This window comes from Dermochelys coriacea, chromosome 1 (assembly GCF_009764565.3).
Source record: "Dermochelys coriacea isolate rDerCor1 chromosome 1, rDerCor1.pri.v4, whole genome shotgun sequence".
Taxonomy (NCBI): domain Eukaryota; kingdom Metazoa; phylum Chordata; order Testudines; family Dermochelyidae; genus Dermochelys; species Dermochelys coriacea.
Window position 1 is genome coordinate 193,444,495 of NC_050068.2, and position 126,474 is coordinate 193,570,968.

Consider the following 126,474-nt stretch of genomic DNA (forward strand, 5'->3'; position numbering starts at 1 on the left):
GAAATGGTGATGTATACAGGGAACTCTATTGATGTGTCAGATGACACTGTTGAAAAACTCATAGACTGATGTGATGTGTATGACATCATTTTGGTTCTACATGGTACTTTTTCTGTCTGGTCTACCAGGTCTTGTCTGAGGGTCTGGCTACGCTTGCAGCTGTAAAGCACTTTGCGTTAAACCAGCCTTCGTAGAGCACAGTAGGGAAAGCGCCACAGTCTGTCCACACTGACAATTTTAAGCGCACTGGTTTGGCCACGTTTGCAGCATTGGGAGTGGTGCATTATGGGCTGCTATCCCAGCATGCAATTGACTGCAGTGTGCTTTTTCAAATGGCGGGTGGGGTGGAGTGTGACAGAAAGTGTGTTGTGTGTATGTGGGGGAGAGTGGGTTTTTGGGGGGCTGAAAGCATGTCAGCATGCTGTCTTGTAAGTTCAGACAGCAACAGCCCCCTTCCTTCCCCCCCGCCTCTCTCTCTCTCACAGCATTCCACAGTAATAGCTTGCTTTGTCTTGGAGCGGCTGTAAGAAATAGTGCTTTCAAAGGGCATATCCGCATTCCTAGGCAAGTTCAAAACAAAGAGAAGAGTGGCCACTTGACTTAAGGGGATGATGGGACATTTCCGGAGGTCAATCAGAGCGCAGTAATGCAACACCTCATTCACACTGATGCCCGGGTGTTTCAGCCAAGACGCAGCAAGCGTTAATCTTCTCGCCGAGGTGGAGTACCAGCAGTGCTCTAGCCGTGAAGTCAGAGCATTCTATGTGCCTTGCCAGTGTGGACGGGTAGTGAGCTAGGGAGCCCGGGACTGCTTTAATGTGCTCTAACTTGCAAGTGTAGCCAATCCCATAGTCATCTTTCCCCTGTTCATTATGGCTTTGTTCTTTTTCCTCTTTGTTTATTTTTCTTTTGACTTTATTCTAATGTAAAGTAGTGAATAAATGTCAAAAATGCTTTTGATATGATGAAGGTGGTTTCAGACTATACTGTATCATTTAAAAAAAATTTTGTCATTAACATAGTAAAATATTTTAAATAATGCAGATGTTTATTCTTAACATTATCCTAATAAATTCACTTTATGTCATTGTAATTATATAACATTTAATCAATAACACCAAAAGTTACATCAGGTCCACTAGGTGATATGTTGCCTAAAGAGCAGGGAAGAATGTTCTCTGCCAGACCGCTTGTTTTTAGGAGGCATTTAGCAACCCCCTAAAACCACTATGGCAAAACAAAAAAAACAAAGGCTATTGCTGGGACAGGTTATGGCTTTCAGGGATGTAGTGCCTAAATGCAACAGGCTTAGTCCAGGTTAAAAAGTGAACCTGAGACCAAAGAGCCAGAGAAATGCTTCATTATATAGATATCTGCAATCTGGGGAGGAAAAAAATCTCTATCTCACAGAGCAACAGTAGAAGTGTCTCAATATATAATTGACATGAACATTATGGTTATTTATCCTAAAATGGAGGCTGTGGTGATAGTGGTAGATAATGTAACTAAAGTGGGCCACTAAAATGATTAGGGGTTTGGAATGGGTCCCACTGAGGGGAGATTAAAGAGGCTAGGACTTTTCAGCTTGGAAAAGGGGAGACTAAAGAGGGATATGATAGAGGTATATAAAATAATGAGTGGTGTGGAGAAAGTGAATAAGGAAAAGTTATTTACTTGTTCCCATAATATAAGAACTAGGGGCTACCAAATGAAATTAATGGGTAGCAGGTTTAAAACAAATAAAATAAAGTTCTTCTTCACTCAGCGCACAGTGGACAACCTGTGGAACTCCTTGCCTGAGGAGGTTGTGAAGTCTAGGACTATAACTGGGTTTAAAGGAGAACTGAATAAATTCATGGAGGTTAAGTCCATTAATGGCTATTAGCCAGGATGGGTAAGGAATGGCTGTTTTTCAGAGGGTGGAGATGGATGGCAGGAGAGATCACTTGATCCTTACCTGTAAGGTTCACTCCCTCTGGGGCACCTGGCATTGGCCACCATTGGTAGACAGGATACTGGTTTGGATGGACCTTTGGTCTGACTCATTGTGGCCATTATGTTCTTAACCATTGCAGTGATCAGCCAGGGAGGGAAAGCTAAGTGTGGGAGAGAATTGCTGATAAGTTCCATCTTCTCTTCTCCCAACAAACCACCAAGGGACAAGTATAAGGAATATTGCAGGCCCTATGTTGGTGTAAATTGTCATAGCTTGACTAAAATCAGTGAAGACTGACAATGCCATAGAGGGAACCAAGTGTACTGACTTGGGCACCAACTCAGTAAAGGACTTTAAGTACATGCCCTTAAGTGAAGCAAGTGCTTAAATCCCACTGATTTGAATGGGCCTTAAGCATAAGTGCTTTGTGGAATTGGGGCTTTGGTAAAGTTCTCTGAACCTTGATTATCAGAAATATGGGATTTTCAGTGTGAGGCAGGGAAGCCAAAGATACAGACCATGCACAGAGTACAAACAGTGTATTACAATGTCACTGGCCCTTTTGAGAGGGAGTGTGGGGTCCAGTGCACCTGGACTGATTACCTGCTGCCTAGTTGTGCTTCAGAGAAGGCACCTGGGCCTTACAAAGGGCTAGACAGCTGCAGGTTGTTAGCAGTTACTCAAAGGTGCTGTAAGGCATAAGAAGGCCCTGGCTAGGCTGTGAATCATTAGGAGGAAGGTAAAAAGAAAAGGAGTACTTGTGGCACCTTAGAGACTAACAAATTTAGAGGAAGATGATGTCTGTCTGTATCTGTGAGTTTTTTCATGAAGTTGATAGATTTCCACTCTATATGGCTAAATTCAGTGCCTTGCATAATGACAGGTTTTGGAAAAGGCTATACCTCAGGCCTCCTGGAAGGCAGGCTGTGCTGTGCTTTGCTTAGCTTAGCTTGGAACTGGAGGTGAATGGTACTGGAAGTCCATAGGGAAGACAGAGCCTTAGGGAGCAGGGACTGGTCCTATAGGAAACTGGGATGAAGAAATTGCAAGTCTGAGTTTTCTTTTGAAAGACTTTCTGCAGGTCTTAATAAACTGGACCCCAGGAGGGGGGAATGTTCTGAATATCTGGCCTGTGTGGACTTTTTAAGGGAGACTGAGTTAAAGGGAAACTAAGGCAGGTCTCAGCAGAGCTATCTAGCCAGCAAGTGGGTACTGTGGGGTAGGAGTGCCCTTTGAAAAAGTGAGAGATAGATAGGGAGTAATGGACCTTGGCCAATCTTTATTTAGATAAAAAGCTTCTTAAATTGTATTAACTTAGAATACTATATTCCTTATTTTGATTCTCTGTATAATATAAACATGTGACAATATGAATGCTTGTCCTGGGGGCTGTTTGCTTGCCTAATTAGTTAGATAAGCCTTACTTTTAATCACCTTGAAGGGGCTTGGTACTAGATCTGTTTGGTGTGTCCGCTTAGTTGAAATACTTATTTTACATCTCACCATTAACAGAGATGCTGTTCAAAACTTTTTTGGCTTGTGGGGCCAAGAGCTTCTTGATATGCAGCTAAATCTTTACTTTGATTCAATCTCACTCTACTATGGTAATTAGGGCAACCAGATTAAGATAGCATTTCTTGTTCTGATGTCCCTGTGTTTAGGTTCAGGTTTACCTCTTTGTAGGGGGCAGGGAGGTATTAGTCCGGGGAATTGGTTTTTTTTTCTAATGCTTCATGTAGTTTCTATTGATTCCTTACTAGCATTATTTCTGCCTCTGCAACATTAGTTGTCTACATCTCACTTATAATGAAATATAGTTTCTAGGAGAGCAAGTTAATTTGTGTGTTGCTTTTAAATAGGACCTTGAGCAATCAAGTTCTTTCTGTTTTTCTTTATGCTTTTCATATGGGAAAAATCTATCCCTTTGCCCTGGCACCCAGATTATAGCAATGGTGTGGTGTTGTTTGCTACTATTACTATTTACATAGCACCCAAAATGTGCCATACATAAAATTAATCTTTGCCCCCAAAGAGCTTTCAAGATAAAATTGTGCTGTACGTTTTAAGTATGACCTATGCATACAGTTACTGAATTGTTTGGGGAGGAAAAAGACTTTTCCTATCTTCCTAAAATAATTTTTAAAGTGACAATTTAAAACCCAGTAAAAATCATTCTGTCCTCCTCAGGAGGCTTATTTTCACAGATCATTTGCCACTTTCTTTTACAGATTGTTGCATAGACAGAGAAAATGTTACTGGTACAGAAGTAGAGATTTGAGATTCTGGTACTGTTCGCCATAGGAAGCTAAGAGTATATTAGAATATCATTACATTTGCTGAATATACAAAGCACTAATTAAATGAACTGAAGCAGTTACATTATTTTCTAATTAACTTTAAATATTACTGCAGGTCACAGTAGGACAGTATTAAATATTGAACAGCAGGACAAATTTTAACTATTAAATATGCCAGTCTTAAAGTGCCTTTGATTTCCCAAACTACTCCTGAAACAACATAGAATAACGGGCAAAATATGCTAGCTTTCTACAGAGGGCCATGTGGCCTATTTTTAGATCCCTTGAAGTAGGATCCATGGACAACTGAAATGAAGAAGTAAGTCCTGCTATAAAGCATGCAGGATAATTGCTAATTTGGGGCCAAATTCTGAGAGGTACTTGGCTCCTGTAACTGCTTTACAAAATAGATAAATATGAAGGTGGCCAGCTCTTCTTTGGGTTGCTTTAAAAATTACCAGTCTGTGTCTAAAATCCTGCTACCTGCTGACCTAAATTAGTCGGCGATTATGCCCAGCAGACAATTTGAATGAATCACTTACCCATTTATACCATTGATCAGTGTTTCATTTACCAAGCTATTCTTCCAAATTCAGGATACTATTTATTCAGTCTCTTTCCCCCAACATAAACAAGTGAAAGAGCTACTTTATCTTGTGTGATCTGTCAGTTGAGTCAGGGGTCCTCTTTAGATGTTTTGTCCTATGTTGCATGAATCAAGCCCAACAGTCTGATAGGGTCATCATGAATGGCTTCCTCTGTGGATTTATTTTCAGCTGCCAGCTGGTCACTGTTGAGATAAATGCTAGTTTGGGAAGCCAGGGTGCTGTTTTTAGATGGCATCTCTTCATTCACTTCTAACAGAGGAGCTTTCTTTTTCCTAGGCTTCCTGCTTTTTTCCTTGATGCTGTGATCGAGGGAGGCATAGCACATCTGAGTTTCAACCTCCACCTGAGAGGAAAATCATTTTTGTTTAGTTTAATCCTTTCCTTAATCACTACACCTTTTAAGACTTTAAGCTTCTTAAGACAACCCACCAGTCTGGAACCTTCAGCATAGTGTTCTTGTGAGACACTTTGGTTTTGAAGGGTGAGGGATGTATTGAATAAGTCTGGTTCTCAAGGGGTCCTTTCTGCCAAGGACCCCTTTGGCATCTGACTATATGTCCTAGACTCCTTTTGTTTCTGGTACTATTGGAACATATCTGCCAATGTGACCTCTCACTCACAGCACGCGTGAGGTCATGCTGTGCAGAGGATGCCATTTTGTTCTCCCCAGGATCAGCTCTAGGCACTAGCAAAGCAAGCACGTGCTTGGGGTGGCATTCCGGCCACCTTTTTTTTCCTTGGGCAGTTGCGCTCTCAGAGCTTGGGGCAGGAAATTTTTTGTTTGGGGCAGCAAAAAACCTAGAGCCAGCCCTGTTCTCCGTGCAGCAAAAATGTCGGAACATTGACAGGAGACAGACCCCTGCATAACCCAGGGGTGTGGGAACCCCACTTTGGGAGCTACTGGTATAAGGCAACCCCAAATTTTTGGGATCAGAGGCATCACTAGATGGTTTTCCAACCCTGTTTCTTCTTCTCCTATTCTGGTATTTAGTAAAGAGTTAACTCAGATGCCAGGTTTTTTGCAGGGTGTGCGAAAACCTACATCGGTTTTGCCTGGGGGGGTAGGGAGGATATGTGGTCTTGGCCACAGGGTGTGGTATTGACTCTGGGCCTTACGTTTTTTGGGTACTTACCTTGTACTGGGCATGTTAGAGGTAATCAAATATAGAACTATATCCCTAATGAATTCATGATTACCATGTTTTTCAGCTTGCAACTTATCTGGCAACTTCTTATTAGCAATTGATAGCAACATTTTTAATTTCAGGCCATTGCTAAATTTACAATAGTGGATAATATCTCTTCCACTTAACCAAAAATTCTGATTTTCTAGTTTTTATTGTAGTATACCAATACTACAGGGCTGAACACTTTACAAAACATTGGTAATCAAAATAGTAAAATGCCTTTAACATGTAATCTTTCATCTGACTAATGGCTGAATTGACAAGTTTGACACAATTGACACATCTGGCTGGTACTTAGCTGCTTGCAATCCTCAGACTTCTTCAATTAAGGCCCTGATGGAGCAAAACACCTACATGCATGCTTAAGTGCTCTGCTGAATTGGTATGTCCATTTTTGTAAGAAGAAGACTGAAGTCTTGGGGTATATTCTGCCATTGGATACATGTGAGGAGCTTTAAGGCAAAGTGCCTTCCTTAATGCAGAAGGCTAAGAGCAAGAATATAAATAAGGATACCTTTACTTCATTAGTGCATCTCCGAGGCTGGGCCTTCATTTGTTCATAGCAACATTCATCTAGAGATTATTAGAAATGAAAATATTTAATAGTGGCTAGAAGATTCTGCCTGTGATTAAAGAGTGAACAGACACCCTATTATAGAACTCAATCCTCGATAACTATATTAGTGGAAGTTCAGGTTCTAAACTATATTCCTTCCCTTACTCTCCAAGCTGCCAGGAAATAAACTCTACCCAGGGATTTCCTAGCTTTTTATTTTCACATTATCATATTATTGGACAGTATATTAGGTTGTCCATCAAAAGTCTTACAATTATGGGACAACTTAAAACATCGACAGACTTGATGGTGTCAGTTGCCATGTGATTTGACAGGTCTTTCAAGCTAAATATAGCTGAGAAGGGACAGTATCTGGGTAAGAGAAATACCCAGAGTCAGGGTTGGAGTAATGGCGGGGTGGGGGCAAAATGACAAGGTTCTATTTCTCGCTTTGCCACTAACTTTCTATGAACTTGTTGGATCATATTAAAGAAGTTCTGTATTAAAATCACAGATGAGTTTGATTCCCCATAGTTTAAATTCCAGGGTATTACTAATTAAAAGGTCTCTTGGTTTTTGGTACCGTTTCCCTCCCTCTATGTGTGAAACTTGCAAGCTGCTAATTGTGTTAGAATGTACTAAGACAGAATCTGTTCTCAAAGCAATTCTTTGTAACAACAACAACTACTTACCCAGAGAGAGACTAAAAGCAATACTCTGTAACAGAAACAGCACCCAGAGACTCCCCGTCCTTTTGTTGTATTCATCTCGCTTTAACAATTGTGATTAAAATAGAGAGAGGATGTATGTGGATGGATGCTTGGTATGGATAATAACTGAATGATCAGGGAGGTGCCAGCCTAAGAATCCAGTGTCCGTCAGCTGAAGAAGGCGTCAAGTGGAAATAACCAGAGGACCCCCGGAGGGCAAACTGGAATCCACCCAACAGCCTCAAGAATGGGAGAACCAAAGAACAAGATAACATCTGGCAGCATGGAGCTGTCGGGAATGTGCCATCTGCTGATTGATTCAGCAACAGCATGATGAAGCAATTCCCATAGACTGGCATAGGAAGAAATTCCTATAAAAATGGACTCTAGAAAGTGAGAACTTTGGGGTCTGATTCTGCAAACCAATTTCCAGGAGCATCATATGAGCATCTGACAAGGCCCTGCTCCCTCCTCATGTCCAGGCCACCTGGCCAGTGGCTTGGCATGAGCAACTCTAAAACTGGTAACTATGATAATAACCTTGCAGAACCTGTGTGTATGTGTGTATATATATATGTGTGTGTGTGTATATATATATATATATATGTGTGTGTGTATATATATGAAATTGAATGGAATGTTATAGCTATAACTAACTGCTTACTATGATTCTTTCTGTATTCACAATAAATGTGTCATTTTGCCTTTTTCCCCTTAAATAAAATCCTGCTGGTTTTTATTTTATTGGTATAACAAACTTGGGCCAAGTTATCTTTTCTCTTCATGCCTCCATTTTATGCCCTGGTAAAATAGAGCAGTTTTGAGGCTGAGGGTGTGAACACAAATTTGCACTGGTTCTAGTTAGACTGGTGCAAACTCCCTTGTGAACACTGTCTTCTTTGAGTCAATTTAAACCTGTTGCCAATCTCTCTCAGGCAAACCACAATAAGCCTAGTTGAACCTGAGATAAGTGTCCACACAGCCTTTTGTACTGGTTTAACATTGCACCTTTAGTTAAACTGGTGCAATTCTGCATGTAGACTAGCCCTTATGTGCTTTTGAGAACTTTTAAATAGCCCTCTTCATTCACATATCTTAATGTCTGGAGAGTAAAATATCAAACTCAGTTTGTGCTAGTCAATCCACTGTCACAGCACTATCCCACATCTAGGTTAATATTATGGGAATTAACACATTTTGGTTTTAAAATGAGCAACTGGAGGTTCGCTGCTTCTTTCCCCTGTAACTGGAACAAGTGCGTATCCATTTTATCAACAAACAGTGCTTCAGAAATTCATGTTTTAGGAGACATTTCATAAAGGATGTTAATCATTCTGTGTCTATTACTGTGTGTTCATTTTAATAATTTCTTAGGATAAGATATCTTACCTAAAATCTCCTGATTGAGGTTGCCATAAACTGGGCATTCTTCAGTATAATCATCATCACTATAATGGGGAATCAGAAATAATTGTAATTCGCTCTGTAATTATGCATTGAAATATCTTCTGCTGCACAGAGTGAACCTGATCCTTTTTTATTTAAATTGCAGTGGTGCCCAGAGGCCCCTAATCAAGGTTAGGAGCCCATTGCACTGAGCACTTTTCATATAGACCTACATATATAGATAATTATTAACAAAAAACAGTACGAGCCTTAGAAGAGATTACAGTTCAAATAGACAAGACAGGTGAAGAGTGGGAGACAACAAGTATTGTTTTACAGCTGGGGAACTGGGGCAAGGAGTCTGGGGAACAGCCAGGAGTTGAACCCAGATCTCTTGAGTCCCAGTCCAGGATCTTAATCATAAGATCATCCTTGTGTCTCGCTTGAGGAATTTAATATGCTTGTAATCAGTTTTGTAAAAACCACACTTAGCCCAAATATTTTCTGACCTTCAAAGCTCTACAAACTGAAGGTGATGAAAGCGTAGAGGAGAGAAGCAGATCTGAAGAAGGAAAAAGAAATCATTGGCAAGTGCAATCCCCAGCTGGCATTATAGAACATCCAGAATCCTCCAGGTCTTGGTGCTCAAGAGCATCCTATCCTCAATGAATGATATAACTTAAAGGCTAGATGTTTTAAAATGGTGTGTGTCCAAAACATGGAAATTGTGCATGCAGGCTTCTGCATGGTGAAAGATGTTTTGTATGACACATTCCTAGCTGTTCAGCTTATTCTGTGCCTGGTCAGAATGAATGAAGTCACGGTATATAGTTTTTCAAAAGGTATTTTTCATTGTTTGAGCAGTAATGGCTGTCTACATGCTAACTTCAGACAAATCAACGGTAGGATATTGTTGGGGTACAGCATTTTTGTATTTGTTTTGGGGTGGAGAAGGGCTTTGTAAAGTCTTCTCTGAAAAACATGAGGTTGGATCATCCAGAGCCAGTTGTTGTGTGTGGTTTTTTTTTTTAAACCTATTCTGTAAAATACAAGTACAAATACTGAGAGATTATGGAATGGTAATTAATCAGAGCAGTTAGCAGTGAGTTTGGAGGGCCCATTTTCATTCTCTCTGAGGCCAAGCAATAATAAATACCCATTTAGCCTGCTATCCCAAACTGATTAACTCTCATGCTTCTCCTATTACTAAGTGAACTCCCTCCAACTGCTTAATAAAGTGAGTGCAATATGTCCCATTACAAGTTGCAGTCTTTCATTCCTTAAGTACCCCTTTTAGCTGTAAAAATGTTTCCACGTAGATCAAACAAGACCTTTCATATGTTCTCTGCCCCATTCCTTCAAATCCAGCCATTGTAACTTAATACTCAAATTATGTCTGATTTTAAAAGGTTAAAATCTTCAACATACCTTGGACTATATTCTTGATAGTCTCTGTACGAGTAATCTGGAAAATATTTTAAAACAAGTAGTTTAAGCAGAAAGAGAATATGAATTGTGTAATTGTTGAACAGTTCCATTTGCTGTCTTTATGGCTTTGTTCTTAACAGAATTGTATTGTGTGACTCGTGGAGAGAAATGTGAGTCTAAGAATGGCTCAGTAGCAGTGTTCATGCTGTTTGTGTGAGATTGAAAGCTGTAGGCTCTCAGATTCAGATTGAGGATTTTTTTAAAAAAAATTTTCTCAGGAGTATCTAGATTTAAATTGTGACTAACACAGTTTATTAGTATTCTGTGTATTGCACTAATACCTATAGGCCCCTATTATGTCCCCATTTTGCTAAGTACTATATTTACACCCACCATAAAAAGACGGTCACTGTGCCCAAAGAATTTACAGTGTAAACTTATGATGCACTGCACGAGGTAGAGAGAAACTGGATGAGGTAGAACAAGGAAACAATGAAAGAATGCTGTGTGAGTAAGCAGTAGCCGGGGTAGGCTCACCTCCTTTTCCTCTTCATTTGGTTTTACAATCGTTACTACTGATGTCCCGGTAAGGGGGTGTACCTACTGTTACACAAATAGGGAAAGTGAAGCAGAGTCCCAGGTCACAAAGCGGTTAATTGTTGGAGCTGGGTTTAGAATTCAGGAATTCATGGCTTTCAGTTCTGTATTCTAGCCTCCAGAATGTGCTTCTCAGAAAATCTTCCATCTCATTGCTCCCCTGCTTAGTTTTGGAAATTTCATTTTCATCATAAAAATATTTTGCCTTGTAGCTCATTAAATAGGTGTCACCTTAGCATCTCTCAGCCAAACAGTTTTCCTTGTGCACTACAAGTGCCAGTTGTATACGTAGGACTTCTTTAGGCACAATTTGTATACCTGTGTGCTAGTATAGTTAAAGTGATATAAACTCCTCTTTAGTAGGGACACAGTTATAACTAACTCTAGAGGTGGTTATATCAGTACAGCTTACTACCATGTAGGAAGGGGAATAAGCTATCCCAGTACAAGGTATCTTTATACTGGTGTAACTACACCCAGTCTAGGGGTTGTACTGGTATAGCTTCAGTTTGTGTAAAAAAAAAAAAAATCATCCCCCCATTAAAAATAATTATACCAATGTAAAATCTGTGTGTAGACCAGACCAATAGTCATGGGCTAACATCCATGAAGCAAAATAAGTCCCCTCTTTGTCAGCAATAGGATGGCTTGATAGCTACCTTGGTGCGCGCATACATTCATGCACACGCATACACAACCCCAACCTCTGTTTCTCCCCTCTCCCTTGGAGCAGAGCTAAATTCCTAATGAAGAAAAAATAGAATTTGGATGAAATCTGAAATTCAAATAAGCATCCCTAAATTCAGGGGGGAGAAAATATTGCCACCTATTCATAGCTTGTATTAATGTGTACTTCAAGTGCTGTTGTGTCTGAAATTCAGGTAGCTAAAACTTACAGATGAGGGAAGTTGTCTACATGAAAAATGTTGAAAACGTTATCTGAATTAAATTCTGTCCCTTGCTCATGTCTGGCTGGCTCGTTTGGGGAGAGTAGGTTGGGGGATTGTTTTTAGCTTTTTTTTTTTTTTTAATTGAGTCATACTGATGTTTTGAAAACTTTTGTTTTTAGTTGTCATACCATGTGACATCAGATATCCATGCCTTGCAAGTTAAAAATGCATTAGTACTAGAATAAATTTTTAGGAAAATTTTTAAAACATTCAGTCTACTTGCCAGAAAATTCCCGGTGGTGATGAATTTGTTTGTAGTCTCTCTCAAATACTCAAACACAATATTTTGCGGGCGCATGCACGCACGTCATTTCTTACCTTTTTGCTTGTTTGCTATGCAGTATGAAATATTTATGACCAGCGAAACAACCAGAGCCATAGTCATAAAGGCTAGAAGTCCCCAGATTGAAAAGTGGCATGCAAACTCCATTTCTGTAACAGAAAGCAAATCCCTGCATATTACATGGGTTGGTGAGCCAAATGCTGAAGTTATAGACAAGCTTTTATATGAAAGTAATTCTGGAATAAGTGTGTCCACACATGGAGTTAATGAGGAATAGTTAATCTGCATTCAATTCACACTGTATTCCAGATTGAGTGCCCTATTCCAAACTAGTTTAAACTAATTCTAGAATATGAGCATTCACACATAGAGTTAATTAGAAATAGGTGTTCTAGAATAACGCCCTTAGTAGGCAAAGCCTTATTCTCTATTCAGGCAAAACTATTGGCTTCAGTGGGAGTTTACCTCCTTAGGCAAGGCTAAGGACTTCGTTATTTGGCTGTATATTGGGACTTTTTTTTTCTTCATATTTTCTGCTCCTTTTCCACATCTCCTTTCCTGTGAAAAATATATTGACCCTGTTTCTCTCTCTTCCCCTATCAAAAACTGCCATTTTCTGACCAGCTGGGCTATTGGAGGGAAGTCTTTTTACCCTGGCAACAAGATAGGGGAGAGAAGCTGAGGACCCAGCGTTGTAAGAATATAAGCAGCTGGGAGTCCATGGACCTCCAAAGGGTTTCAGAGGCAGATCTTAGCAACAGCAATAGCTTCAGAGGAACCCTAAAGTAATAGCCAGCCAGTGTTAATTGTGCATATAGTGGGGGGGATTTGGGGGCAACTTGGGGTCCCTCCATCCCATGTCATCCTCTCCTTGGTGCCCAAGGCAGGACCCCCCCTCACTAAATGCCTTCCTCATTTTTCACAGTGGTTTCTCTTGTGATGCTCATCCAAATTCTCCACCATCAAGCCTGGGTGAGCAGACCATAGTGTGTTTGCAACCTCCTGCTCTGACGTAGCCAAAAACTGGGCAGAGTGTCATGCATCTGATTACTTTTATCGGCCAAGTAATGGGGAAACTATTCCCAGAGAGAAATACTCAACTGTATGAGTAGAGACAACCTGAATCTACATCTGCTTCTCTGTAGGTTCTAGTGTCTCTCATCATGGCAGTATCTGAGCACTTGAAACAGATCCCATGGAAGTGCGGGGGTGTTAAAGCACTTAAACTCCAGTAATCTGCAAGAAAGGGCTGAGCTGGAACAGGGGCCAATAGGGGCCACTGGGGAGGTGGGTGGCAACTGGAGTGAAAGTTGATCAGCAGGTCTGATCTGACCCTTAATGTCATTCTCATGTGATGTCCTTGAACTTCCTTTGCCTTTTATTTATTTATATATATATATATATATATATATATATATAAATAAAATAAAGGTCTAAAGGGGGAAAATTGTTTTCCTTGCAGGAAGGGCCAGGGCTTTCACTGCTGTTGAGAAGACACAGCTCAGCTCATTAGCTGCTGCTCAGCTCGTTAGCTGCTGCTCAGCTGGAGCATTGCTCCCTCTGGTTGCAGCACTTTTTATTCCCTAATGATGTACATACTGCAAGAGCTGCTTTTTATTTAAAAAAAAAAAAAAAAGTCCAAGCAGCGGTTGCTTCCGTGCAAAATGTCCTTTTCATAAGGTCCAAGCCACTGGTCATTAAAATAAATGGAAAAATCCCAAATGACTTGTAAGGGCATTGGATCACACTCTTAGAATTCAATTTTGCTACCATTGAGGCCAATGACAAAGCTTCCATTTATTTCAGTGGGAGCAATGTAAGGCTCACAATTATTGCCCTGTTTTACCCATCACTTTCACAGATCTTGGGAGACAGGCCAGTCCTTGCTTACAGACAGCCCCCCAATCTGAAGCAAATACTCACCAGCAACCACACACCACACAACAGAAACTAACCCAGGAACCTATCCTTGCAACAAAGCCCGTTGCCAACTCTGCCCACATATCTATTCAGGGGACACCATCATAGGGCCTAATCACATCAGCCACACTATCAGAGGCTCGTTCACCTGCGCATCTACCAATGTGATATATGCCAGCAATGCCCCTCTGCCATGTACATTGGTCAAACTGGACAGTCTCTACGTAAAAGAATAAATGGACACAAATCAGACATCAAGAATTATAACATTCAAAAACCAGTTGGAGAACACTTCAATCTCTCCGGTCACTCGATTACAGACCTTAGGGTGGCTATTCTTCAACAAAAAAACTTCAAAAACAGACTCCAACGAGAGACTGCTGAATTGGAATTAATTTGCAAACTGGATACAATTAATTTAGGCTTGAATAGAGACTGGGAATGGATGAGTCATTACCCAAAGTAAAACTATTTTCCCATGTTATTTCTCCCCCCCAACCCACCCCCCACTGTTCCTCAGATATTCTTGTTAACTGCTGGAAATAGCCTACCTTGCTTGTCACCATGAAAGGTTTTCCTCCTTCCCCCACCCCCCGCTGCTGGTGATGGCTTATCTTAAGTGATCACTCTCCTTACAGTGTGTATGATAAACCCATTGTTTCATGTTCTCTTTGTATATCAATCTCCCCTCTGTATTTTCCACCAAATGCATCCGATGAAGTGAGCTGTAGCTCACGAAAGCTTATGCTCAAATAAATTTGTTAGTCTCTAAGGTGCCACAAGTACTCCTTTTCTTTTTGCGAATTATTGCCCTGTGTTTGTACAGAACAACTGCTCAGCAGCCGGAGCTAGAAATGTACCAGAAGAGCCAGGAGATGGGACTTTGTAGTAAAATTGCTCCCATCACGAATTGCACAGGTCTCTGGTCTCAGATTCCTTTCCCCACAAATCCCTCTTCTTTGTAGAATTGCTTTAACCATAATTTTCTCTCTGAAAGAATGTTGTTGGTTGTTGCACACTATCCATCCACAGCCATTTTTTGAAGCATTTTTAACTAAGTCATCGAATTTCCATTCCCTTGCCTTTTTTTTTTATAGCCTTTTCAACTTCACCCCCTTGGTATTCGTTTGTATAGTAGTATGATGAATTTATCTGTAGAGCACCAACAATGTATTTCTTATTGTGTCCTGTTGACCTCAGTCACTGCAGCTCGGATCTTGCCTCTGGTTTTTAGGGTGATTTGACTGGACGCAACAAGGAGGTCCAACAACTTTTCAGAATACAGTGGCACAGTGAGTGTATGGCATAGCCTCTCTTAGAACTCCCTGCTTCCCAGCTCTTTGCTGAAACCACTAGCTGACAGGGCTGCTTCTTCATTGACAGCCATCTGACTTGTAATCAACTTGATACCCAGGCTGCAAGTAGTTCTCTCATCTAAGGGTTAAGGCCCTGATACTACAAAGAGAATGGCATACTGGGACCTTTCTGTCTTTCCTGAGTCCCAGGGAAGTCAATGGGGCTTCACAGGTACAGAGATCTGCCAGAAACAGGGGCTAAGTGGGGTTACTTAGTCATAGAATCATAAAAGATTAGGGTTAGAAGAGTCCTCGGGAAGTCATCTAGTCCAACCCCCTGCTCAAAGCAGGACCAATCCCCAACTAAATCACAATCCTTAAAAACCTCTAAGGATGGAGATTCCGTCACCTCCCTAGGTAACTCATTCCAGTGCTTCACCACCCTCCTAGTCAAATAGTGTTTCTTAATATCCAACCTAGATCTCCCCCACTGCAACTTGAGACCATTGATCCTTGTTCTGTCATCTGCCACCACTGAGAACAGCCGAGCTCCATCCTCTTTGGAACCCCCTTCAGGTAGTTGGAGGCTGCTATCAAATCCCCCCTCAGTCTTCTCTTCTGCAGACTAAACAAGCCCAGTTCCCTCAGCTTCTCCTCGTAAGTCATGTGCCCCAGCCCCTGATCATTTTCATTGCCCTCCGCTGGACTCTCTCCAATTTGTCCACACTCTTTCTGTAGTGGGAGGCCCAAAACTGGACTCAATACTCCAGGTGTGGCCTCACCAGTGCCGAATAGAGGGGAACAATCACTTCCCTCAATCTGCTGGCAATGCTCCTACTAATGCAGCCCAATATGCCGTTAGCCTTCTTGGCAACAAGGGAACACTGCTGACTTTCATCCAGCTTCTCATCCACTGTAATCCCCAGGTCCTTTCCTGCAGAACTGCTGCTTAGCCAGTTGGTCCCCAGCCTGTAGCAGTGCATGAGATTCTTTTGTCCTAAGTGTAGGACTATGTACTTATCCTTGTTTAACCTCGTCAGATTTCTTTTGGCTCAATCCTCCAAATTGTCTAGGTCACTCTGGACCCTATCCCTACCCTCCAGCGTATCTACTTCTCCCCACAGCTTAGTGTCATCCGCAAACTTGCTGAGAATGAAATCCATCCCATCATCCAGATCCTTAACGAAGATGTTGAACAAAACCAGCCCCAGGACCTACTCCTGGGGTACTCCGCTTGATACCAGCTGCCAACTGGACATCGAGCTGTTCATCACTACCCATTGAGCCCGACTATCTAGCCAGCTTTCTATTTACTTTATAGTCTATTCATCCAATCCATACTTTTTTAACTTCTTGGCAAAAATACTGTGCGAGACCATATCAAAAGCTTTGCTAAAGTCAAGATATATCGCATCCACTACTTTCCCCATATCCACAGAGCCAGTTATCTCTCATAGAAGGCAATCAGGTTGGTCAGGCATGACTTGCCCTTGGTGAATCCATGTTGACTGTTCCTGATCACCTCCAAGTGCTTCCAAAATGGATTCCTTGAGGACCTGCTCCATGATTTTTTCAGGGACTGAAGTGAGGCTGTAGTTCCTTGGGTTCAATAATGTGTGGAACATTCTGAGCACTATAACCACATTGCTCCCTATGATTCAATCAATATCTCTCTAATGCTAGCATTCTCTCACATGGGTCATGAAACCTTCTTAGTGCATTTTCTTAAATATTAAGAAAAATATATTTTCTTGGCAAGTGTAGTGCTGGTTTCAAAAAGCCCTAATTTTTTCTCCTTCTCCCAGAAGACACGCTGCTGCAGTCCGATCACAGCCGTTACCACCTGTGAGACTTCTCCCATTATTTTGCAGTGGATCTGAGACATCCTTCAGGCCTCTGCTTTGAGACCACAGTTCTGCCTGCCTAAGATATTTCTAGACTCTCCTTCACTATGCTGTCTTAACACCAGTAACACCTTGTATGTTTACAAGTGCCTGCTGTTTGAGGATCATGAATGCTTGTAACTGGCTTTAAGAACTTAGACTTTATATCTCTCTGAAATATGTATGCATTACTCCCCTTTCTTCCCCAGGAGGAAATGAGGAACAAAGGGATCTCCTCTTAGGGGAGATTTTCAGGAGATCCAAAGTCCTTTGCATTACCTGGAAATCTCCCCCAAACTTGCCCAGGGTCACATAAGAAGTCTTTTGGAAGAGCCAGGAACTGAACTCTGATCACCTGAGTCACAGTCCAGTACCTTAATCCCAAAACCATCGTTCCTTGTGTTGCTTTCTCACTCCTTCTGAAGATATTTATTACCCTTCTCCCCTCCCCAACCTCTTTTGCTTTTCATTTTCTCCACTTTCATTTTATTGCCAGGCATGGGGGAGAGAAGGAAATGATGTGGCCTGTGAGGGAGGAAAGTATAAGGAGCTGTAATGGAAACTAGTAGCATAAAAATGTCACTTCTGCCTTCACTGGATTAGAAAGTTTTGTAGAAGAGTCTCCCAAAAAGTGAGTTTTTAAGGTGGCTTGCAAATAAAAAATAGCTGAGATGGTGCCCCTTTCTGAAGTAGAGAGAGCCTGAAATTTAAAACAAAAATCCAGTTTGTCCTTTTACTTAAGGAATATTGTGAATTTTAATCCTCTCTGATTTTGCTGGAGCAGGAATAGCAGTATGAGGTGTGAACTGAGAGCTCTCAGCCCCTAACTGAAGGAGAGGCATCAGGAGAGGCATTTCCAGTAGGGATAAGGAGGTTTTAGTACCGTTATACAAGGCACTGGTGAGACCTCACCTAGAATACTGTGTGCAGTTCTGGTCTCCCATGTTTAAAAAGGATGAATTCAAACTGGAGCAGGTACAGAGAAGGGCTACTAGGATGATCCGAGGAATGGAAAACTTGTCTTATGAAAGGAGACTTAAGGAGCTTGGCTTGTTTAGCCTAACTAAAAGAAGGTTGAGGGGAGATATGATTGCTCTCTATAAATATATCAGAGGGATAAATACAGGCGAGGCAGAGGAATTATTTAAGCTCAGCACCAATGTGGACACAAGAACAAATGGGTATAAACTGGCCACCAGGAAGTTTAGACTTGAAATTAGACAAAGGTTTCTAACCATCAGAGGAGTGAAGTTTTGGAATAGCCTTCCAAGGGAAGCAGTGGGGGCAAAAGATCTATCTGGTTTTAAAATTCTACTTGATAAGTTTATGGAGGAGATGGTATGATGGGATAACGTGATTTTGGTAAGTAATTGATCTTTAAATATTCAGGGTAAATAGTACTAATCCCCTGAGATGGGATATTAGATGGATGGGATCTGAGTTACCCAGGAAAGAATTTTCTGTAGTATGTGGCTGGTGAATCTTGCCCATATGCTCAGGGTTTAGCTGATTGCCATATTTGGGGTTGGGAAGGAATTTTCCTCCAGGGCAGATTGGAGAGGCCCTGGAGGTTTTTCGCCTTCCTCTGTAGTATGGGGCATGGTTGACTTGAGGGAGGCTTCTCTGCTCCTTGAAGTCTTTGACCATGATTTAAGGACTTCAATAGCTCAGACATGGGTGAGGTTTTTCATAGGAGTGGGTGGGTGAGATTCTGTGGCCTGCGCTGTACAGGAGGTCGGACTAAATGATCAGAATGGTCCCGTCTGACCTTAGTATCTATGAATCTAAAACTGAAGAGGCGGGGGTTACTGAACCTCTAAAATGAGCAGTTCTCCCAGCAGTTTTGGGGGCATTTAATTTAATTTGGCATTAATAACTAACCAATGTTTCAGTGTAGATAAAACTCACTTCTCCGTTAATCAGGTTTAACTTCCTTGGTATTTTAAGATGTCACAAGCCTCCTATGTCTTTAGAATCTCCTAGCAAAACCAGGAGATGCAAGATCTGAATTTCTAATGTAAAAAGACAACCAGACAATTAAAAACAAACAAACCCCACAACTATACAAGTGCATAGGGATTTTTTTGTTTTTGTTTTTTTTTAACTTCATTATGAAATATTTCAAAGGGCTGCAAGGAGGCACATGCCCAGTTGAGCTTTTTCCTCAGAAGGTCACTTTTTACATTTAAAATTATTTTCCAAAGGCCCCATTCAAACATTCTTTTATTGGCTTTTATTTAAGTTGAAAATATGAATACACACACACATCCCATTTCTGTTCTGAATCTTTAATCGTTCTTACATAAGTGAACACATATTTGATCTGCTTGTCAGCCAACATTTTTCTTATTTCATGAACAATGAGTCTTAAAATATCCATAAAGCCCTAAGAATGCCTCTCTGTGTGGCCGACCCTTTTAAATGTAAATTTCAAGCTAATTTCACTATCTAAACAGAAAGTGAGCAAAATCTTGTATTTTCATATTCCTAGCTTTATAGATATGTTCCCCTTCTCTTTTCCATCTGTTCCTTTATCCACCTGCATGCTTGCAATAGACTCCTACCCGTATTTACTATGCTAAATGAATTATTTCAATAACTATAACTTTGGCGGCAGTGGTGGGGAAACCCAATAGCTCTGCACAGAAAAGAATGTCCCTGCAGATAATTGAAGTGCACGCTTTCTCTACGTGCTAGCAGGTGTAACCTGCAAAAACTGACCTGCTGTGCAAAAGATGTCCAAAAAATAAAACCGAGGGGGACCAAAAAAAGGGAGAAAAATGGAAAGAAAAGTCAGAATATTTGCTCTCATCATCATTTGGATTTCTCTAATTTTAATTCTCATCCACATAATCTGCTGTTATATTGCAAAAACAATACATTTTGTGTAGGCGAGAGAGATTGTTTTTAAAGATCTTTATCACCACATTTGGTTGCATTCTCTCCATTTATATGTAAATAAGTGTGATCAAACTGACCCTCTTTTAAAAAACAAAAACTCATTTGTTTCAATTTTTGTCTTGTTTTTTTAAAATAATGCTTCAAAACAAAGAAGATCTGTAGGAATAATAACAGTAGCTTGATTATAATAAATCTGCAATTTCATCAAGGGCTTCTAGGATCATTTTCAGACTCTGACAAAGAAACATAAAGGGCTAGATTTCAATAATTTACTTGCTCTCAAGAGCAGCTTGCTCCAGGTACAAATCTTATCAAAGTCAATTTGGCTGCTTTTGGAGCAACATGCTCCTCTGTGTGTGAGAAAGAGGGTCACAATTCGGCCCAAAGAGCTTCATAAAACAACTCATGAGCACCAGGAATTCTAGTTTAAGTTTTTGTACCTTTTGAGGGGATATATTTAATACATTACATGGTTGTATATTAAAAACATTTTGCATTTGGGTCGCTTCTGAATTTATGCCACTTCTTGTGCTACTCTATTTATTGTTTTCCCCCAGCCAAGGGATGAATGGTTTGCAAACAAAGGGTCAAATTGAGAGGTGAGAGTAAATGAAACAAATACCTTCCTCCAGTCCATTTAGCTTATAAATTTCAACAACTGGAATGCCTGTGCCCCTTTTTGGGGGGGAGGGGCTGCTGATCTTCAGGGCAGAGTCTGCCCTTGGTTTTAGCATATTGTACATTGCTTTGTACATTAATAGTAGTGCTAATAAAATGTTTGTAGTGTAAAAATAAAATTAGTGTAGTGCTAATAAAATATTTTCCTTGCAATGCAATTGCTTTTTACCCTTTTCTAATTTCCTTCTTCAGACATCTTGTGAATATCTTGTCCTGTTTGCAGAGGACTCTGCTAGAATTGCAATCAAAAATCCATTGTCTGAACTCCTGTTCGTCAGCTCTGATATAATCTGAAAGGGAGGGGGGGCACAGCAAGGCTTCTCTTATCAAATTAATTGGGTACTGGTGAAAGATGATGAACTGACTGCTTTTGGGGGCAATCAATTATTTATTTGTCCTCTGAATAGCCTGGGCTGCTGCAGTGCCAAGTTCCCCCACATTGCTCCTGTACCTGACTTCGAGAAGCCATCAATAAGCAGGGTCAGACAGTTCATTCTCTGTTCAGTTCTTTCAGCTGAGACTGCTATGAAGTCAGTATAGAAGCAATGTGGGGGAGCTTGTCATTGCAGCAGCCCAAGCTATAGCTATTCAGAGGATAATAAATGATTGCCCCCAAAGGGGTCAGTTCACCACCTCCCAATTAATCCTGATTTCTCATGGAGACGGACATCTGTCCGCTTGGAACTGGATTCGCCACATCCTCTAACACCTTGTATCACAGAGGGAAATGTATTGCATTACTTTTGGACACTACCAACATGATCCAGATTTTAAGGGGTGATTTGAAGGATAAAAGGCGGTGGATTTGTCGCTTCCATTGGCCCTTCTGCTTCTCTGTGCAGACTAAATTCTGACTTTTGTCTATGGAAAGAAAATATTCTTTCCAATTAAACAGTAAGATAATGTTCTGTAGTAATGACCCTTACCCAAAAATCCATTAAGTGACTGAATGTTAAATTAACATTAATAAAGCTTCCTCAGCTGTAAACTTTAAAGACAGGATTGATTCCCTGGAAAGGAGTCCTTAACCTGAAGTTAATTAGAGCATGGCTAATTGCATTTTAAGATATAAACTTCATACTTGAGAAGGGAAAAAGCACACAGTAAAATCAGATTCCCCCTGTGCAGGCAAAAATTTTAAGCCTAAAAATGATGCTCCTGTTTCTTCTTTAAAAAATCTTCATGCACTTTGGCCCACTTAGCTGGAGATTAACTAAGATTTATGATGACTTATTTTTAATATTCAACCTTTGAGTCTCTAAGCAATGTACGCAGGAGATATGTAATCTATTTAAACACTTTTTCTGTACAATACACCCAGAAACAAGAGATTAGGAAGAAAAGACATACCTGTTCATATATTGCTGTTTTGTAGAAAATCCTTCCCTTTATCTCAAACAATTTGGTTTTAAAACGTTGGCAGATGCTGATGTGCTGTTCTGCTCTGGCCTTGCAATTTGAGTATGTACCTGAAGACTTCTATTCGATCTTAAGTCTTAACATCTGTTCCTTGCACACTTATGAACAGGAAATGTGGTGGAGGCAGCTTATACTTCGTATCAAATTGGCGATCTCCTGCATTGTTTTCCTCAAAAAGAAGTGAAAACATACATGTGTGATTGTCTGTATTTGGTATTATCTATCTGTCCTGCCACATACAAAGCATGAGACTGTGAGACTTAAAATTCTCATGTGATGAGCCGGATTCTGCAATCTACTCATATTAAGCAGTACTTGCATGAATAATTCCATTAAATTCAATGGTGTGGTTTGTATGCTTGAGTGAGAAACAAGGCCGATGCCCAAGTGTATTCAATCACCTCAATAGTATGATTGCAGCACAGTCATGTATGCTGTGGAGTGACATCCTAATAAAATGGATATATATCCTTCGGAAGCCAGATTCTAACTCTGTTCAGTTTTGTGGGGAAACTGGATGTGTATGAATGATCCCAGAGTACTGTTGAATTCAGGCCTGCCCGTGGTTCCACACAGCAAATAAGGTACAACATTTTAAGTTAGGGAAATTAATCACTGGAATGTCTTATTTAGGATTGTGGTGGGTTCTTTGTCACTTGAAGGCTTTTAATCGAGTTTGGATGTCTTTTTTTAAAAGATACTCTAGCTCAACCAGAATTTACAGGCTTGTTGTAGAAATCACTAAGTGAAATTCTACGATCTGTGTTATGCAGGAGGTCAAACTAGAAAACCATAGCATGACCCTCAGCACACCTTAAAGTCTGTTATCTAGGTTCTTGCAATATGCAGATTTACAAGTATAATGAGCACAAGACCTGGAGCAGAGGCCAGGTCATAGTGTGCTGTATCTTTACATTTTTGTGGAATCTGCCTGGTGGTCAGATACTGAAGCTATTTTGTTCTTAGAGCAGCTATAGCTTGTTGTCGAGGAGATGCGCCCACTGTGCGCATTCATGGAGACGAGCCTTTTATTTTTGTTTTCCTCAGACTAAAATGCCTTATTTTAGGTTAAACCTAAATATACTTTGTTTTTGCATTTAAAAAAAAATCATTTTGACTATATATTTTTTTATGAATAAACTTAAGTAAAATGATCCTGCTGGTCTCTGCAGGCTATAAGAGTTGTAATTTCATGTATGCTTTATATTTTTATGTGGAATTTTTTATGGAATTTTTATATTTTTTTTATGGAATCATGCTGATTCCAGTCCCAGTGGAAAATACACTGTAGGAGGAAAATATCCTGCTGTTTTCCATGCCTCTCCTACTCAAACTATTCCTTAAGGATAATATTTATATATTAATTTCCTAGATCAATAATTAGAAAATGCATTTATGACACCCGTATCTTATCTAGGGATGAGTGAGTAAACAACCTAGTTCTGATAACATAAGACTATCCAACTATTTTGCCTCAAAGCCAAATGGAATCTGTGATTATCCAAGGTTGATAGACCTCTAGGTTTCCTAAATTAGGAACAATTAAGGGTAAAAATACTGAAAACAGTAAATGTTTTTTATACTTCATTACAAACATGAAAATAGGCTCATTTGATAAATGTTTGTATGAAAAAGGCTCCATTTCTGAGTGAAAGGTAGCTTTTTGACCTTTACCAAGCTATTATATTTGAGATTTGAAATATGTGATGTGAATTTTTTGATCCAAAAATAGTCATTATATCAAACTTTGTTGAACGTGAAAAGACAAAATGGGGCTCAGTCCCCCTACTTGCTGTATACCCTTGCCCAGATTCACCAAAGCACTTCGACACATCCCGCAGGGAAACAGTCCTATTGACTTCCGTGGAGCTATTCACATGCTTAACGTTAATCATGTTCTGTTAGGAGGAGTTGACCTTTTAAAGGGGTTGGGACTCAGCTCCACCTTTGCATGCTTAGCCCACTCACCAAGTGAAGGCATGAGTCCAGGTGTGGGAAATGCTGAGTATCAGATGTTTTAGAAATCTGTGCTAAGTAATGGAAAATAACAGTACAAGAGATAAAGGACAAGGCCAGAAGATTTTGGCTGGACTGAGGACTAAACTTTGGCTGAACTAAGGACTAATGATATAAGCAGCACCTGAGAGTCTTTACTACCACAAGATAATGGAACCCAAAGATAAGAATGATGAGAACATTGGGTGATAAACAACAGAAAAGGAATAAACAAGTGCTGTACATATATTGCTGTGGGAAGGGAAATAAAGTGCTTTTTACCAGCAACTGTGTCAGTTGTCCTGTAAGCCAGCCTGCTAGCAGCAACATCCAGGGGTCACATGATGGAGTAGCGCTGCTGCGAGGTATAAAGGGCTTAAGTTCAATGAGACTGCTGAGTTTGGGGAGAAGTTCAAAGGTACAGGAGGGCTTTGTGAGCTGCTTTATACAGAGGGGATGTCTACACTGCAGTTACAAACCTGCAGATGGCCCATGCCAGCTGATTTAGGGTCCCAGGGCTAGGGCTAAGGGTCTCTTCAATTGTGGTGTAGACAATTGGGCTCTAGGACCCTGCAAGGTGGGAGGGTCCCAGAGGTTGAGCTTCAACCTGAGCACAAGCGCCTACAATGCAATTAACAGCCCCTAAGCTCAGGTCAGCAGGCACGAGCTGGCCATGGGTGTCTAATGGCAGCGTAGACATACCTAGAGACACTCTACTTGTTCCTTAGGCCTTCTGCCTGGGGGTTAAGAGATTCAGAATGAAATATCTATCAGCTGGGGGGAAAGGCCTGGCTGGAGCTACTGGCAGTGAGGGGCAGGAGGAAAATCCTTAAAAGAAAATTGGGGGCCCAGGCATAATGAATTGGAGAGCCTGGAGAATAAGGCTATGGATTTCTAGGTTTCAGCTGTACTGTTAAATCAGGCCCCATAACGGGGGAATAATTACAAAGCACCAGTTGTGGTGAAAGGAGTGGGAAATTGAGGCAGTGGCCATTGAATAAGACCCAGTTATGTGTGTCGCAGTGTATTTCACACATTGCAGGAATGAGTTCTTGGCCGGGGCACCAAGCTGCCTGAAAAGATGACTATCTTCGAGCAAAACTTTTTGTCAAAAAGGCCATCCTTACCTTACTTGCTTTGCGTCGTTCTAATCCATACCTCCACCGCCTGCACAGTTTCACTGGACATCTCAGACAAAACCAGGTTCAAATTTAAAGGAATTTCAGGATTTGTCAAAAACCTGTCTAAATGCTTGCCCCCACCACACTGCTATTTTTCCTCTTCTAATGGGAACTAATTTCTAATGCTGTCAAACAAATGAGATTTGTCACTCCCTTGAATAGTTGCCCTACTAAAATGTTGTTGCTTTACATGGTCCATCTTATAGTGCAAACATTGGATGGGAAGCCTCAGCAGTTTCTTTTAAAAAAGAAATTGGTTTTCAAAAATTGATGTAAAACAAATTAATCAACTAAGAGAAAAAACACATACATAAATCAAAGGAATGGCAGTCTAGACAGCTAATACAAGGCTCAGGTATACTTGATTAGAGTGGAGAGAACCATCTCTTTCAAGTAATAGGGTAACATAGCTTCATAAATTGTATTCCATATTTGCAAATTCGCAGTTTGCACATATTGCTGTAGAGGTTTAAGACTGAGTCATTTTATCAGCTTCAATAAGCATTAGTAATATAACTTTCTGGAACTGGGCTAAATCATCAGGTGTATTTATGCACACATAACTCCTACTGAAATTAGTAGCATAACTGACAGCAGAGTTTGGCCCTTCATGTCTACTTTGTATATGATCCAGCTTCCTAAAGGATAATGATTCCCTGAATCACAACCACTGAAAGACAGCCCTCTGCATAATAAGTGGCATCATGGCTGACAATAGAATGCACTGGTAAACGGAGAGTGATTTTGTTTATAGTGAAAGTCCTGAATAGTTTCAGTGCTACTGCAATGTGCAGATAGTAATTCTGCTTACAGTGTGCATCTTAGGGCAGTGGTTCTCAATGAGGGGTATGCGTACCCCTGAGGTACACAAAGGTCTCCCAGGGGTCCATCAACTCCTCTAGATATATGCCTAGTTTTACAACAGGCTACAGAAAAAGCACTAGCGAAGTCAGTACAAACTAAAATGTCAGACAATGACTTGTTTATACTGCTCTAGATACTATACATTGAAATGTAAGTACAATATTTATATTCCTATTTTTTTTATAATTATATGGTAAAAATGAGACAGAAAGCAATTGCTCAGTAATGTGCTTTATTTTTACGCCTGTATTTTTGTCTGATTTTGTAAGCAAGTAGTTTTGAAGTGAGGTGAAACTTGGGGTACACAAGATGAATCAGACTCCTGAAAGGGGTACAGTCTTCTGAAAGGTTGAGAGCTTCTGTCTTAGGGCACACAGCAGCTGAGGAGGTGCTTCCCCAGCACAAGCGGTCAGAAATGTGCTAGATCTGCTCCACTTAAGTCCCCCTCCAAAGGCTTGATTTTGTTTTTTACAGCGATTTTACTCCAGTGTAATGTTGGTAGCCTGACTCCTGACTTACACCACCATGTAATCAGAAACCGGCCCATAAGCAGGATTTGGAGCTCAGATATGTTGAGTAGTCTCTGTGCATTCAGTGTCCAACTGCGGCCAGCATGGATTCCACTTCTGCAGTGCCATGCAGAGGCCCCCTCAAAAATGTGGGTGTATTTCAGCTATAGTTGTCTTTCCCCAGTGCTCCAGAACAGATTCACTTGAAAGGGTATGGCTTCACAGCAGCTGGTAGTGCATGTGGACAGACATGCACTAGCGCTGCTTCAGCTAGCATGCTTCAGCTGCAATTGGTGCTGTCATGGCCACTGGTTGCAGCTGGGTCTAGCACCTGAGTGCAATCCTGCCTGATCCCCATGTATGTAGCTGTGTGACTAGCCTGATCGCTGCCCATGCTGCCACAGCCACACTGCTATTTTTAGCCCACTCGCTTGAGCAGATGATGGTTTTTATTACAACCTGTATCACAGATTTCCTGTGGGGAAACCACTACTTTTTTCCGATTTCTGCACAGCCTTATTCTCAAGGACTCTGACACTAAACTGAACCTGCAGAAAAACCTCTTATCTTTGTGGCAATCAGTGTCAAAATTTCCATTGAGAGAGAGAGAGAACCCACCTTACTCTTGCAATATTTTGGGATTACTTGCATGAGAAAGCTGAGTGCGTTTTGGACCCAAGTGACATAGGCAGAACCCATTGAAGTCAATAGCAGTCTTTCCATTAACTTCAGTGGGCTTTAGTTCAGGCTCGGGAGAGCTGCTACGAGGGGAGGGGAAGAGAGAGAGGTCATCCTCTTTGCCAGTGACTCTTTTGATAGCCACTGTAGAGAGGGGACTTTTCCATTGAAGGAATGTTTATATGTTCTACTTACGAGTAGATTTTTGATGGCCATAATTTCCCTTGACACTGTTTAACTTTCATTTAAAAAACACACGTTGCTTAGTTTTCCCCTTTGTAAGTACAAGTCTGATCCTGCTGCAGCCTCTACTAACACAAGTTGCCCCACAGAACTCAGGGAGCCTGGTTCTCTTCTCTTTTCCTGGCTTTACCCCCTCCCAGCTCTGTGAACTTCTATTCTCTGATTTGCACCAAAGTGTGAGGTGAATACCTAAAACTATGGGTAAAACTTTCAAACTGTGCATCAGTCCCATTTTCAAAAGTGACTTAAGAGCCCATTAATGAGACAAGGTGGGTGAGGTAATATCTTTTATTGGACCAACTTCTGTTGGTGAGCGAGACAAGCTTTCAAGCTACACAGAGGCCTGAAGAAGAGCTTAAAAGCTTGTCTCTCCCACCAATAGAAGTTGATCCAATGAAAGATATTACCTCAGCCACCTTGTATCTTTAATATACTGGGATCAACACGGCTACAACACTGAACACAATTAGGAGCCCATTGACTATCAGTGAGATATAAGCTGCCAAGCAGCTGTCACTTTTGAAAATGGGACTTAGGCACTTTAGAAAATTTTTACCCGTTGAGTGTCTGAGACTCGTGTATACACATGGTGGTGGTATTGTATAAACCCTTCATTCTAATTCCCTTTGCATTTACAGAGTGCTTTTCAATAGATCTCAAAGTATTATTGTCATTATTATGTTGTCAGCTTATGCAACTTTATTCTCTACTTAAATCTTTGAGTGCTACCAGTACCTTAGAAAGTAAAAAAAATGGTATACTGTATTGCCAGTAGCTAATAGGCTGCATAACCAAGCTGTTTTTCAGCTCAGCCATGTTTTGTGGCTGGCTATTTAAAGAAATATCTGATAGGTAAAAATAGTGATGTCTCACCACATTCTCCACTATACCGCTTTAGCATTGTTCTTGTGGTGTTTCCTTTTCAACAGAATATGTGGGTTAAAAGAAACATGCACCAACTTCTTTGTAATACAACAATCAGTATGTGTCTACACATGCAATGGGGAAGAGCTCTGTTGCTAGTCCAGAAGACTTTTGTAAATTAGTGAGACCCCTCTTTGTGATATCCAATTTTTTTAATGCCTTTTGCAGTGTTTCCAATCTCCGACAAACTCTCCTTACCTTCTACTTCCTAAAGTCCTATTTTCCAAATTTGTATTTGGAGATTATTGGCGTATTTGGGTCTAAAGAATACCACTGTCATTCCTGTTGTTGTATGCTAAGATCCTGTGTTATAAAGAGGACAGTGATCAATTGATCTCCATGTCCACTGAAGGTAGGACAAGAAGTAATGGGCTTAATCTGCAGCAAGTGAGATTTAGAATAAATATATTAGGAAAAACTTTCCAATTATAAGAGCAGTCAAGCATTGGAATAAAGCTTCTGAAGGAGGCTCTGGAATCCTCATCATTGGAGGCTTTTAAAAACTGGTTAGATGAGCAACTGTCAGGGTAGGTCTAGATTTACTTGCCCCTGGCTGAGCACAGGTGGCTGGACTAGATGACCTCTCGAGGTCCCTTCCAGCCCTATATTTCTATGATTCTATGAAAAGGCAAATATGACAATGAAATTTTTTAAGTCACTTGTGACTGTTTCTTTTCCTCACTGTTGTAAGTGAATTTAGCGCTTCAAAAAAACTCAAGGCCATCACAGAGTCAAGGACATATCATTAGTAGATGATGTGTAATCTGCACTGGGCCACTTTCAGTGATTTGTTGTGTTTTTAATATTGGTCAGACGGGTTCAGTTGTGGATTTCTTGTCTTTTCATAAAGATAAGCAAATCCATATAATGGCATTTTAAAAAATAAAAGGCATTGCTGTTGACATTAGCTGGCAGCTGCTGGGAGACTTCAGTTCAGAGCCTGATTTGACTGACAATTTAAAATGCCTGAGCCTGTACACATTGCCGAACTGTAGTATGGCACACTGCTATATGGCTGTCAATACAGGACAGGCCGAGCATCTAATAATACTAAATAGACAGGCACCGCTGAGAGAAATGGAATTTCCGTCTTTCCCGATGAGTCATCCTTCCCACTGTTTTAGGAAGGCTCCTGAAGAAGCCAACCATGAGGACTGAAAAGTAACCTGAAGGGCACATTTCAAAATAACTAATTCAATGGGAAGCTCTTTAGCCGGCAGTCAGAAGCTGCCAGTTTCTTAATGCAGACTAAACAGTGAGAGCCCTAAGTTTGAAATGTTTGCTAAGAAATGTTTGCTCTAATTCACTTTCTCCAGTGACAAAGCAGAATATTAGTATTAATAATATTACAGTAGATTTAGAAGACTGGACCCACGAGGCTATTCTCTATAGACACAACATAAAGGATGGGCCCTGCCCCATAGTGGTTACAATTTAAATTAAAAGCAAGTGAGTTTAACACGCAATGGTCCCGCTATTGGAGTCTGTATGGAGTCCTTTGCTGACTTCAAGGTACAGTTTAAAACACTCAGCTTTCCTTCTAGGTGAAACTATGATGGAAAATGCATTCATGTTCACCCTAGCCAAAGTGACTTCTCCATACATGTAGTGAAATGTTACTGTAAGAGTAGGGAAGAACCTGTGCCGAAACTTTGACACCTGTAGTTTTAAAAAATAAATGGAGAGATTATAACACTGTTGTGTATATAATCCTTAGAAGGTTAGTGCTCAGTACTCAAACAACACAGGTGTTAAAGCCATATGGTCAAGGCTGACCATGTTGGTTTGTGGTTTTTTTTCCCTTTTTCTGCAAGCCCTTTTGTTCTTCCTTTTTAAATGTCTGTTCTGTGACTTTTTTTACAGATGTCCTGGCAGGCGTCACCAGCTCCCTTTCTCAAGATACTCACTGTAGAAAATGTAGCCAGACACTAATCATTTATAAGAAAATAAAGAATCAAAGTCTTTGAGGTTTAGTTCATAGTCAGGGACCCAACAAAGCAAAGTTGGGTCATTATTCTTGAGACTATGAAACTGATAACTTTTTTCACCATGTAATTCTGCATTTTTAATATTGGTAGACCCAGAAGCCCAGGTTCTGCCCTCCATTACATGAGTGAAACCTTCTTGGAGTCAGGTACTACAATGCATCAGAATTTAATGAGGATTGAATAGCTGTAAATGAGAACTGAATTTGGCCCAAAAATGAGGGTGAGAGGGACTTTTGGCCAATTCCCTGTATATACCTGGTGATGGGGCTGATAAATGTATACACAACTGTGCAATACTTCATTTGTAAACACAAGCCCAGAAATCCCTTTCTCTCTCCAGTTAGAGTGAGTGTCCTGTTCGATGTTTTTACGGAGATATTCTAGGAAATGATCGTATCTAGGAAAGGATGCCACCTCCTTTTCTTTCTTTTTTTTTTCTTTCCTCTAAAGATCTTCCTTTAAAGAAGTTTCCTAATCTCTTATTTATGGCAAGAGAAAGAAGAAACATCTGAGGGATTTGTAGCACAACAGATTCTATGTTTAACAACGTTTTCTGTGGTGCTTGTGTCTGTCAAGTATGTATACTTGGATGCAAGATTCATGTGTTAAAATAGTGAGTTGACAAGACAGGCACTATTTCCCTATGCTATGGAATACAGTGTTTCAATATGCCATCTTCTATCAGCATGGGTAAAACTAATCCCAAAATCTAATCCACACTGGCATGCAGGAATGAAAGTCTGATTTGAAGATTTGTTATAAAGGACTTACATGGAAATCCTGTTTTGAATGTTTGAAACCTCTCAAATGTTTTACAAATTGAACTCAATAAATGATACATATTATTATTCACCAGGATCATTTCATTCAACATTGAATTGCAGCCAGTATTGGTGTAAAACATAACAACCATTCAGCAGTAACTACACAACTGTTTAAGGCAGGAATGGAAGAATGCTGCCTAATGAAAAATACAGGGAGAATTCTACCAAGCAAAATGTAATTAGGCAACTTGGAATTTGGCCAGGATGCTGGAGTTAATTTCCCTATTCTTCTAAAGGGGATGGTATGGGATCTTTAATTACTGTTCCAAAAGTGCCCGAATCTTCTTTACTTCTGACTGTATGGTCTTTCAGATGAAATATATAGTGCCCACTAGCAACATCCTTGGAATCTGGTTTACTGCTAATTGAGGCCCTGATCATGCAAACTCTTTTGCACATGCTTCATGTGAATACAAGTAGTCCAACTGTCATCAGTTGATCTGTTCACAGGGCTAAAGCTAGTGCACAAATGTGGAGGAGTGGGGCCTACTGCAGCATTTTCCATTTATCCACTTCCAGGGGTACAGCTAGGCCTCTGTTCTCCATAGTTTTCCTTCCTTTTTCTTTTCTTTTTCTTTTTTCAGTTAGCATCTAGCAGTTGGGTCACTTTAGGACGTCTGTCTCTATGACTCTGAGTATCACAGATGCCGTAATGTTTCCCTGGGTTTTCAGAGAGCCTGACACAATAGCTCTGAAGTATGTATTGTCCTGTTCATTTCAGTGGGTGCTAACTGTCATGCCAATGACCATTTCTTAAATGTCAGCTTCAACTATTTGACTGCTCCTCACATCATCTTAAAAAAGAGAAGAAGGAGTAATAGTAAGATCCTCATAGAATGTGTGTGTGTGTGTGATTGGTTGGTGGTGCTGGGGAACGCACAAAAGATTAGGTGTGGTAGAAAACAGAGGCGGTATACCGTGATTATAGGCCTTTGATAACATGTTGCAGGATTTCTTTTTCCATGGGACACGGCTCAGCTTTTAAAAGTTTGGGAAATCACTGGCCTATTGGCCTAACACAAGACTGTTGCCTGCTCCGTCCTCATTTAGTGTTCACAAATTATGCTGAGCTGAGCCCGATTACCATTTGAAGTGTGATGGGATCCTAGCATAAGGTGGTAGGGGCATACACCAGACGCATTCTGCCATATGGCCCAGGCAGTTTTGTAACAGAGGCTGCCCTGTTGTAACTTGGATGTAAACATGTTGATGTCCTGGAACTGTTACACTTACCTAGGTCTGGTACTATGATCCACAGGTCACACAATTGCAGGGCTAGATGCCCTTCTGTCCCCTTCCTGCTCTGAGTGTACCCTTCTCAGCTCAGTGTCAGGCCTACTGCCTTTGTCTCTAAATACTTTGTTAAAATTCAACAGTACTCTAGTGTAAGAAGGCTGTCTGGTCACTATATTCAGCATTGGTCACAGTCTCCTGAAGGTATGGGCTGCAGGTGCCAAATCCACTCAAAGCTGCTGAGTAAATTTAGTCACAAGTATTTTTAGTAAAAGTCATGGACAGGTCACAGGTAATAAACAAAAAGTCAGGGCCATAACCTGTCCAAGACTTGTACTATATAAATACTCCTGACTGCTTGGGGGTGGAGGTGGTGGTGGTGGTGGGGGACTCCCGCTGTGGCTCTGGGGTGGGGGGGTGCTGCTGCAGCTCTGGGGTGCAGGATGGCCTGAGCAGTGGCTGGTGTGGCTGGCCCCATGGCCACCTCAGCTGCTTAGGCATTCCTAGGATCAGCCGCATTGACTGCTGCATAAGTCCCAGAAAGTCATGGAATCGGTGACCGCTGTGAAAGACTCACAGCTTTACTCATCAGACTTGGGAAGAATGTCTCCATGATCAATGCCATGCCAATCTAGTGCTGCTAGCATTAATAAATGTCACATCAGTTTTCGTTGCGACACTCTTTTGGGATGGCAACTGTCTGTCCACTTTTGTTGTCCTCTGTAGCCTGGTCAATTGTTTCATCCATAAAATTATTCATTTGGCTGCAACCTGTCCCAAATAACAGGTTCTTTTTCAGGCCACTACTTAGAGTTAATTATGAAGATAAATTTGGTATGCGCACACAAACTTTGAGCTTTTGTTATTACAGAGTGTCCCACTCTGTATCTCAGGGGAACACACTGCACCCCCATGTTCATCCTTATAATATGATTGTGTGATATCCAATGCAAAGTTTGTCATTTCAGGTGTCTTTGGAAGGCTCAGGATGCACTGAGCATTGTTATAGTAATGTTATGATACAGGTTGTAATCTCATGTACATAGTTATGAGGCTGAAAATGTGTCCTCATGGCTTAAAACAAGCCCAGACAAAACTCTGTCCAGGAACAGAAGGGCAGTTTACCCGTCATCAGGGCATGTATGGGACAAACTCAGCCCAGCCTCACAGGAACAAAGGATTGGTTGGACTCTTGAGTGAATCACCCCCCTTCCCTTGGTCAGTTTGGGACTATGATGAGGTAATGCTTACCTGACCCTGAAGGGGGAGGGGGGGCAAAGCCAAGAGGGAAGAAAGAACATGACAAAAGGGAGAGACTTTTGTCATGCTCTTCCTCTCCCTTCCACCCCCATCTACAGACACCACCACCAAGTGACTGAAGCACTAATGAAAGGGGAGAGCTTGGCTGAAGGGCAACCAGCCAGCCTGTAGTGAGAAGCATCTAAGTTTGTAAGGGCACTGAAAGTGTTAAGATCAGCTTAGAATGCATTTTGCTTTTATTTCATTTGACCAAATCCAACTTCTTGTGCTTAGATTTTAAGAGATTATAAGTCAGTCTTTTGTAGTTAATAAATTTTGGTGGTTTGTTCTACCTGAAGCAGTGCGTTTTTGGTTTGAAGACTCCCCTGGGGATAACAAGCCTGATCCATATAAATTTCTTTGTTAAATTGATGAACTCATATAAGCTTGTGGCATCCAGCGGACATAACTGGACACTGCAAGATGGAGATTGCTAGGGTTGTGTCTGGGACTGGAGATATTGGCTAGTGTCATTCAGTTGCACAATCCAAGCATCTTACATGCCAGAGGCTGTGGGTGAACAGCCCAGGAGTGGGGGTGGGTCACTGCAGGGTCAGGCTGGCCCCCAGAGTTGAGGATTGGAGTGACTTAGCAGATCACTGGTTCAGATAACACCAGGGGAACATCACACAGACAAATATAATTGAAATAAGTATACAATTAAAATTGGTACAATAAAGTGGTTTCCTGCATTGTTCATACTTACAATGTGATGGAGACCATTAGAAACAAAGATGGGGCTGGGCTAGGCTTCCTATCTGGATGTCCCAGGTCATCCCCAAATGTCCCAACAATAGGATGGATAACCACATCTTTTATGCACCTTTTCCTATTCCACCCACAGGTGTCCAGGACCATATTTGATTGATTGTTTTGTGGTTTACCTATTTATCACATAATGCATTACTGAACTATCACAAGTTATGTACTGGTAAATGTTATAACCTTAGGTCAAGTACGTATCACTTCATAACTTTTGGCCAAGCACATAATACTCATGCTAGCTTATACGAACATCAACTTTTACCAGGCCTTACTCTAAGTCCTTCACACTTAATGCTTAAGCCCTACAGTCAAGTCTATTTTAATACATACGTATATTTAGATTCTTCTATTTGCTTTTACAGCTTCAGTAACTTTCATTATTTCTATATGTATGCTTAGCATTCTAGCTTATGCCAAACCATAGACTGTCCAATATCACCTTAGGGTCAATGGTCAACACCTCTCTCCCCACATAGAGGAGTTCATGGTCACTTTCCAATATTGCAGCTTGAGCCCCTGACTGATTTTTCCACCACTGGGGCTCTTCTCCCAGTGCCAGACTAGGCCCTCTATTGTCCAATGACCACCAATTCATTCAGAATTTATTTCCCTGGACTTCTTTAAAGGGAGAGTATATGAACCATGTTCTAAGAAATCTTCCATGTTTAAATGGATGTTGTACCATTCCATAGCTTTTAACCCACTCTGATCCAAAAACCTGCTCATTGGGTGAAATGCCCCCTGTGCAGAGGCACAGCACAAGTCCTACGCACACTTAAGTCTGTGTAATTTGTACACAGGAACATAGGACTGGAAGGGACCTTCTGGGTCATCAAGTCCAGTCTGCAGGCAACCCCACTGTATAATCCCATTTGTAAATTTATCATAGAATACCAGGGTTGGAAGGGACCTCAGGAGGTCATCTAGTCCAACCCCCTGCTCAAAGCAGGACCAATCCCCAATTTTTGCCCCAGATGCCTAAATGGCCCCCTCAAGGATTGAACTCACAACCCTGGGTTTAGCAGGCCAATGCTCAAACCACTGAGCTATCTCTCCCCCCATCAGGTGCTATATTAAAATTAATTTGCCCTATTAGAAGGCTTCTTCCAGAACCTCACTCCTGGTAGTAACCTTCTAATTTCCAACCTAAATTAATTCTTAGTCTTATGCTGGCTCTCTCCTTTGGGGGTGAATTTCCCACTCCTAGAACACAATCTAGGCTGTAGTCTTTCATGTCTGTTAATGTTGCAGTGTTTATGAATGAACGTTGCTTCGCCTGCTTCCTATTTTACTGCAGCACAAAGCAAGAAGTCTGACCACAAAGCCCCCTCTCTCTCTTCTTCTGTGCACCAGCACCACTTAGTGTAGTGATGAACAGACCTGAGGCCACCAATAGAAGAACAGTCTTAAACAAGACCATATTTGATTTCAAGATGAAATTGAAGTTTTGAGTATACCTCAAGTTGACACGGAGGGATCCGCTGTACTTGAGGCCTACTAGGCCTACCCTGACTGTTATCAACTTTTATCCAGTCTCTCAGAGTTAGACTAAGTCACTAACCTATAACAATAACTCATGATGAGAAAAGGTGCAAAAGAGAGACAGACTGAATTGCCTAAACAAAAAAGCGTCAAAGACTGTTAAGATCATGCCCAGAAAACGGGATAAATATGGGACTGGAAATCAATGGATCAAACTTGGTATTGGAAATTCATCCTATTTGATGGACAAAATGATGAGGGGATGAGCTATTCCACTTCCCTGTTGGGATCCTCAATTTAAAAAAAAAAAAAAAAGACTTTGGGAAGAAAATTGGTGGACATAGAACACCAGGACATAGGACATAGCTGGCTGACTGAATGGTGAAAGAACAGGAAGGAATGAGCATCATCATCATGGCTGCCATCTCTACTACTTCCAGGGACCCTAGGATCCACTATGATATCATTGTACTTCACTGTCCTGAACCTGAAAGATGTCCAGACCAGGCCAAAGATGGGGACCCAGATGACATCACCATCTTCACCAGCTCTGGCTAAATTTCAAATCCACCTGGGATGTGAGACTTTCATCTCCTTTTCCCCTGTGTATCCTTTTTCTTCCCCACCTTATTTCTTCTCTCTTCTGTCCTCTCCTTTTGCCTTCTGTCTAAGACGACTCTGGCTTAGCTGGCCTAGGCTGCATATTTTGTAACACTGCTTTAGCCTGTGACCAAAAAGCAATGTCCTAATTAGCCTGATGCTGGTACAAGTTTTCTAGGTCTCAGAGTGGCTGATAAGACCATGTGCTGTACCTGTGTCTTTTCTAGCGTATAACTCTGCAGCAAAGACAGAAGCTGCATTTTTGTCTTTGCTCTTATTTTCTCTTCCCTTTTGTCTTTAACAATAGCAGCTCCAGCTCCTCTCAACTAACATTTTTTCTTTTCCCCGAAGAGAGGATTATTATTACCTTTAATACTATCTAAAAGACTGTCAAATAAGAGCTTTTCCCCCTCATAAAGACTCCTTACAGCTAAAGGGAAAAAGGAATGTTGTTAAAATGAAAGCTTTACTTAATACTTTAAATTTCAAACGCTTAACTGTTTCTCCTTCTCTTTTATTTTTTACAAAAGGTTAACAAGATTTTTAATCATGTTTGCCATGGTACTAAGCAACCTGAGGTTTCTGTATACCAAACCCAAAACTTCGTTTAAAACTGTTTAATGTTGGACAGTGATAGGGTCATGTTAACATTTTTGAGACGCTAGGCTCATATATTCAATCAAAATAATACAGCACCCCTAAGCAGTGGATGAGTATTTCATTATTTGCATTCTTTCAGTCCTTTCATTCTCTACAACAGGTAACAAGAATGCCAATAGCAGTGGTATGTTTGTGAAGCGCACATTTAAGTCATTGGAAACTGGACTAAGATTCACTTCACAGCAATTGCTGAACTTCAGGCACTATACATTTGGGATGATGCTATGTACTTTAGGACTCTGTGTATCGCACCTTTAAGTCTCTGTGAACTCTCCTGAATAGAGGGACCATCATTTTTGTCCTTCAATTTAGTGCTGATGGTTACAAGAAAAATATTTTCAAATCACAAATTTTAATCTTTATAAATCTGTTCTGTTTCTCCATAAACAAAAGGCAAACAAATACTTTGTCTGAATTATGTCTTCCAGTGAGAATGCTTGCCCTCTGCATATGGAGAAACATAACACATTTGAAAAGATGACTTTGAAATGAATGGATCTTTATCTGTTTCCTGATTACCCTGTTCTGCCTCACCTCAGCCTATCCCAAATGTAAACAAAACCTGCAAGAATTCTTAGCTTTGCAAGAAAATACCAGTTGAGAACAATGCTCCCTTGCATGTTTAAAGATGACATTTCAGATACAAGATTGACACATTACTAGCTATCATTTTCTACAGGCAATTTATTTCCTCTTGTTTGCAGGTGCTTGGCGGCGGCTGCTTTTGATCCAGTGACAAACCGATAATGCTTGTTTACTTTTTTCAGCCAAAAAGAGAGTCAAGTCCAGAGGACACAGTGAGATAAAACTCTCCCATACTAGGTCATGTGCTCAGGAAAGGCAAAGTGTAGTTTGTATGGCAAACCAACAAAAAATTATGTTTGGACAGCCTATATGTAGTGCTGGTGTGGTGTCTGTCTTCAAAATCCTCATTGGTAGAGACCCTGTATGTGTCAGGGAACAGCTGTTCTTCTGCACCACCCTGAAAATATTCCGAGGAACAAGAACAGGAGAGTTGATGGAGCCCAGTGAAAAATCTTGGGAGTCACAGACAGGGCTTCTGGAGTAGAAGAGTTGTGGCTGTGAAGCTCCCTAGCACTGGAAATCAGGCCAAGTTTGTGTCTCATTTCCTTGACAGCACATTACAAGACACCTCTTAATGATTAACAAGTAGCCAAGAAGGAAGAAAGATGGATCATCATTTGCCAGTGATAACTCTTTCTTGCTAATTCATTGCATTTGGTACCTTTCTACTGCAGTGATGGGCATATTAAAATTGGGGGAGGGGGGAAAGAGGAATGGGAAGCCCACCTGCTTCATGACTTTGCAAGACAGCAAACTGTTTATCTCCAGAGTTGAGGTTTAGAAAGTAGGGCCTTGATCCTCCAAACTTATGCATATGTTTAACTTTAAACACAGGAGTTCTCCAATGGTAGAGGGTTCCATAATCACAGACCTGGTACAGAATGAGCCCTGAGTTCAGTGGGATTACTTGTGTAAAGTCAACAAGGCTCATAAATATTAGGATTGGGGCCTAAATATCTTACTGTAAAAATTCACATGCAAGTTCTTATAATCTAAAGATTTAAGACCCTGCCTCCCGTTACTCCAAAGGAAATGGAAGGATTTTCCAAGAAATACTCCTACGCTAAGCTACCCTTACAAGTAGCTCTGAGATGAATGTTTAATGTGACATTCCCATATTTTTTCAAACTGGTCTTTTATACTTTATCCTCAGGTGTGTTGTGAGCAGAGCAATGCCTGTAATGATACATCAAATGCTGGGAAGTCAACAGACGTTTTTCTCTAAAGATAAGGTTGCCTAAAGTTCTCTTTCAGGCTCCACCCACAAAACACCAATGTAGTTTCTCTCTCAGCTTGAGAAAGAGGTTGTGTTCTCATTTCAAGAAAGTAGAGGGCTTCTGGGTTGTGGTTTGCTGCTGACTTAAAATCAGTATTCCTGCCATTTGACTGTATCCCCATGCTACTTGACTTGGTTATATTCGTTTTGTTTTCTAACATGGAAGAACAATGATATGTCAAGAGAAACCAACTGAAAAACTGCCAAGAAATCCTGTAGGTAAGAAAGGTACAGTGCTCTTTTAATGATTGCATAAAATATATTTCAGGTATAAAATGATCTTTAGGTTCTTCACACTCTTTCATCACTATATTTTATTGCGCTCTCTCTCATTCATATATAAGAAATCTTACCTAACTGGAAACTTTCTGTTCAGGAACTTTTTAACTCTGAGAAGAGTGACCCACAATGAGGTTTCTCTCAACAATTATGTCATAATTTTTAGAGGTGTGGTGGAGATGTGAAAGCATAACTATATTTATCTTGCTGTTGCCTAGGTTGCTGTCCTTCAGACTCTGATGTGGCCTTGCAGCCTAGATTCCACTTTCAAAATAGGTAGTGCAGTAATGGTAGATTAGTGAGCTGCTCTGTACTCTTGTGTGGGGTTTTTTTTTGTTGTTGTTTTTTGTGGTTTTTTTTTTTTTTTTTGAAGAGGATGGAACTATTGAGTGGTGAACTGTTGAACTATAGATGATGGCTAGCATTTCATGAAAGCAGGACCCCAAATACTTTTTATGCAACTGATGACTCATGATTGTGATGACTGGCTGTATCTAAACATCTGATTTTACGTTTCTGTTTTAAATTTGGGAACTTTGTGATTTCTTCATGAATCAATTGTACTTGAAATGAATAATTTTTGTTAGCTCATAGAAGAGATCTGGGGAACATACCTTCGTAGGAACTCTTGAATGTTACACTAATGGTGAGGCAATGCATGCTTTTCTTGTTGTGATGATTTTAGTTTTCCTGATTTCTCCTCTTCTTCCCCCCTCCCCATTTCCCCTACCTTTTTGAACAGCTGTGAATGAGGAAAAGCATGCCTTCAAAGTAAAGCGTGCCTCCATTACCCCTCCCCCCCCCAGAAAAAAAAAACCCTGGATTGCTGCTGATCACTAACCTGCTGCTGTCTCCTCTAAAGTTTTGTTGGAGCCTGGATCCTTGCACCCATTAATCTAAGAGAATTAATGGGCTCCAATAGCTGGATTGGCATTTGGCAGTTTTCTCCTTGCTACAAACTGGGAGCAGGGGGTGAGGGGCAAACTCTGCTGTCTGCTCTATGGTGTTCCCAAGTGCAAGTTTTCTGGGTGGGAACATGGCTCAAACCTCCACTTGACAAGTCAACCTCACCTCAACCACCCAATCAGAAGCAATCTGCTCTGCATTACAGTCTGCATCCTGCTGTTGCTGCACAGGACAGATTCGCACTCTGAAGGGAACTGAGTGGTTCGTATAATGCTGTCCCCTCCATTTCTTTTGCTGTTCCCTTACAGCCTGTGCAGCAGCAGCAGCGCGTTGTCTCTCCATCATTGAGATGGAAACCTCCTGCTTCCTGTGTCTGATAAAAGAAGGGAAAGATCATTTGTAACTGCACATCTTCTAATTCCTCTCTGCTGAAGTACATTACATTGTTACTATTAGTAATATTTCCATGCATAATCTTCCAAGCTAACTTTCTTGTGCTTATTTAAGAATCAGGAGTCCAAGAGTAACAAAAATAGTTGCAAAAAACCCTATTCTTTCTGTTTTTAAATATACAACCATGTAGAAACCAATTTTCTTACACGGGTAGCAGCAGCTCTGCTTGTGCTCATAGCACAACCCTGGCTGAGTTTGTACTGAGATGTGCAGTGGGCATAAGGTGAAACAACCAGAAACTCCATTAGGGTCGAGAGCAGATCATCCACAGTGCTATGGTTGCTGTGGGCTAACCTCTTAACATTTTTGGAAGGATCATTTGAGGAAAGATGATCTTGTGGTTAAGACACCAGAATGGGACTGAGGTTAGTGCTCAGTTCTGGGCTTTGCCATACACTTCCTGTGTGACCATAGGCAAGTCACTTAGGCCCACAAGCTCAGAGCTACTTAATCAACAATTCCAATTAGGTGCCTAAATTCCTTTGAATGGGGAAATTTTACCTTCCCCCCCCACCCCCACCCCTGTGTCATTTGGGACCTCTAGGTGGTACTGTACTAAAAACAAGCTATTTTTTAGCAAGACAGCCCTGGGGAGAAGGAAAATAAAATACCTTCCCTCCTTTTTTTTTATATACATAAGCTTATTTTCTGGAGAATGGCTATGGGAAGGGGGTGGGGAGAGATGCAGGATAAAGGACTGAAGAGGAAAGAGCATCCTGAAGATAAGATGGCAAGGAAAACAGTAAGTGAAGATAATGGAAAATTTGAAAGAGATGGAGGGGACAGTAAAAGAGGGAGTAAAAATAAATGCAATTGAATGGTCAAAATTTTAAGGACAGAGGAATTAAAAAAAGATGAGATGCAGCTAAAAGAGGACCTGAAGTGAACAAGGAGTTGGGAGAAACAAGCAAGGATGAAAGTCGGTTCTTTAGGTAATAAACACTCTTGTTCCATGCCATGATCTCTAAGCATTGTACACAAGTAAAAGTTCAAAACACCCCAGTAGCTACAATGGCATAAATATCAATGTTGTCATTTTCCAGAGACGTTAAGTGACTCCACCTGGATCATGCAGGGAATCGGTGGCAGAGCCAGCAATGTAATCCAGGGGTCCTGACTCTGCTAGCCCTGTTGCCTTCCTTGAAGATTGTTAGATGGTAAACTCTCCATACAGCATGAAGGGGTTTCTGCTGATGAAGAATGTAATTGGAACAGCAAATTGGCTGATGAGGAAAGCCATGGGTGTTGGAGAATGAAGCACTGTTACCACTGAGTATGACAGACAACTGCTTTAAAGATTTTCATTTGGTGAAAATAATATTCCAAAAGCTGAGCGAGGATTTGTAATGCTGGGCTTTGTGCTACTTAGTGAGGATTAAGATAATAGTTAAGAAGATAAATGAAGGATATGAGCAAAGGTTATTCACCTTCATTGATATCAGTCCCTTATTAGCAACATCACAGAATGCTCGATGACCTAATTCTTAACCTCATGTGCCTGATCTCCTGCTAAGTCAATTTAAAGCTTTATTATTCTCTTAGTTGATGAGATTTACAGTAACATCTACAAATCTGTTGCTCCTTAATCTTAATTTGACCTCCCATTTTTATAGTGTGTTTTGGAGCCGTTAGCAATAAGTGAGACTAATGTCTCCGTTTAACACTTTTCTGTACAAATTAGTTGTCCAGCTAACTTTCTTCCATGTAACATGGCTGAACTATCGTTTAGATAGTAAAAGCAGCATGTGGCTGGGGATATATTGTCCTGGTAATTTTGTCTCCTCCTGAGCATCTTGATATCTGTCTCCATGGGAACAGAATCCCAATTAATACTTATGCATAAGCTTACTGGAGCCTTTCAAATCTTACTCTTGCTTCTTTTAAGAAAAGTCAGTAGTGAGAGAATAGCACAAGTGAATTAACCCTTGGAGAAGAGAGAAATCTGTTTATACTAGGAGAGGCAGGAAGAAGACAACTGCAATAATGCTGAGAAAAGCAAGTGATTCTCATGCTAGTTACACGGTGCTAGAATAAAAGATTTAAGAAACTGCCTGACTGCATGTAGGTGAAGTATTAGAGAAGGTACTGGTAGCGTCTATCCAGAAAGGTTATTGGCTTGTGGTAACCAGATTAAAAGAAATATTGTAGAAGGCCTGGATGGCTCAGGGGGATTGGTAGTGGGATTCAAATAGTCTTTCACCTCACTGGTTCGAACATGGCTTAGGCCGAGAGTGAATGAACATTGTCCTCTTTTGAGGGCTGTTAGGTTCCTATGAAAAATGGAATTCGACTGAGATCAAGTCTACTGGATCAGGTATGCTTCCTCCCACACAAACAAATCCAACCACTAATGGCCTTCTCATTTACAGTTAACACAGACAACCTAAACACTAAATGCTCTTAAAAACACTTCAGTAATTGCCCTACCACAGCAGTATCGTTGTTCTTAGCAGTAGCATTTGGATAATGATCAAAGTATTGCTCTATAAGAGTGGGCATGAAGAACCAAGTGCTGCTTACTCTTAAGTGATCTTGACAGGCAGTGCTGAGTGACATTTGCAGAGCCCTGAGCAGAGCCTTGTATTGCTGCTCTTTGTTTCACCTAGCCAAGTGAAAGGCTATCAGTCTGAGACCTTTAACATAGAATCATAGAATATCAGGGTTCGAAGGGACCTCAGGAGGTCATCTAGTCCAATCCCCTGCTCAAAGCAGGACCAATCCCCCAACTAAATCATCCCAGCCTGACCTTAAAAACTTCTAAGGAAGGAGATTCCACCACCTCCCTAACATGCACTAACAAGCACTTTGGATTTGGAGAAATAAATAGAAGTGTCATTAAAGAAAATTATGGCTATAATGAAGACAGGCCTGGGTAAACCCTGGGCTAAAGAGCAGATGATCTATCCAACTACTGACAGTGCCCTTTCTGGCAAGTGCTTGGACATTCTGGGTGTGATTAAGAATGAAAGAAACAGTTGATTCACCTGATTCTCATCCCTTACTCTTCGCGGGAGGAAAACTGTTCTATAGCAAATTTTTTTTTGTTTTGTTTAATTAAGCAGGACAGGCCCCTTTATTTTTCTAATGATTCTCTTGGAAGAGAAATTTTGCTCCAGATGTGTGTTCTGTATGTGTCCTCTAGTAGGTTTGACTCATGGCCATTAGGTAGTTGGAACTGGAGCTGATTGGGAGTTTTCAGACTAAATGTCTTTGTTTTGACAAATCAGCATTTTCAGACAAAAGAATGTTTACTAGAAAGGGTCTGTTTTAATGAGTCTCCTGATTTAAAAAAAAAAAGTTTCAAAATTAAGTGTCTTATTTTGACACTTTTGAAATAAGTTTTTGAGTTTTGTGCAAAAAGGTTTTGTTTCAAATTTCAGTGGACTTTTTTTCTACAAAAAAAGTCAACCGAAATTACTGACATGTTTTGGTTGACTTTTTTGGGATTATTCGTTCATGAAAACTTAGTTTTTTCACTTTTGGTCCTGATTAGAATGGAATTTTTTTTAACCGTTTCCCACTCAGCTCCACTTTGGACAGTTGTATGAACCCTTTAAATGTGTGTATTTAAAGGATTCATGTGGCTCAAGTCTCATCTCACTCTTCTTATTTCAAGACAATTTCCTTACTTCAAGCCTTTCCAGAGAGGGACAGGTAGTTGAGTACCACCAAGTAGGAGAAGAGATGAACTGTCCTCTTGTAAAGCTCTTCCCACCTCATCTCTCAACCACATGTACCATATTTCATATGGCTCCAACATGTCTCCTCTTGATACCTTCTCTTCTTCAGAGGCTGAGTTTTATTTATTTTAAGTTTTGTGCATGTTTTTCTTTCTGTTGACACTGTTTTAAAAATACAAATTGTATTCAGAAGGGGACAATAACTAAAACTTTATACAGACAATTTAGTGTGTGCATGGAATATGAAATAAAATGGATTTAGTGAGTGGCGCTGAAACACTTTTAGTATTGGGAGTGCTGAAAGCCAACCCCCTTACCCCTGCCCATGCTGCCCCCCCAGCTGAGGCTGGGAGCAGGGCTGTGTGTCTGGGAGGGGGGACCAAAACAGGGATAAGAAGCCCAAGGCTATGGCCACAGGTGGGGCTGGGGCCAAGAGCAGAGCTCTGGGCAGGGGCTGGCAGCTGGGACTCCATGTGCAGAGCCAGGACAGCAGCTGGGGCCCTGGGTGCTGGGTTGGGGATCGGAGTGCAGGCTCGTTAGCCCGGACTTGAGCCCCAGGCACAGGGCCAGGGAGGCAGAGGGCCGAGATCAGGGCCTTGGGCACAGAACCAGCTCCTGAGCGGGGTGTGGAGCCCTGGGCACAGGGCCAGCGGTCCTGCTTAAAACCTGAGGGTGCCGCTGCACCCCTACTTCCTGTGCCTATGGATTTAGTTAATCCAAATGTTCTACTTCCTAGTTACATTTTCTATCAGTGATAGGGATGTACTGTAGGAACTGGCTTTCATTTCTAATGCTCAGCGATCCTATGTGTTCTCCTAATGTGAAGGGAAAAAATGGAATTTCATGATTTTCTAATGACCCTTCCATTTAAGAGTAGAAACTTTCCTGATTGAATTATTTTCACCCCCATATACATTCATTATTACTCCCACCTCTGAAATGCAGGTACCTTTACAAGCAGTAATGGTTTCACAGCTCAAAGCAACACTGAGTAACATTGGAAGCTAAGAAGAATATTGTATCTATCTAGTTGAAAGTGCAAGGGATTGTAGGCATGCTGAAAACAAACAGCCAAACTAGAACTTGGCCAGAACATAACTTAAAAAATTCTACTGCTGTGAAAACTGACTCAGAACCACTAAGACATGCAGCTGGTTAGAGCCTTGCTCTTCCATCAAGATGGATGGGCTCCTTTACTGTGTTCACTAGTTAGTCAGAATTCTTCATAATGCAGGGGTTCATCAAGATTGCTTTTAAAAACAAATCAAAACAACTGTTAAGTTGCTGCAATCCCTATTTGGGCAGCCACAAAAAGATTGGCTTCTTATAAAGGCTAAAATACAACAAAAAAGTGGTAAGAGAAACCATAAAAAATTAAGACAATGTGCAGCTAACAATAGCTAATCATTGAACTCCATGGAATGTAAGCACTTGCTTAACCTCAAGTGAATGCTTAAGTACTTTGCTGACTAAGGGCCTGAACTACATGCTACAATAACAAATTCTGGTTCTACAATGTTTAAAAACAAATCAAAATCCCACCAAACTATGCTTAAGAAGAGCATTATAGTGCTCTACACCCATCATGCTTTATGATTTTAAAAATCCAATCATTCTAGAGTTTTTTTTCAACCAAGGCTGGGATAGCCACTTTCCAACATTTCTAGCTCCATAGTTTTCATTCTTCGCTGTTAGTGCTTTGTTTTGCAAAATTTTTCATATCCACGTATACCACAGAGTCTCTACTTGGCAGTGAAGGAGAACTTGTGCAGGTAGATTTTCTTGTAACCTGAAAAGAAAGCATTAAGATGTATTATGTAAACAGTAAGTGTGTAATCTGTTAAAGATGCACAGGCACATCTTATACACATAAGAGTTGACTTCTATTCTGACTTCTTAATTTGTCAGTGTTGCTTTATCACCTCTAGTGGTAAAGATAATGAGCTTCCTGGAACAAATCCATTTCACCTAATTCTGCTCCCACTCAAGACCATGGCAAAAATCCCCCATTGACAATCCTGCCCACCCTGATGACAAAATTGTCCTCAGCCACACTGCTTTGCTTAAAAGTTATCTAAGTTCTTCAAATATAGCCTGTGATCAAGCTTTCATGGAGACTTAACTATGTGAAAGTGTGAAGGAACAATAACATGCAATTTTTGAGGAAGAAAGAAACATTAGACAATAGCTAAAACTTCAAATCAGGGCCACTCTTAATAATTTGTAACTCAAATACAGTTTTCAGAGTAGCATCCTAGCCACTATGGATGTAGAAGCCCTCTACACCAATATTCCACACAAAGATGGACTACAAGCCATCAGGAACAGTATCCCCAATAATGTCACATCAAACCTGGTGGCTGAACTTTGACTTTGTCCTCACCCATAACTATTTCACATTTTGGGGCCAATGTATACCTTCAAATCAGCGGCGCTGCTATGGGTACCTGCATGGCCCCACAGTATGCCAAATTTTTATGGCTGACATAAAACAATGCTTCCTCAGCTCTCATTTCCTAATACCCCTACTCTACTTGCACTACATTGATGACATCTCCATCATCTGGACCCATGGAAAAGAAGCCCTTGAGGAATTCCACCATGAGTTCAACAATTTCCTTCCCACCATCAACCTCAGCCTGGACCAGTCCACACAAGAGATCCACTTCCTAGACACTATGATACTAATAAGCAATGGTCACATAAACACCACGCTATACTGGAAACCAACTGACCGCTATTCCTACCTACATGCCTCCAGCCTTCATCCAGACCACACCACACGATCCATTGTCTACAGCCAAGTTCTACGATACAACCACATTTGCTCCAACCCTTCAGACAGAGACAAACACCTAAAAGATCTCCATCAAGCATTCTTACAACTACAATACCCGCCTGCTGAAGTGAAGAAATAGATTGACAGAACCAGAAGAGTACCCAGAAGTTACCTACCACAGTACAGGCCCAACAAAGAAAATAACAGAACGCCACTAGCCATCACCTTCAGGCCCAACTAAAACCTCTCCAATGCATCATCAAGGATCTACAACCTATCCTGAAGGACGACCCATCACTCTCATAGATCTTGGGAGACAGGCCAGTCCTTGCTTACAGACAGCCCCCCAATCTGAAGCAAATACTCACCAGCAACCACACAACAGAACCACTAACCCAGGAACCTATCCTTGCAACAAAGCCCATTGCCAACTCTGTCCACATATCTATTCAGGGGACACCATCATAGGACCTAATCACATCAGCCACACTATCAGAGGCTCGTTCACCTGCACATCTACCAATGTGATATATGCCATCATGTGCCAGCAATGCCCCTCTGCCATGTACATTGGCCAAACTGGACAGTCTCTACGTAAAAGAATAAATAGACACAAATCAGACATCAAGAATTATAACCTTCAAAAACCAGTCGGAGAACACTTCAATTTCTTTGGTCACTCAATTACAGACCTAAAAGTCGCAATTCTTCAACAAAAAAACTTCAAAAACAGACTCCAAGGAGAGACTGCTGAATTGGAATTAATTTGCAAACTGGATACAATTAACTTAGGCTTGACTAACGACTGGGAGTGGATGGGTCATTACACAAAGTAAAACTATTTCCCCATGTTTATTCCTCCCCCCGCCCCCTCCCCCCAACTGTTCCTCAGCTGTTCTTGTCAACTGCTGGAAATGGCCCACCTTGATTATCACTACAAAGTTTTTTTCCCCTCGCTCTCCTGCTAGTAATAGCTCACCTTACCTGATCACTCTTGTTACAGTGTGTATGGTAACACCCATTGTTTCATGTTCTCTATGTATATAAATCTCCCCACTGTATTTTCCACTGAATGCATCCGATGAAGTGAGCTGTAGCTCATGAAAGCTTATGCTCAAATAAATTTGTTCGTCTCTAAGATGCCACAAGTACTCCTTTTCTTTTTTTCAAATACAGTTGAATTTTCTTCAAATTTTGCAAATTTCTTCTGTTTTCAGGGTCAGTATAGCAGTTTTCAGGTCAAGAACACATTTCAAGCCAAAGTTCTCAGAGTGCTAAAAGAGGCCTATAAAATGGAAGCTAGATGAAATTTTAATTATGGAGAAGCTGCTGCTGCTGCTTCAAAACACAGACACAACTATAGAGACCTAAATAAAACAATAACACAGTATGATCCTAATCATTGACACTGCTTGGGTCATTTGAAATGGTTGTCTTATCAGATAATTCAGAAGCAACAGTGCAGGAGAGACTAGCAGCTTATAAGAGGAGGGGTAAGTAGTGAGGATTTAAATAATGTGGATTCTACCGTAGTTAGTTATAACTTCACCAGTCACACACAACACAGGATTTCTCTCCACCCACCCTCCCCCATCAATGCTAGTTATTTTCTTCATATCTTTCCATATGCCAGGGAAAATGCACTGCAGGTCTTTAAAATACCTTACACTAGGAGAAAGACGAAAGGAAAAGTAGCCATTTGTAATAATATCTGATTCATTTCTTCAACCCCTTATGAGACTGATCGGCCCTATAACACGCCATGCAAGACTCAACATCTCGGATGTCAATAGTCCGACAAAAATAAACAATCAGATAATACCAGTGTTACTTTGAGCCTAAAATAGAAGACACATGATCTTTCACAATCAGGGGCAATTATCAGGTGGGAGTTTTTCTTGATTACATGTTGACATAGACTGTGTGTGATCCTTTATAGGCCATGGCATGACAGTGAGTCACATAGGAAATTAAACTACGTATGTCTTTACGTGACGAGCCATTGCTCAAATTTAATTAGGTAGGATTACAAATCGATAATAGGCTTCATTAGCATAATGTTATTCCCATAAAAGTATGTGCTGGTATTATGAATTTAAATTGTTTCTCCAAAGAACACACAGATTTCATTCATCAAAGCAACAGCAATTTTCACTTCAAGAAACATTTCTGATTTACATAATGATTCTCAACTCATGATGCAAGATTTATAAATCACATGGTCAATCTAAAAGATGCCCTCTATTCAAATTATGAAGCCTCTGTGACTAGAGACCCATTATTCTGAATGGAGAGGCCATAAAAACATCAGTACCTCTGACTTAAAATTGATCTATTAGGTAATAATGTTTCAAGTGGAACTTGGTACTCCATTTATCAAAATTGTCTGTCTGTAGGTGGGTTTCACACTGGATATTAATGTTCCTTAGGCTGTGGGGGTGTGTTTCCTCTTAAGTTTGTAAAGGGTGGCATGGGGCAATGTGCTGTCATAGAAGCAGAATCCTGATCGGGGTGGGTTTTTCCTGATTATGGGTCCTATAAACGCAGCCAGACAGTCAGCCAGCAGCACAGGAGCCACCAAACAGAACTGTAAACAGGGGAGTTTGTACAGGGAGTTTGGGGAGGGGCATGTGTGGAGTTTTGGTTTTTCGTTTTCCTTGACAGGAGGTTAGGCAGGAAGGCCATGATAGTCAGCAGTGGTAGTGACCCAAGTAATGAAAGAAGCAATGAACTGGATGTAGAAGCTGTGGGTTTTTGTACATGATCCTGGAGTGGGTACCTGAAAAGAGCTTTGTACGGAGTACCACCTGATGGAGCGGATGGAAGAAAAGATCCGAGGCTTGGAGACACAGGTGGAAAGTATGGTTGAAATTTTGAAGGGGATTCAAGCAGATGATGAGGGAAGGTGAGAAGAGCTGAAGGGAAAAGTCAAGACTGGCAGATGCAAGCTGGACTGAAGAACTCTGAGGGGAGATTGCTGGGTGAGGAAAGTGGCTAGTGGTAGCATGTGACTGAGAACCAAACAGAGGAAAAGATCAGCTAGTGAAGGAGAAATAGAGCTCAGGAATAGCTTTGCTGAGTTGGAAAATGAAGAAGGGGACCAGAAGGCAGTAACTGAAGTTGGAAGGGCCAGGAAAAAGAGAACAGCTAGTCCTGTAAGAAGAGAGGAAGAGCCAATGGAGATAGGCAGAGTTCAGAGCCCCAGGAGGATTCAGAATGACTCTTGGAAGATTGAAAGGGAGAATTAAAAAACAAGATGACTTGAAGCCAGAAAAAACAGAAGGAAGGTTGGAGAATCTCATCATCACAGAGAAAAGGTAAGTCTAAATGATTGGTGACTCCCTACTAAGAACAACAGACAGGCCTGTCCCTAGAGCTGATCCAGAGAGCAGAAAGGCATGATGTTTGCCAAGAGCTAAAATAGGGATGTAGACCTGAGGCTGAAGAGGATCCTAATAGGAGCAGGAAAGAATCCACTGATTGTCCTTCATGTGGGACAAATGATACAGCTAGATTCTCACTAGAACGTATCAAGGGAGACTGTCAGGCTGGGGAAGACACTTAAGGAAATGGAGGCTCAGGTGATCCTCAGTGGGATTCCACCCATCCCTAGAGGAGGAGAATGAAGGTTTGATGATCAACAGATGGCTCAGGCAGTGGTGCTATATGGAGGGATTTGGGATGTTTGACACTGGGAGGCATTCATGGGGAGGGGACTGTTTGTATGGAATGGACTCCACCTGGATAGGGAAGGAAATAGGCGTCTAGAGGAGAGGTTGACAAATTGATTAAAAGAGCTTTAAACTGGGAATTTTGGGGGAGACAGCCGGGAGACACTCAGTAATCTCCACACCTGATTCTATCATTGAGTGGGAGGAAAATCAAGTAAGAAAAGATACAGCAATGTGTTATACCAATAAAATAAAAACTAGCAGGATCTTATTAAATGGCACAAAATGCCAATTTATTGTGAATACAGAAAGAATCATAGTAAGCAGTTATAGCTATAACATTCCATTCAATTTCATATTTATTCACACATTCATTCATACACACACACACACGTTCTGCAAGGTTGTTATCATAGTTACCAGCTTTAGAGTTGCTCATGCCAAACCACTGGCCAGGTGGCCTGGACATGAGAAGGGAGCAGGGCCTTGTCAGATGCCATCTGATGCTCCTGGAAGTTGGTTTACAGAATCAGACCCCAAAGTTCTCACTTTCTAGAGTCCATTTTTATAGGAATTTCTTCCTATGCTAGTCTATGGGAATTGCTTCATCATGCTGTTGCTGAATCAATCAGCAGATGGCACATTCTTGACGGCTCCGTGCTGCCAGATGTTATCTTGTTCTTTGGTTCTCCCGTTCTTGAGGCTATTGGGTGGATTCCAGTCTGCCCTCACGGGGTCCTCTGGTTATTTCCACTTGACACCTTCTTTGGCCGACGGACACTGGATTCTTAGGCTGGCACCTCCCTGATCATTCAGTTATCCACACCAAGCATCCATCCACGTACATCCTCTGTCTATTTTAATCACAATTGTTAACAAAGCGAGATGAATACAACAAAAGGGTGGGGAGTGACAGATGGATAAAAGAGTCTGGGTCAAAATCACTTTGGGGAAGAAAGTTACTAGAGGTTACTGCTTGGGGTATTCTACAGACCGCCAGAATCTGATTCAGATGGGGATAGAGATGTCTTTAATGTTTGTAATGAAATAAATAGTACTCAGAATTATGTGATTATGGAAGACTTTTTAATTTCACAGCTTAGATTGGAGGACAATCGCTACTAATTATGGTAGGGCCCTGATTTTCCTGGATGTGATAGCCAACAGATTTCTTCACTCAATCACTGAACCAACAAAAGGTGATGCCATTTTAGATTTGGTATTGATGAGTAGCGAGGACCTCCTAGAACAACAGGTCGTAGGAGCAACCTGGATTCAAGTGATCATGAGCTAGGGAAATGGACTGAACTGAAGAACTCAAGGATCTGAATGTGGTGGAGGCTTGGAATTAGTTTCTGAAACTTTGACTTAAAGTTTCTGAAGCCTCCATCCCAAGCATGGGGAAAAAATGCATAGGGAAGGTGGCAGACCAAGCTGAACAGTATTTCACACTGTTGTATTAAGAGAAAGCAGAATGAAATGTGAGGAATGGAAGATGGGCTGGCTCAGCAAGAAAAGCTACCTCTTGGAGGTCAAAAAGTGTAGGGACAAAGTGAGAACTGCCAAAAGCCAAGCAGAGTTGGACCTTGCAAAGGAAAGTAAAACCAATAGTAAGAAGTCCTATAGCCATATAGATAAAAAGAAAACAAGGAAAGAAGTGGGGTGCTAAACACTGAGAATGGGGTGGAAATTAAAGATAATCTAGACGTTGCCCAACACCTAAACAAATACTTTACCTCAGTTTTTAATAAGGCAAATGAAGAGCTGAGGGGTAGTGGCAGGGTGGTTAATGGGAACAAGGATATGGAAGTAGAAATTATCACATTCAAGATGGAACTCAAATTTGCCTTAATGTGTCTAAATTGGGGGCCCAGATAATCTCCATCTAAGAATATTCAAGGAAGTGGCACATGAAATTGCAAGCCCAATAGCAAGGATTTTTAATGAATCTGTAAACTCAGGGGTCGCACCCTATGAATTGAGAATTGCTAATGTTGCTATTTTTAGAAAGGGCGGGGGGGGCAGTGATCCAGGCCTGTAAGTTTGACCTCAATTGTATGTGTCATAAATATAAAGGGAAGGGTAAACACCTTTAAAATCCCTCCTGGCCAGAGGAAAAACCCTTTCACCTGTAAAGGGTTAAGAAGCTAGGATAACCTCGCTGGCACCTGACCAAAATGACCAATGAGGAGACAAGATTATTTTCAAAGCTGCGGGGGGGGGAGGGGGAGGAACAAAGGCTTGCTCTGTCTGTGTGATGCTTTTGCGGGGAACAGAAAGGAATGGAGTCTTAAAACTTAGTAAGTAATCTAGCTAGATATGCGTTAGATTCTGTTTTGTTTAAATGGCTGAGAAAATAAGCTGTGCTGAATGGAATGTATATTCTTGTTTTTGTGTCTTTTTGTAACTTAAGGTTTTGCCTAGAGGGGTTCTCTTTGTTTTGAATCTGATTACCCTGTAAGGTATTTACCATCCTGATTTTACAGAGGTGATTCTTTTACTTTTCCTACTATTAAAATTCTTCTTTTAAGAACCGGATTGCTTTTTTTCATTGTTCTTGAGATCCAAGGGTTTGGGTCTGTGCTCACCTATGCAAATTGGTGAGGATTTTTATCAATCCTTCCCCAGGAAAGGGGATGTAGGATTTGGGAGGATTTTGTGGGGGAAAGACGTTTCCAAGCAGGCTCTTTCCCTGTTATACATATATTTTGTTAGATGCTTGGTGGTGGTGGCAGCAAAAAAGTCCAAGGGCAAAAGATAAAATAGTTTGTACCTTGGGGAAGTTTTAACATAAACTGGTAAAAATAAGCTTAGGGGGTTTTCATGCAGGTCCCCACATCTGTACCCTAGAATTCAGAATGGGGAAGGAACCTTGACAGTATGCAAGGTCTTGGAACAAATTTTGAAAGAGAAAATAGTTAAGGACATAGAGGTAAATGATGATTGGGATAAAATACAACATGGTTTTACAAAAGATAGATCATGAGATCATGCCTGATCTTTTTTGAGAAGCTGGTGGGTTGTTGGTTGGTTGGTTGGTTTTTTTTTTTAGGCAAAGGATGTGCAGTAAATCTAATCTACCTGGATTTCAATAATGCACTTCATACAGTTCCACATGGAAAATTATTAGTTAAATTGGAGAAGATGGGGATTAATATGAGAATTGAAAGGTGGATAAGGAACTGATTAAAGGGGAGACTACAATGGGTCATACTGAAAAGTGAACTGTCAGGCTGGAAGGAGATTACTAGTGGAGATCCTCATAGATTGGTCTTGAGACCAATTTTATTTTACATTCTTAGTAATGACCCTGACACAAAAAGTGGGAGCATGCTAATAAAATCTGTGGATGACACAAAGTTGGGAGTATTGCCAATATAGGGGTGGACCAGAATATCCCACAATATGATCTGGATGACTTTGAAAACTGGAGTAATAGAATTGGGATGAAATTTAATAATGCAAAATGCAAGGTCATGCACTTAGACAAGTCACCAATTTATAGCAAAAATTGGTGACTTATCAGTCAGCAGAGATGGAGGAGGAGAAAGACCTGGGTGTATTGATTGATCATAGAATGATTGAGTTGCCAATGTGATGTGGCCGTGAAAAAAGCTAATGCAGTCCTAGGATGCATCAGGCAAGGTATTTCCAGTAGAGACAGAAGTGTTAGTGCCCTTATATGAGGCACTGGTAAGACTGCATCTGGAATATTGTGTGCAATTCTGGTCTCCCATGTTTAAGACAGATGAATTCAAATAGGAAAAGATGCAGAGAATGACTATTAACGTGATCCAAGGAATTCAAAACCTACCTTCTGAGAGGAGACTCAGAGTTTGGCTTGTTTAGCCTAACTAAAAGAAGGCTGAGGAGAGATATGATTGCTCTCTATAAATACATCAGAGGGATAAAAACTTAAATAACTCCACTCCTTCCCTGGTAAAGTGACAGCGTGGATACAAGAACAAATGGCTATAAACTGGCCATCGACAACTTTAGGCTTGAAATTACATGAAGGTTTCTAACAGAGAAGTGAATTTCTGAAACAGCCTTCCAAGGGGAGCAGTGAGGGCAAAGAAACTAATTGGCTTATGGAGGGGATGGTATGATGGGACTGCCTGGCATGTCATTGATCTTTTACTGCTAGCACTGAATATCGCCAATGGCTGGTGATGGGACACTCGATGGGGAGGGCTCTGTGTTTCTACAGAGAATTATTTCCCAGGTGTCTGGCTGGTGGGACTTGCCCACATGCTCGTGGTTTAACTGATCGCCATATTTGGGATCAGAAAGGAATCCCCCACTCCTTAGGTCAGATTGGCAGCGACTGTGTGGGGTTTTCACCTTCCTCTGCAGCCTGGGGCATGGATCACTTGTAGGTTTAAACTAGTGTAAATGGTGGATTCTCTGCAACTTGAAGTCTTCAGATCATGGTTTGAGAACTTCATTAACTCAGCCAGATGTTATGGGTCTATTACAGGAGTGGGTGGGTGAGAGTCTGTGGCCTGCAATGTGCAGGAAGTCAGAGTAGATAATCATGATGGCCCCTTCTGGCCTTAAAGCCTATAAGTCTATGCATCTCAGAATGAAATATAAAACACTAGCAGAAAATATAAATCAAAGCATATTATATAACTCTTGAGTCTCACTGTCCTGAAGTTCCTTTGAGTGAGTAAATTTTGTGCATTAGGTAGTGAACAAGAATTCTGCACCACAGACTGTACTTGGTTCATCTTGTTTGACACATATTTTAATGTCACTTATTTCTCATGTACTTAGTGCATGTAAAAACATTTAGTAATAAGACTTCATTATGGCAATGATTCTTAAATCTATGAGGAATGGAGTAAGATGGCTGGGTTGTTGTGAGACTTAGGGGTTGAAAGAGTCCTGCAATTAAACTGGTAAGTTTCTCCCGCATAATGTAATAGAGAGGCTCTACTTAGCTCCTACCCAACAACAAAGCCAATTTAAGGCTACACAGATTTGTAGATCATGTTCTGTATCCAAAAGCAGCTGAAATGAAACCCATATACCCAGTGTCTAATGTAAAACACAAGCTGTATGACAGTGTTCCTGCCAGCATGCCTTTCTGAAGGCTTGCACAAAGAGACTGCCTGATATTGATACCGAAAAGGGGTGGGTCAGGGAAGAATGGCTTCCAAGGCAGAATCTCTCTATAGGAGCTTGTTTTTAGTGTGATCTAAATGATAATAGATAATACTATTAGGAATACATCTGTATATGTAAGCAAAGGGCTGATTGATTAGCTATTTATTAAAAGTCCAGTGTTTCTGGTGCTTATAATCATCATAACATCCTCTAGAAGCATTTAATGTGTTCTAGATGACTAGAAGCATATGACACTTTTGCCTGTAATATGCTTATAATATCTATCGTTAATTAAAGCTTTATAAACTATTTATTAAATTTACCCTTAATATTAAGTGCAACCATTACTTGGATTGCAGTAGCAGCCATAATGTGCTAGGCACTTTCCAAACACAGATGAAGAGACCGTCCTTGACCAAAAGTGCCTTTGATTTCAGGCTTTAAAATTGCTTTACACACACTAGTTTTCTCTGATGGGGAAAGAGCAGAACTACCTGCTGTTATTGCTATCTTGCCAGAGGAGAGAAACTTAATTTTTAATTTCTACCTAGAATTCAGAAGAGTGGATGACTACACTGTCTCCGTAATTCAGATCTGAGTTTGTTGTTAGTCCCTGTGCAGTTTAGAACAGAACTTTGATTTCTGGGATGATCATCAAAGCTGCAGCCTCTTCTCCTTCCTTCGTCTAGATATTTTTGTTTTAGTAATTACAACTTTTCAAGCTGATATGCAACTCAGTAGACACAAGGAATTGGGAAAATATTTCCAGTGTAATCTGGTACAAAAGACTAAAAATGTTACTAAGTAAACGTTTAATCTCCCAAATGGTTGCAGGTACAGGGTGGGATTTTTTTTCTAATCATATCTAGTAACTTAGAGAGTTACTGGTGGCAAAGTAATAAACTTCAAAGAAAAAGTAATCTCCTAAAATGCTTTAAGATATAAACAAAGAACAATCAGACTGAGGGCAATAGACTGATCTAAAGAAGAAAAAGGACCTGGAACTACAAGGCTTGCAGCTTCTAATTCCTAATGGGAAACACAGTCCGATGTTGCAGTTCAAATAAACCCTCCAAAGTTTGGAAGGTTATTGCAATTTACTGGAGATGCTTGGATCTGGTTTTTTGATAAGAAAATTTTCTTGTGGAATTTCTATTTCCTACTTCGGCCTATTTGATATACCCCATAGGAGAAGTTTTTGTTGTAGTAGTATGCTATTTGTTTCTGTTCTTATGCCCCAGACTTCTTGTGAGACCTTGGTCAAATCACTAAGGGTATTCCTACGCTGTAGCTGAAGGAGTGATTGCAGCACATGTAGACATACCTGAGCTAGCTTTAAGCTAGCTAGTTCAAGTCCAAGAGTAGTGAAACCGTGGTGGCATGGTCTACAGCATGAGCTGTACTAGCCCACCCAGGACCCTGGCTGTGTACTCTGGCAGTGACCCATTAGCCTGTGCTTTAGTCCAGTGATTCTCAAAGCCAGTCTGCCGCTTGTTCAGGGAAAGCCCCTGGCACGCCGGACCGGTTTGTTTACCTGCCGCGTCCGCAGGTTCGGCCGATCGCGACTCCCACTGGCCGCGGTTCGCCTCTCCAGGCCAATGGGGGTTGCGGGAAGCAGCGCGGACCCCATTGGCCAGTGGGAGCTGCGATCGGCCGAACCTGCGGATGCGGCAGGTAAACAAACCGGTCCGGTGTGCCAGGGGCTTTCCCTGAACAAGCAGCGGACCGGCTTTGAGAACCACTGCTTTAGTCCACGCTGCCACAGCTTCACTACTATTGGTATCCAAGCTAGCTGGATTAAAACTAGCTCTGGTATGGCTACAGAGGCTGCAGTCACACCTCTGATGGAGTGATTTTAGCCTCTCTGTGACTCCATTCCCCACCTGTACAATGGGGATAATAGTACTTCCCTACCTCACAGCGGTATTGTGAGGATAAATACATTATGAGAGCCTCAATGCTGCGAGAATGGGAGGCAAATACATAAGATAGCTAGGTAGAGCTTCATATTTAGTTCCCTGCTATATTGCAGGTTTTTTTCCTGTTGCGTTTACTTTGAATTCAGGTTTGTACACCCCAAATCCCTGCATTTCACCTTGGTTTTGGGCCCAAACCATGAAAAGCCCCAGCGTGCTGCAGGGTAGTTTAACTTGAAATGATGACTTGGTCTCTAGTTCTTTGGAAAGCTAATCCAAAATCAGTGGCTTGCTGTGAACGTGTTGCACAATTTTAGTGCAGGCTTTCAAGAATGAAATTGTCTTTAGTAAACTAATAGAGTTCTTTCAAATCCCAAAAGGGAAAGATTCACATGAAGAGTTGCCCACTCCCTGGTCCTGTCTGCACAACTAGATACCTGAATGGTGAGTGCATTAGACATGTCTGAATAGATACTCCTTCCTGATGGCTACACTCCATGACCTTGGACAAGTCAGTTATCATTCTGTAGTCCTGTCAAAACTGAGTACAAACAGGACCTCACTGTAAACAAAATGCTTCTATGTCACTCTGGGAAATCTACTCATTAAAATGGTGTGGTTACCTGTACATAAATTATGGTAGCCATGATGATCACAAATGTACAGGCTGCCAGAGTCCCCAGGCATATGATAAATTTAGTTTCTGATGACTTGCAGGAATCTTGCAATGTATCTTCTATTCCTAAGCATAAAATATTACAGTTTAAAATAAAACTTGGTTCTGAAGCAAATACTCTCCACTCAGGTTTCATTGAGCTTTTCATAAAACTGTAGGCTTTAAAAAATAAAACAAAACAACCAACACGCACTTAAGAGAAATGTTTTGTTGTTTTTGCAGAGTCAAAACACAGGGACTCCCAAAGGGCTTTTGGAAAACAAAATGTCAAGCCATTTGCAAGTTAGTATGCAAAAATGTTTCCTTGTCTAAAAACAGGGTTAGAAACTTAGAAAATTAGAAACCAGCTGCAAATATATGACTGCATTGGGACTGTAGTTTTAATCTTAAAAAACATGAACATTATTTTAATATTTAATGTCTAACACAAAGCCAATAGTTCATAGATTGTGGTTTTGAAAGTGTGACTTTAAGAGCATCTTGTTCTACAGTATACAATTCATATTTTAGTGAAATGAATAACCATTTATAAATACACCATTCAGCCTAGATGGTATAAATAAACCTATGACTTTATGTATGAAAGCATCAGTTATCAGCTACAGCACATAGGTGTGGCATTTGAAAATGGGGTTGTTTCCAAAATGCAAAGTTCATGACTTAGGCCAAAGGAGAAACTTTTTAACTGGAATACTGAGGATGTGATATTTACATAGCACCCAATTTGTGCTAGGTCCTTTAGTAGCCGTAAGGTTCTTATATTCTGTAGGCTAATCACTAGAGGGCAGTACTGTACCAAAACAGCAGTAATGCATGGTAGAGTGGGGAAACTTGTGAATTGCTGATGTCCCTGGTACAGCATACTAGTTCTGTGAATAAACCTAGAACTTCAGTCTCCAGAGCTGTTGATGCAGCATTTTGCATTAGCATTAAAGTGTGGGATTTTTTTCCAGACTATGGGGAAAAAAATGCCTGCATCTAAGGATAAAGACTGCTCATTACATTTAAACTTAAGTAGGGACAGTAGTTGCTATTTAAGAAGTCACCATTTGCCAACAAATATCATAAACTGGTTTCTCATGCTACAGTTTCTCTCTGTAGAACATAACAGTCTGGTGTCCGTTGGCAATACCGGTAAGTTAATAGTGACTGATGTATGGTCTTGTACCTTTTAAGACTAAAACAATTTAGCTGAAGATCAAGGAAAAGTTTCAAAATGAGGCTTAGCAAAATCCTACCACAGATGTAAGTTCCATTGCTACTTCCTTCTAGATACGGAGGTGGTATCAGGCGTGCCACTGTGCAGGTATACAGACCAACGTCCCGTGGTTGAAGATTCTTCACTTCTAAGAAGACTACACCTTTTAGAAGATTGCCTGTGAGCTTGTACTTTCCATTATCCCTTGACAACGAAGCACTTTGGTTTAAAGGCAACATCTTTGAAGACATGGTTATTTTCTTCATGGAATCATTTAAAAGCAGCAGTTGAATATTCCAGTCGACTTCAATTTCAGCCTCTGATAGAAACTGGAAGTCAAATATACAATCAAGAAGTGCAGACGTGCCATATTTAATAGAGGCTATGGCGGGATATTGCTTTACTGTGATATAGGCTGTAAAATAAAAGCACAAATCATCTATTAGTCCATGTTCTTTTCTTATCTCGCTCATCTTCAGCTACTGCTTCCAAATTAGTCCTAAATTGTCACACTTGCTTTAAGATTAATCTGCCTCCAAATGTAATTAAGCACTAATCTGGCTGTTTGATAGATTAAAAATAGCCTTAATTAGAAGGCTGTGTGTTCTCTCATGGGGCTGTTCCATAAGCATTCCTGATTATATCACAGCAGGAGCACTGCTTTTTCAATGTTTACTTGCTTTAAGAAATCCCTCATCAGAAGGGGAGAGGATGTAAAAGGGTAATTAGAGATTCGTACATCTCCTCTTCTGGAGAGAGGGGTCTGGAATTTTAGTTCCTAATTTGCACAGTTTTGTTGTTTTTCTAAATATATTTATATATATATTTTATTTTATATTTATATTATATATATAAAATTTTGTTCAGGTTTCCTCAAGCAAGTTTTTCATCTTTTAAAAAATTGTCTTGTTAGGGAGGTGGGAACATCCATGTTGTGTGAAAGCCCCACAGCGGTGCATAATTGCTGTACTTCATCTAACAGTCTGTTTCTGCAACCCCAAAGCTGAGAAGTGCTTACACACACGCACAAGTAATAATACCTGGCTCTTATATCCTGCTTTCCATCTGGAGATCTCAAAGCATGTTACAGAGGAACTCAATGTTCTTATCCCCATTTTATAGATAGTGAAATATAAGACAGGGAGGTGAAGTGACTTGTCCAAGATCATCCAGCAGAAGAGCTGGGAATAGAACCTATGTCTCCTCAGTCCTAGTCTGGTGCTCTATCTACAAGGCCCCACTGTCTTCCCTATTGATGATGATTGGGCAATATTGTTCTTTGTGAGCAATCCTGTAGAGTTTGGCACTAATAGTGTGGAGGCACACTTTACATATGCATATCACTGATGTAACAATTGGATTGTTAAATGCTGGATATTTTCTGGTTAGAAAGTTGAAATATTGGATCAGGTTGGACAACCATGAGCCAAGGGAGCACTTTTGTGGAGAGAAAAGGATTGATTGCCTTCTTTCAGACCGTAGAGTTCCTAAAATACTAGGGAAGCTGCTGTGATTCAAAACAATTTAGGGGCCTAGTTGTTTCCTCAAAAAGTTGACTTAGCTTCATGCCCAACTTAACATGTAGCAGCATTAATGTGTATGTACCTACATAGATATTCAAATGTCCATAACTTGAGTTTCCAAAGCTTAACAAGGTTGGCTTTTCAAAAAGGGGTAAGTGATTTAGTAGCAAATTCCACTGAAAATCAATGGGACTTGTGCGGCTAAATTACTCAAATGTTTTTTCAAAGGTTCAGTTCGGATTCAGCTTTTTCACATGCTATCGCCACAACTACCTAAAGTGCATCATTTTTTTTTCTTATTTATTGAGGAAGTTTTAACAAGTTTACAAATCCTTGCCATGTAAATATGAGAAACAAAACAATCATTAGTTCTGTTATCTTCTATTTAAAGAGACATTATACAGGAATCTAGTCATCAGATCTTTCTTTTTAACAGGGTGTTGCCATATTACAGAATGAGCATCATTCCAACACCCATGTTTCTAGTTATTTCATTAGATTTAGTGAAATCTCTCTATATATACTAATCTCTATATTTAACAGACCAGGTGTGTCTATCAAATTTTAACATTTTTTTTAAAAAATGGGCAGGTATGCTGGGGTAGAGGTTAGATTAATGTACTTTGAGGACTGAATACAAGGTAACCAAATATCTATCTGCCTTTTTCCTGCATAGGTAATTGGTGTGTGAATTTTTTTCCTAACCACAACTTATATTTTTTGAACCATTGCTCAGTGGTTGAGCTATTTTTATTTTTCTTTTGAGACACTATCAGTTACCAAGAAGCTTCTAACAGATAAGAGAATAATTCTTCATTTCCTTTTGTGTGACCATTTCCACTAGGAAGCCCCGGGAGGTTTACCAAAGGATCATTTTGGTGATAAATTTCCAACCATTTGGTTACGGATTGCATCCCAATACACTGTGACTGGACGTATCCACCTCCTAGGCATAGAATCTCTTCTTCCACCACAATTTTGCCAACATTTATCCCCATTCAGTCTCTCTCTCTTTTTTTAACCTGGTTGGTGTGAGGTAGAACTGAAATAGTATCTTAAAGAAATTTTCTTTTATTTTGCTTCAGACTGAGGTTGCTGGTCCTCTTTTCCAGACCAAACCCTATTTCTCTGGGGTAATTTTTCTATCCATGTACTTTTCACAAAATGTCATATAGGAACACTTTTTTTTTTCTTTTTTTTTTAAATCTGTCTGTAAAGATTGATATAAACTAGTGGTTTGTTTGGTATTGTTTTGTTTCCTAATTGACCAGACACCATCACTTCTATTAAAGTTAGCTTTCTGCAGATAAAACAGATTTTCTAGAAAGTTGAGAAACACAGTGCCTGACTTGAAAGTACTGGTACCAGGGGAGAATAGTTTAGTTAAAATTAGTTTTGATTGCTAAATAACTTGGTCAGCTATTCAGCAAAAGTGCCTAACTGTAAGTATTCCACAGAGTGGTTTGACATTTAAATCATAGCACTCTTCCACGTTGTTTGAGATTTAAATCTCACATAATTGGTTGCCTATTTATTTTCTGGAAGATTGACACTTAAGATTCTGGCAAACTTATAGCTAGCATTTCAGATTTGGCTTAATTTACTTTAAATCTGGAAGCTTTACCAAAATCTTAGATTTCTTTAGACACTAATTTTAGAGAAATATTTGGTTTAGATAAAAATATTACATCTGCGTATAATGCTATTTTCTGATGTGTTATTGCAAGTTTTATTTCTGTGACAGATCCATTGTTCCTTGTCCTCTGTGCAAAAGACTCCATGGCCAGTGCAAAAAAGTAAAGGAGAGAGTGAACACCCCTGCCTAGTCCCTCTGTGTAATTCAAACAGAGGAGATTTAACCTCATTAACTTGCAAAGCTGTTTTTGGGCTGGTGTAAAGAGCAGTTATCCATTAAAGGAAATTGGGGAAGAAGTCCATATGGGACAGGACTTGAAACAGAAAGTTCCACTCAACCCTATCAAAGGCTTTTTCTGGCATTATGGATGATTCCAAGCACTCCCCAGATATTGTCTGATGTTTTTCTATCCTTAATGAATCCAGTTAGATCTGGTTTTATATAAACGGAGAGCATACACTGCAGTTGGCTGGCTAGTATTTTTGCTAAAATCTCTGTCACAATTCAGCAGAGAGATGGGCCTATAGGAACTGCATAAGGTAAGGTCTTTTTCATCTTTAGAGAGAACAACCACGATAACTTTCTTTCACAAGTTGTAGAAGTTCTTCCCCTAACAGAATTGCATTGAAGATACCTCTCAAAGCACCCACTAACACCTCCATACGTAGCTTATAAAGTTCAGCTTGAAAGCCATCAGATCCTGGAGTTTTACTACTTTTCATACTTGCTACTACCTCTAGGATTTCTTCTGTTATTTCTTTAGATAAAGTTTCTTTATCAATTTGGCTTCTCTTTGGAGAGCCTGCAACTTCCAGATATTTTTAATAACTTCAGAGCTTGGAGTATCTGAGGAATAGAGAGTTTATTATTAAACAGAAAAAGTAGCACATATTTCATTTAGACTGTAACAATCCTTTGCCGATTGCTCTTAATTGGGGGGAATAATATGTTGTTCTTGAAGCCAATAACCTATCACTTTTATTTCCTTTTTTCATAAAACATCTGCTTTGTATCTCCAAGGATTTTTTCACTGGCATCAACATATTCAACTTCCCCCTAATATTAGGTAATTGCTTGTTTGTTTTTTTCTGCACTTGTATTTTGTGAATGTCTTGTAACCTTTTTATCTCCTGTTCTACTTCTATTTTTTTTCTAGAGCTCTTTTTTTCAATTGAAAGGCTCTGCTTATCAGCTAGCCCCTAAATACAGCTTTACCTGACTCCCAGAGAAGGCATCTTTTTATCCGTATCATTTAATTTGAAGTATTGAACAATGTCTTTCATTGCTGCAACCCAATCTTTCCTTGGAGAAGCAAGCAGTTCATTTTCCAGTATAGTGATCTTTGGGGTCCAACCCAGCTATCAAATATTACTTCCACTGGTGCATGATCTTTTAATGTTGCCAGTTTCAGCAGATCTTGTTGGCTTCATTAAGGATTTAAAGATTGTAAGGGTGTAAATCACATGAGTAATCTTTCTCCTTGGCATAATTCTCACCAGCAATCTGAAAGAGTGAATAGTTGGCACCAGGAAGTCAGTGCTGTACCTGTTTCCCTATCCAACATGGGGTGTGGTCCTCCCTGCAATCATTCTGGGATGCATCTGAAGTCTCCTGCAAGTATAATTTTCCCTTCCCCAAAATTATATCGGGTTTTAAACTGATCCCACTGTTAATAACCCAGCAATATAAATAGTCCCTTTTTATCCATAAATTGATGTTTAATCTGAAAAGGTAAATATTCAGCTAAAGGAAAGAGGAGTGGGCATAATATTTGCTAAAGTAAAATATGTCTGTTGAAACCAGTTGCCTTTCATGCCTATTATTTTTGCCTCCTGAAAAAGAATTTCTTGAAGTAGAATAATCTCAGAGTGGGTTTTTAAGTTCCATCAGGGGTTTTTGTTCCCTTTTAATGACATTATTTAGCTTTTAGACTTTCAAAGACGTTACTTTAAAAGGAAGAGACATTGACAGTAACTAGTTTAGCTTAAACCTTAAATTATTACAATTCTTTAGGTGTTTGACATGAACGCTTGTGTTGCCAATGTTTCTTGTTTCTAATTATGCTGCATTTTCTACTGTGTGCTGAAATATGGCATGGTTTATGTTTGTGAGCTTCCATGTCTATTTCTTGTATTAATTCCTCCCTGCCTCCCCACTTACCTTCCCTCTTCTCCATTCCCTGTACTCTAAAACCACAAATGAAATACCAACATAACATGTAAAACGTCCCCAAATGACTGATTTTCTGACCCCTGAACCCCTGTAATTTCCCAAAAGCACTTGGACTGCTTCTCTTGCAATCCAAAGGAGGTACCTACTCCACCTTGATCCTCAACCTTAGGGATAGATTACCATCTGATCATATGAGTTATGGGACGAGTTTACATAGACCCTCTAAAGGTTCCTTCCCTCTCCCTCTCTATTTTCTCCAATCTCCTCCAACCTTGAAATCCCACCCCCACTTCGCTTTTATTGTTCTTAATTTACTCTATATTTAAAATACAGAACACAACTATTACTCTTCACCCCCAATTAAAGCGAACATCATACTATTATCCTTATAACATTAATATAGTTACTGTTCAGCTGTTTGTTCCTGGTGACTCCCAAGAAGTCCTTTCTGATTAGTCTTTGGATTACTATTCAGGTGGCTGAACTTCTGCCAATGCCAATATGGTCTCTAGAGTCTTTTGTTGTCTTTTTCCTGGTTTTTAACCATTTGCCAGGAGTTTTTCAGCAGTTTATCTGTAGTTACTACCTCTGGAGAGTTGTCTTGTATGTCTGAGATCCCAAGTGACAGGAGTGTGTTTTTCCCTGTTTAGTTTCTTATTGTACAATACGATTTTAGAAGCTGAATGAGGGTTCAAATGGGAATCCCCATCCGCAGTGGAAATCTGCCCTCCTGAGAGCTTTTGTAATTCCCCCCAGCTCTTCTCCTCTTTTTAAAAGTTAGGGCAAAAGAAATCATGAAAAATTTGCAGCTTGTTGTCTTTTGAGTTTGAGTTGTGAATGCACTCCGGCTTTTTTTCATTTTTTTTTCTGCTGATAATCATGACATTTCAGTTAGGTCTCTGGATTTATTATGAGGCCCAGGTCATTGGAGCAGCACTGTGTTTGCTCTCTCCACTTTTACCTCTTCCAGAGAGCTCAGATGTAACAACCCCACAATTAAAGTTTTTACATGCCAGATCAGGTTTCCTCCCTCAGTGTGTTGAGTCAGTTCCATCTTGATCTGTTTTTCTAGATCATCCCATTTAAATTGCCTGTAATGCCAGACAGGGCTATGTGGCTTCTGGTGGTACCAGTGTGGAATTCTGTTGATTTTGCATTGTTGTGACCCAAAATGGGGTAAAACCTAGCCATATCAGTTGAATTTCTTTGCAATTTTGGGGTTAATTCACAACGGAAACGCAAGAGCAAATTTCCAGAGCAAACTGTCACATGCGGGAAGATTAAAAATCCCCCTGCAACTGACTCCAATTATCCAATCCTCCCAGAGTCTGGTGGGCAGGGCCTGGGGCCTATGTAGCCCAGACCCAACTCTTTCTAGAGGGAAAAGACACTATTCAAAAAGTCTTGGGAGGTTGAAGGAATGCAGGGGAGGGGAAACAGCTCTCGAAAGGAGAAGCAGGAGAATCATCTTGGGGAGAAGAGTACTCAGAGTGGAGAGAGTTGGGCATCAACAGAGCTCTGCCTGCCTCTTTAGGAAGCTCTGGACTTGTGTGAGAGGTAGGAGAGCTTATGGGGAAATGGGACTAAAAACTTTTTATGAGTAGATAATGACAAACCAAATACTGATGATGCTCCCCTTTATAAATACTACCACATTCTCCCTGGCTTCCTGTCCACTGCCCCCTTTTCTATGGTTGTTTGTTGTGACCAATAATTGCAACCCCATGCAGTATCTCATCGCTGTATTAAATCTGTGAATGATTTTGGTATGTACGTGTTCTACTCCCTGGGGAGCGGGTAACCTCAACTCCTACAGGAGCTCAAAATATTGTGTGCACGGGTGGGGTGTGTGGGCAGGGTGATTTTAGGTGAGTTGCTCAGATTATAAACAACTCCAGAGAGGTACCACCTCCTGTGGTGGCTTGCATATGCTAGTCAAACTGAGTTTTTCAGAAATCAAGAGACAAAGAAAGGCTTTTGATATAAGAGGCTGACTTTACACAGACTCAGATGCTAGTATTTAGGCCTGTTTGTTAGCCTGGGATAGAATTTTGGGTTTGACTTTTTGATACTTTTATATCTTATGCTAATATGCGTAAACAAGGGACAAAGATACTGTGTGTGTTGCTTCTGCCTGGACAGATGTTTGTTAGTATCATGGGAACAGATAAGAACAATTAAGTGTTAAAGGGCATGGTGGGAGTGTAATAGATAAGCATACACTGGTAGGCTGCCAGTTAGGAAGGGCAAGGGGGTGTTGGCGGGGGGGGGGGGTGGAGGGAAGGAGGCATAAGACACTAAAAGCCAAAGAGAGGCCTGGCCTTGGCCAGAGCACAACCTCACTCCTTATCCCTCCCATATGATACAAAAGAGGTGGGACAAAGACCTCAGACTCACAACCCTCCAAAACGGAACATGACCATAAGTTGTAAGGGGTGTGACTAGGAACATGCCCAAAAATACCTGCAGTGCCTGCTAAGGAGGAGGAAGTGGGAATGGGGAACGGGGTCAAGGGCAAGGCTCTGCATCATCAGAGCTGGGAACGGGGACACTGGGAAACAGACTCTGCCGGCATGTAGAGCTATATTTATGTTTGCTTGGCACTAACCCCAATAAACATCGCATTGCCTGTACTTCAGACTTCTGGTCTTCTGCTTTCTGTCTGCATGACCAGATCTGTGAGGCTTTTACCCTAAGGATAAACGTACTCTGCCAAGAAAGCTGTGTGGTAACTTGCAACTGTTCATAGCCCTGAGAGAGAAAACACTGCACAGGCAGTGGCTGTTAGGCAGATGGCTTGCTAAGGATATCACAGTGAGGAAGCCATGTAACCCTGACATCCCCACTCAGAAGGGAGTGGGACACTGGTCCCTGCCCAGAGACGATAGCTGGAGCCTGAGACCTGACTGGGCACTCCTGGAGCAGACCATGGAGCGGAGATACAGGTACAGTGACCCTGAAACTGTGACAGTCAGTTCATCCTGACCCTAGGCAATAGTTTGGTGACACTAAAGCTGTGCAATTCTCTTGTCATTATACTGTAAGCTAGGCAAGAGTTATCTGGTCTCAGATTTTATTGCAAACTTGAACCTTTGGTCAAGTTCACAAACATTTTCAGTAAAACTGGGTCATATTTTTAGGTGCCAGACAGGGCTACATGGCTTGGTACCATGTAAAATTTGGTGGGTTTTGCATTATTTTGACATAAGACTGGGCAAAACCTAGCAGTATTAGCTGAATTTCTTTGAGATTTTGAGTTAATTCAAAACTGAAACTCAGGAAGGTACAAACTCTGAGCAAAAAAGCAAGAGAAGCTTTGCACAAACCCCTTGAACAAAAGCTGCCAAGTTTTATACTACATATAGAGGCTGTTATAGTCCTTTGGGCTATCCTTTAATATTGTTGGTTATGAAGTGCAGATAAAGCAGAAATACATTGTACAAACCAAATAAGACTTCCTTGCCATATTATTAGTCCATTTGCTAGAAAGACAGCAACAAAGGGTGGGAACAAATTAAACAAGTTTGATTCCAGCCTAATACATTCCACATCATTTCTCTTTCCAGCTAAAGCATACAGGCTGCTTTGAACTGGGAGCATCCCCTTCTGGCTGATGCCTGCAGCATGATGGAGAGCTTCTTGGAAGAAGAAACAGGTGCTCCACAGTCTACAATACAGAGAGTTTTCAGAGTAGCAGTCATTTTAGTCTGTATTCGCAAAAAGAAAAGGAGTACTTGTGGCCCTTAGAGACTAACTAACAAATTTATTTGAGCATAAGCTTTCGTGAGCTACAGCTCACTTCATTGGATGCATTCAGTGGAAAATACAGTGGGGAGATTTATATACATAGAGACCACGAAACAATGGGTGTTACCATACACACTGTAACAAGAGTGATCACTTAAGGTGAGCTATTACCAGATTGACAGAGCCAGAAGAGTACCCAGAAGTCACCTACTACAGGACAGACCCAACAAAGAAAATAACAGAACGCCACTAGCCATCACCTTCAGCCCCCATCTAAAACCTCTCCAATGCATCATCAAGGATCTACAACCTATCCTGAAGGATGGCCCATCACTCTCACAGAACTTGAGAGACAGGCCAGTCCTTGCTTACAGACAGCCTCCCAACCTGAAGCAAATACTCACCAGCAACCAAACACCGCACAACAGAACCACTAACCCAGGAACCTATCCTTGCAACAAAGCCAACTGTGTCCACATATCTATTCAGGGGACACCATTATAGGGCCTAATCACATCAGCCACACTATCAGAGGCTCATTCACCTGCGCATCTACCAATGTGATATATGCCATCATGTGCCAGCAATGCCCCTCTGCCATGTACATTGGTCAAACTGGACAGTCTCTACGTAAAAGAATGAATGGACACAAATCAGATGTCAAGACTAATAACCTTCAAAAACCAGTTGGAGAACACTTCAATCTCTCTGGTCACTCGATTACAGACTTAAAAGTGGCAATTCTTCAACAAAAAACTTCAAAAACAGACTCCAAGGAGAGACTGCTGAATTGGAATTAATTTGCAAACTGGATACAATTAACTTAGGCTTGACTAAAGACTGGGAGTGGATGGGTCATTACACAAGTAAAACTATTTTATTTCCCCCCACACACACCTCCCACTGTTCCTCAGACGTTCTTGTCAACTGCTGGAAATGGCCCACCTTGATTATCACTACAAAAGTTCCCCCCCCCACCCCGCTCTCCTGCTGGTAATAGTTCACCTTAAGTGATCACTCTTGTTACAGTGCGTATGGTAATACCCATTGTTTCATGTTCTCTATGTATATAAATCTCCCCACTGTATTTTCCACTGCATGCATCCGATGAAGTGGGCTGTAGCTCAAGAAAGCTTATGCTCAAATAAATTTGTTAGTCTCTAAGGTGCCACAAGTCCTCCTTTTCTTTTTGCGAATACAGAGAGTTGTTGACTGTAGTGTCAGCTTCTACAAAAGTCCAAAACCGTTAGGTCTGGATAGGTAGCTCCACTCATGCTTTGAGGTTGAGCTAGCATTTCAGATTTCGCTGTTCAGTACTATAGGAACTTGGTAGCTAGTGGTCAGAGCAGTACTTGGCTACGCTCTCTGGTTCCTGGTATTACAGAATTGCTCATTAAAATGCAGTGGGAATTGGCTGGTGCAGGTCTTAATCTGGTGCAGGTCTTAATCTTAATCTGGGATCCTTGAACAAGGTGCTTGGGGGGGAGGGCAAGAGGTGGGTGCTGGGGAGTTTTTGCTTTTTTGTTTCCTGTTGTGGTGTAAAATCAAGCCGTAATCAATTAAATTGACAGAGCCTAAGATAAATTGTCTGCCTGATGTTAGAATAAAGCACAAATGAACGGTCAATAAATTTGTACATGTTGACAAATAGTCTCAGTAGTGCTAGACATGGATAGATGGATGGATGAATAGGAAATATAGATCAGATTTTTTTTAGCCATCCAGCCTGCAGATAGCAACAGAATCTAAATCTGCAGACAGTTTCTCTTCACAAGTTTGCATCCAGATTACATGCTGCGGTTCTAAAAGTTGCAGCATAGAACTCGCAGCTCAGGGGGAGGGGGACCAAGGTACCCTGAAGCTTTGTGCCTTCATGATTCTGGCCTACTGGAGAGGCCTGAGGCATACTGTGACCGTGGGGGGCCTCTTCAAGTTACGGCAGCCTCCTGGGGCCTCAGCACTGTGTTTTGTGGCCCTACTCCCAACATGGCCTCTACACCAGGGTTTGCAATGGGAGAAATAGTTTTGGGAGGCAGATTACTGCCATCTGCCACAGTGCCTGAATCAGGGGAATCCTATTCTGCCAGAACCAGGGCTTTCAGGGCTTCTTTATGCTGTTCTGACCCTTTCACCCAGTATGAAGGGCCAGAGCAGGTGTAAAGAACTCACTACTCCCATCTTAAATGAAACACTGAAGTTTCCATTGGTTATGTCATTCTCTGTTTTAGATGGCCATAATTTTCCAGTGAGGTCTCCCAACCACCTGCCAACTCCATTATGTGCTTAGTTCCCCCATTGACTTCAGTGGGAGTTGTGGATACTCAGCTCTTCTGGAAATCAAGCTGCTATTATATAGATGCCCAAGAATGGGCTTAGTTTCCTACTGGCAGCAAAGCTGTAAAATGTTGTCCCTGGTGTCTAAATCCTGCTGAGGGCATAGTATAGACCTCCAGCCCCACCATAACACCAAGACATTGGGTCAATAGTGGAAGCTGTGTAACGCATGGCTTACTGAGGATTGCATTGTATAACACATTGCTGCATATGTTCAAGGCTGCATCTGATCTTTTCATCCTCTATGTTTAAGAGCAATAGACACCAACAACAAGTAATGTGGCAAATTGATGTTGTGGTTTTAGAGTAACAATAAAGAAACACTTAAGGCTAGTCTACGTTTGAAGCTACAGCGGCATGGTGCAGCTGTGCTGCTGTAGTGTCTCAGGTGTAGCCACTCACTGCAGTGGGTCTCCTCCTGTTGGCGTAGTTAGTTTAGATTGATGAAAATTCTTCCATCAACCTAGTGCTGTCTACAGTGGGGGGTAGGTCGGCTTTAATATGTCGCTCAGGGAAGTGAACAATCTATACCCCTGAGCGAAGTATGTGGGTTGATGTCACTTTTGACTGTAGACCTGGTCTTTGTGTCCATTTGTTCTTTGCTATGCCTACTCCAGGAACACAGACGCCTGTTCAGATTAAAAATACCTGTCTCAAACACCTACTCGGCAAACTCCTATTTCATTACAGGTGAAGGTCGCTGGCTTAGCTTCACAGTACTGCCTACTTTTTAGCTCAGGTGTTCATGCTTAACTTTTATGAGGCTTTAATTGTCACTAGCAAGACTTTTTTGTAAATGTCCACCTATCATCATGCACATTCATCCTGGTGATAAAGTATATCCACTTTGGCAATGTTTTTTCTTGAGGAAGAGGGATCTATTTTTAGTATGTGGTCATAATTTATTGTGAATAATTTATCATATAAACTCAGGCAAGGAACAAAATCTGCAAGATCTCCTAATATGCCAGTGATTTATCTAGGCCAATATTCTGTCTCTAACAGTGGTCAGTAGCATATGCTTCAGAAAAAGGTTTAGGAAACCTCGGTAAGGACACTATGTTGCTGACTACCATTGGGTAAGTTTCTTCCTAACTCCAGCACTTAGGGGTTCCCTTATGGCATGAAGCATGAGGGTTTATATTCTTCATACTTGGTAATGTTTGGTCTCTATAACCCTGCTGGGTGGTCCAATGGAAGAGGATGAGCCAGGGGTTAGGGTACTACCCTAGGCCTTGGGAGACATGAGTTCAAATCCCTGCTCTACATCAAATTTCCTATGTGACTGTGGGTAAGTCCCTTAGCCTCTCTGTGCCTCAGCTCCCCCTCTCTAAAAAGAATATAATAGCACTTCCCAACCTCACAGGTGTTATGAGATTATACATGTCTACACTCTCACTTATGCCAGCAAAATGTATGTTGCTCAGGGATGTGAAAAAAACAAACCCCTGAGCGACATAAGTTTCACTGGCATAAGTGGTAGTGTGCACAGCACTATGCCGGTGGGATCATTTCTCCCTCTGCCGCTGCTTGTTGAGGTGGTTTTATTATATTGACGGGAGAGCTCTCTTCTGCCGGTATAGAGGCGGCTACACGAGAGATCTTACAGCAGTGTAGCTGCATTGGTACAGCTGTGCGGCTGCAAGCTCACTAGTGTAGATGTGGCCTAAGTATGTTAAAGATGGTGAGGTGCATAGATACTATGGTGATGGAGGTTATAATATAATGGATTGTCAGGTTTACTATAGTTAAGGTTTAGTCTAGCTGTCTGTTCAAATCTCTGTTGTTCTGAGTGCTCTAAAAATCTGCATGGTTACTTGGATTGCTTTGACAAGTGCCTAGTTAGTGACTTGTACAGTTAAATTTGGCACTGTTTACAGTTTATTTCTACAAATTTTAACTCATTGCCTTTTAATAATATTGCTTAATATTAATAGTCTCTCTAAAATTAAATAATCACAATCTTATTCCTTTCTTTTCCTAGAAGTCTCTCCGCACCTCTAGCTGTCTGTCTATAGACTCTGTTTTGCTTCTGTAAAATCTTCAAATTGAGTGACCAGAACTGACACGGTATGTCAGGTGAGTGTGTTGAGGGTTGTCTTGCACCATACAAATTGGAAATTAACAGGTGAACTGTTAAGTCTCGAACTGTGTTTAGACCAGAAAAACTGCTCTAGTTGTCATAACTAATTATAATGGATGCTCCAAACTGTCACCTTTTTTTAAAAACACATTCCAAAAGCAGAAGATATACTGTCGCGTTACTTAGTTCTTGGGGGCACTTTTGGAATGGATGAAAAAAACCACTTAGAGCCAGGTATGCACAACCTGTTGTGGCATACTGAACTCATCTGAACCATTGGTGTTTTTTCTCCTCTTCCCACCCTACTCCACCCCACCCCACCCCCAAAGGCTTCAGCTTGTTCACCATGTGGATTTTTAAAAAATTGCTTACCTTTGTGAATGTCTGGAATATAACAAAAAAATTAAAGCTGAAGTGAAAGGCAACCATACTTAGAGCAGTATCGGTCTGAGCATGTCATTACACTCGTGGAGTTGGGGAATTCACCAGATGTAGCAGACCAACTCTGCAGCTCAACCTTAGCAAGGTTTGGTTTGAATATTGACACAGCCTTTGGAATAGTTAAAGCAAGAAAAGGGTTTAGTTGAAACTCCATTGCAAATGATCAGAGGAGGGGTGTGATCGTTCCATTTAAGTTAAAGTTTGTTCTGTATATGAGTTCCTTGTTCTCACGGAAATTCTTGCTATAAGCTCAGATCAGCTCCTTGTGTGGAAAATCAATAAGCAGAGGCTCAAGGAGAAGAAAAATCAGGTGAAGTTCCACTTTGCAGAAATTGCCCTGTCACATTGTTTTGTTGAGAGGAGAAATTTGCGCCAAACCAATATATCCCCTGGGTTCCTTGGAAGGCCAGGGCCATTAGCCACAGAGAGACTGTGCCTCTCCATCAACTGTGCTCCCCTTCCCCAATGTGGCCCCTCTGGCTCACTAACAGTGCAGTTCAGGAAGGTTAATGCTGGCCACAGCTGCCCGGGGGTGGGGATGGGGGCTAGAACATACACAGAAAAGATATTCTGGGGAAAATGCATAACTGGGCTATCTCTGCAGGGGTGGTGAGGGAACTGATGTGCATTCGCCCAGCTCCACCCCTGCTCTTGAGCCCAATCTGTCCAGTAAGCCAATGGCAGAGCTCGGAAAGGACTCCTGAGTCAAGTACCATGCTTCAACTCCTAATCCTCCCATTCATTTCAGTGGAAAAGCAGTTGAGCCAGTGCTGGGTACTTCTGAAAATCCTAGCCTGTATCTCCGGTTGGCATGGAGCCTGCTGGTAAACAAGGCCATGCCTGTGTATTTAAGGACATAGCTCTCCATCAGAGAACACAGCCATTTGTTGTTAGCTGAGCAAAATGGCATGATCTGAAGGATCATCCCGCATACTGTGTAAAGCGGATCCTCTGTAAGGATGGTGGGTAAAAGGACAGGTTAACCCTTTCCATGGAAAACTCCTGTCATCTCTTAATTTCATTATTTTAGGTTGATTTCCAATTGTAACCGAAACCTGAGGGAAATATGTAGCGTAGCCAGAACACTAGGCCTGATCTTTCACTGGAATTAAAACAGGTTCTCTGCTTGCCATCGAGGAACTAAAAGCTTTAAGGTTTTGGCAACGCTAGTCAGTTAGCCCAGATCCTCAAAGGTGTTTAGATGCTTAATTCCTATTGAAATCCACATAGTTAGGTACCTGAATATCTTTCAGGATCTGGGCCTTAGTGGCTCTAGCCTAGTGTTCATATGTTATGTTTTGGGTAGTGTCTAATTTGGCAGGGCCTTGTAATCTTGAGAATGTTCATTATTTTTTATTCCTTAGGCATTACCGGCTAATGATCCTGCTTTCACATTAGGGATGTTGTTTGTGGTGGAAGTGGGAGAATTGATGTGCATTCCCCCAGCTACACACACACACACTCACTCTTGTGCCCAATCTGTCCTGTCTCCCACCCACTTCCCATGGAGAAGTCCCTGTGAGGTTTAGGGAGCGGGAGGATTGTGCTAGGGGAGACATCGATACCTGGAATTTGGCAGGACAATCCAGGCTAAAGTAACATCTACCAAAGGACTGTTCCTGGGGTAACCAGAAAATCCACTGGTTCAAACTCCTGGGCAGCTAGTATTGCAGTAATGGCCATTACTGCATCAGACTGCAGAGTTCCTCACTAGGTACTACTTATTGTAGTACCGACAATGTGCTATTTCCTGTCCACAAACCTAAAAGGTACAGTCCCTACCCCAAAGAGTTTGCAATGATCCTAATCCAGCACGTTGTACACAGTGTGATGATGATACATGGAAGAGGCTTCAGAGAAGAGCCCGAGAATGATTAAAGGATTTGATAACTGCCCTTATAGTGAAAGTCAAGGAGCTTCATCTAGTTATCTTAACAAAGACCAAGGTTAAGCGGTACTTGATTACAGTCTATAAATACCTACGTGGGGAACAAATATTTACTAAATGGATTTTTCAGTCTAGCAGAGAAAGGTGTAACATCCAATGGCTGGAAGTTGAAGCTATGACAAATTCTGACTTGAAATAAGGTGTAAATTCTTAATGGTGAAAGTAATTAACCATTGGCACAATTTATCAAGGGTCATGCTCCACCACGATAATTTTTAATCAAGTTTGGATTTCTTTATATAAAATCTAGAGATTATTTTTGGGGAAGTTCTCTGGCCTGTGTTGTATAGAAATCAGACTAGAGGATCCGAATGATCCCTCCTGGCCTGGAGTCTCTGACTCATGTGAGGTGTAAGTGGCTACTGTTAAGGCTGAGTGAACAAGGACCATAAGAACCTCATGATTAGATGCACTGGCCCCAATTCAACTTTGTAGCCCTAGTTTAAATGGGGTGACTCCAGTGTAATAAATGCAATAAATAGCACTCCACTAAAGTAAAATTGTGAGATCAAAACCAGGTTCATTATGGGGTTTCACACCAACCTATGAATTATATCCAGCATTGTCATTGTTGGAGAGAAGCTACAGGACTAAGTCACAAAAGCAGCAGATATGGGAAAGACTTGTTGGATTAGCTTGTTCAACACCAGGATATTCCCCCTGCAGTGTAATAGATGAGCCATTGAGGTTGGGATGGAATCTGTCGATTATTTTTCTTTGCTCTTTTCAGCACACATGTGAGGCAGGTAATTATGCTCTTCTGCATGTCTGAAAACTCAGGAGGGCCTTCAAGACAGGAGGGCCTTCTTCATCTCCTAGCACCCTAGACCACAGCCTTGGAATACCCAGCCTAGGTGGAGCTCCAGGCAGGGTATTCTTTGTAGTGGGGCCATGTGCCTAGTGAAAATACTCTGAAGCACAAGCTTGGCCACCTCTACAGTGTCAAGGGCCATCTTGTGGCCCAGGCTTTTACAACTGACCGAACTCTGAAGTCCTAGGGTCTTAGTGGCACTTAACTATCAAAGCAATAATCTTAACTAGCCCTAAGAAGGTTGGACAGTAACTGACTGGCCAGGTTCATCTCCTTTGTTTTAAAGCTGCTGGGAAGGATGGTGTATTTCTTTCTGGATTCACAATGACCCAGTTTCAGCTACGTCAGTTGCATCCAGCTATCGCAGTGATGGTGCCTTTATAAGTCTGTCATAACCATACAGCTAAGGGTAGCCTAGAATTCCTCCTTACCTGTGAGGGGTTAAGAAGTTCAAATAACCTGGTTGGCACCTGACCAAAAGGATCAATGTGGGAAGAAGATACTTTCAAATCTTGGGTGGGGGGAAGGCTTTGTTGTGTGTGTTCTCTTGGAAGCAGAGAAGCATCAGGTCCGAAACTCCTTCTCCTATAAACCATCCTAAAAATCTCTCATATTACAAAAATTGTAAGTAAAAGCCAGGCAAGACATGTTATGTTATCTTTTGTTTGCTTGTGAATTTTTCCTTTGCTAGAGGGAGCTTTATTCCTGTTTTTTGTAACTTTGAAACTAAGCCTAGAGGAAGTTGTGCTCTGTTTTTGAATCTTTTGTTATCCTGTAAAGTTGTTTTCCATCCTGATTTTACAGAGGTGATTTTTATCTTTTTTTTAAATAAAATCATTCTTTTAAGAACCTGACTGATTTTTCTATTGTCCTAAGACCCAGGGGTTTGGGTCTATGATCACGTTGTAACCAATTGGTTAGGATATTATTCTCAAGCCTCCCCAGGAAAGGGGGTGTAAGGGCTTGGGGTGGGGGAGAGATTTTGGGGGAATAGGAACTCCAAGTGGTCCTTTTCCTGATTCTTTGTTAGATCACTTGGCGGTGGCAGTGTACCCTCGAAGGGCAAAGTATTTGTGCCTTGGGGATGTTTTAACCTAAGCTGGTAGAAATAAGCTTAGGGGGTCTTTCATGCGGGTCCCCACATCTGTACCCTAGAGTTCAGAGTGGGGAGGGAAACCTGACAGTCTGTCACAGCTGTAAACTTCCAGATGGGTGCTCTTCCCAAAGACTATCGGTTGTCTAATCTGTCCAGTACGGAAGATATCTAATTATGTTGGCTCTCCAAAGATCAGCAAAAAATACAGTAGAAAATCAAGTGAAAAGGACAACTTTAGCTACTGGTCAAAACTATTTTTTGGCTGGAAACCTGTCTTTAAATTTTAGAGTGTTTTTTTAAATGTACCTCTAGAATTTTAAACAGCTTCTCTTAGAATGTATCATTTTTAACTTGTTGATGCAATTTCCATAGAAAAACGTTTATACTTCAAAGTCTTGACCTCTAGTGTCCCTAGATACTTAAAATTACCATAAACTTCAATGGAAGGTCTGTAGAATCAGATTTTGTATGAATTAACACACAAGACTTAATTCTGCAAGGTGCTGAGCACACCAGCCTGACCCCACAAAGCACTTAAGTACATGGTTAAAATGAAACACCTGTTCAGCCCCACTGAGCTGAAAAGGCTACTTACATGCTTAAAGTTAAGAATGTGCTTAAATGCTTTGCAGAATAAGGGCCAGGTGCTCAGGAATTAGCCTAAGGTGAGTAGCCATGACCTAAACATTTTTGCTCTACAAAATAATTGGAAGATTGATTATTCATTCTTGCTTTCCAATTTAGAAACTTCATATGTTTATATATTGGGTTTATCCATGCCAGTTCCCATGGTTGATATTGAAGTATTGGTAACAGTTATGGGTACTGGATGGCTCTCTAATATGCCAACCTCTTCAAGGGCCGTCTTGAAGAATTTCTGGACCAATGCACCACAAACCAATGATATACATGGATATTTTCATCATTGGGATGGACCACCTAAACTCCCACATAGATTTCCACCACATCTTCAACCACCAGCATCCATCCATCAAACTCTCTCTAGTATACTCCCACACCAGAATCAACTTCCTGGACAACATGATCAGCTTCAATAATAGAACCCTACAAACAACTATATAGGAGATACCCACAGATCACCAACCTACTTTCATGGATCCAGTAACCTCCCCAAACACTCCAAGAAATCTGTTATCTACAGCCAGGTCCTCAGATACCACACAATCTTCTCCAAGGAGAAAGTCTGGGATCCATTTCTTAACACTTAAAATCACCTTCACCAAACAAGGATGTTCCCCCCAGAGAAGTAAATCACATCATGGAACAGGACACCTAAATACACCCAGCACACCTGTATCAATACAGGAAAAAACACTCTGACTGAACACCCCTAGTTGTCACCTGCCACCCCACACTGGAACCCCTACGGGTATGATCAAACAGTTACAACCCATACTCTATAGGGACCACATCCTGAAAGAAATCTTTCCTAAACCCCCGCTTCTGGCCTCAAAACACCGTCAACCTTGCCAACTCAGCAGTAGCAACATGCTCCCCAGACCAGGAGCCAACTCAAAGCAGCACCAGACCCTGCCAGAACCACTGATACAAAATCTGCAGATGTATCTCCCCTGCTATGCTGATCAATATTCCCCACACACACCTTGTAAGATCCATGCCATGCCTATCACAACATGTGTTGTACCTCATCTAGTGCACTCTAAATGCCCCAATAAAACCATGATTGAACATAGTGATTGTCTGGTTTCTTGAATGACTTCACACAGAAATGTGATAGAAGAGAAAACACCATGTCGCTGCATGCAGATGCTTTACACAAAACAATCACTCCATATCTGACCTCTCAATCCCTATCCTCAAAGAAAACCTGCAAAGTAGATGAGCCTGGGAGCTTAAATTCATAACTTTGCTAGACACTAAAATCATGGTCTTCATAAACACACTGGATTTATGGCTTATTGTAACCTACCAACCCTTCTTTTTTGTCCTATGACTACAGGGGTGTGAATGGTCCCTTAGAGTATGTGTCAACTACTTCCGCTAAATGCTCTGTTCCACCTTTTATTTATCTGTGATGCTCTGAGTACCTTTCCCAGACCCGAAGAAGAGCTCTGTGGAGCTTGAAAGCTTGTCTCTGTCACCAACAGAAGTTGGTTCAATAAAAGATATTACCTCATCCACCTTTGTCTCTGTTACCAATACTGTGCTCTTCATAGTAACCTTTCTTCCTAGACCTCGTATTCATGCGTTATTCTTAACTGACAGAACAGGGTATATGTACAGAATAAAACAATGCAATCTAAAATTAGTTAATTCTTATTCTCAAATTACAATGATAAGATTACAAAGCAAATATTTACATTTCTTTGTTTGAATCTTGTCTGCTATTGTGGACTTAATTTTTTTTTCATAGCAAAGCACAGGAGAAACATTCTAAATCAAAGTATACAAAATAAAGTTCTAACTAGGAGGTCTCAAACATTTCATTCTTCACACTCCTAGAAACGACTAATTGAATGTAAATGGATATTTCAGTGGCAAAACCCACAGATCTCCCTGATTCTTCGTTGCTATGCTACTGTAAATATACAGTTGTTCTCATCACATCATCTTTTATGGAGAAAGTATTCCAAAATAAGCCACCTTTTCTGTGTTAGTGAAAGAGAAGGGCAGTCCAAACATACATCTCTGAATGAGGAGATTTGGGGCTTTATTTCTAATTCTGCCAGAGCCTTGCTGTGTGATCTGAGGCAAATCACGCATCCTCTGTGCTAATTTTTCCCCAGCCGTAAAAAGCCGATAAGAGGATTGCTCCATTTAATGTTTTCCAAATATTGTGACTGCAACGAAGTTGTTTTTTTTTAAAAATAATTCACAGTAACAGGACATTACTATGCCTCCTTTTTAGAAATGTCATTGAGTTTGGGCATTATTTTGAAACATAGGTGAAGTCTGTCATCGGCAAATGTATCCAAGCCAGTCTGTAATATTACCACTTGGCTACCACCAAGAACTTTTGCCTAATATAGTGACTATAAAATTAAGTTTAAAAGATTGTCTGTCTGTCATTTTATAGCACAAAGGATCTTGAAACTCTGCCTTTTGATTTTAATGTAATACTTTTAGTTTCATGACTATACATTTCTATAGGAGAAAAACACTTGACATGAAATCCTGGCTTCACTGAAATCTGCACCAACGTGCCCATTGACTTTAATGGGACCAGGATTTCAGCCTTATTTAAGACCAACATAATGATGATGAAATAAACTAAATGTCCCCTCCAAAATTAGAACAGTATTAGTAGCTAAAGAAATATATCTAATATATTATGACCATACCTTCACACTGGACAGTTAAGTTCTTCCAAGCCTTAATTAGGAGAAAGTAAAATAAACCAACTATGACAGGAGAATGCATTGTTTTTCTGTTCCAAGTTCAAATTGAAGCTCACTTTAAACTATGACTTAAATAAAACTCACTTTTTTTTCCCTCTTTGACTCTGCTAGAAATACAATAACACAAATAAGATTTACAATCATTCATACTGGGCTCTTTGGAGGGGTGGAATGTGTTAACCACAACAGGAAACTTAACACTAGATCGTGTTCTTATTGGGGGAAAGGATTGTAATGAACACCTACAAAAGCACAGAAATGAGACAAGCCTGTTTCTGCAAGTACTGTAAGAGCAAAACAATTATAAAACCATCTTGCAATTTCATGGAGACTAAGTATTTTCTTTAGACATTGATTTAGCTAGTTGCACCTGCAAATCAGACTTGTTGTTTTGTACCCACAGAATTGAACTCCTATTTGGTTGTGGGCACAAAACTGGAAACCAGAATTCAAACTTTGTCTTAACCATTTATGAACTACCAGACAAAATATGTTAAGTACAGTTAATCAGTAAACAGGAAGGTAAATGATAAGCGTGGAACTAATGTATGACAAAACCATAAATTTTGTTCTGTTGGTTCATAAATCCTACCTGAGTTGGTAAACACCTATTAGGTAATCTTCTCCATCCCTCTGTCAATATAGCATTGTGTTAACTTTATATGACTCAAGGGATACGGATTCTTCCACTTCTTTCAAGGCTATTCCACAGTCTAACAGATTTCACTTGTTAATGGAGCTATTTTAAAGACTGTGATCGAGAACCCTGGATGTTCCAAAAGGAATAACATTGATAAATTAACTTGAATAAGAGCAGGAGGATAGTATGTGCAGGGTTTTAATTAACCAAACTTTATTATTTTAGAGATTTGTTATTTCTTGAAAGTAACTTCCTCTAATTAAAATTCAGATGTATGGAATTACCCTAGACTAGAGGGCTTGGCACTAGAAAATAAAGTACCCAAAGCTGGTATGATATGTATGTCCATGGAATTGGAGACAGTGTGATGTACAAATGTAACCTGACTCTCTTTTTGCCATACTTTTTCTCTTAAAATAATAATGCCTAGTTCTTACACAGTGCTCTTCATCAGTAGATCTCAAAGTGTTTTACAAATAGAGGCAAGTATCAATATCCCCACTTTACAGATGGGGAAACTGAGGACCATAGCTTTCAGAATCTGAGTCAGGGTGTGAAAATAAACATTTATAGACCCGTTCTGTCTGTAATATCCACCTGGAAATGGTTACTGGAGTGCATTTATTGATGGTGAGGGGGTGTGTCTCTTTAACCACACTCTGAGCTGCTGATCTATGGTCCCTCTGACAGAGTCTTGAATTCCATCCTTTATGCTCTGGCCACACTTGTATACGTGTCATGACAATTAAGTGCTGTTGAGTCAAGTGCTGAAGCAGCAAGTGAGATAAGTCTGTCTGGTTTATTGTACAATAAACGTTCTAGTAGTCCTATTCCACCCTACATGCTCTGGTGGTGGTGCCTTCTGGCCTTAATCTCTGACTCTATGACTCAGGAGCTCTAATTTATCTTGGTCCAGCTCAAAACAGTATACAAAGTTGCTTAGACAGTAGCTATGTAGCAGGGGAGATAGATGTGCATTAATATAAAGGTATGTTGAATAGCTACTCACTATAAAATTCACTCCAGATCATCGGGGCCCATGCCCACACAAAGCCCTGTGCCATAGTTAAGTTTTACTCCAGTCCACAGCATGGAAAATTGTACCAAAAATTGCCTCAGTGTGGGGCCCCTTCCCAGGGCCGGCCCACAACATTTTGGCACCTGAGGCAGGGAGCTCAAATGACGCCCTCATGCCGCCTCATTTGGGCCAAAACTTTGAAACTCTGGGACCTAGTGGCGCCCCCCCACAGTCTGGCACCTGAGGCGGCCGCCTCAGTTCACCTCATGGTAAGGCCAGCCCTGACCCTTCCTAAAAATCTCTCTGGGAAGCTGAATGTTCAGCTTTTCCATGCTGCTAAATCTAAACTGATCGAACCAAAAGCTAAAGCGGAGCACATCTGAGCCATGAAGCTGCTGTTCTATATCAGCCTTCACTCTGGTTACAACGTAAACTCACTTTAAAAATAAAAGGCGGGGTGGAGAGAAACCAACTAGCTGCAGAAATACCTCTTGAGCCATATAGCATGAGCCTTTGTTATTGTATTGTTGTATATAAGCATTGTCCTCCTGCAGCATTTCCCTGCCTTTCGTTATCTTTTTCTATGTTATCTGGCTTGGACTGTAAATTCTTTGCCATTTATAGGCAAATTATGACAGGTTTCTGGCTCATTGAACCCCTATGGTGCTGCATTTATAATAATGCATGTTGGAATCTGGAGTGCTTCCATACTGGAAGGTGCTGGAACTAGGGCTGCTGGAGCTGCAACAGCTTGCCCTGGCTTGAAGTGGTTTGCATCACATACAGGGTTTACAGTTTGGTTCAATGGCTCTCAGCACCCCCACTATACACATTGTTCCAACGCTACTGCTCCTATATTTTCTGACTCTTCATAATTGTAGTAGATGGTGAGCTCTTAATCATGGTCTGCCTGCATTGTCACTCTTGGTAGCTGCGGAAAGGATCAGGGCTTCACGTGGAGAATATGGAATTGGAGACAATAAAACAAGAGAAAAAGTCAGGCTAATATCCTGGTAATAAAAAGAGAATCTCCTAAAATGTGTTGACAGAATTGTGTGAGAGGAATGTTTGAAAATTTTCCATGAGGTAGTAATGTATTTTTAATCTTTTTTGGTCCTGTGTACCATAGAGGATCTCTGATCACGTCCGGCATATGTGGAGTTAAACTGAAACCCCAGTCTTGTGGGTTTTAGTTCGCCTTAGCAGTTAGTTTAGCGTCTGTGGTTTATTGTTTACTGCTTTGCTCTTTCGCCTCAAAGCATGTGTTGGTGAAGAAACTACAGTATTCAAGCTGAATTTCCAAACTAGATGAGTTCTACTATACTTGGTTATTTGTAGAACTTCAAGCAATGCTCCCTACATTTAAAAAGCTGTCTCAAAGGGAAAAAAAACAAAATACAAACCAAGTAGGATAGATGCTGATGGGATTCAAAGGGATGAATGATGAAGGACAAAGTACTCATTGATCAGGTGGAGAAGTTGCTATAAAACATGAAGCTAAATTTAGCCCTGACAAAACAGTTTATTCCAGTGCCGACTTTCGTCAGTTCTGTCACTTTGTAAAATACCCAGTGAGCTAAATTAATATTTTAGTCTAAATTTTGTCAATAATAAGCAGTTATTTATCTTTAAAATGGGATTTGGCTCCTATGCTGTGATCCACGTGGCTATTCTGGTAGGAAATATTCTGATTGCTTGAAAAGATTCTTTTCACTTAATTAGAATTTAGTGCTGGTGATGAACATTGGACCCAATTCATGAATTAGAAATTTTCTCTCTGTAAAATAGGGATGTCACAATTGGTAGCAGTTCAAGTTTCTCCCCTCTGAATGGATCAATGGAACCTAACTCTGATCCTCTGCAGGCATTGCCTGTAGGGACAAGAACATAATTCAGTCTTCATGACCCATTATGGGTTTTTTATTTGGGAGGGGGTTAGGAGTTGGCTTCTCTGTCCTGTCCCTCCCACCCCCGCAAAATTGCCCAAAATGTTACAAAATATCAGCAATTCTGGTGGCTTTCGTGATCTGGATGCCTGCCAACTTAATGGACTAGGCTATCAAACCGCCCTCAGATGGTGATGGGTTTCCATGCCTAATAGGTTGAATAGAATTGAGAATTGGCTACCACTAGTAGAAGGGAAAGACATTATTACCCATAATCTATCTCCTAGGCCAGGCAGTCCCACTAATGAATCTGATGATCGACAAATAGTATGCTGCTAACATGAAGTCTGATCCAAAGCCCACTGAAATCAAGGAGTCTTTTCATTGACATCAATGGGCTTTGGATGAGGCCTGTATTAAAAAACACCATATATAGTATTTTGTATATAAATACATTACTGTTGCAAAGTCAAGCACTCAAAACTTAAAAATGGTAGACTTTAGGTTGCCTGTGCAATCTTAGTTTGCCCCCACCTCATGAATTATAATAATCTGTCTTTACATGATCATATTCTATGTTTTTCCACAAGACTCCTACGTCACGCAGCACCCAGGACTGACAGTGCTCATTGAATTAGGTGGTTCTATATTGCTTATCATCTCTCTGTGTGGTGCCATGTCTAACTTACTATCCAAGCCCTGTGCTAAATATAAAATTAATTTCTTGAGATTCCTTTTGTTGCAGTTCGTACAAAAAGAAATTAGAGATGAAGGGAGATCTTATGATGAAGGAATTGAACAGACTCAGGAGATCTGCGTTCAAATCCCGAGTGTCACTATCACTGTGTGAATAACAGATATTTAAATCTTTGTCAATTCCAAAATATCAGAGATTTTTGTTTTGAGTTAAACTAAACATTTTGACGATGTGTGGTTAATGTTTAACTAAACCTGAAGGAAATTTCTAATCAAAACCAAAACACAGTGACATGTTCATTTTATGGGATGCACAAAAGCTTATGCTCTAATAAATTTCTTAGTCTCTAAGGTGCCACAAGTACTCCTTTTCTTTTTGTGAATACAGACTAACACGGCTGCTACTCTGAAACATGTTCATTTTAGAAAATGTTGAAATGTTTCATATCAACTATTAGAATTCCCAAATTTGTTTGTTTTTCCCTGCCATGAACACTTTGGTGAAACTGACATGAATTTGTGAAATATTTCAATGTCACCAAATCTGCATTTTTCTCTGTAAAAAGTTTTTGATGAAAAATTTCACCCCACTCTAGTTGTCATGGACTTCCTGTATTATGTTGCACAAACTGCTTAATTGCTTAGTACCTCTGTTCCCCATTCATACAATGGGGATACTTACTTTTGCCCACTGTCTCTGACTATGGTTACAATTATGGTGGCATATACAGTACATACACTCCACACACTCTTAGCACCAGTCTATATGTGCTGTACATGCCACCTTAAGTGTAGAGCTAATCAAAGACACATGAGAACCTTAGGGTATGTATTCTACACATTTCTCTACATACCCAAGCAGTGCCTCTGTCTTCCACACTGCTCTGTGAAGCACTGAAGTGTCCCACTGCTGGAGCCTTTCCCCACAGCAGGGAAAGTCTTCCACTCCTCCCTGCTGGAGTCTTTTACTGTCCTGTGTAGCTAACAAACTGCAGCATGGATAAAACCCACTTTTCACTCTGGGGTGTGGCTATACATACACTACACGCCACCACCAGTGTAGCCAAGGCATCTTACTATATATAAAGTATGGCACAATGGACCTCGGCTCTTGTTTGGAACCATTAGGCATTAATGTAATACAAATAATCACATCATAATCCAATGCAGGATTGTGCCTGTATATTGAAAATCTGATGACATATAAGGTCTCCTTCTCCTGAAGGGTTAAGGCATCAATACAAATAAAAAAGCTTAAGGGATTGAGCATACTCTATGTGGAAATAAATGTAGAAAAGAAACTGTACCTGTCCTATTTAATAGATGAAGCGGTGAGAGAGTCTTCCAACATAAAAATGATAATCTTGTTAATGCAGAAGACAAATGAAAACAAACACCAGCTCTCCACCATTATAACTCCATTGATTTTCTGACTTACAGTGGTCTACTCCAAAAGGAAAATCAAGCCTTAGGCGTCTGTCAGTGGTTACTAATCTTGCTATGACTAGGCTTGGGACAATTAGATTTTTATTTTTTTAGTCATAATTTTGACAAGATCGATGCTTATTTTTAAGCATTTTTTTCTGTTTGTATCTATTTAAATGTTTATAGTTGCAGGAAATTTTAAGGGGGAGGGATCAGACAATTATTTAATGACAGTAAACAGAGATTCGAAAAGTTAAAGCTTTAACTATTAAAACACATGTCAACATCATATATATCAAAGTGTACAAAGAAAATAGACTTAAATCAAACTCTAAGTTCACAAGCAGCATTTTTCTTAATTTGCCCATCTGTAAATTTTCTCTCATCACTGATGAAAATATGTTTTCATTGGTTTGTGCAGGTATGGTGAAAGCTGGCTGTCAACATTTACTGATAATCTAATCCTTCCAAACATAGTTAAGAGTGAACTTCTGCATTGACAGGAATCTAACACTTAAACTCTAAGTATCCCATAAAAGCATTTTGCTCTTTCTACAGCTACAGTTGAACCTCGTGTTTCCTTTGCAGCTGCTGGAAGTAACACATAATGACAAGCACACTGGAAAGCAAAACTGTTTCTGGCCCATGCCCTAGCTATACGGTTTTGGATTGCCAAATGGAACACCTGGGTATGGTTTCTGATCTTAAGCTGCTATTTCTCAGATCTTTGTAATTTAATAACAGGACACATAGCCATGTGACACTACTTCAATAAGCCAAAGCCTTAGTCTCGTTGGAATTCATTTTTACTAAACTCAACTTTAGGGCATTGCTGCCCAAGTATAAGATGATTTATATTTATGTTTATGCAAATGAAGCAGCAAAATCTAGTATTTCCTCATTTGTTAGGGTCGCCATGGCCCCGATCCAAATGCGTGGAAAGACCTTGCTGGCACAGTTTTCATCTATGCCTTTTAATTGAACTTCACATCATAATTTCTCTAAGCACATGTTACTAGCCATTAATAGAGGGTTCAGTCCTCTACAGTGCTGAGCATATTGGCCCTTATCCAGTAAGATAGCTAAGCATGCATTTAAGCGCTTTGTTGAACAAATGCCAGAGCGCTCAGCATCTTGGAGTATCAAGCTCATAAGAAATTTTATAAGGGCTTGTCTACATAACATTTCATTTGAGGCAAGCTGGGGTGTAACAAACCCCCCCCACACACACACACTAGCTTGCTGTGCACTGAGTGTCCATGTGGATGGTTCCTTACTGCACTTTAACTCTACCCCACTTTGGAACAGGAGTTGATCAAAGTGCACTAAGGAACTGTTACTGTACATCAGCAGGATCCAGGTGGACATGGCAGCCTAATGCCGGGTAGATTCATACCCCAGCTTGCTGTGAACTAAATGAGTGTGTAGAGAAGCCCTAGGACATTGCTTCAATGAAGCTGGAGATCTGACAGTAAAAAACAATATTTATTTTTACTCTTCCTATCTGGGGTTTGTTTTGGCTTAGGTTTCCAGTGGATCTGGAACAAGATATTCAACAAAAATAAACAGGAATAAACTATAATTTTCCCTCTTTGATCTCAAAAGTCTACAGAAGTGTAGCCCCTTTTACTGATAAGGATACTGAAGCAAAGAAGCTATGTGATTTTCACCTGTTGACCCAACAACTCTTGGACCATGATTTGGAACCAGCTCTTTTTAATTTGAAAAGGTGAGTGAGGCAGGATTCTTTTATCGGACCAAAGTTGGCGAGAAGAAGCCGCAAAAAGGGGATACAACGCAACCCAACCACATCTGTTGGTGGAAAGACACTGCACCAGCGTCTCTTCAGGTCTTTTTAGCTTATCCGTGTCACTTTCTCTTTAATTGCCAGGATGTTGGAGAACATTTTTCAGATATCTCAAACTTCAAAGCTCTTTAAATAGCGATTTTAGGCAGTTAGTGAGGAATAGAGGCCTGACTTTTTTTTCATATTAAGCGATCTACATATAGGTGTCTCTGACCATTAAATGTTTTAGCATAAAAAGTATATCGTACTTCTCATCTGAGACATCAAAGCATCAAATTATTCACAATAATTAAACTTATTAAAGACCTGTGAGAAATATTTACACATTTTACATGTGTGGAAACTAAACCATGCAGGCTAATTTATCTACTCAAGGTCCCACAGTCTGTGGTTGAGATACAAACATATCCCAAGAGCCCAGATTCCTTATACCCTGTTTTAGCTAGAGGTTTGATATAAGGATTAATACTCTTGCACTTTTCCATATGGGATCACAGAGTGCTTTATCAATAATAATGAATTAAGCATTACAACACCCTGGAGAGGCTGCTATTGTTCCTTTCTGAGGTATTGATTGTGACCAGCCTTATAGTGGGGTGGTTACCCTCCCTGCCCTGTGGGGCTTAAAAGCCAGCCCTAGGAGAGGCAGGGCTGAGGGCAAGAAAAGCAAGGCTGATTGGGGAAATGGCTGCAGCTGGGCCATGCCCCAATCAGGCCACAGCAGGGCCTATAAGGGGCTGCTAGGCTGAAGCTTAGCCAGTCTCTCTCTGTATTCAGGAAAAGGCCCAGGGGAGCCCCCCGCTGTGAGGCCTAGATTAGGGCCTATTAGGTACTGGTGTTGCATGGAGCAGCCCACGGGAAGACAGAGGCAGCAGGTCCCACCCCCTTGCCAGTGATGAGTGGTTGATACACTGCAGTCTGCCCTGGGAAGCAGGGCTAGGCGATGACTGGCAGTAGCAAGACTGAGGCAAGGTGGGGATAGTGGGTGCGATTCCCCAGGGGAGGGGAGACCCTCAGGGATTGTTGGGGTTTACTGCCAGGCGCAGCACCCCAGTGGGAGGAGGCACGGGTCCTGGGAGGGACCAGGCCCAGTGGTAAGGCAGATCACCAGACAGGTGCGCTCCAGAGGCTGACATGCTAATTCCTGCTGACGAGCAGCAGGAGGCGCCGCCAGATGACTCCGCTCCATTACAAGCCTGTTGCTACAAAGTACATCAGTGGCAAAGCTGGAAAGAAACCTGATCTCTGGGCTGCCGTCCTGTGCCTTAACCATAAGCCATGCCTACTGCCCACTCCTCTAAGGCAGATGCCTGCCAAGAATAGCAAGGGCCCACCCCAATAGCTAAAGGATCTAAGCAATCAGCCTCTTCCCCTTCAACTAAAATGCAACACATTCTACACTTTGGTGTTGCTGTGACAAAGCTCTTGCATTCAAATTAATTCCTTTTGGAACACGTGACATGAGGGCAAGAGATTATTCATGCAATATGATAACTATGTGATTTCTCACCCTCCCCGTCAGTGGTTAGATAAATGGTCACAACTGGTAGACAAAATGCTATTTGTAATAAATTTAAACTTGGAACTCGAAATCTGAACACAGAAGGCCAGATTATCTACTGAGTGTGATGTTGCACCCCATAATGCTTTGTAGAAATAGCTTATGAATGTAAATGACATAACTGGAATATGTTTTATGCTAGTTATGCCATGTAACATATCTTTGCAATGGTTATGTTCTTTGGCATGTATTCATCATATTTGTATGCATGTATCATTTTTATATCTGACATTGTGAGCATTGGCTCTATGCTTGCATTTAAAGTGTTTGCTGTAGAAAGCACCTAAGGCAGATTTGGTCAACATAGTGTGAAGGGGTAATTCAAGTAATTGGAAGTACTTGGTTAACAATGGACCTCGATAGATGCCAATCCACATCCGAGCTTTCCTGGGAACGTCCTGTAGAAAACTGAGTCATGCATGGACATGCGACTTGCCCATGTGACTCCAAAACTCCATTTGTAGCTGGATTCTACGCAGAGGGGGAGAGGGGTTTCCACCCCTAAGTGACAGATTATATCCCCTGGGAAAACCCCTCCTTTTTCCTCAACTGGTTCAAGACATAGCCTCTCCACCCAAAGAGATGCCTGAAAGAAACTGGAACAAAGGACAGTAACTACAAGGGTGTGAGTTATTGCTGGACCCAGACTAGAAGGAGGCTAGTCTGTCAAAGAAGCTTATTCAAACATCTCTGAGGGTGAGATTTACCTGCATTTAGTTTCCTACTGTATTAGGTGTAGACTTGCGTGTTTTATTTTATTTTTTTGGTAATTTACTTTGTTCTGTCTGTTACTACTTGGAACCACTTAAATCCTACTTTTTGTGTTTAATAAAATCACTTTTTACTTATTAATTAACCCAGAGTCTGTATTAATACCTGTTGGGGGGGAGGGGCAAGAAGCTGTGCATCTCTCTCTCTATGTTATAGAGGGTGAACAATTTATGAGTTTAGCTTGTATAAGCTTTATACAGGGTAAAACAGATTTATTTGGGGTTTGGACCCCATTGGGAGTTGGGTATCTGAGTGCTGGAGACAGGAGCACTTCTTAAACGGTTTTCAGTTAAGCCTGCAGCTTGTGGGGAACGTGGTTCAAACTTGGATCTGTGTTTAGCAAGCAAGCGTGCCTGGCTCAAAAAGGCAAGGCACTGAAGTCCCAAGATGGCAGGGAAAAGACTCAGAGGTAGTCCCAAAGGTGTTTCTGTGACCCAACCCGTCACACTGAGATCCAACCCTTCTTGCTGGAGTGACACATACAAAGAAGCCTGAATCTGTATGAAGGGAATTCCACTGGTACAGGGAAAAACTTTTTGTGTAAAGTTTGAAGGCACTGTATTCACCAGCTGTCCCACCCAGCTCTGGTGGAGGGGCATGGCAGGGGAGGCCTATCCTATTCTGGTCAGGTCAGGTCAGAATTGAAAATCTGCTACCGCTATGACCATCAGTGGTACAACCTGTACTGGTCAATGCCGAGTGCTGGGCCTCTAATTAACCCAGAAACCCCAGGAAGCGCCAACAGCTTTGGACTGTTGAGTGCCTAAAGAGGGTAGGGAATCCTTGAGGAGGAAATGTCATCAAAAGGCAGATGAGCACATTCACTCAGTGTTTTGCCATGACATCCACACAGGACAGATTGGGTCCTTCAGATGTGGCTGACAACCAATGTAGGAATGGAACACCGAAAGGCAGGCAGATAGAAGATCTCCTCTGCTCTGGCAACTCCTGCAGCAGGCACATGGGCAAAGCAGAGCCTCCATATCAACTGCCCAGGCTATTGCAGCCAAATCACATGGAGAAAACACTCCATCCTTGCTGGCAATAAGGACACAACACAGAAGGCGGCAGTTAGGGGTTGGCGTGTTGGAGGGCCCATCTCAAGGGGTGTGTGGGGGTAGACCAAAGGTTGAATGGCAGACAGAAACCTTGCACCTGGCAAAATAAGAAACCAAGAACTTTCCGGCTTGGCAGCTGGAATGTCAGGACTATGTATCTGGGATTGACAGACGATGACGACCTACAATACACAAGCAACGTATGGAAGTCAGCTTTGATAGACTGTGAGCTGTACAAAGTCAACATTGACTTTGCAGCACTTCAGGAAATAAGACTTGCAGATGCTGGTTCTGTCCAAGAGGCCAATTACACCTTCTTTTGGCCAGGTAAAAGCAGCGAAGAAAATCGTCTGCACGGTGTCGGTTTTGCTGTGAGAAACAAATGGGTAAAGCTCCTAGAAACACCCATTGGGAAGTCAGAGCATATCTCACTTAAACTTCAGACAACCATTGGCTCGGTGAACATCATTAGTGCCTATGCACCACACTCAAATCTAGCCCTGAAGAGAAGGATACATTTTACAGCTCTTTGCATCAAGTCGTCAAACAAATACCATCAACTGAGCAACTTTTCCTCCTGGGTGACTTTAATGCAAGAGTCGGTGCAGACAACAATTCATAGCTAGATTACCTAGGACATTTTTGCTTTGGCAATGAATGAGAATGGCCAATGACTTCTTGAATTCTGTGCCCAAAACCAAATGTGCATTACTAATTCATATTTTAAGGAAAATGTCACCACAAAGTGTTATGGCGACATCCACTATCAGGCCACTGGCACATTAGACCTTGTTATATCAGGAGAGAAAAGACCTACCATTAGTGCAGAACACTCGCACGTTCCACAGCATTGATTGTGACACTGACCACTCCTTGATTATTATCAAAGTGAAGACTGCAGCCAAGAAACTACATAGAGCAAAACTTAGGAGCAAGCCCAAAATCAATGCTATTAACACCAAAAACCAGAGGAAATGCCAGGAGTTTGTGCAGGCTTTTGTACTTAGCGTACATGGGAAGTCATTGGCAGAGGAATTTTAGGAAGATTTAAGAACCACAATCCATGAAATCGCTTTAACTATATTTGTGGGAAAGAGACCATTAAAAAGGACTGGTTTGAAGAAAATGAAGTGGAACTATTATCTCTCTTCAGTATTAAGAACACAACCTATCTGGAACACAACAAGAAGCCAGCAGAGAGCACCAAAGTGAGACTTTGACATGCAAAAACCGAGATATAGAAAATAAGCAGACTTTGCAAATTATTACTGGATCAAGCTTTGTGAAGAGGATACAGACAGCTTCAGACACAGGAAACCTCAAAGTCATGTATGATGGTCTGAAGAAAGCTCTAGGTCCCACTGTCAACAAGGGTGCCCCTCTCAAATCGCACAGAGGTGAAATCATTACAGATAAAAGCAGGCAGTTGTCTCATTAGGTTGAACACTATTCAGAGCTATATGCACAAGAAGAAACATCACCAGTGAATCACTGGACCAAATACCAACTCTACAAGTCATGTCAGAGCTAGATGTGGAGCCCACTGTAGAAGAGCTAAGTAAGGTCATTGATTTGCTATCAAGTGGCAAAGCTCCTGGAAAAGATGGCATCCCAGCAGAAATCCTCAAGTGTGGGAAAGACAGCCTATTACCATATCTTCATCAACTGCTACTTAGAGACTGGAAAGAGGGTGAGGTACCACAAGAGATGTGTGATGCAAACATCATCACTTTGTATAAAAAAAAAGGCAAAAAGTGTGACTGCAACAACTACAGGGGTATCTTGCTACTAAGTGTAACAGGAAAAGCTTTCGCAAAAGTCATCTTAGTGCGCCTACAACAGCTGGAATCGTGTCTACCCTGAATCACAGTGCAGATTCAGGGCTGGAAGATCAACAATAGACATGATATTTTCTCTGCGCCCATGCCAAGAAAAGTGCAGAATGCAAAAGTGACTGTTGTACATCGCCTTTGTGGACCTAACTAAAGCATTTGACACAGTCAGCAGAGCAGGTCTATTTGCAATACTAGAAAAGATAGGATGTCCACCAACCCTGTTCAGTCTCATATGTTCATTCTACAACAACATGAGAGCAACTGTCCAGTTTGACAGGTCCACTTCAGACAGTTTTGAGATGAAAGTGGAGTGAAGCAAGGATGTGTTCTTGCCGGTACACTCTTTGGAATATCTCCTTAGTACTCTTGAACTGTGCATTTAAGGACATGAAAGATGGAGTGTATCTCCATACAAGATCAGATGGGAAACTCTTCAACCTGTCTTGACTTAAGTCAAAGACCAAAGTCAAAAAGGTGCTAATCAGGGAACTTCTATTCACTGGTGATGCTGCCCTCATAGCCCACAATGAAGATCTACTACAAGAACTCATGGACCGCCTTTCAAGTATCTGTCAGGGATTTGCTCTCACCATCAGCATCAGAAAATGATTGTAGGACAGAGGGTTCCATAAGATCTTCAATAACCTTAAATGAAAATCAGCTAGAAGTAGTCCAAAAGTTCAGCTATTTAGGTTCTACGGTGACCACCAACCGCTTACTGGATCAAGAACTAAATGTTCACATTGGAAAAGGCTGCCACCACCTTAGCAGACTAAGTAAAGAGCATGGAACAACTCAAAGCTTACTATCAAGACCAAAATGCTAGTGTACTAAGCTTGTGTCCCCAGCACTCTCATGTCTGGTGGGGAAACCGGGACAACTTTATGCTCATCAGGAGAAAAGGTTGAACAGTTTCCACCTGCATTGTTTTATGCCACTTACTCAACACCAAATGGCAAGATAAAGTCACCACTGCCAGAGTTCTTCAAAGGGCAAATTTACCAACTGTGACAGCCCTGCTCAAGCAAAGACCGACCGCGCTGGCTGGGCCATCTGAGTAGGGTTGGAATACGGATGCATACCCAAGGACATGCTATATGGGAAATATCAGAGGGAACAAGAACAACAGGACGTCCCAAGCTTCGCTATAAAGACACATGCAAGCGAGATATGAAGGAATTGGAATTGATCCTGAGCAATGGAAATCCTAGCAAATGATTGTAACAGTGGCACCATTTTCTCCAATCAGGGTATCAAAGTCCATGACAGGAGTTGGCTACACAGCTTGAGGAGTAAAGAGCCCATAGAAAGCAAGCATCTCCCAACCAAGATACATACATTTGCAATAACTGCCAAAGATCATGCAAATCTCGGATTGGCCTATTCAGTCACATGAGACATTGCAAACCATATACATCATAGGCTGCAATCCCACTGTCTCTCACAGACAAAGGATGCGAACACCACACTAGAAACCTTACAACAGTGACATAAAATTAGAGCAGCCCCTCAGCTGCTCTCTCTCACCAGAGCTAGTTCAGGCTGGCCCTCGGGATCAGGAGCACTAACTAGCTTTGTTCCATACTACACTGTGGATTTGTCTTTCTCATACTCTCATTAAAAATAATGTAATGGAAAATGATATAAGGGACATAAGGGGAAAACTTGAAAAATTACATTTTTAGCAAGAGTTCTGTTTGAAAATGTCTATTTCCTAATAAATCTATCAAGAAAGAACTGAGCTAAGATCAGCTATGTGTAACATAAGGCTCTCTAAAGAACTAGACTATCAAGTGCTCCCAACTTCTACACTAGGGGGTTGTGGTTTTGGTTTTTTTTGGTGTTTTACATTTATTTCTGTACAGGAGATCTAACAATCATAATCAATACCTATGCTGCAGCCTTCATACTGTCATCTAGTTAATTGAAGTGTACATTATTGAATATTTCCCTTTATTTAAGTTCACAGTAGGAGAGCAAATTTTAGTAACTGCTTGTAAACAAGCTCAAACAAATTGGTTCTTACTTCTCTGCATTTAGAGATGGGCCCAGTTCAAAACTAGAGCTGTTTGAGAAGACTTGATATTTTTTTTTATCTGCAGGAAATTCCAATATTTTGACCCTGTAATTTTGTCCTGAAATAGCAGTACCTTTTGCAGAACAAAATTCCAACAATATTTCAATTTGAATTTTTTGTTTTGACTCTTCAATCCAAAATAAAAAATGTAATTGAAACCCATGTCAGGATACTCCAAACTTGAGTAAACTTTAGATCAAAAGCTGAACTTCACAAGGTTGGATATTATTGGAGATGAAGCTTTCTTCCAAAGATTTCTTTTCAATACCTTATTTGTTTACTTCACAGTGAGGTGGTTTCAGGGCTCGGTATGGAACAGTTCTCTGCCATAATATCTTCATCTAGTGAAAATGTGGTGATCTTCGAGTGTTGGATTGGATTCAGTTTAATTTAGAGAGATGCAGCTGTGAAGCTGGAATTTGAATTTTCTCAGTATTGGGGTTATGCCTGAGGATCATCTCTTAAATAAATACATCTAAGTGCAAGATCAGTAGACTCTGCTCCAAATCATTTTTTATTGCTAGCTGCATTCCTTGTTGGTGTATTTTGGCAGATGAAGGCTTAAAAGTATCTGTAGTCTTGCTAGAAGCACAGAATGTAAAAGATGGTTATAAACATGGAATAAATAAAGTGCAGTATTTTAGCATGCACGTGCAATATCCATTTCTTGTTTCCTATTTTTGATTGAAGGGGGTTGTAGAGGGGAGGAAAAAAGCAGCAACTTCAATTCTGTAAACGAACATTTCACTTTCTATAATTGATAAGACCAGGATGGTTCTTGCTTTGCAAAACATGAATTAGACCCTCTTCCCTATTTTATCTGAACTTCCTACATTTGGGAATTCATGCAAAGTTTTGCCTACTCACTTTTATAAACTGATTGTTCCATTTAGCCTAACTATAAATCTGCCTCTGTCCAAACATTATACAACTCCTTCAGTCCTGTGGTAGTCAAGTTGCACATCACACAGATTACAGAGGTTCAGACTTGACACTTGGGTTCGGGTCCATTGTCAGCTCCATCATGCTAGCTGCAGGTGTACTGCAAGTTAATCATTAATCTAAATTACCTCTCCACTGCAACTTCAGAATGCCCAGCGAAGTCAGCTATCTGGCCATCTATTGCTCTCCTGGATCCATAGTTCACACCAGCCAGAAGCCACCAGTATATCTCATCCAGCACAAGGATACAGATCTTTACTTGAGCAGATTATATGACATGTTCCAGTTTTGGCCCCTCTCACACTCTGTCTGCTTTAAGAGAATTCACATGAACTTATCCAGGATGAGCCCAGTTACTAGATATGCTGCGCCACTTTAAAGCAGCATTTATGCCTGTGCAACTTAATCTAGTAACACAGTGAAGTAAACTGGCATTAGCCCCACTTTTGGACTTTTTACCGTTTATCTGTAATTGGGTCTTGGACCAGTGAAGCTGCACGGGAGTACCTGTACTATGACTTCCTTAATGTACACAGGGCCTCAGACTGAATGAGGGATAGGTAAAGGGGTGGCTTATCAACTGGGGTTTGTTTTCCCAAAACAAAGACCTTGGTTCAGATCTGGGTAGCAAAGTTTAGGTACAGGCAGGCTAAACAAATGTTTTCCATATGTAGTCAGTTGCTATCTACCCGCCAGAGCAGTTGGATGGCCAAACAAAGTTAATGTGTATTTCCGTAAAGTCTTAAAATGTCCTGCAAGGACACCAACTTTTGTTGTTTCATGGTGGTCATCAACTTCCTGCTCTGTCAAGCATGCCAGCTGCAGAAGACTGAAGCAGGCCAGGAGTCTGCTTCTGAGGACTATTTCTTTGTTCAATGCAGGGAAGCTTGCTAAGGATTTTTTTTAAAAGCATATAAATGTGAAAAAAGAACTTCAGCAAATCGAACAATATGCAGAGATATCCTTCCTTGTAACCAAGTTCTCCTGCTGTGGCATTGCAATGGTGATCAATGTCCTCTGGGAATAAGGGATGATTCTGGAAAGCAGAAAGGTAATCTTGGAGCAAGCCCTTTAGGTATGTTTATGCAGTAGCTGAGAATGAGCCTTCTAGGCCAGGTTGACAGACCTTGCGTTAGCAGGGTTATCCCATGTGCTAAAAATAGCTGCGTGGATGTTCATCATCCAGTGGATAGCTTCCGAGCCTAATGGCTAGCCTAAGCCCCTTCCTGCGCTGCAATGCAGACGCTGCTGTTTTTAGCATGTTAACTCTAGCCCTGCTGACACAAGTCTTGCTCCCAGCTGCAGTGTAGACATTACCCTTGAAGACCTGGATAACTTAACATACTGTAGATGCATGTGAAATGATTGATCGGCTATTCAGCTGCTTAAGACATTAATGTGGCATGGCTAAGACAAGTACAGTTTGCCTTTCAAAATGAGAGAAGAAAGGAATCCTGCCAACTGGCTGTGTGTGTAAGAGAGAGCGAGACTCCTGCAGCTTATCATGTGTCAATAATGTACAGGGGTTTGCTAGTTAAAATATTATTACTTAGTTTACCTCTGCAGTTAAAGCTGTCTGGGTTTCTCTTTCTATTTATGCCTTCTAGTTTATTCCCACCACTCACTGAGATCTGAAACACAAAACTCAGGAGCAGTCAGTATTTATTTAAGACCTTTGACACAAGGTAGTTGTGTTGCGGAAGGAGACTTTGCTCCCTCTTGGGCTTGGTAAAGAATTAGATAAATCTCTTTGTGTAGCTAAGAATATCAGCCGCAGTAATGATTATTTCTCCTACATTCTTATTATCCACAAACAGAGGTCAAACAGCTTAGTTGTATGTTTACACCGATGTGAACCAGTAGAATGTCTGGCACAAAAGTTCGCTACATCTGCACTCCACTAAATACTTTGTAAATATCTGAGGCCTAGATCCATGGAGACATTTAGGAACCTAATCCCCATTGATTCAATGGAAGTTAAGAACTTTCTAAGGTTCTAGGCCTGAAATTCTTGATGAAATCACAAATACTGAGCCCTCAGTCTGCCTGTAAGGCAGACGACTGCATCTATTTACAGATGGATCAAGAGACTAGAGAGGTTATACTAGTTATCTAAGGTAGCACTGTGGGCCTCATCTCTCATATCTGTTTTTATCTTGAATAGTTACTTCTGATGGGAGTAATGGAAAGCAAAAAACAGGTCCAGTGAAGCAGTGGGAGAGTGGGAATAAAATGTAGGGGTCCTAAATCCAGTATCTTGTGATCCTAAGAGCCCCCATTGCCAGTTGGCACACAGTTATAATGAGATATACCCAAAAGGTGGCATGTAATATATAACTGGAAAACCAATAACTCACTGATCATTAATATTCTTGTGTGTTGTATGTACAGTAAACCCACAAAGAAACTTTATAGCTATGCGCTGGGAATATGTTTTAAAAAGTATTTGGCAAGCAGTGCCTAAGCCATGCTTGCTCCAGACAATGGAATGTGGGTCCACCTGCTTGAGTGTCTCCAAGGTAAAGTAAGCAAGGTGTGGCCAAAGACAGAAAAAAGCAAGGTAACCAAAGAGAGCAGTAGGGAAAGATGACCACTTAACAATCTCGATTGGCCATGGGGATGGCACCTCTAGGAAGCCTCCCTGCCTCTTGAATCAGGATCAATGAACTTGGGGAAGATATAAGCAGAGAGGAAAAAGTGCCATTTGACATCTTTCACCCAAGGAGGACAAAGAACCAAGCCCTTTGATCTCTGTGAAGGGTCCTGGCCAGAGAGTCTAGTCAGCCATGCTGGAAAGAGACTTGGGGAGAAATACTTCTTCAACATGAGACTCTAGGTTGTTAAATCAGGTTTTAGTCTTGGTTGTGAATTTTTACTTTGTTTCTTGTAACCCTTTCTATCTTTATTCCCTATACTTGATATCACTTAAACTATGACTTTTTATTTAATAAAGTTACTTACTTTAAATCAATTCAGTGCTTTGATTAAAATAGTGTGTTTGTACCCAAATTAAGATGAGCTGCTGGGTACTGTCTCATTCAGTTCGCTGCTCCTTTAAAAATGGATGGGATGAGGCCCACAGTGCTACCTTGTGTTTGTGTGTGTGTGTGTGTGTGTGTGTTCAGTAAGAGGGCAGGACACAGCAGAGAAATGTCTCTGAGGAACTTGGGCATTGTTACCTGCTGGGCAAGGTTTGGCCTAGCAGAGTGCTGAAGAGTTTGTTGGCAGGGCAGATTAAGCTGGTATGTCAGGAAGCTGATACATAGCTCAGCAGCTGCAAATCTCGAACTGCTGAGGGTGAAAGGAGTAACACATTAACTCACAATTCAGGGAACTGCAGCAGATTTCTCACACTTGCTCCAAACCCCTAAACACTTCCATTCACTTCAAGGGAAGCACAGTTAGGCCAATGCTGGGTCCTTTTGAAAGTCCTATCCTATCTCTCTAGTTTTAATGGAGTTTGTTGGTGAACAATGCCATGCCTGTATATTTTAAATGCACAGCACTCCTTCAAATGCAAAAAATTGTGGTCAATTGAGCAAAATGGCATGGATCCGAAGGATCATCCAGCATACCACATAAAGCGGATCTTCTGTGAGGATGGTGGGTAACGGGACAGATTAACCCTTTCTGTGGAAAACTTAATTTCATTATTTTTAGGGGTGAATTCCAATTGTAATCTAAGCATAAGGGAATATGTAGCATAACCAGAACATTAGCCCTGATCTTTCACTGGAACTAAAGCAGGTCCTCTGCTTGCCATTGAGGAACCAAAGGTTTTAATTTTTTGGCAACGAGAAACAGTTAGCCCAGATCCTCAAAGGTGTTTTAGGTGCTTAATTCCTATCAAAACCAATGGGAGTTAGGTGCCTAACTACTTTTGAGGATCTGGGCCTTAGTGACTCTAGCCTAGTGCTCAATATGTTGTGTTGGGTAATGTCTAATTTGGCAGGGCCTTGTGATCTTGAGCCTGTTCATTATTTTTTATTTCCTTAGGCATCACCTGCTAATGATCCTGCTTTCACATTAGGGATGGTACTTGTGTAAAAAGTAGTTAGGGAAATGGCACCAACTTTTATAAAGATAATTTAAGCAGTTTAATTCCACTACAGAAACAGGAGAAATATTTTTCCTGTTCCAGGACAACACACAGTATAACCTTATATATGCTTAAGCAAGATAATGATAATCATACGGCTGATTAACCCCTCACTACGGTTGCATACACCACACAACCCAGCTATAAAAATGAAAACTATTGCCTCTTGTGCGTACAACCATGCAATGTTAATCAAGTATTCAGCCCCTAATTAATTGTATTGAGGCTTGCCAATTCACTTTCTTTACGAAAAAGCTGGGCACTTGGTTTTGCTTACCTATTAGCTAAACTTCCAACATTAGCTACAAGCAACTTCTGTAAGACTATTTGTCAAGCATAAGCTTGTGTTCTGACTGAAGAACTAATTAACCACTCTAAATTAAGCTATTACTGCACTTGCCCAATATATAAAGAACTTGAAGCATATTGCTTGGCAGCTATGAATTCTTTTCCACATGGCAGTTCAAAAATGGACTGTTTTTAATGGTATTGCTGTGTATTTGTGACTAATACAGGGGCACAGTGCCACCTAGAGTACGTACAAAGATTTTGAAAGGATTTCAGCTCTGATTTAAAATAAATAAAAAGCTTCAAGGCTAGGCACATGCGTACAATCAAGCCTCTTTGCTTTCAGAACAAAACTGTACCCTGAGAGAATGACTTTTATTCTTCAGCTGTAGGCGCTGTCCCATCACATTTTCAAATCCGGATGCTAAAGATTAAGTGAATGAATTCAAAAGGGATGGAAAGGAAAAAAGCAAGAAAAGAATTGAAAGAGTCACATAGTTAATTACAATTGTTTTAAGAATTATGTTGGAGTCACAGAGGCACTGTATTCACTAAGTCATCTTTTTGGACATTAGAGTTGGTATAACTGTTGTCCTTGTCTCAGCTGGTTTTCATTGACTCGAAGAAATCCCCGCTGTGTTTCTTGCCTTCCTGAAGCTTTATGCGGTGAAAATGTGCGTATTTGGATTGTAAAGTCAGGTAAACGTCTGTCTTTGCAAAAATGTACCATTACACATATTCCTATGAAATACAGTATCTAAAAATGTAGTGAAACAACTGAGTTAGTTTCCATGGAATGTTATTCTGGTTCCAAAATCTGGGAAGGATACAGATTTAGCAAAACCACTTGCCCCTTGTCAGTAAAACTGAAATAATCCTCCAGGATGATCCATACCTATAACTATTCCACTTTCATTTTCCTACAGACTTTAACTTATGTCCTGTCATGAAAGAAAATCCCTTCAGAGTTTGAGGAAGGATTTTAGTGTCAACTGGATATTGTCAACTTAAATAACTTTCCACTCAGACGGTTGGAGGGTCTGAATGCAGAGCCACGGTAGAATATGGCCTCAGGTGAAACATCAGTTTCAGGAGGTGGGCTAGGTAGCTTAATAAGTCTTCTATATCTCTGGTTTCTTCTATATCGCACTCAATCAGTTAGCCAAGAATGGCTTGATCAGGTGATTGCTAGCATATTAGAGAATTTTACATGGTTTTAATGAGTATTTCCTCTCTCAGGGCCTCTAAAGGTTGGTGAGTAACCTAAGCAGTCAGAACGCACAAAAGGGCTGACTTCCCCACCACTGCCCCCAGGCATAGATGATCTACTTTGTTCCAACAGGTTCCCCCTGCTCTTCTTGGGGGAAGGCCCAGTGGTTTGCAATCCCTTGTAAACTATTCAGGGAGGAGCAGCAGATCCACAATGTCACAAATCATGAGGTTAGCTTAAAAATCATGAGATTAAAAAAATTGGCATTCTTTCAGTTTGTCACCTTGCTGGATCATATTAAAGAAGTTCTGTATTAAAATCACAAATGAGTTTGATTCCCCATAGTTTAAATTCCAGGGTATTACTAATTAAGAGGTCTCTTGGTTTTTGGTACTGTTTCTCTCCCTCTGTGTGTGAAACTTGCAAGCTGCTAATTGTGTTAGAATGTACTAAGACAGAGTCTGTTCTCAAAGCAATTCTTTGTAACAACTACTACTCACACAGAGAGAGATTCAAAGCAATACTCTGTAACAACAGAAACAGCACCCAGAGACTCCCCACCCTTTTGTTGTATTCATCTCGCTTTGTGAACAATTGTGATTAAAATAGAGATAGAGGATGTATGTGGATGGATGCTTGGTGTGGATAATAACTGAATGATCAGGGAGGTGCCAGCCTAAGAATCCAGTGTCCATCGACCGAAGAAGGTATCAAGTGTAAACAACCAGAGGACCCCCGGAGGGCAGACTGGAATCGACCCAACAGCCTCAAGGATGGGAGACCCGAAGAACAAGATAACATCTGGCAGCACGGAGCCATCAGGAATGTGACATCTGCTGATTGATTCAGCAACAGCATGATGAAGCAATTCCCATAGACTGGCATAGGAAGAAATTCCTATAAAAATGGACTCTAGAAAGTGAGAACTTTGGGGTCTGATTCTGCAAACCAACTTCCGGGAGCGTCAGACGAGCATCTGACAAGGCCCTGCTCCCTCCTCATGTTCAGGCCACCTGGCCAGTGGCTTGGCATGAGCAACTCTAAGGCTGGTAACTATGATAACAACCTTGCAGAACCTGTGTGTGTGTGTGTGTGTGTGTGTATATATATAGATATATATATATGAATGTGTGAATAAATATGAAATTGAATGGAATGTTATAGCTATAATTAACTGCTTACTATGATTCTTTCTGTATTCACAATAAATGTGGCATTTTGCCCTTTCCCCTTTAATAAGATCCTGCTGGTTTTTATTTTATTGGTGTAACAATCTGATGTCAGCACTGGGGTCACCATTTCAAGCTTCCCTTTGCAACCATGAAGGCTAAAACATCTTTATAAATTCAAAGCTGAGAATTTCATATAATCGTTTGTCTTCACTGGCTGTGGGTTTAAATAAAACTTCAAATATTGCAGGACTTGTAATAAAATAATGAGAGTTGGCGACACTGGACCTACTCCCTCTACTCGTGTTTTTCAGAGAATATTGCTTCCGTGTCTCTTGCTGCAAAATGGGGGCAGATCATGGGGTCTCTCTCTTAGGAGCAGGGAAGAGTTAGGCCTTCCCTCATCTGTCACATCTCCCCTCTATCTTTCTGTGGCCTTTTTGTCAATTTGAGATGTCCACGTTCATGGGCCCTATTCACCTCCATTTTCTCAATGGCTGTGAGTTGCCCCATGAACATCTGTCCCTGTGCTCCCACCCAGAGTAGGAAGAAAACGAAGAGGTTAGAGCTATAGCAGCACATGGGAGCCTCTGCCCCCTAATGACTAACTGAGGGAGGCCCAGGAGTGTCACAACCAGAGTTGGGCAGCCAGGTCTGGTGGTTGAAGCAGTTGCGGTCAGAGGCCATGAATAGTACCAAAGGTCAGTTCCAGGGTCTGGACCCAGGAGTCAGAGCCAAAGGTCAGAGCAGGGGTCAGGAGTCCAAGAGCAAGCCAAAAGGCAGATCCATCACTACCGGTGTCAGTGGATACCACCTTGTTGCACAGCCACTATCTGGAACTCCTCCTGGCATTAAATAGGGCACCTAGACCAATCGGGGCCCCAAAGGAAGCTATCAGTACAGCCTTCTGAGGTGGCTCTTCCTGTGGTGTTTATCTCCACAGGTTCTATGTGATAATGCATACGTACGGTCCTATCACAGCTTCCAGGTAGTGGTATGGGGGGTCAGCTATCTCACACCTGGCAGAAACTCACAAGGAGCTGCTTCTGCCATCACTAGCCCTGCCACACCCATTTAAACACCAACTCCTGACCTCTCGCCTTTTTTTTTTCCTCCTCCAGTAAAACTACTATCAGATCTTGCTGGGTCAGAACTGCATTTTGTTTCTCTGGATGGGAAGGAGGATCAGAGGAAGGAGCTTGCCAACTGCCACAGTCCTGAGATATCAGCTAATATTTCAGTTCTCCGGGACTGATGTTCAAAATCTTGGACTAATCCAGCCAAGCCAAGGCTGTTGGCAGCTATGTGCTTGAAAATGCAAAAGAACTTTTAATTGCAAATATAACATTGCTTGAAATTAAGGTGCTAGGGTTCTGGACAGGGCATTGCAATGTATAGGTTGGAGAATGTTTCTTTTTCTTTCTTCCTCTTCCCCTCCCCCCACCCTCACAGACTTAATCAGTCCCTTTCAGGAGTGTGATACTGAACCCAAACACAATGACTTTGTAGCTCCAGGGGCTAGAGACTGGAGTGGATGTCAGGAAACCTGAGTTTCCATCCAAGATATACTACTGTTGCCTCTGTGCCTCAGTTTCTGAAGCTGTAAAATGAAAATAGTTACCCTCCTTGTAAAAGCACTTTGAGATCTATTAATGCAAAGCACTTTGTAGAAGTTAGTGTTGTTGGTGACTGAACTAGAAAGAGAAACTGGCTAGAAGTTAGAAAGAGAAGCTTCTATCCACGTCTGCTGCATGAAATGCACTAAATAAACAACTTTATTTTTTAAATTAATGACAAGTTTTGGGTTGACTCCACATCAATGTTAAAAATGAATGGAGAAGCAAAATGGATTAGAAATTAAATATTAGGAATCTAACCTGTTTTAACAGTAGCGACTGGCCACTGACTGCTACATGATAGGGACAAACTATTGTAACCTTAATGCATTCCATGAGACCAGGGACAGGAAATAAAGATTGGTCTTGTCAACACTTCTGTTTCTCACCTTTTAACACACCTTATTTTAACACATTGAACTTATTTAGGTTCAGTTGAGATCAAGCTTCCACTTCAAAGCTACGTCAAAGAAGTTACATTAGTCAGGGATGTGAAAAAAAGAACCCAGAACCCTGACCAATGTAGCGACGCTGACCTAACTCCCAGCACAGATGCAGCTGTGTCAATGGAAGAATGCTTCCGTTGATGAAGCTAACTTCATTCAGGGAGGTGGTGCTCCAATGCAGATTGAGAAAAAAATAAATAAATAAAAAACAAAACCCTTCCATTGGTGTAGATTGCATCTGCACTACAGGCTTATGCTGACATAGCTAGGCCAGTATAGTTTCCGTAGTGTAGACACAACCTGAGTGATATGGAAAAATCTGTGTAAACAGAGAAGAGTGAACATTACATTAAATTTGGCCAGTCCCATGGTTTAAAATCATCAGTCCTACCCCACCCCCACCCCCAAAACCCCATGAAATTAGCTTTAAAATGAGGATTTTTTAAAATTGTCTTTTTATTTGCCTTCTGAATTTGAGCCTTTAGGATCATCAAGTTTTTTTTCTGCAGCTATGAGGGCTAGAAACTTACCTTCATTAACAAAAATAAGAGCAGGGATTTTCACGTAAGAACATGATTACAGGAGCTGCAGCTTTACATAAAACATCACACACAGCGAGGCTTCCAGTAACGACATGACAAGAGTTGGCCGCACAGTAATAAATGCCTAAAACTTTCTAGTTTGGTCCCCAGCCCTGCAAAGGGATTTGCACAGATGGAACGTCCTGCCAGTCTAGAGTCCCACTGAAATCAGTGGGACTCGGCCTGGGTGTAGGATTCTGGATTCTGCTCATGCGGATCACTTAAAAGGATCAGATTCTTAGTACTGCAAGATGGTGTTAGTGTAACACAGGGAAAGAATCTGTTTTATGTATAATAATTAGCTTGCCAGTTTCCCTTTAACAGTCCATATTTAATTTAGTAGTGTAAAAACAATCTCAGTGAAATTGTATAACGAGACTGAGAAATGTTTTACCATCTCTTCTTGAAAGTCGTTTCTTGTGTATTTCTTTCTCACTAGTAAATGTTGATGTTTGAGCTGGTAGTTCAGGACTGGGAGGGATGCTCCGAGCTGACTGCATTTCTTTAAAGTCTGTCACACAACTGACTTTACTTTTCCATTGTCATATATTCAGTACAGCTTTAGTATATTTGCTTGTAACAATTTGAGTGACATTTTGTTTTACAAAAGATCTTGAACAAGCCTATGGAGCTGCTTTTAGACTATGATGGGGCAATTTGTTGAATCATTTCAGCATGAAAAGCCAGCATGACAGGCCTTGCTTATTTTTCAGGACACAAGAAAATAACTTAGCATGGAGTAAATAGGCATGGCTGGGGAGCAGAAGGTCTAATCATGCTCTCAGAGGGTGTACAAGAAACAATCAAATAGCCCCTTGATAGCTTAGTGATTGGGTGGCTTTGAAACGGTGTTACAGGATTGAGTTAGTTTTCTAGATGGGTAAAAACCACTTTTTGTTTTGAAACCATCATGCTTTAAAAATCTCAAGAATAAAACGAGAAGTAAACTTGCCCATGAAGGCCATTTAGTTTCAGAACCAGCTGCTCCACATATACATTTTTCTGCCACATTCCAAGTACCTCTCCACAAACAGGCTTCTGGTGATATCAGAAATACTACATCAAATGGAGAAAAGAACAATGGAAAGGGAAAGCTGCAGAGTACAGAAATACTAACACAGTTAAGAGGTGTCCAAAGGCATAAATACAGCAGCATACAGCTACTGTAATGTGCCTTCTAGCTTTCAACTAGCAGAAGCATGTTAATAGTCTTGCAGCCCAGTGGAAGAAACAGCAGTACCTTATCCTCAAGCAAAAAACTTGTGGTGGAATGTGGTCAAAGTATCTTAGCCTTCAGAATGGCATCTATTCAGTCCGCAGTGTTATTTCTAGCTAAAGGGTTTCTGCATTTCAATCCCTTCCAGTAAGTTGAAAATCACAAAGCTGCAGCATATGACTGCCATTTTGCTCATGCCCCAGCATGAGTGGTGTTTCATGCTGCAGCATGTGTTTAAAGACTTATGAATGGATTGAAAAGCCTTATGAAATGATTCCCAATGAAGCATCCACCCCAAATAATAAAAGGTGAGGAAATGGACAACAATCAAAAACAAACCCAGCAAAGCAACAATAAAAACTTGCTACACTTGTAAATGGCAGAACAAATTTATACTTGCATTAAAAAAACTTATTTTGAAGAATGGTTTCAGAGTAGCAGCCGTGTTAGTCTGTATCCGCAAAAAGAACAGGAGTACTTGTGGCACCTTAGAGACTAACATTTAATTAATTAATTATTAATTAATAGCTCATCTTAACTAATCAGCCTCTCACATTTTGTATGGCAACTTCTAACTTATCTGTATGTGTATATATATATATATCTTCTTATCATATGTTCCATTCTATGCATCCGATGAAGTGGGCTGTAGCCCACAAAAGCTTATGCTCTAATAAATTTGTTAGTCTCTAAGGCGCCACAAGTACTCCTATTTATTTTGAAGAATGTTTGCTAGGCTCCACAGTCAAATACTCAAAAGTTAGAAATGCAGAGGAAACCTTAATTCTAGCAACTTTAATTTTAGTCCCTTTATGCATTATTATAGTCTTTAATTACGTGATCACATGCTATTTTTCCCCACAGGACTCTTTCATGTATCTCCATCGGCTTCACAGACAAGGCCCTGAATTTGCTAAGGATGCAGAGGTGGAAATTTGACACTACTCGTTTTCTTTGCTACTACTTCTTTTGTAATGAACATAGTTATCAGTGCAATGGAGGAGATTTTTCAAGGGGAAGTTAAGCAACCTATTCACAATTATTTCCTTTCAAAACTCTCATCTTGTTCTGAGGTGGAATCATATATTTCAAGTGCACTTTCAGTCGAAGGCATGCATTCATTAGAATTGTTTATCGGCTGTGCTGAATTGAAACAAACCAGAACAGAACTTTATGAGCAAGAGTTACTGAGTTGTAATAGTGACACTGTCATATTGAGGAGGCCTCTTCTCAGGTATTTAACTTTCTGAAAGTATGTCATCCTTTTGGTCAGTGGTTCGAATCCACTCAAGTAACAGAAAACTCTTATCAACTGATGGCAGAATGACCTATGAAAAATGAGTTTCTGTCAATACCAAATGTGATGGTAGCTAGTTAGCACTAGGAGCTGGATTAGTTGTTAATCTTGGCATGAAAGCTAAGTTAGCAGGCAGGCAGTTCACCAGCAGTAGATTCTCTTTCTTTTCAAAATGATAGAAAGCTAGAGCTAGAAGACCAGTTAGGGATTCGGGATAGTGTTGATCACTAAGCAGCAAAGGTTTCAGAGTAGCAGCCGTGTTAGTCTGTATTCGCAAAAAGAAAAGGAGTACTTGTGTCACCTTAGAGACTAACAAATTTATTAGAGCATAAGCTTTCGTGAGCTACAGCTCACTTCAAGTGAGCTGTAGCTCACGAAAGCTTATGCTCTAATAAATTTGTTAGTCTCTAAGGTGCCACAAGTACTCCTTTTCTTTAAGCAGCAAAGGTGGCTTTAGGTATTGTCTGATGTGTAACAAATGGCATCATGGTACTGTCTGCTGAAATCCTCAAAGCCACTATGGGAGGAACCCAAGTGGGAATTACTAGTGCAGATTTCATAAAGTACAGTACTGGATAAAGAAGCAGTTGAACCAATTCTGTCTTACCAGAGATGTCACAGAATTTAGACCATTAGATGTGACACAGCTTGCAGTTCCTTAGTGAAGCAATAACAATGTGGTCACACTGTTTTACAGTACAGTTTGTGGATTATGTTCACCTGGGAACCAGGTTATTTCCCAGTAAAACCATGCAAAGTGCTAGAATTGGCACTTCTACATGAGCTGTGCTTAATTATTAAATGTGTTTAATCAACTGATCCAAACAACTGGCTGCAGAGGAGAAGGGGATGGTAGAGACAAAAAAAAAAAACATTAAGTGTGAGCATCACAGGAATTCAGAAAACTTAGAGCCCCAGGAATTTGATATTTACCTAAGTGAAAGCACCGTCATTCTGTTTTAAAGCATGCAATGGTGGATTAACATAGTGAAATAATCTTACACAGTATCTTTAATTTTGAAATATCCTTGAGGATTTTGTAAACTGAAACTATCCAGTATAACTCCAATGCAGCCACCTATGGGTGGCAGACTGCAGCCAATGGACACCTAGCACAACTGTGGGCATTTTGACCAAGGACACAGAGATGAAATCCTAATTTTAGGAAAAGCCCAGGCAAAGAAAACAGGGCCTAGGTTTTAAGGGCTCAGGAAAATTGGAGAGTAGACATTATATACTGTTGCCATGGAAATCATTAGTTTGAATGAACTTTTTCTGAGAAGAGGCTAAAGCAGACCATCTCAGCCAGTCAGAATGATACTTCCAACTCTTGTTGGAAGGGCTTGTCTACAATGGCAAGTTTTGTTGCCAAAACTGCCCTTTGAAGACCAAACAATGACAGCGTACATACTGCAATGGGACTTTTGTAGAAAAAAATGCCCAGTTTTGGCACCAAAAACTTCCACCCCTGCAAGAGACTTTTTTTCCCCCTCCCTTTATTGTCGACAAACAGCCAGTGTAGACATCACGCCTTTTTTTTTCTTTTCAATTTCATTGGCCTCCAGAAAGTGTCCCACAATTCCCATGCTGCTGCTCCAGTCAGCAGTTTGAACTCCGCTGCCCTGCAGCCAACTCGCCTCTCCCCCTTGCAAGCCCCGGGGATTTTAAATCTCATTTCCTGCTTGCTAGCCTCCCAGGTGAGCATGGCTGGATATCGCACCACGCGTCCCCGCTTGGACCACCGCTGAGTCGTTGGATCTGATCATTATATAGGGAGAGAAGTCTGTTCAGTTGCAGTTGCGAGTGACCCATAGGAATCGGGACACATATGAGCAAATTTCTCGAGGCTCGTGCAAAAAGGGCTATAATCGGGACATGCAGTAGTGCAGAGTAAAGATAAAGGAGCTGAGGTAGGCAAACCATCGCTCCGGTGGTGCAGCTAAGACCTGCCACTTCTACAAGGAGCTGAATGCTATCCTAGTGGTGACCCCACCTCCATCGCCGATAGCCCCATGGATACTTCACAGGCAGCAGAAAGAGCAGGTAACCCGAAGGCTGAAATTCTGGATGAAGAAGCAGAGCTAGAAGAGGATGTGGAGCAGGCACCCGGTGGGGCAGGCAGCCAAGAGCTTTTCTCCAGAAGTGCTATATAGGGAACAGAAAGCAGATGAGATGCTGGATAAGTTGCTGTGGCTTGTGTAGGGATTTGAAAAATGGGAGGCAGGTAGTGTTTTATGTGAGCTGGACATTGCCCCAGGTAGCTAATCTGCATGGCCAAGCAGCATGTCGATGCACATCAAGACCTGCAGGGAATCCTCCAGAGAGAGGCTCTGGAAATGCATCCGATGAAGTGAGCTGTAGCTCACGAAAGCTTATGCTCTAATAAATTTGTTAGTCTCTAAGGTGCCACGGGTACTCCTTTTCTTCAAGAGATACTTGTTAATCCTCTGCTGCAGATTCCAAGGGATTGCAGTCTTGTTAGTTCCCCCATTGTAGGAAACTGTACCATGCCATTTAGCAATCACTGGAGTTGGGATCAAAGCAGCACATAGCTGAGCTGCATATAGACCAGGGTGAAAGCCGCAAGCATGCAGTAGTTGAGTCCTGGTTTCCCTGCTTACCTGCAGCAGAGAGATGTCAGCCAGCGGGTTGGCCGCCTGTTAAAAAATATGCAATAATTTTAGAATGAGTTCCCTGCAAATCTGCCCTGCAAGCCATGACCATTTTGTCCCTACACACAACCACCTTCCCCCAACTCCCGACACTCACCATGATTGGGATGCTCGCAGAGCTGTGTGCCTGCCTAGAGTCTCAGAGAGAAAGTGATTGCTATTAGTTGCAAAAGGTCCTTGTTACTGAAATGTTTCAATCTTTTGCTGGAATGTAACAATCCCTCTTCTCTGCATTGTCCACAGTGGCTGAGACCTTGAGGAACACACCACGCACCCCTGCTGATGGGCTTCGGCAGATAAGGAAGAAGCTGAGATGCAGCAAAGAACACCTGTTCAGGGAGGTGCTACAGCGTGATGAGAGACAGAGCAGGGAATGCAAAGAGTGCTGGGAAGCCGAAAGGCAGGACAGAAAAAAGAAGGCAGCATTTGCTAGGTAAGCGACAGAGCGGATGATAAAAGTGATGGAGGATCAGACGGGGATGCTCAAGTCTTTGATACCGCTGCAGACTGTGCAGATCCATGATCGACCTCCACAAGTGCACAAGTCTTTGCCAACCCCACCCCTCTCTATGCTCACACATTCCTTTTCACTCCACAGCCCTCCTGAGTTTCCCCCACCCACTCTCACAGTTTGCACAATGATAGCTGGAGCTACACACAGTTGTGAGTTTTTACCCTTTTTAACAATAAATAAAGGCTCAAGTATTTAATGGTACTGCGGTTTAATTCTGCGTTCTACAAAAGCACGTAGCAATCAATTCACTCTCGGGAACAGGCTTCTAACGCATTATGTTGCATGGATCTTGGGCCCCAAAATTTTACATGGATGCACCAGGGAAGCAACTCCAAAGCAGACATGTGTTAGTGCCCCTCATTGTCAAAGTTGTTCCTCAAAGCCTCTGTGATGTTAATAGCAGCTCCTCTGACAGCCCTAGCATCTGGCTGTTCACACTGTGCAGCCAAGCGCTCTGCCTCAGTGCTCCACACCTAAGCAGACATTTCACCCTTAGATTCACACAGATTATGTGAAGTGCAGCATGCAGCTATGACCACGGGAATATTATCCTCGGTAAGGTCTTGCCTGCCATTGAGGCACCTCCAGCGAGCTTTCAAATGGCCAAAGGCACATTCGACTACCATGCAGCATCTGCTCAGCCTGTTGTTAAAATGCTCCTTGCTGCTGTCCAGGTGGGTATGTATCCCACAGGGCCTAGTGAAATTATCTGTCACAAGGTTTTGCAGTTCTCTCAGTTCTTTTTAGTTTAAATTGGATTTTTGAGGAAAAACCTTTTGTAAAAATAGTTTTAATTAAGATACATTATATCTCATCATGGAATAAGTCTTATACATTCTAATTCTCTAGTATGAGACAATATATTCATGTAATGTTTAAGAAAAGTTTTGTAAATGAGTTCTAATAGTTCATGGATTAGGGACCCAATCTTATGTGGTTCCACGGGCTTCTGTGTAGACTATTTAGGTTAATCTTTCTATCTACCCAGTGGGACTCAGTGCTAGTCTAGAAGATACCATCAGAGATGCTTAGTTTTGCAGTCCTCAAACTGTGGTTTGCACCTCCAGAGGTAACATGCTTATTAACAGCAAAAATGTTTTAAATAAATAAATAATATATAGAGGTGAGAAATAACAGACCTCAACTCTATTGTCCTTCTGCAAATTTGTGTGTACAGTCAATCCCTTATCTCTCTCTAAAAGTGAAAAGTTTCAAAAAGTTCAATGAGTAGAAGATTGTTGGGGGCAGAATAGATTTGGACAAGGAGGAAGAAGTCTGGAGATAAATGTGAGAAGCAAGGGACATAAGCTTTTTTGTTAAAATATGTTTGCTGTTGAAGAAAAAAATCCAGAATACTTAACGTTGTTTTAGTTAAATAAAACAATTTAAATGTCTGTCTGGTGATCTTCTCCTTCCAGTACAGCATGGCAAGAAAATCCTCCAAATATTAATGATTAACCTGTTGAAATGGAGATAGTTCACCTCCCAATGACTTCATAAATATCTTCTTCAATTATATTTAGTAAATAAAATAACCAAACTATCATTCATTTTCTGATATAGCTGTAAAACTCATCTGAAAAGTTTTCAAAATAAATCACTGTTTAAAAATGTATAGTATGTACCTTCTAAACCTACATCTATCTCTGAGTTGTGAAGAATATGTATTAAGGTTATAACAACCAACAAGAATACACTTTTATGTAGAAAACCATGACTATACCGAGTCTCCCTGACTAGAGATTTAAATCATGATTTAAATCAAATCCACCCTGCCCGCTGTGCTCTTGCCCTGGTCCCTTCATTCCCCAGGGGGGCCCACAAATATGTTTGGCACCGGGCCCATAAAAAATTAAGCCAGCCCTGTACCAACCCAAACCCCTCCCCCATGTAGACAGAGGTAATCTGCCTTTTGGGGAGGTGTCCACACTGATGGGCTACAGCAGCGCAGGTGTGCCACTGTGGCATTTTAAGTGTAGAGAAGCTAGGCTTCAGCCATCTCATTGTCCTAAAGTGCTCCCTCTGAAGGGACAAGTCCTCACTCTAGTAGAGAGGAGACTACTGAGCTCTTCTGGACTCGTTCAGCATTAGCCCGGTGCACCTGTAAGGCTTGTACTGCCTGGAGGGGGAGCTTAGAAGGAGAAAATCTGCTACAGGAAGGAGTGGTGAGCAGAAAGAAGACTGCTACACCCCAGAGACTGCTGACCACTAGGACAGATCAGCCAAGAGGGAGACAGTTGCAGGCCTCAGTGCCCCTGAAACTGCACAGACTTACTGCCAGGGGCAGACCCTAATTAAAGACAGTAGACCAGCTGAGAAGCCAATCGCCAACGGGCTGATTCCAGAAAGACGGCGTAAGAGATAAGCCATCTTTGCCTTTGTTTCACACTGATCCCCTGTCTCATGAGGGAAAGAGAGAGAGAATTGGGACTTTTGTTTGTTTTTGTTGGGAAAACTCTCATGCTACAAATGGGGAAGACTTGAACTGGGGTCTGGTGGAGACTTGGGACCCCCAATCCTCTGACCCCTCCCCCAATCCCATTAAAATGTAAACTAGTCATCTTAATAACTCTCCATTGTCCCTCATCTAGAAGGGATATGACACCAGCCCTGTTAGCAGATGGGTGATTCCACATACATGGAATCATTCAATGATACAGCAAACTCACAGGTTGTACATAGATCTCACATATGGTTACATCTCTTCACCCCACTCCCCCTTCAAAAGGAATGAGGCTGGGATACCTCTCAAGTACCCCAGAAGAGTTCTTACACTCCTCATCTGCTATTACTTTTTATTGTTTCAAACATTAATGTGAAACAGTCCCCGGAATCATCACACCAATATACAGTTTTCATTACAGATCAGTTCCCACACGCATCATACAAATCTCTTTCCTCATGGTCCCACAGGCCGAGTACACATGGGCAGAGTCTGTGTGCCTCATATGGGCTTGTCAGTACTTCTGAGTGGTTGAGTGGGCTACAAAAGGCCTGGCCCCCTGCTGAGTGAGCCTTAGCCCTGCAGGGCTTCTGGTAGACATGGGGTCCCTGTTCCCAAATGAAGCAGTCTCCCCACTTAACCCCTGAGCCAAGTCCCCATCTCCTTCCCATCTGCTGAGCAAAGATGAGTTGCACTTGTTCCTCCATCATTCTCAGGTTCATTTATGTTTAGACTGACCAACCTGTTGTTATGGATTTGGGAGAAATTCCCACCACCACCTTTTTTCTATGATTCTCCAAGCAATTGCTTTACATTTATCTGGGGCTTTTTCCACCCTCTGATGAATATAATAGATTTCGCTCTGTTCTTTCCCAACCTCCATTTCCCTTCTCCTAGTAGGGTTTTGATTCTCAGCACCTGTCAGCTACACCTCAGTTTCTCCTGCTTCCAAGCAGGAGTTCTGACCACAGATACAGTTGGCACTGACTTGGTTTCCCTGGTAAGGGTCAGCAGTGAGATCCCTGCTTGTGGTCTGGCTTTGATGGGTTTGCATCTGAGGCCATGTCTACGGTACTGAATCCATGTTGGCCTAACTATGCTGGCAGAGTCCCCTGGAGTAGATGCTGCATATGTCAACAGCAGCAATTCTTCGGCCAACAGAGTAAAAGGGCAGGAAAGACATTAGATAAGCTGATAGAAGCACTTTTTCTGTTGGCTTAGTTGCATCCATGGAAGGGATTTTGCCAGCATAGCAATGTCACCTAGAATAGCTTAGTTCTCATGCTGTCACTTGGACAGCATAGAGGCCACTGAACACGTTATGTGCCGTCATGATCTTATGTCTTGAGCCAGATCTGGTGCACTATGGGGTCAGATGCCACTGAGGGACAGGTGTCTGTTGACACCATCCAGCCATCATATCTTAGGTCTTCCAGGGGGTCTTTTCCATCCTGCTTTCATTGGGTCAAATTGAAGATGATTCTCACAGAGAAGTCCTTCGGTGTTCAGAGCAGCTGATCCTATCACTTTAGAAAGAGTTGGGCGACTGTTTGAGAGAGCAGCACTTGTCATATTTTCAATCTCCACAGGGAGGGACCACATTTCCGTCCCATAGATCAGAATGCTGACCACTAAAGCATTATATATCCTTAGCTTTGTCTCTGTATGTATCATGGTGGTTTGGTTTGGGTTGTGAAAGATGTTCTTGAGGAGGCACCTCCTTACCAATTAAGCTTTTGCTCAAGTTCTTTCTCAAGACTGCCCATGTTATTGACAACAGAGCCAAGGTAGGTGAAATCACTGACAATCTCAACTAGGTGGTCACCCATTAAGATTCTAGAGCCTGCAGCATGTTTCGAATTACTGGCGGGAACTATTTTGGTTTTACCCCAAATAATTTTCAGTCTGAATTTTGCTGCTGAACTTTCCAGGGCTTTAAGTGCCAAGACTAGCTCATTCACTGATTTAACAGCCAGCAGTATGTCATTGGTGAAATCAGTGCCAGTGAGGTTCTTATCAAGGCATATGCCTAAAATGTATTTATTTAGTGTTTGATTAAACTCAAAGTATATGATGACATTGAAGAGTTTCGCAGTGGCAACACATCCTTGTCAAATGCCTGACCTAACCTGGAAGAAGGTGGTTCTTTTACCATTAAGTACCCAGCTTGAGGAGCTATTCTACAGAGCTTGTTCGGGAGGCCTGAGAGTTTCAAGATCGGCCAAAGCAATTCCTTGTCAGAATCAGAAGTGGCCTTGATATCTGCAAATGCAATGTGAACAGGGTACTTGAATTCTCATACCTTCTCAATAAGCTGGTGCACTGTGAAGACTGCTCTGTCGAGGAACATCTAGGAGTAAAGCTGGCTTATTGTGGTCCTCAGTTGCCCTTAAGATACCAGCAACTCTGGCCAACAAGACTGAAGCAAAAACTTTCCCTGTGACATATAGAATAATAATGCTGTGATAGTTACAACAGTCTCGTTTGCCTATTTACATTTCCAAAGCGATAAAATAATATATTTTGTCAGTCGGCTGGGACCAACTCTGTTCTCCAGATGATATTGAATAGCGTCTGCAGCCACAAAAGAATAGGTGGTCGGTGTTTTTTAACAGGCCTGCAGGAATTCCACAGATTCCTGCTGCCTGACTTACCTTAAGCTTCTTTACATCTCTGTGGATTTCATCAATAGTAAATTCACCAGGATCATTTTGTGCAGAATGGATCAGCTCGGCAATGGCCTTGATGTAAGGGTCCAAACAATTTGGGGCTGTGTTTAGCAGCTGACTAGAACTGGAATAGACTACACTGAGGTATATGTCACCTAGAGGGTGTGAATTTTTCACACTCCTGCTAGCATAGCTATGTCAGCTAGAACTTTGTAGTGTACATCAGGCCTCAGCATTCTGGATTCAACCCTTCCATATCATTTCCCATTAACACACCAAAGGAATATCCTATACTATCCCTACTCTCAGTATCCCAGAACTTTCTTTGTTGTCCATATTGACTCAGGCAACTGGCAGGGGGATGGGGTTCATCATAGGGCCTTTTACCCTCATCTGTTTACTTGCTAGCACCTGCTAGGGTTTCACCACATGGTGTTTGACTAAGGTGTGACAGGTAACAGTGTGTCTCCACCCCTCAAATGTCTCTCCATTGATTCTTGCCTCCTATTTCCACGGGGGGATCTGGCTGTGTATGACTCTAGGATGCAGGGAAGGTTGGTGTATGCATTCAGTCTTGTGCATGTTGTACACTCCCTCTTTGTTTGCACTTATATGGTTAGTCTGCTGCACCTGTGGGGCAATGTCCCAGCGCCCCTCCCCTGCCTCAGCCAGGCTGCCACAAAATTAATCTGCTGTGATGTATGACCGTGGGTAATTGGCTGGTTTGCCTGTTTCCCCATTGCAGGGAGCGCCCTCATGTCCTCCTTCTTAGTCCCATGTAGAGGCCATTCATAGATTCATAGATACTAAGGTCAGAAGGAACCATTCTGATCATCTAGTCTGACCTCCTGCACAACGCAGGCCACAAATCTCACCCACCGACTCCTACGAAAAATCTCACCTATGTCTGAGCTATTGAAGTCCTCAAATCGTGGTTTAAAGACTTCAAGGAGCAGAGAATCCTCTCTCAAGTGACCCGTGCACCATGCTACAGACGAAGGCGAAAAACCTCCAGGTCCTCTCCAATCTGTCCTGGAGGAAAATTCCTTCCCGACCCCAAATATGGCAATCAGTTAAACCCTGAGCATATGGGCAAGATTCATCAGCCAGATACTACAGAATATTCTTTTCTGGGTAACTCAGATCCCATCCATCTAATATCCCATCTCAGGGGATTAGGCCTATTTACCCTGAATATTTAAAGATCAATTAATTACCAAAATCACATTATCCCATCATACCATCTCCTCCATAAACTTATCGAGTAGAATCTTAAAGCCAGATAGATCTTTTGCCCCCACTGCTTCCCTTGGAAGGCTATTCCAAAACTTCACTCCTCTGATGGTTAGAAACCTTTGATTAATTTCAAGTCTAAACTTCCTTGTGGCCAGTTTATACCGATTTGTTCTTGTGTCCACATTGGTGCTGAGTTAAATAATTCCTCTGCCTCTCCTGTATTTATCCCTCTGATATATTTATAGAGAGCAATCATATCTCCCCTCAACCTTCTTTTAGTTAGGCTAAACAAGCCAAGCTCCTTAAGTCTCCTTTCATAAGACAAGTTTTCCATTCCTCGGATCATCCTAGTAGCCCTTCTCTGTACCTGCTCCAGTTTGAATTCATCCTTTTTAAACATGGGAGACCAGAACTTCCCCTTTGGGTCTTCTCTGAGACCCAACTGTCTGCAGAAGTATCAGCCCATTTCCCTACAATGTACCTAGCCCTTGGGCTGCGGCCTATTAACCAGGATTTTTAGATCAAGGCAGCAGAGTTTGTAAAATTACTGTAGTCTAGTCATTTCTGATAAGCATTTTCGACATTATTAACTCCTCAGACACTTCCCCATTTTTGTTTTTAATTTGGATTTCAAGTTCAAAATTACTCAGTTCTCCTTTTTTCTACCCCTCCATTCCCTCCCCCAGCTCCCTCAAGTTTATTCCTTTATGCCTCAGGTGTTAGTTTAAACTTCCTGAGTAAAGCTTGGTTGAATGGCTCATTACTGCCACAGTCTTCCCAAGACATCTGGGTGAAAAGCTTCTAGTGGCTTCTGTCAGCAGGGGGAACAGATACTGGACCTAGTCCTTGTTGGTTATCCAATTACTTCATAACTCCTCTCAAAAACATTTAAAATTACGTCCATGTCCTCCCACTCTCTTTAGTGTGGTAATCATTTAGAATTTATGCCATCTGAGAAACCAGGTAACTGGGGTCTGTCCCTAGCTATCAAATCAGGGTGTTGCTGGCACATTTTCTCCATTTCAAGTTCATGTAATCCTGGGGTTCTCAAACTCAGGGTCACGACATCATTGCATGGGGGGTCGTGAGCCGTCAACCTCCACCCCAAACCCCGCTTGCCTCCAGCATTTATAATGGTGTTAAATATTTGTAAAAGTGTGTTTAATTTATTAGTGGGGTCGCACTCAGAGGCTTGCGATGTGAAAGGGGTCACCGGTAAAAAAGTTTGAGACCCACTGATGTAATCTCTGCCTTCTCTGTCTTGCTGCCAGTCAATCAATCAGCTTCGGTCACTCCGGCTCCACCTGCTCACTCTAATGCACGGCTTCCAGCTCCATCCATGTCTTCTCCATGAGCAGCATTCTCCTTCAGCTGCAGCATCTTCCATTCAACACCTGCTGCTCTGGAACTCTCATTCTCGTGACTGTGTCTGCTGGACTGTCTGTGGCACAGTCCCCTTGATGATCTACATGCCCTGTAGGACAATTGGAGACATCTTCTGGGCCCCCATTTGAAGCAGGTGTTCCATCCTACCCCAGATCACTGCAGCGCAGGGTGGACAACAGCTCTAAGATCAGCAGCAGGCAAACCTCACTGTGCACACAAGCTCAAAAGCTGATTGTTCTTGAGCTGTTTTGTAATTCCTGCTTGCTATCTGGCTTTACCCCAAAGGACTAACAGATTTGCTTTTTGTTTCAATCCTGAGTTTAGAAGGTTTAGATCCTTGCAAAAGTCTCTCTTAAAACATTTACACACAATCACGCTCATCACACTTGCAGCCACCATCAAAGCTCTATCTTATGCAGTACATGGACAAAGCAGGTCTCAGGGGTAACTGGCGGTAGGTACACTGCCTGAATGAGGAGAGAATGCTGTGCTTTCATAATGAGCATTTTGTCCCCTGCCGCTTAGTAGCTACACTTCTTTCTTCACAGAGGAGACAGACACAAGAGCAAGATTCAAATTCATCGCACATTTCATCCAAGATTCTGGAGACCTCACTGTTGCAAATGCTTAAGACTGCAGCTGATTTTTCAAGCTGTGCAGCAGTGTGCACAAGTGTTCCTCCCAGTGATGTGGGAAAGCCGTATTCCTGAGAAATGTATTGAAGAAGCCATCCACGGGAGACTTTGAACATTGCTCTGTGACACTTGTTTTGTAGCACTGTGGCATTGGCATTGGGTGGACTCCGATGTGTTCCATCGTTACAAAGTCCCATGCCAACAGTTACCATGAGGGTTGGCTGAAAAACTTTGAATGACACATTTTCCCTGAGGTAAATGGAGTTCCATTGAAATCAAAATTTTCCACAGGAAAAGATCGACTTCAGTGGAATTTTACATTGGGAAAAAATCTAAACTAAATGTTTCAGGTTGATCTGTATCTCTGCATGTGCTTGAGCTGCTTGCAGTGCCTCATGGGAGATGTAATTTCAGGTTCCTAATGCCTCCATTCTCTCCTGCACATCCAGCTCTCCAGCCAGACTACATCTCCCTTGATGCACCATGGTCTCTTCTTCAGAGGTGTGGTCCTGAATGAGCAAGGACAGATACTACCGGAATGCCCCTGCCAGCAAGACTTCACGCACACGGTGCATGCGGAGGATGCCATTTTCAGAACAAAACTGTGTCCTTGGCAAAAGTGCCAGAACACTTCCAGCACATGCCACCTGAGCGGCTGAGCTGCCTCATGCAGCAAAATGCTTCCATCTGGTAATGTTGAAACATTTCATTTTTCTAGGAAATATCTAAGCTTATTGTTTCAACATTTGCAAACCACAATTTTTCACAACTTATGTATAGGCTGAAAACCCAGTTTGAAATATTGGAATTTCCTGAAGGATGGAAATTTTGGTGGTCAATCTGCTAATGGTTTTGTGGATAAGGCTGCAGTTACGTATGTTGCTTTTTAATTCTGATTTATCAGAGACAAATTTGGATGGTTATCCTGTTTCCTAATTCCATGATAAAAATAAGCCACTCTAAAGAGAGTGGGATCAAGTTTCCTCTTGGCTTTTCCATTTGGAGGCAATCTAGTGATATATCTTTATTCTAGTGTTGCACAACTGACTCTAGTAACACCTATTATCTATGGATCTTGGCAATTACATTTGCTTCTTGAATTTACATTGTGACTATCCTCTTTCAGTCTGAAGATCTGATTATCCTGCTGTAACAAAAAGTCTGTCTACAGTGGAAAAATCTATTTCATTGGAGAGCCCAGTTACAATGAGGCAGCACACTGAATAGGCTTAAAATGTGGGTTGGTCTTGCAATGTAGATGAGACCAAACTATATACCTTAATCATACTGCAGACTTGGACATTACAGACTTCAATGTGATCTGGTAATATGTTGAAAACCTAATTTGATCCAGTTTGCACTGTAAATCTGAGTCATATTTTAATTTTATAATGCTATTTTGAAAGGGGCCTGCATCATGGCAGATTTCACATATTACAGAAAGAATCAAAGACCACAGCAGACAGAGTTGTAGCTCAGCATAGTTTTTCTTCTCCCACATATCCGCTTTTATTATATGGCCAAAAATACAAGTGACCACTTCCTCTATTTCTTGTTTTCGGTTTACATGCTTAGCATTTTGTTAATGTTGTGTGTATTTCAGTCATTCAGCCATCAGATCCCATATTTCTTAGGCAAATTCCTCTCTGGTGCTTGCCATCAGTACACTGGTTGGTCCCAGCAGTGCTGTGTTGGCTGGCTCAGGTGATTGAACTTCCCAAAATTCACTAACTGGCTGCCTTTCTTCTTTCCTATTGTTCTCTTAACTGAAGATGAAGTAGAATTGGGTTTGATATTGAATTCCTCTTACAATGTGAGCCAGTCTAGACTGATCCATCTGCTCAGCAGTCACTGCTCTGCTCTTGACAGCTCTCTGTAGCAGTTTCTGCAGCCTCTTTTTATAAGCTGAACCCTTCTTGCCCCTTTGCTGTCGGACATTAAGGAACTTAAAATAAATATCCTCAGAGTTCGTTGTGTTCTCAAAGGTGTGATTGAGGGCCTCTAGGCCAAAAGTTCTCAACCTTTTTCTTTCTGACCCCCCCCTCCCCGACATGCTCTAAAAACTCCACGGCCCATCTGTGCCATATCTGGTTTTCTACATATAAAAGTCAGGGCTGGCGTTAAGGGGCAGCAGGCAGGGCAGTTGCCTGGGGCCCCAAACCATCAGGAGCACTGAGAAGGTATGTTTCTCAGGCTTCTGCTTCAGCCCCAGGTGGCAGGGATCTGGGCTTCAGCCACAGGCGGCAGGGCTCTGGGCTTCAGCCCCATGCTGTGGGGCTTCGGCTTTCTGCCCTGGGCCTCAGCGAGTCTAACGCTAGTCCTGTTTGGTGGCCCCCCTGAAACCTGCTCACGGCCCCCCAGGGAGCCCCTGATCCCTGGTTGAGAACCACTGCTCTAGGCAGTTCTTCATACTGACCCCAGGGTTACTGAGCTTCAGGATGCGAATCATGTCTGATGCTGGGTCCCTGAGGCTCTCTACTGGACATCTTCACTTTTCTGCATTAGATACCTCACACTCCTGCAGCATTTCAGCGGTATGTTCCAACTAGGGTTCAAACTCCTCTTTTTCAGGTACTGGGATGTGACCCCCAGCAAATAACCTTAACTTATGATAGGAGCTTGACTTAGTATGGGACAGCACAACGTTTTCTGGTGCTTGCCTCAGAGTCTTTGCCCACTCATCAGGTGAGACTGTTGCCCCCAGACTCAGGGTTTCTGGGTCAAGACCCAAGACATCCATCATAACAGTCAGGGTCTTTCCCTCTTTCCCCAAGAAGGCCGACATCTTCTTAAACAACTGCATCTGAGGCAAGAGTGGATGGGGACTGGCTTCCAGAGCCTACCAGCTTCCACATGTTGCCCACCACTGTTACCTCACTTGGAACTTGTGGGGCTTCCACTGTCTCTGGCAGCTCACACAGTGCTACAAAGGTACCATTGTTGTGCACTCTGCATTTGCTCAGGCCCTCTATGGCTGCCTGTGAAGTGGATTCATCTGAGCCCTCATCGAATGCCTCAGGTATCCTTGTTACCTGAAGGCAGTTCTTAGGGTCAGTATTCATCCCCTTGCACCAATCCTCTAGCATGTGTACAGCCATTATACAAATTGTGTTTTCTCAAAAAATAGCAAAATTGTTTTTTCCAAATTAATGGTTTACTCAAGATGTGCTTGCGAGAGGTACTGACCCAAGTATCCCTGATGAGCCCCCCAAAATGTAACCCTTCTATCAGGTAGTGTCGGCAGCAACGAGGGCTGGGTTCAATATCTAGGGATTCCTATAAACAATACAGAACAGAACTAACTAATCTGAGAAAATGTAACACTACCTTACAAGTATTGCCCCTACAAGGCAATACTTCCCCACTTGCAGGCTCTCTGTGTAAAAGTCTGTGTAAAAGGGAATAGGAACCAAGCATTTAGAGTTGCCAACCTGCCAGGATTATTCTGGAGTCTCCAGGAAGTAAAGATTAGTCTTTAATTAAAAATTGTCATGTGATGAAACCTCCAGGAATACATCCAACCAAAACTGACAATCCTACAAGCATTAGTTTGGGAAAACATCACAACCACATTCAAAAGCACGTGACCATAAACAAATATGACCCCACAGTTGAGCAGTGTCCTTTGGCTTAGTTTCCCACCGTATAGTGGGAAAGTTCGACGAATGAATCACACATCTCTCCTCTCTCCCTCCACTGCACCCCACTCACAGTTGGCTGTTCCTGGTTAGCAAAGGAACCCTTAGATATTGAATCCAGCCCTTGTTGCTGCCAACTCCACCTGGCGGAGTGGTTACACCTGCTTTGTCTTCAATGCCTGGCAGCAATGTAGTTTAATCCCTTTTTTTTCAGACTTCACAGTATTTTAAATGGCTAAAGTGGGATACAGTTAGTCACCATTAGTCCCTGTGGAGCCATCCCCACTGCAGCTGCTAGCCTTAGTACCTCACCTGCCAAGTCTATGCCATGCTCAGCCCCCACCTGGCCCACCCAGGTGCAGTGTCACTCTCCATCCCTAAGCTCTCCTGCAGCCACTGAGCATTTCCAAGAGGACAGAGCATGCCCAAGAGCAGCCAATGATGCTCTCCTCCCTAGCTCTCACCCTGCAGGAGCGGGTCAAAGCAGGATAATTCTGTGAAACCCAGGATGGTGGGGAGGTATGGTATTGACCTGTGCACTCTGCTGCTTTGCTCCTCATGATGTCAAAGACCCTATGGCTTTCTTGGCTCTTAATCATTCTTAGAAGGGAATATGGGACTTGGCTGTTTGTGCTTGGCTAAAAGGGATCATCCTGGAGAATAGCCACGCAGGGGGTAGGGGAGGGGTGTGCTGCACTTCCACCCCAAAACCACAGCCCCTCCTTTTAAATGGCAAACACAACCACCATTGGTTGCTATGGGAAAGGAGGGTGCTGCAGTTTGAAACTATTCCCACGTGTTATGAACGCACATCTTTCGGAACTCTGGACTTTTCAGAAAGCTGCAAGAAGGAACTTTCTTTGCAGACCAGAAAATTACTGTTGGGGATGTTGAAATGCCAATAGTTATCCTTGGAGACCCAGCCTACCCCTTGCTCCCATGGCTCATGAAGCCGTACACAGGCAGCCTGGACAGCAGTAAGGAGAAGTTCAACTATAGGCTGAGTAAGTGCAGAATGGTGGCAGAATGTGCCTTTGGACATTTAAAAGGGTGCTGGCACAGTTTGCTGAGTAGGTTAGACCTCAGCAAAAGCAATATTTCCATTGTTGTTGCTGCTTGCTGTGTGTGCTCCATAATATCTGTGAGAGTAAGGGGGAGACATTTATGGTGGAGTGGGAGGTTGAGGAAGATCGCCTGGAGGCCAGTTTTGAACAGCCAGACACCAGGGCAATTAGAAGAGCACACCCAGGCACAGTGTGCATCAGAGAGGTTTTGAAAAACAGTTTCATGACTGACTAAGCTATGGTGTGACAGTTGTGTGTGTTTGTCCTTGATGCAAAGCCACACTCTTTGGTGAATGTACTTCCCTGTAAGCCAATCCCCCTCCCCCTCTTCGATCACAGCTGGCACAGGAAATAAAGTCCCTATTGTTCTGAATCCATTCATTCTTTATTTATTAAAAAATACTTGAGATCATTGACAATGCTGACTAGTAAAAGGAAGCCGGGGTGTACAAAGGGTTTGATAATGGGGTGGGGTGGGGTGGGGGAGGAGGGAAGAACAAGGCCACAGTGCTTATTGTAGCCACACAACAAATCAAAGCTGTTTGAATGACAGCCTTCTGTTACTTGGGCCATCCCCTGGAGTTGAGTGGCTGGGTGCCCGGAGCCTCCCCCCAACCCCCCCATACATTCTTGGGCATCTGGGTGAGGAGGATATGGAACTTGGGGAGGAGGGCAGGCAGTTACACAATGGCTGCAGCGGGGGCCTGTACTCTAGTTGCCTTTCCTGCAGCTACCCCAGACACGTCATCATGTCCGTTTGCTCCTCCATTAGCCTCAGCATCTCCTCCTGCATGTTGCGATCACGCTCACCTAATGCTTTCCTGGCCTCTGCCACCGAATGCCTCCATGCATTCAGCTGTGCCCTATCAGTGCGGGAGGATTGCATGAGCTGTGAAAACATGTCATCGTGAGTGCATTTTTTTTGCCTTCTAATCTGCGATAACCTCAGGGACGGAAAAAGAAAAGGAGTACTTGTGGCACCTTAGAGACTAACAAATTTATTAGAGCATAAGCTTTCGTGAGCTACACGAAAGCTTATGCTCTAATAAATTTGTTAGTCTCTAAGGTGCCACAAGTACTCCTTTTCTTTTTGCGAATACAGACTAACACGGCTGCTACTCTGAAACCTGTCATTATGCAAGGCTCAGGGACGGAGTTGATGCGGGGAACATAAAAGCATTTGCAGCTGCAGTGGGGGTAAAGGGGAGAGTAGACTTTTAAGAAGATACATTTCTGAGAACAAAAGGGAGACTCTTTCACAATGAATCAAGCAATTCACAGCAGACAGCACATGTGTTTTACGTACAAGGTCGCATTTTGCCTTTTATATTGAGCGCGTGCCGGTATGGTGACACATTTCACACATAGCTGGGCAAGAGAATTCGGTTTGCAGGCAGCCATGGCAAGCCAAAGGGTACGTGGGGTTGGCTTCTAACACCTTCATAACATGTGGGAATGGTTTCAAGTTGCTGTATCCTCCTTTCCCATAGCAACCAATGCCAAGCACAATGTGTCTAATGTGTCGGGGATTCAGCAAACAGAGGGGATTACTGTTCCCGTACAAAACTTCCCCTATTTCAACCAGGTGACCATGAATG

At 41.5% G+C, this 126,474-nt stretch overlaps 2 protein-coding genes and 3 long non-coding RNA genes across 6 annotated transcripts; 2 read left to right on the forward strand and 3 right to left on the reverse strand.

Annotated features, from left to right (window-relative positions):
• Positions 1–2,828: 2,828 nt before the first annotated feature.
• LOC119862212 (T-cell receptor-associated transmembrane adapter 1) lies at positions 2,829–22,212 on the reverse strand. Of its 2 annotated transcripts, XR_006279854.1 has the most exons (7): positions 21,966–22,212; positions 11,974–12,087; positions 10,109–10,145; positions 8,684–8,742; positions 6,543–6,601; positions 4,776–5,184; positions 2,829–2,965 (listed from the first exon to the last, which is right to left on the reverse strand). XR_006279854.1 is itself a non-coding variant. In XM_038418497.2 (6 exons), exons 2-6 carry the CDS (start codon positions 12,083–12,085, stop codon positions 4,936–4,938), a joined length of 516 nt encoding a protein of 171 aa, XP_038274425.1. In that variant the 5' UTR covers positions 12,086–12,087; positions 21,966–22,212; the 3' UTR covers positions 3,661–4,935. The 2 variants fall into 2 exon arrangements, 1 of the variants encoding a protein (XP_038274425.1); XM_038418497.2 differs by lacking the exon at positions 2,829–2,965 and having other exon boundaries at positions 3,661–5,184.
• On the forward strand, positions 12,783–17,073 carry LOC122459289. The gene is made up of 3 exons (XR_006279865.1): positions 12,783–12,910; positions 15,093–15,150; positions 16,959–17,073. It is a non-coding gene; the product is annotated as an uncharacterized LOC122459289 (long non-coding RNA).
• Positions 22,213–24,255: 2,043 nt separating the features above from the next.
• On the reverse strand, positions 24,256–33,485 carry LOC122459290. Its single transcript, XR_006279866.1, has 3 exons — positions 33,355–33,485; positions 32,266–32,271; positions 24,256–24,267 (listed from the first exon to the last, which is right to left on the reverse strand). It is a non-coding gene; the product is annotated as an uncharacterized LOC122459290 (long non-coding RNA).
• A 6,807-nt stretch (positions 33,486–40,292) lies between these two features.
• On the reverse strand, positions 40,293–81,149 carry LOC119853293. Its single transcript, XM_038396244.2, has 4 exons — positions 80,925–81,149; positions 59,851–60,225; positions 58,560–58,678; positions 40,293–46,247 (listed from the first exon to the last, which is right to left on the reverse strand). The coding sequence occupies exons 1-4, from the start codon at positions 81,001–81,003 to the stop codon at positions 46,137–46,139; spliced, it is 684 nt and encodes a 227-aa protein (XP_038252172.1). The 5' UTR covers positions 81,004–81,149; the 3' UTR covers positions 40,293–46,136.
• On the forward strand, positions 46,582–52,585 carry LOC122459291. The gene is made up of 3 exons (XR_006279869.1): positions 46,582–46,592; positions 50,548–50,554; positions 52,395–52,585. It is a non-coding gene; the product is annotated as an uncharacterized LOC122459291 (long non-coding RNA).
• Positions 81,150–126,474: the final 45,325 nt, after the last annotated feature.

Bases quoted from the DNA above. Each gene is read 5' to 3' on its own strand.
- LOC119853293 (XM_038396244.2), bottom strand. From the start codon at position 81,003: ATGCATTCTCCTGTCATAGTTGGTTTATTTTACTTTCTCCTAATTAAG. The intron at 60,226-80,924 runs GTATGGTCATAA...TTTATTTTACAG, and splicing joins CTTAACTGTCCAGTGTGAAG to CCTATATCACAGTAAAGCAA. The intron at 46,248-58,559 runs GTAACCACACCA...CTTTCTTTTCAG, and splicing joins CTACCATAATTTATGTACAG to GTTACAAGAAAATCTACCTG.
- LOC119862212 (XM_038418497.2), bottom strand. From the start codon at position 12,085: ATGGAGTTTGCATGCCACTTTTCAATCTGGGGACTTCTAGCCTTTATG. The intron at 10,146-11,973 runs GTAAGAAATGAC...AATATTTTCCAG, and splicing joins CATAGCAAACAAGCAAAAAG to ATTACTCGTACAGAGACTAT. The intron at 8,743-10,108 runs GTATGTTGAAGA...TCCCCATTATAG, and splicing joins TATCAAGAATATAGTCCAAG to TGATGATGATTATACTGAAG.